The sequence below is a fragment of the Microcaecilia unicolor genome, chromosome 5, assembly GCF_901765095.1.
Source record: "Microcaecilia unicolor chromosome 5, aMicUni1.1, whole genome shotgun sequence".
Classification (NCBI taxonomy): Eukaryota; Metazoa; Chordata; class Amphibia; order Gymnophiona; family Siphonopidae; genus Microcaecilia; species Microcaecilia unicolor.
In genome coordinates, this window is record NC_044035.1 from 309,993,981 (window position 1) to 310,124,185 (window position 130,205).

Below are 130,205 nucleotides of genomic sequence, written 5' to 3' on the forward strand. Positions count from 1 at the left end.
ATCCTAGAATGTATCATGGGGTCAGTCTGCCAAAAATCTACCTTAGGAAGATACCAATCTTGAAACTTTTATAGACGATCTAGATAAACCCCCAGAGGAATCACCATCGGACAAGTCATGGACATCTTTTGCCGAGCTCCCCAAAGAGATAGCAGATCAAGGGATATGGAAGTTCTCATCCGCCCACTGCAAACTAGACACATGCCCAACTACATCATGAAAGCAGCACCTAACCAGTTCATTGAACAACTCACATCCTACCTAAACTTTATTTTCCAGGAAGGCCAATTCCCAATGGATAAAGGAAACATTCTGCTCACACTAATCTCAAATGACACACGCACAAAAAAAACACCAGTGACATCACAAACTACAGACCAGCGGCATCCAAGATGATGAAAGGTATAGTAGCCAAACAACTCACAGAATACATCAACAAATTCTCTATATTACACAAATCCCAATCAGGCTTCAGACCCCACCACAGCACAGAAACAGTACAAATCACACTCTTGGCCAAATTCAAACATGAAATCTCAACATCCTCCTACTCCAATTTGACGTGACAAGTGCATTCGACATGGCGGACCACCAATTTCCACAAAGAATACTCGATAAATTAGGAATTGGAGAGAAGGTATTTACATGGCTGATGGGTTTCTTAACCACCAGATCATACCAAGTAAAGTCAAACTCTGTAATCTCCCCACCATGGAAAGTGCAACGCAGAATCCCAGAGGGCTCACCACTATCACCTATATTATTCAACCTAATGATGGTCCCACTAGCCAGGTCCCTATCCAAACAGGGCCTTAACCTATTCATTTATGCAGGCAACATTACAATCTTTATCCCTTTCAAAAACGACCCATTAGAAATTACATCCAAAATCAAGAGCAGCATAAGCACCATTGAAGCCTGGGCAACAGCCTTCAAACTGAAATTGACTAGGTAAAAAACTCACTGCCTGATACTTTCATCTCCACACAACTCTGAACGCTTCACAACCATCAATGCCTTGGGATCATCTCTCTCGAACTCAGACAATCTGAAAATCCTAGGAATTACCATAGACCATAAATTATCCCTTGAAAACCAGGCTGCAAACACCACAAAGAAAATGTTTCACGCAATTTTCTAAGACAGTGGCACCTGAAGCAAGGAATGAGTGGGCATCATTCCTGCCTTTTTGAGATATACCCTAACAGGGGGGGGGGGGGCTCAGAGTGACCTGGGGGAGGTGGTGGGGGTGCACTAAATACCAGGGAAATATTCTTGTAAGTAAATTGGGAAAAGGGGTGTGGGAGCTGTTAGTTTTCATTAAGGGGAGGGGTCACTGCAGAAAGTATGCCATAGCTTGATTGTTTGTTTTTTTTAAATGTCACCCTATTGGTCAGTGCATGAGCCAAATCACTGCTCACACACTGACAGGAAGGGTGACATTTTGCAATGAACAGTGTATTAATGCCACGTGATTATTGATTATTGCATAGCTGTGATATATTTTCACATTAATTTTGAAGTAGAAGCCGCGCACTGAGCTGGCTCTAATGCATGGCCTTCTGCATCTGCCCCAAAGTACCTACCCCCTTACACATCTACAACTGTGTTTGATGCAGGTATCTGCACTCACTCACAGCCCATTGCTGGTACCATATCAAAAACGAGCCCCTGCAGTTTCTCCCAGGTCAGTGGTTCTCAAGCATGGTCCTGGAAGCACCCCAGCCAGTCAGGTTTTCAGGATATCCACAATGAATATTCATGAGAGAGAATCTCTCTCATAAATATTCATTCTGGATAGCCTAAAAACCTGACTGGCTGGGGTGCCACCAAGACCAGATTTGGAAACCACTGGCCCAGATACATCAGAAGAAGTTAGAGAAATGGCAATTTGGAAAGGCAGAGGGGAAAGACCACGAAAGAAAGTCCCTAGGGGGAAGTAAAGCATGAACATAGCTCTTGTGATCAGCAAGCTGGGTCAAAACCCCTGGGAACAAAGGGAATAGGATTTAAACCTTGTTATCACCTGGGAGATCCTCTATTCCCAGGAAAGTCAAAAGGAAAAGTTTCAGTAATATATTCTCAGAGCTGCCAAGGGGTCCCAATTTTTTAGAGGGAGATTTTAGTATATGGCCCCAGCCCTGTCCCACTCTGCCTTGGCTCCGCCCACTCGACCTCATGGCTCCACCCCTTCACACACCTCAATTCCTCGGTCATTCTAGAAAATATTTTATTTACACCAGTGCAGCAGGGATGGTAGAGGGAGTGTTTCAGTTCACTCTATTACACCCCCTATCCAGCATCTATTCCCCCCAGGGACATAATTGATAGAGGGCTTTGGCCCCACCCCCACACTTTGAGTGACAACTCACCCCAAAATTGTGGCACGGGTTGAATCGCTGGAGGAGCTGTCCAACTAGCTGAAGAGGTCCACTGCATGAGCCCCATACTCTGCTTATTTAAGCAGTGCAGCAGTTGGCAGCATGGTTCAGCAGCCGATGCCAGCCCGCCCGCACATGCTCAGTTCAGGCATTTGAAAATGGAAAATAAGATGATACCTTTTTATTGGACAAGCCTAATCAGGGCCGGTCTTAGGCAGAGGCGACCAAGGCGACCGCATAGGGCCCCGCTCCTAAGGGGGCCCCGCAAGGCGCGCCTAAGGGGGCCCCGCGCAGCGCCTCAAATCTGCCTCGCTCGTGCCTCCGCTCCGACCTCAGTCGCCTGAGATGATCCCCATTCCTGTGGCTCGACCACTCCGCTCCCGCCGCCACCACCGGCGCGGCATCCACCCCCGGCTTGGGCCCGCTACTAATTGTAGTGGACTTGAACTGAATAATTTCTGGGGAGGGGAGGTTTCATGATAGCATTGTGCTCATTATTTCAATCAGGTTTTTTTGTACAAGTTTAGCTTCATTTGTCTTTATTTGAAATTTCGTAAATAAAAAAATGTTCTAAAAATGGAATAATCTTATCGGTGGGGGCGGAGCTAGGGTGGGGCAGGGCTAAGGAAGGCGGGGCTAGGATGGGGCCCCACCAAATTGGTCTGCATAGGGCCCCGCACTTGCTAAGACCGGCCCTGAGCCTAATACCTTTTTCAATTAGCTTTCAGAGGGCAAAACCTCCTGCTTCGGGTCAGGTCAGGACAGTATACTTCTGTTATGGTACCCTCTTCTGACATGATGAAGGATGTGTTGGTCTCTGAAGTGTTTGCACCAGCGCCAGCTAATTCAGAATGCTGCAGCATGACTGAGAGAAGGCTGCATGTGGTGTGAGCACATCACATCCTTCCTGCAAAAGCTGCACTGGCTACCAGTATCTTACAGGGCTAAATTTAAAACTCTATGTTTGATTTTCAAAGTCCTCAGACAAAATGGGCAGAGTACTTAAAGAATAAGCTAGCCCTTTACAACCTTTGAGACCTCTAAGGTCCTCTCAAGGATCATCACTATCTGTACCCTCGTCAAAAGAAAATGTACGATGTGATACATACCAGCGAGTTGTTAATATGTGGCCTAGCTTCAGACCTACCACTGGAATAGTGGTAGGCTAAGCTACACAGCCTGAAGCAACTGAAAGAGTATTGACTAGGCCAAGTAACAAGCTAATAATGTCATATTTGAGGATCTGCAATAAGCAGTTCTGAACAATGAGTCTTAACACAACCAGGTACAACTTTTTAATTGAATATAGCACCTATAATGAAAAAATAATGAGTAAAAGGAATAAAATGAGGTTCATAAAATGGGACATATTTTCCATAAGATGGCACACAGATCATGAGATGTTATGAAATTTATTACAAAAGAGAGATATGAAACTGATAAAGATATTTTGGTAAACGAACAAAACAGAATGTTCCAAAAACATGTTGACTTTAACGGATATGGGGTAATCTCTTGAAATAGCTAGAACGGAAAGACAGATGGTACAGATGCGCATGTGGCCGGATACGAAAGTATGATCTCAGAAATTGAGAAATATTAGAAAAAAAAAGGTACCTCACAATAGACTTCTATTGGGATTTGTGGCTATAAAAGAGATAAGATTTTGAGAGAAAGTTGGAGTTCTCCCCAACGCTTGCTCAGACGGCAGGGCCCTGTGCGACTGAAACCAGAGTCTGTCTGATGTCTGTACTTAATTGAACAACTTGGTAAGATTAAAGTCTTCTTTCTGAAATTTATCTCTGTCTTTATTTCCAATAATTCTTTACCTGTCATTCTAACTTAAAACTAAGCCACATACAACTCACACACACTCTTTACACTAAGTTTCATAGATTTCTAATACTATATATATATGGGAACTTAAATGGACAAAGATCTACTTAGATCCTGATAGATAGAAGACTATGGTCATGGACAGTATCCTAGAATTATGCCTTCTGGTATCTATACAACAGAGATATCAGTGGGATGGAATATCAAAAGGAATTAGACAGGCGGTTCAAGAAATAATGGACGCGCAGACCCTTTGTCCCTGGATGAGGGTATTCCTGGGGCGCAAGGAGGACCTTCCAGTTTACAAGGTCCATGGCAGAGGCCCACAAATGTATATTTGCCTAGTGTTAATGGAGCCCTGTTATAATTCATAATAATTAAACACAAAATAGGGAAGGACCAAGGCTGTCCAATGCACAAAAGGAAACCAGAGGTCAAATGTCAAAGTTTTATTGAATATATGAATGAAATTTGACTCAACATGGAGCCATGTTAAGGCATAACAATGCCAAGTCTGTATATCTGATAAACACATTTGTCTCAAACTAATACAGCCCAGTGGCGTAGCCATGGGTGGGCCCAGGCCCACCCACTTCGGGCTCAGGGCCACCCAGTAGCAGCACACCTATGATGTAGTTAGCAGGGATCCCCAAGCCCCACCAGCCGAAAACTCCCAACAACTGTCCCTCCTGCATACCTTGGAAATAGCAGATCTTCACCTGCAGCAAGCAGTGACTGATACATACTATTTGCACCAGCTCCACAGCCTTCCCTCTGATGTATTCTCACCTATGCGGAAACAGGAAGTTGCATCAGTAGGAAGGCTGTGGGGTCAACATGAGCAGTGTGTATTAGTTGCTGCTCGCTGCTTGTGAAAATTTGCTATTTAAAAGGTATGTGGGAGAGGGGGGGATGCAGGTGAGAGACCAAATCACCTGTGGGACAGGGCGGGGTTCCTCTGCCCACCCATCTTGGGTCCAGGCCCACCCAAAATTGGGTGTCTGCCTACACCCCTGATACAGCCACTGAAATTCTCATGAGTCTCATATGAAACTTGTACGGGGGAGGGGGATGTCTCCTTCACTGGCAGCAACGGTAATGCACGTCTACTGCCTGTGCAGGCCCTGCAGGCTTTCCTCTGCCACATCCTGCCAGACAGCAAATAGGAAGTGATGTCAATGGCAGAGGAAAGACTGCAAAGCCTGTACAGTCAGTGGATACACATGGCAGCTGCCACCAGTGAAGGTGCTGAGGTAGAGTGGGGAGGGGGATTCAGAGAGGGGGGTATTGCTGGGCTATTGGTAGGGGAAAATGCTGGCTCCAGGGGCCAGGAAGGAGAGAGGGGAGCGAGGTGCCACTAAACTGTTTAGAGGGCCTGGCAGGGTGGGCCTGAGCCAAGAATGATTGGACCTGTGCCCATCCATAGCCACACCACTGCTCGGTACTTTAGTAAATACAGTGAATGTGTGTTCCTTTCCATTAGCACTCCTCCTATTTCTGTGGCCCTGTTGGTAAGTCTTTTGTTGTATTTTCCAGGTTTCAGGAGGGAGCCCTATAATGGGTTTTGTCTCTGCAACTGACTAAGAATAAAAAAAATTAATCTTAGACATAAGAATATTTCATTTCTCTTTTGAGTTTATATATACTGTAAACAAAGATGACTAACATGACAAAGCATACTCTAAATTCTTTTAAGTTAACTAGAGTTTTAAAATTGTACTATTTAAAAATGGAAACTAGCTATAATTATTTTGTTAGCATACCTACATGTTCCATTTTTTTTCACAATTCTTAGCAGCAGTATTTAGGGTAAAATGTTTTCTATATTGAATTACCCGATTTGAGGTTTTCTGGTGTATTAAACAGTCTGTACTACTAATGGCTTGTGTCTGGATTACACACATGGCATTTCCGATTTTAGTACAGTAATATCCATGTGTAGGCAGTAAATTAGAGATTGGTGGCTCCCTGTGCTGTATTCTGAGACTGGAGTGAGAATCTCAGAAAACTGCAAGACCCATGAAAAAGCTGCTGTTGAAGCAAAGATGTGACTTACTGCATTTTCCACAGAAAGAACTAGTTCAAATCTTTCACATAGATACCTATTCCAAGCTGTTTTATAGTTCTCCAGTACAAAGGTTATTCTGCCCAAATGGATGGGTATTTGGACTGGAGGAGCTGTAAATATGTACATACTTTAGGATTTATAAATGGACTATTAAATTGCACCAAAGTCTTGAAGTGGCGCTTAATCTCAATTTGAATAAGTTATGTTTGGAATACAAATTGATTTGTTGATATTAAAAGGATTGTTTGTCTCCAGAATACATAAAGTCTGAATGAACTGTCTGTTGCAGAGTTTAAGTTCGTGTTTGATTTATAAATCCTGGACTGGAGTATTTCTTTGAGTGAGAGTAAAGTTTATTTGCTCCTGCACTAATAAAGAAAAGTGAAATATAAAAACCTGGCTTAAAAACCCTATGGCCTACTGGACTACATCCGGCCCTGGCCTGCGTCCAGCTCAGAAGTAGAACTAAAAGGTTTGCTGTGACCCTGGTTTCAGGTGCTGACCTGAAGAGCTAGCTGGTGCCTGGAACTTTGCAGTGGAACCAGAGTTACACTGGGAAATTTCCCTATCTGGTAACTCTTCTCTTGAACTTCCATGGCCAGTAAGGCAAAGTTCTTCTCCTCAAATTGGAATTAGCTGGCTCTCCTGCTCTTAGGGAGGGGGGCAGACTGATGCATTTTCTGCTCTTCTTAAAAATAAAAGTAAAAAATAAAAAATAAGAAAAACTTTAGATCGATATTTGGAAGGAGGGGGGTTTTGTCAATGATTATATGAGCCACAGGAGGGTGTCACCCATGTTTTGGGTTGATAGAGAATCTAAAGCATAAGCCCCTGTGATATTATGAGTGTTTTTCTCTTCTAATCAAATTAAGATCAAGACTTATGTTAACTGTTCATTAAATCAAGACAATGTTGGTGAACTACCTGTCTATCCCTTCTATTAAGCAGTCCACTTCTTGCTGATAGATCAGTAACATGCCATATTTGATTTAAGGTTATACATACAGTGGGGGAAATAAGTATTTGATCCCTTGCTGATTTTGTAAGTTTGCCCACTGACAAAGACATGAGCAGCCCATAATTGAAGGGTAAGTTATTGGTAACAGTGAGAGATAGCACATCACAAATTAAATCCGGAAAATCACATTGTGGAAAGTATATGAATTTATTTGCATTCTGCAGAGGGAAATAAGTATTTGATCCCCCACCAACCAGTAAGAGATCTGGCCCCTACAGACCAGGTAGATGCTCCAAATCAACTCGTTACCTGCATGACAGACAGCTGTCGGCAATGGTCACCTGTATGAAAGACACCTGTCCACAGACTCAGTGAATCAGTCAGACTCTAACCTCTACAAAATGGCCAAGAGCAAGGAGCTGTCTAAGGATGTCAGGGACAAGATCATACACCTGCACAAGGCTGGAATGGGCTACAAAACCATCAGTAAGACGCTGGGCGAGAAGGAGACAACTGTTGGTGCCATAGTAAGAAAATGGAAGAAGTACAAAATGACTGTCAATCGACAAAGATCTGGGGCTCCACGCAAAATCTCACCTCGTGGGGTATCCTTGATCATGAGGAAGGTTAGAAATCAGCCTACAACTACAAGGGGGGAACTTGTCAATGATCTCAAGGCAGCTGGGACCACTGTCACCACGAAAACCATTGGTAACACATTACGACATAACGGATTGCAATCCTGCAGTGCCCGCAAGGTCCCCCTGCTCCGGAAGGCACATGTGACGGCCCGTCTGAAGTTTGCCAGTGAACACCTGGATGATGCCGAGAGTGATTGGGAGAAGGTGCTGTGGTCAGATGAGACAAAAATTGAGCTCTTTGGCATGAACTCAACTCGCCGTGTTTGGAGGAAGAGAAATGCTGCCTATGACCCAAAGAACACCGTCCCCACTGTCAAGCATGGAGGTGGAAATGTTATGTTTTGGGGGTGTTTCTCTGCTAAGGGCACAGGACTACTTCACCGCATCAATGGGAGAATGGATGGGGCCATGTACCGTACAATTCTGAGTGACAACCTCCTTCCCTCCGCCAGGGCCTTAAAAATGGGTCGTGGCTGGGTCTTCCAGCACGACAATGACCCAAAACATACAGCCAAGGCAACAAAGGAGTGGCTCAGGAAGAAGCACATTAGGGTCATGGAGTGGCCTAGCCAGTCACCAGACCTTAATCCCATTGAAAACTTATGGAGGGAGCTGAAGCTGCGAGTTGCCAAGCGACAGCCCAGAACTCTTAATGATTTAGAGATGATCTGCAAAGAGGAGTGGACCAAAATTCCTCCTGACATGTGTGCAAACCTCATCATCAACTACAGAAGACGTCTGACCGCTGTGCTTGCCAACAAGGGTTTTGCCACCAAGTATTAGGTCTTGTTTGCCAGAGGGATCAAATACTTATTTCCCTCTGCAGAATGCAAATAAATTCATATACTTTCCACAATGTGATTTTCCGGATTTAATTTGTGATGTGCTATCTCTCACTGTTACCAATAACCTACCCTTCAATTATGGGCTGCTCATGTCTTTGTCAGTGGGCAAACTTACAAAATCAGCAAGGGATCAAATACTTATTTCCCCCACTGTATATATATATTTTTTTTTTTGTTACATTTGTACCCTGTGTTTTCCCACTCATGGCAGGCTCAATGCGGCTTACATGGGGCAATGGAGGGTTAAGTGACTTGCCCAGAGTTACAAGGAGCTGCCTGTGCCTGAAGTGGGAATCGAACTCAGTTCCCCAGGACCAGAGTCCACCACCCTAACCACTAGGCCACTCCTCCACAATATTAAGTTGAAGGCAGTATAAGACAAAGACTCTGAGTACCGCTGCAACTCTGGGACACTTCGCGATTTGCTTGTTAATAACCGAGATGACTGTTTTGTTGTCTGACCAAAATATGATTCTTGTATCACACAGTTAGAAGCCCCAGATATACAGAAACACAACCACAAGGAAAAGTTCTTGGAAGGTGAGGTTCCTTTGGAGAGGTCATTCTTTCCAGTCTGCGCACCATACACTGACAATATGCTCCGAAACCAGCTGAGCTTGCAGTGTCAGTAAACAGGTGGAGCTCACAACTGGAAATGTACTCTGATTGCAGGAGTGTGTTGCCATTGAAATCCTTGAGGAATTGGTGCCAGATGCTGAGGTCTTGTCTGTGGGGGGGGGGGGGGGGGGGGGGGGGGGGGGGGGGGGAAGAGGAGCGGTTATGTGGATATGATGGGTTCTTTGAGTGATTCCCGTTGTAGATGCAGTCAACCTCCTGGCGAAAATCCTCCCAATAGGGATAACCCTGCATGCAAACTTCAGTGAGCCTAGAAGGGATTACGTTTGTTGCAATGTTAATTTCTTGACCCACATGGCAGCAGTAATTTTTTCCTTTAGTGCCGAGAGCTTGTCTAGAGGTAACCTGGTCACCATAGAAGAGGAATCAATTACAATGCTGAGGAAGAAAAGGCAGCTGGTGGGTTCCACAACTTTCTCCTCTGCGAGGGGAACTCCAAACTCCTTGGATGTGGACCAGAAGACTTTCAAAAGGTTAAGACAAGTGTCAGAATGTTTAGGTCACATGGAGAATAATGTCATCAAGTAAGTGAATGAGATTGCTTGAAGGAGCTCCTTGCTTGACCACCCAGTATAGAAATATGCTGAAAGTCTCAAACAGGTTGCATGATAAAAGCAGCCCATAGGCATGCATTTATCCAGACTGTATCTCCCAGCAACGAGAATCCCAGCAATGGAAAGCTTGGGAAGTTTATTGGGAATAGCTGGAATGCCGACTTGTCTGCTTTGGCCATAAGGGTATTGACCCAGCGGAGCGAATAAGGTCCAGTGCTCTGTCAAAGGAGGTATACTGCACCATAGTGGCTTCAGAGGGGATAAAATCATTTACAGACATCTCAGTCAGATGAGATAAGTTATGTATAAGCCTGTATTTGCCTGGTTCCCTCTTGGGGTTCACCATCATTGGGGAGATACACATGCAGACAAAAGGAGGGTCTGGGAAAAGGTTGGCCATTCTTCCCAGCGCTAGTTTGATGTGATCTTATCCTTCAAGATGCTCATTAGATGCGAGGAGTAGAAGGAGGACTTATGCAGAATTGGTTTATGTTTTTAAACATTTGTTGTATTTATTGTTTTAGACTCCTGAGGCAGGCCTGTGGCCGAAACACAGTTTCTGTGTCGAGTCATTGAATAAAGTGGTACTCTGAAATTTTATATCCCGTTTCCCTGGAGTCATTGGTCCACTTCCCACTCTCTTTACACTCTTATATTTACGTGGGAGTTAGTGTTCATCCACTCAGGTGGATTACTCTCTCCTGGACTTAAGCAGAAGCCATGGATGGCAGAGGTCCTTCATAAGGTATGCAGAATCCAGAGGTAAAGCCTTCATAAATAACCTGCGTGTTGCATTTGCAAGGGTATTTCTTCAACCACAGCTCCATCTTTTCTACCCGCATGGGAGCTGGTGCTCACTGTAAATGGCTATCACTTTTTGGAATCTGCAAGTCTAGTTCCTGGTTTCTTGTTGCAGTGGGTAGCTGGATGTGCTGCAAAGTACTGATGAAACTTGCAGTCAGATGTGGAGCAAGATCTTTTGTTGTAGCACCAGCACATGTTCCTAGGCAAGAAGGAAGGCCTCCTTGCCTCCACATAGGGGGTAAATTTAAGAAAGGGACATATAGATCCAGCTGGAACCGCACCTGCTAACACATTCTTATGCCACAGGCCGCCATTTTCTTCAGCCCAGGTCAAGTGTGACCTTGTTGCCATCTTATCGGTAAAATGTTCATTGTATGCCAGCCAAGCCGGGCCTTCATCATGTTTGTACATGCCGAGGATATGGTCCAAATAACAAATGGGCCCTATCTGCTGTAGTTGCTTCCTGGTGATGATGCTAATCATTCTGGGGAATGAAAGCACCCAATTAAGGAGGTTACATGCTACTGGCTTGTTGTGGCCTTGAAGCATATCACCTTGCTTAGCCCTCGTTTTGCTGTTCCATCATTTCTGGCCCTCAGGAAGCTAAAAACCTAGCTTCCCTTGCTGCATTCAAAATTTGCGGACGTTCACCTCGACCCTGCCTCTCATTACACGGCCCACCAATCACCCGGCTCGGCACCCCAACATTAGTGGCAATGTGCGCCCCATGTCACCACTGATGAAAGGGGCCCAGACCAGCCATGGGAAGAGGAGGAGGGGAACCTTTTGCCACACGCAATGCTGCTTTGGCCTTTCCCTTCTTAGATATCCAGGGTATTTCCCCAGTTTTATTACCATCCCTTGCTGGATCAAGTTGGCCCTCAGCTGGAATCCATAGACCCTGTTTACCTCTGGAAACTGATTAGTTCCAGCAAGCATATGACACCATTGAGCTCAATGGCTAGGACCTTTTCCGCCCAAGGGCCTGTAAATACTGCTTCTGCGGTATCCCCAGCCCTGGCTGGTTTGGGGAGCAAAAACTATGCCTGGGCATCAAACTGGGGTCTTCCTACTGGACTAACCTTTAATATTTCTTTGCTATTGGTTGCTTCCTATGGCCTCTAGCTGACCTCATATTTTGCCGTCATATAGGGAAAAACATCTTTTATGCTTCATGATGAACATATGCAGAAATTCTGAACATCCTGGTAACTGCAAATTTCTATACAAAGAATCAGAAAGGGATAAGTGGCTTACCACAGTAAATGACAGCAGAGGCTAATGCAATCTTCTGCCTTAGGCAAGGGATGAAAAGGCACCCAAAAGGGACACGTTCACCAAAGAGTGAGCAATGGCAAATCCTTATCATTTCAATTATACCTTTTATTGGGTTAACTTAGTATATTTCTTGACTAGCTGTCAGGGTCTAACACCTCCTTCCATGAATCACATTTATATTTTCTAGTACTTCCATCTTTTGCTCATTTTCTTCTAACCTGTTGAAGAGAGTGTTAGCTTCCAAATACTAGCCATGAAATGTATTGTTAGCCCATTTGTTTTTTTTTTTTAATCTGACCTGACCAGCAACAAAGGCCAAGCGGAAGCATGCAACTAAAGGAGGAAGAGGAAGCTAAATTAGCCCATTTGTCCATTTTTTTAAAAATCAGACCTGACCAATAACAAAGGCCAAGAGATAATTCAGCACATGCACAATGTTACTCATCCCCACTGCCAGGTTGTGGGAATTAGTAACATCGAGCATGTGCTGAATTATCTCTTGGCCTTTGTTATTGGTCAGGTCTGATTTCAAAAAAAATGGACAAATGGGCTAATTTAGCTTCCTCTTCCTCCTTTAGTTGCATGCTTCCGCTTTGAGACAGGAAGCGTGTCACTAGGAGGAGGGGGGGACTGTGGGAAAGAATAGTTACTTACCTGTAACAGTGGTTCTCCGTGAACAGTAGATCATCTAGCCACACAGTGTTTCAAATCTCTTTTCTACCATTATGTTATCCAAGTCTGTCAATGAGACTGTCTCTTCCTATAATACTATTCTCTCCTCTGCTCTGGATACTCTCGCTCCTCCCATTCCCCGTTCTATAAAACGTACCAAACCCCAGCCTTGGCTGACCTCTAGAATCTGCTACCTACGTTCCTGTGCCTGCTCTGCCGAACGCCTTTGGCTGAAATCCCATGACCATGCTGACTTCATACATTTCAAATTCTTGCTGACCTCCTTCCAGTCTGCTCTTTTACTTGCCAAACAGGACTATTGCATCCGGTTGACAAATTCTCTTGGTTCAAACCCTCAACGTCTTTTTGCCACACTGAACTCTCTCCTCAAAGTGCCTTCACCTCCAACTCCCCCTTCACTTTCCCCCCAGATTCTGGCTGTGTACTTTCTTGATAAGGTTCACAAGATTAAACTTGAATTCTCAACTAGGTCACCTCCACCTCTCCTTCCCTTAGTCCATTCTCTCAACCCTCCAACCCCTGCCTCCTTTTCTTCCTTTTCTGAAATCACTGAAGAGGAAACTACACATCTTTCCTTCATGAAACTAACTGCCTGTTCCTCTGATCCTATTCCCACCCATCTACTTAATACTATCTCTCCTACTGCCATCCCTTTTATCTGTCATATCCTCAATCTTTCACTTTCCACTGCGACTGTTCCTGATGCCTTCAAACATGCCGTAGTCACACCACTCCTTAAAAAAACCTTCATTGGACCCTACCTGTCCTTCCAACTATCGCCCCCATCTCCCTCCTCCCTTTCCTATCCAAGATACTTGAACATGCTGTTCACCGCCGTTGCCTTGACTTTCTTTCATCTCAAGCTATTCTTGATCCACTTCAATCTGGCTTTCGCCCCCGTCATTCAACTGAAACAGCGCTTGCTAAAGTCTCCAATGATCTGTTCCTGGCCAGATCCAAAAGTCTCTATTCTTTCCTCATCCTTCTCGATCTATGTGCTGCTTTTGACACTGTTGATCACAGCCTACTCCTTGATATGCTGTCCTCACTTGGATTTCAGGGCTCTGTTCTTTCCTGGTTTTCTTCTTATCTCTCCCAGCGTACCTTTAGTGTATACTCTGGTGGATCCTCCTCTACTTCTATCCCACTGTCAGTTGGTGTACCTCAGGGATCTGTCCTGGGTCCTCTTCTTTTCTCCATCTATACTTCTTCCCTTGGTACTCTGATCTCATCCCATGGTCTTCAGTATCATCTTTACACTGATGACTCCCAGATCTACCTCTCCACATCAGAAATCTCAGCCGAAATCTAGGCCAAAGTATCAGCCTGCCTGTCTGACATTGCTGCCTGGATGTCTCAGCGCCATCTGAAACTAAACATGACCAAGACTGAGCTTCTTATCTTTCCCCTTAAACCAACCTCTCCTCCTCCCCCATTCTCTATTTCTGTGGATAACACTCTCATCCTTTCTGTCTCATCAGCTCGTAACCTAGGATTCATCTTCGACTCCTCCCTCTCCTTCTCTGCACATATTCAGCAGACTGCTAAAACCTGCCGTTTCTTTCTCTATAATATCACCAAAATTCGCCCTTTCCTTTCTGAGCACACTACCAGAACCCTCATCCACACTCTTATCACCTCTCGCTTAGACTATTGCAACTTGCTTCTCACAGGTCTCCCACTTAGCCATCTCTCTCCTCTTCAATCTGTTCAAAATTCTGCTGCACGACTAATATTCCGCCAGTGTCATTATGCTCATATTAGCCCTCTCCTCAAGTCACTTCACTGGCTTCCTATCCATTTCCGCATACAGTTCAAACTCCTCTTATTGACCTATAAGTGCATTCACTCTGCAGCTCCTCAGTACCTCTCCACTCTCATCTCTCCCTACATTCCTCTCCGGGAACTCCGTTCACTGGGTAAATCTCTCTTATCTGCACCCTTCTCCTCCACTGCTAACTCCAGACTCCGTTCCTTTTATCTTGCTGCACCATATGCCTGGAATAGACTTCCTGAGCCGGTACGTCAAGCTCCATCTCTGGCCGTCATCAAATCTAAGCTAAAAGCCCACCTTTTTGATGCTGCTTTTAACTCCTAACCCTTATTAACCCTTATTCACGTATTCAGAACCCTTACTTTATCATCCTCACTTTAATATTCCCTTATCTCTTGTTTGTCCTGTTTGTCTGTCCTAATTAGATTGTAAGCTCTGTCGAGCAGGGACTGTCTCTTCATGTTCAAGTGTACAGCGCTGCGTATGTCTAGTAGCACTATAGAAATGATAAGTAGTAGTAGTAGTGATCAGAAATGCAACAGGGGTGTTTTTTTTTAAAATTGAGGCTCTTTGAAATAAATCTGTGATATTTCATGTTAAGGAAAAAAAACGGATCTATGGAGGTTAATTGTACTTTCTGAAAATGGATAGAAGAATTAAATCTGAATGATTATTCATAAGACCTTGAGTTTCTGTCCAAAGAATCTCGCAGAATGTTAAGTGTTGGGAAGTTGAATAGCTTGTTTTCAGATTAAACAAGAGTGTGTGCCATCCTCCGCTGATTGACATAATACTTGGCAAACAAGTTGTATAATGTAGTGAAAATCACATAGAGCTAAAGAAAAAGCCATCCGTTTCAAGAGACAGATGCTTTGCACTTACTTCATTTCGTGCAATTAGTCTGGGTACATGTAATGTACAAAGTGGTCTCCAATCTTGTTTAGAGGTATCTGCCATTAGTAAGATGTAGAGACACAAAAGGTGAAAAATAAATAATTCTATCAAGAGATGCTGAAATGTGTCAACGATACATGAGGTGCTATTGTAACTGATCTGAAGCTATGCTAAGGGAGAATAAGAAGCAATGCACCAAGTGGGCGAACCATGGGAGAAGGGCTGTGGTCTTCAGAACAGAAAAGATTTGAACATATATGTTAATAGGACAATGCTAGATTGTAACATTAAAAATAGTAATTGTACTTGAAGTAACATAGTGATGATATGATCTCTTGTATACTGGCCAGAAGTGGGATCTGTCTATGTTTACAAGAAAATGTAGGGTGCAAGATAGTCACAATCACGTGGAAGGCATGTAAAGGCTGTTGGATTATTTGTAGTAAATAATTAGCAGATTTTAGTACACACAGCTTCAGCTTTAGAAATGTTAATTTCTTTCCTTCATCTCTCTCTCATTCACCCCTGAATAATTCACTGCTGAGTCACTTTAAAGTTGAAGTAACAAAACATCTGTTTACTCACAGTTTGTAGTTAGATTATAATCAGACAGGCTTATATATACATATTACTATACATTTGTATTATCAGCTCCTTCCATGTGCTTAGATGGTAATGGATGCTCACACCACCATAGATCCTCTCAGGTTAGGAGAGATCATGAGCTCCATGTGCTCCATGTGCTGCATGTGCTGCATCTAACCCCCACAGGAAGTTGCATAGCTGTGTGACCTCTCTAAGTAATTTACATCAGAGGTCACAGAGTAATCACAGAGAAATAATAGGTGACAGGCAATGCATGTAAAATACAATTACATTCCAACAAACCCCTTCTCATGCATAACTGTCATGCAATTATTTATTCATACAAAGTCCAAGCTTTATACGCAGATTCACAAAATGTTCTCTGGGTAACGGTTTGGTCATGATGTCAGCTGTCATCTCACTGGTGTGACAATAGTGTAGACTGATGACCCCTTCTTTTGCCAACTCTCGCACGTTGTGGTATTTCGTTGCGATGTGCTTGGTGCGTGACTGAACCTTGTCATTCTGTGACAGTCGGATGCAGCTCTGATTATCTTCCATTATCTGGATTGGTCTCTTTTCAGCTATTCCAAAATCCAGCATAAGTTTTTCAATCCACATCAGTTCTCTGCACGCTTCCGATACGGCCACGTATTCAGCTTCTGTAGAAGACAAACTCACAATACTTTGTTTATGACTGGCCCATGAAATTTGTACATTTCCATACATAAACACATATCCACTTGTGGATTTATAATCAGAATGATCCCCTGCCCAATCTGAATCACAGTAACATATTAGTTTTGGATTACTATTGGCTGAAATCTTTAATTTACAATCAATGGTACCCTTTAAATACCTTACCATCCTTTTAACTGCAGTCCAATCTGATTTGGTAGGTGAGCTGACCCTTCTGCTCAAAATTCCTACTGCATTTGCTATATCAGCCCTGTAGGTGGTAGCTAGATATAAAAGCTTACCTATGGCTGATCTATATTGGATGTTATCTGGTAAAGGTTCTCTTACTGTTTCATCCTTCAGAAAATCAGTGATCATGGGAGTGCTTACAACTTGGGCATCTTGCATACCTAAACTTTCAATAAGCTCATTTATTTTCTGCTTCTGGCTTAGAAGATAAGAACCATCATTTTGTTTCTCAATTTCTATACCAAGATAGTATGACACATTACCCAGTTCTTTTATCTCAACATTGTGGTTTAAACACTTTACAATGTCCTTGTACTCTTGCTCACTTTTGCTTGCAATGAGCAGATCATCAACAAAAGCTAAAATGTATGCATATTGTCCATTTGTGCACCTAGTGTACAAGCATTTATCTGCTTCACCTTGCTTAAATTCTAAATTTGTCAATATTTCATGCAATTTATCATTCCAACATTCTGCACTTTGCTTTAATCCATAAAGACCTTTGTTTAATTTACACACTAGCTGTCTTTGTTTTGTATTTATGAAACCTGTTGGTTGTTCCATGTACAAGTCTTCAGTTATGTCTCCATGAAGAAACGCTGTTTTCACATCAACGTGTTTGACTTGCATGCCTTTTGAGACTGCAATGCTCAGAAGTGTTCTGATTGTCGTGTGTTTCACTACAGGTGCAAACACTTCATCAAAATCTTCTCCATATTTTTGAAGATATCCCTTTGCCACTAATCTGGCTTTATACCTTTCCACTTTTCCTTGTGCATTCCTTTTTAACTTGAATACCCATTTGCATCCTATAGCTTTCTTGCCAGGAGGTAATTTTGTAAGAATCCAAGTATTATTTTTATCCAATGCATCAATTTCTTCTTGTGCAGCTTTATGCCATTCAGCAGCTTCTTCTGCTGGCATTTTCTCAATCTCATCCCATGTTAAGGGCTCTTGAGCTTCTGCTGACTTTGTTAGGTAAGACAGTCTTGGGGGTGGAACACCTTTGTTTTCCCTGGATGAGCGTCTGACAACAGGTTGGTCTGACCTTTCCGCATCCTCAAAATCTGAGAGTCCTTCTCCAATTGATTCCCCTTCTCCAACTGTACTGTCTTCTTCAATGATCCTTTCTGTGTCTGCTTCCTCTGCCTGTTCCTCGTTAGATACAGGTGAGTTGCTTTCAGACATCTGCCTTGGTATGGCATTTATATACACTGGCATGTCTATTATGGTTCTAGTTTCATATTCTGGATGATAAGGCTCATCTGGGATAATCCAGCCTTTATCAACCCTTTTGTTTTCATCAAAATATGTAACATGTCTTATGCCAACAATGCCAGTTTTCAGATTCAAAATTCTATATCCTTTGTGTCCTGGAGTATAGCCAACTAAAATGCCCCTTTCTGTTGTGGAATCCAGCTTATGCCTTCTTTGCTTTGGTACATGAGCATATGCTGTACTTCCAAATGTTCTTATGTGTGACAGGTTTGGCTTCCTACCATGCCATGTCTCATGTGGTGTGCGCTGAGCGCCTTTAGTTGGCATTCTGTTTTGTAGGTACACTGCTGTGAGAATGGCTTCCCCCCATAGTCTTTTAGGGAGATTGCTATCTGACAGCATACATCTGGTCATTTCCACAAGTGACCTAAATTTTCTCTCTGCAACAGAATTTTGCTCTGGTGTATAAGCTACTGTTGTGATATGTTGAATGCCTTCTTGTTCTAGAAATGTGCGCATGCTTTGTGAAGTGAACTCACCACCATTGTCGGTCTGAAGAACCTTTGGTTTTCTTTCAAATTTGTTGCTCACCATGGCTACGTATTTCTTCAGCATGTCTGTGACTTGACTTTTTTCTTTCAGCAAATAGGCCACACAATATCTAGAGAAATCATCCAAGAATATTAGCACAAATCTGTTATTTCCCAATGATGGGATATTAAACGGTCCACATAAGTCACTGTGTATTAAGTCCAGCACTTTATTACTCCTATTTCCTGTGTATGCAGGAAATGAGGGTCTCACACCTTTTTGAGTAACACAGTCTATGCATTTCTCCATTTTACCAGCATTTGCACTTATCTGAATGCCGGTGGCCAGTTGCTTACTGTAAAGATCCTGGATCACCTTAAAATCACGATGTCCCAGGCGGCGGTGCCAGATTTCCAGACTACATTTACCATCATTCTTCCTTACTTGCGCCATATGTGAGGCTTCACCTGAAATGCTCAGCTTATAAACATCATTATGCATAAAAGCTTCAGCATACACTTCATCATTTTTAGAGATTGTGCACTTACTGTTTTCAAAATGAATCACAAATCCCTTCTTATCTAATGTAGATACACTAAGCATATTGCAAACTGCTTGGGGAATATACAAGACATCACTTACAGGAATTTCTTTAACTTCATTAGACACTTTGCATTTTAAGAATCCAATACCTTTTGCTTGGATCTTAGCAGTCCCTGCGTTTGCAGTTTTAAGGATACCTTCCTCTGGACACATTTCCTGAAAGAAATCTTTACAATTGGTTAAATGGCATGTGCTCCCCGAATCCAAAATCCAAGTACTTTCATTTGAATTATTATTTACCATAGTCAAAGATTTTTCTGCCATTAGAAAGCCCTTGTGTTTATCTTTGTCCTTCATACATTTCCTGGTTTGAAAATTCTTTAGTTCCATTGGCTTAGGTGAGCTAGAGGGAGTGTTTTGTGTTTCCTTACACCATTTAGATACATGTCCCTCCTTTCCACATGAGTAGCAAATCAGCTTGCCCTTGGGTGGAGTTTTCCCATAGCTCCGCCTTCCTCTGTTCTTTGCCAAGAAATTTGTTTCATTTCTCTCTGACTTGCTTTGAGAACACATCTCCTCAGAATCATTTATTATGCATTCCTGCCTTAGTTTTGATGTTGTCTGTTCAAAAGATTGCCCTTCAATGGCCTCATTTACAGACCTAAAAACATCAAACTTCTTTGATAGTGAGGTAAAAAGAAATGCTCTTTTCAATGCATCACACATGGGAATTCCAGAAAGTTCTAGCTTTTGAAATGAAGACATAAGATGCATAATGTGATCATTACATTTACTTTTATCCCTTAATTTGGTTTCATTCAACTCTGCCAGCCAAATTGGTTGCTGCTTTGCATATGTAGTTGCATACATAGTTCTCAGTTTATATAAAATGTCCTTTGGTGTATCTTTTCCCTCCACTAATATGGCTTGTTTCTCTGAGAGAGCTTCCAAAAGCATGCACTTCACATAATAGTTTGCATTGTCCCATTCAGCCATATTTTCAGCTGTTCTGTCTTGGTCTAAGCATATATTTAATCTTTTTGCTCGAAGGAGACATATGAATCTTAATTCCCACTGCTGATAATTAAACTCAGTTAATCTAGGCACCTTGAGAGAATAGAAAAATGGTGAATTTCTTCCCTCAGCCATTTTCTTAGCCTTCTGTCTGCTGTGTGGGGGGGAGAGAGAGACAGACTGAATCTTTCCTTTAAAACTTAAGAGAAAAATGTGGCCTTTTTTTCTGCCTGGTAATATTTCTCTTCTTTTTCAATTCCTGAGCCCTGGGCCCATAACCCTTTTGTTGGATTATTTGTAGTAAATAATTAGCAGATTTTAGTACACACAGCTTCAGCTTTAGAAATGTTAATTTCTTTCCTTCATCTCTCTCTCATTCACCCCTGAATAATTCACTGCTGAGTCACTTTAAAGTTGAAGTAACAAAACATCTGTTTACTCACAGTTTGTAGTTAGATTATAATCAGACAGGCTTATATATACATATTACTATACATTTGTATTATCAGCTCCTTCCATGTGCTTAGATGGTAATGGATGCTCACACCACCATAGATCCTCTCAGGTTAGGAGAGATCATGAGCTCCATGTGCTCCATGTGCTGCATGTGCTGCATCTAACCCCCACAGGAAGTTGCATAGCTGTGTGACCTCTCTAAGTAATTTACATCAGAGGTCACAGAGTAATCACAGAGAAATAATAGGTGACAGGCAATGCATGTAAAATACAATTACATTCCAACAAAGGCATCCATCAAGGCTTGGCCTAAAATTGAGCCAGAGTTCAAATCTGGATATACTTGTAGTCCACTCTGAAGAAGATGGTTCTCTGATGTGACTTCAGCCAGTGTGCACACTAGTGGTTGTGCAATGTAAATAGACTGAAGTACTCTATCACAATATTTGCGTGAAACTAAAAAAAAGTGATATTGTGTTCTACTGTTTGATGTTCAAAAGCTACACTGGAGTGCTGTAAATATATAGAATTTATGTTAGTATCCAGATGGAAGTATTCATTGTCTTAAAATTAAAGAGATATTGAAGACATGCTCCCAGTGGAAGATGTCCAAAGGACCAGCTCTCTAGTATGGCAAGAGATGGGCGCCAGATTAGACTTTTGGTTAATGCCACCATAGGTCCTCGAATCATAGTGTAATGCTATCAGTAGCTGACCGAATTAGATGGTTAAGCAATCATGAAAGCTGTCTAGAACCAACTCAAAGAAAGTGGGAACAGCAGTGGTATTTTTTTCTTTTACTTGATACAAGTTATCAATGATGATAGACGAATGATACTGAATTGCAACTGTGAAAACTTAATAGGAGCAGTAAAATATGAAAAAGTTATGATACATGCACTGTTTTAGCCCTGTATTCTTCCTTAGTGCTGAATTCAAAACAGAGGGATATGGGAAGATTGTTGGTTAACATGGGGAAGATAGCTAGAACACAGCATAAAGTAGTGATTTGTAGTATGCCATCAGCAGGCAGTAACATCGAAGACTTGTAGAAGTTGAGTATACTCTGTGATCGATCAAGAGGTTGTAGTAAGAAAAAACAGAGCCATAGCCAGTTGTTGCCAGAAATCATAAGAGGAGAAACCTGTTGATGTGCTGGATGCTTCGGTTAGCATGGAAAAACTACTAGAAAAATTTTGATTTTTAATTGTAGCTAGAGAGAGCCTCAGACTGTGTAAAGAAAAGGATGCTGTGGTTGAAGGAGTGTTTTGAAACAGAAAACACGCCTGTTTATAAGACTAGGAAGTTGGGAAATGATAGTAGGAACAACTAATCTGCCAACTTTCAGAGTGCTGTGGCTTTCATCAGGTATTGAAATACCAGCTCATACAACCAGATTGCCGTTGCGGTTGAATGAATCGACAAAGCAGCATTAAGTACAAATTCTTGACGGATGTCCTTCTAAAAATTTGATACAGGACAGCAAAAAGGATGAAAGCTGCGATATGAGCTTCTGGAACAGTATTAAAATGAAAAACTGCTTTTAGCAACTGGGCTCAAAAAATGGAGAAAAACACACAATGCATTAGGATTGTCTCTTTAGTTACTGCAGACAGCGTTCTACCCTTAAGCCTGGTTTGCGGCGAGACTCCCCAATCTCAGCCTGCAAGTCAGCTTCTCTGTTGGCTAAGGAGATTGACAGCAATGGCCCTGATCCCACTCCAATATCAGTGTTGACTCAGCAGGTACCTCCTCTCTCTTTTCCACCAGGTCACTTGGGGGTAAAGTTCTCAAAAAGAGGCTATCAAGGACAAACTCTACAATATTGTCCTCCCTTATATAATAATTATCAGCTCCACCCCAAACTGAGATTCCACAAATCAGGGCACTCTCAAGTGTTAGATGGACTCATGACTTTCCTCCATGCTGGGCTTTTCCTACCCAGGGGCTCCAGTATAGCAAAGGGTTACAGTAACAGGCAGAAAATGGAAATGAAGCAGTAGCTAGGCATTAAACATTTAGGTAAAGTAGGTAGGTTGCCTCAGCTGGCAAATTTTAGGGGACAGCAAAAGCAAGTACCTCCCCTGCCCTGCAAATGCCCCTGCAGTGACCATGACACATTGATCCTGGCCAGATGACATACAGGCAGCACTACCAAGGAGCACCAACCCACCTCCCAGCAGCAGCAAGTGGAGAAGGGCAGTCCTCTGCCAGAGAGAGCCACAGCTCATAGGCAGATTTTTGTTGGGAACAGGGTGGGCCAGTGCCCCAAAATGAGTAGCAATTGGGCAACAAACAAGCAGGGGTTAACTGTGCTCCATGTTGGGCTGCGGGAACCTGAAATATGCACAGTACTACCAACTCTCCATGGACAGTGATCATCTAGCCACACAGTTGAAGTGACGCCCCGGTGATGTCACCGGCCCGGCCTTTCTAAAGCACAGAAAACTCAAACAGAGCTCTGTGCACATGTCCCTGCCTTCCTTCCGCTGATAAACACTATATATATATACCTTAAGCTTAGCTGTCCTGCCTCAGTTTCTTTTTGTCCATGGTACAGAACAACCTGAGTCACTTTTTATCTATCCCGTCAGTTATTTTCTATTTTTCAGTCATCATTAGAAAATTATTTTATTGGCCTTTGTTTACTGTGTTGACAAAATAATAATAATATGAAAATAATAATTCTATACAAAACGCTCCACTTCAGCATCGGTTTTATATCCTTCAGTGGCCCAAACAATACCTTTCTCCTCCTTGTCTCAGTGCAAGGGGATTAGGTCTCTCCAGTGCCTGCTCTCCCCCTTGCCTCAGTGCCCAGGGATCAGGTTTCTCCAGGGCCTGCTCTCCCCCTTGTCTTAGTTCTCTGGGGATCAGGCATCTGCTTTTCAAGCAGCACAGGGTTTGCTGGAGACAGAACCATTCTAGCCTAATGGTTACAGCACCTGCCTATGAACCTCACTTTGTGGGTTTAAGTCCTGCTGTCGGCTCCTCTAAGATTCTTCCTCAACGCTGAGAGCAAATGATGGCAGGTAATGCTAGATTCCTTCTCGATGCCAAACACCTCTTAAATCGTGTCAGCACCAAAGTATTCGATGTCAAATTGCACGACTGCATTCAGGACATGCAGTGACATCCACGTGCTATTGTAAAGGTTTCCAGATTACGCCTCCTATGAGAATTTCCCTTTCGATGCCGATCTCTGAGCGCCATCTGACACCAGCATTAATATGTGTCAGACTCTTGAGTCCTTGTGCCGAGTAGAACACTGATGCTACCTGGAGAAGAGGAGGACCCAGGTCCTGACTCGGCGGTTGGACAAGCCTGAGATTTAACCTGCGATGACCGCTGTTCCCCGGATGTTGAGCTCCCAGGTGCAGGCGACCGACAGGATTTAGAGAACAGGCACTGAGAATAATCAGAGTACACGCTGGGTTGATAGGCAGGCACAGAGAGTGGTCAGGGAACACGCCAGGTCAATAGGCAGGCAGCAAGCACAGAGAGTAGTCAGGGAACATGCTGGGTCAATAGGCAGGCAGCAAACACGAAGAGTAGTCAGGGTACAAGCAGAGATCAGCAACGAGGAATCAAGCAGACAGAAGGCAAAAACAGCACAAAACAAACACCAGAGTAGAAGCCAAAGCATGCAGCCCAAGGGGAGATCAGCAGATAAAGTGCTGGTGTCTGACATCAGCAGAAGCCTAGCAGGGTGAGAGAGAGCAGCCATAGGGAGAGAGCAGGAGGAGGGCACAAGCAGTAGCCAATAGGAAAGGAGCAAGGAAAAGGTAGCACTCTGAAAGGCCACACGGGATGATAGGGGGCGGAGCTAAGCAGACACGCGGTGCATTGTGATGCGGAGACGGCAAGCAGGCAAAGGGCGGCGCTGCCCGAGGAGACTCGAGGACGTCGTTGAGTTAGGGGACATGACAATATGCACGACACAGTTCAGAATGTGTAATGTTACTCATGTGCTTCCGTGTCATCCAGAGAATATCTCATTTTACATTTCCCCATTTGCAGAAATGTATCTTACAAAACAATCCACAATGCTATCTTTTCTTATCAATGTACCAAAATCTAGAATTCTCTTCCTAAACAAATTAGATATACTAGAGATTACGGGTTATTTCGTAATTTATTGAAAACTTACTTTTTTAGCTCAATCTTCAACAATGTTAGAACTCAGTGCTGAATATTATTTAGTTCCTTATATTTCACTTCTTCCTGATGCCCCACTTGAATTTGCCTTATTACTTCCTATATAATATTTTTATGATGCATTCTTTAAATGTAACTCTAATTTATTTCTTTTCTTTTATGTTTATATTGTAAGTCACATTGAACCTGAGTTCCACTTGTGCCAATGTGGGATAGAAATGCTATATGCCATGAATAAATAAATATGCTGGTCTCTCATACAGAATATGAGGCATGCTTTGCAGAATGCTGCTGCACTACTTACTACAAGTTCAGCTGATATCAACTCAGCATACCAAACAATCTTCGGCACTTAACGTGAGCTGAGTGAGAACTTCCTGTATCTCTCCTGTGATGCCTCCCAGAGGTCAGAGTATGGTCTCTCATGCAGCACACTGTAGGTCTAGCGCCATGCAAGCAGTCAATGTCAAAACTGTCAGAGCCATGCAGAAGATGCAGCAGCCTTGAGAGAATGCCACTACCCTGCTTTATCTTCACAATGTAATGCTGGTATCAAATTTGCATGTCACACATCCTTTGTATCCACCATGAGCAGAGAGTGACTTTTTATATTTAGGCACATAGCTCACCCATCACATCTAGGAGCCGAACAATTCACAAAATCTCCATCTCAATGTAGATAATCTCTAAGACACTTACATTTTCAACTTCAACATAGTCAGACAGACATATTGGATATTGAGAGAATCCTCAATGTCGTACACATGGCTCGTTGGTACTAGATTCTACTTTCTATCCCCTGAGGAATAACTGGGAGATCAAAATACCATTAGAGTGTCATTCACAGTTTTTCGATACACAACTATTGCTGTCAATATGCATGACTTTGAGATGAACGTGCAGGAATGTAAGCAGAAATTTATAAAATTGGGACTAATATCTTAAACTCAAAAACCCTGAATGGCTGGGGTGGTAATGCTGGATCCAAAACTCCAATGGTAGTGATGTACATTAGAGAAAACTGACTGAGGGGTGTTATCTGGCTACAGGCCAGGCTTAAGGGATTTTGTGCATATGCACAACCCAAGAAGGAAAGGTTATCTGCTCTTGTGACTTTGTAAGATCAAGCCTGTGATACCATCATAACTGTATGCTGAGGACTTTCATGACAACCGCTACTGAGTTCTAATTTGTTAAATAAAATTCAGTTAATTTTCTTGACTCTCCTGTGTTCTTCCTCTCACCCACCGCGTCTGGAAATTCACGTTGCTTCTTGCTGTATATCTGATCACATGTTGGCTTCGCCCCCCCCCCCCAACGGTTTCATCAACATTTTATTACTTTGTGATATACTACTATAGTTTCTATTATTTCTGTGCAATGGCTGTCTAATAACCCCCCCCCCCCACACACACACACAACCTCTTTGAAAAAAACCCCACAAGAACACACAGAATTGTATTAACAATGAAAAAACTTTATAAAAATATATTGGCAATATATAGAAAAATAAAAATACATAATATATTTGGGGGGGGGGGAACTAAATACAAAACATAGACAAGGGGGGGAGGATATATATCATGGGGTTGGATAGGGGGGAGAGGGGGAGGAGATGGCCTCTAGGACGCTGTACTTGGGAGGACAGATACTGGAGAAACTGGGAAAGGTCCTCCAGTGTCTGCCCTCTCATGTGCAGTACCTCGCCATCTCCTGGAGGTCATCAGGTGAAAGGTTGGTACGGGCGAGAGGGATGGGGGATGAAGCGCGGTCCACAAGGGTGGGAGGGATAGGTGGCGTGGCTCTGGTGTGGGTAGGAGCAGGAGGAATGGGAGAGGTACATCGGTCAAGGGTAGAAGTGGGAGGGATAGGGGAGGTGGATCTGGCGAGGGTGGGAGCATGGGGTATAGGGGAGAAACCGCGGTCAACAGTAGTGGGGGGATAAGGGGGGATGTCCTCGGCCTCCCCTGAAGAAGCCACAGCCATTAGATCGCCAGGGCCCTTCAAGGTGGGGGGGGGGGGGGGGGGGGAACAGTGGCAACATGGTGGGAGGGAGGCAGTATTGCAGGGGTGGCAGCAGCATGGCTGGGGGAGGGGGCCCAGAGTACTCTCATTCCATCCCTGCCTGGCAGTAATCATGCAGTGCCGCATGCTACCCGGTTACCACAGGGTTAGCATAGGAAACCACAGGGTTACCACAGGTTTAGCATAGGAAACCACTAAAGAATTCTGCTGCACGACTAATATTCCGCCAGTGTCGTTATGCTCATATTAGCCCTCTCCTCAAGTCACTTCACTGGCTTCCTATCCGTTTCTGCATACAGTTCAAACTCCTCTTATTGACCTATAAGTGCATTCACTCTGCAGCTCCTCAGTACCTCTCCACTCTCATCTCTCCCTACATTCCTCCCCGGGAACTCCGTTCACTGGGTAAATCTCTCTTATCTGCACCCTTCTCCTCCACTGCTAACTCCAGACTCCGTTCCTATTATCTTGCTGCACCATAGCTTGGAATAGACTTCCTGAGCCGGTACGTCAAGCTCCATCTCTGGCCGTCTTCAAATCTAAGCTAAAAGCCCACTCTTTTTGATGCTGCTTTTAACTCCTAACCCTTAGTCACTTGTTCAGAACCCTTATTTTATCATCCTCACTTTAATATTCCCTTATCTCTTGTTTGTCCTGTTTGTCTGTCCTAATTAAATTGGAAGCTTTGTCGAGCAGGGACTGTCTCTTCATGTTCAAGTGTACAGCGCTGCATACATCTAGTAGCGCTATAGAAATGATAAGTAGTAGTAGTAGTCTTGGGATTCCGGAATCTTGCTACTCTTTGGGATTCTGCACAGAATCTTGCTACTATGGGATTCCGGAATCTTGCTACTCTTTAGGATTCTGCATGGAATCTTGCTACTCTTTGTCCTTATCTCTTGTTTGTCTGTCCTAATTAGATTGTAAGCTCTGTCGAGCAGGGACTGTCTCTTCATGTTCAAGTGTACAGTGCTGCGTACGTCTAGTAGCGCTTTAGAAATGATAAGTAGTAGTAGTAGGTCCACCACGCCACCTGCCAGTAAAGACAACAGAGGGACTGTTAACTTCCTCGCAGACAGCTTTAACATGCACACACCTGTGTAGGCAATAATCCTTGTGAAACTCACCATGTACAACCTCGATCTCGCCGAATCGCTCCAGGAGGGGGGTGACTTGCTCGGTGGAGACGGAGGCCCTGGCATGGCTTAGGGAAAGGGGGAGGGAAGTCCGAGGGGGAGCGTGGGAGGGGTAGCAGGGGTTGGAGGGGTGGGGGCTGGCAGGATGGGGAACAGGAGGGCTGGTGGGGGGGGGAGAGGATGGCTGGTGGGACTGTGCGGCTGGGGGGGAGGCAGGGGGGCTCAAGTCTGTTCGGGGAGGATGAGAGGCAAGGTGAAAAGGGCTGTGTTTTGGGGCGGGGAGCCGCATCAGCGGGGTTTGGCGGGATCTCTTTGGTGGGGGACCAGAAGAGGGGCCGAGACGAACAAGGGCATAAGGCAAGGGGTGGGGACCAGGGGTAGGACCGGAAGGGCGGGGAGGAGCAGCACCAGCCAGGGACCCCTCATCGCCATCATCATCTTCTTCATCCTCAGAAGATGAAATTTCTGCAGAGACAAAGAAATATCAGTACCCCAGGGCATTATCAAATCCCATGTTGTAGTTATACACTCATGTCAAACCAACAAATACCTGGGCTGTTGTCAAGGTTAGCCTTGACCTCCTGGAGCCATTCCCTATGGTCCTTTTGCAATGACCTTGCCTGTTTTTTCAGCTCTTCAACCTGTAAAACAAGAAGAAGAGCTATGTCATATCAGGTGAAAAGAAATATATATAAAAAAAGCAACGATGCACTGTCATGCTCAGTAGCTCCACCCCACCTTCTAGAAAACACCTTTTTTGTACACGCACATAACGAACGCTCATAGTTGCCGAGGGCGAGCATGCACCCCCAATTTCAATGGTCTTTAGCTCCACCTGACCTTCTAGAAAACTTTTTTTTACACACACATAACGAATGTTCATATTGGCTGGCACTATAAGGGAAAATGAGCACGAACACGCACCCCCCATTCCACTAATAGTCATTAGTCAAATACCTGTTTTTACACACACATACAAACGTCCATATATGCTACCAATACTTACGGATCTAGGGTATGATGAACACCTATTGAATAGGCGTTGCAACACCTCCCACCCTTGGCCCATTCGCAATATATTGCGCCTTTTCCCCGGACGGGGGAATAGGCGCTTCTCATTGATGATGAACAGCTGCACCAACCACAGCACGTCCATGTCGGAGCTGGGCTTTCTCCCTCGTGCAGCCATGACTTCTCCGACAAATGTGCACACACGCGTACCCATGCATATATAGCACATCAAAGGTTATGCACGCACTACATGGCCGTGTTATGTCGTGCTTATTGACAGCTCTGGACTTTACCGGCAGCCTCTGAGCACACGTTCAATATATCACAGTAAAGGGTTCGGATTGCTTTTGTGCATTCGTCGGTATCGGTAGTGCATCGCGACTCGTGCACGTTACTATAGTAGTTAGTTCATTTGCTTTCCATTTTCGTTAGTTGCTACTGTGATCGGAAAATGGCTCGGAGAAGGCTTTTGTGCATGGCACGGTTTACTACTTGCTCGTTGATCCGGCTTGAACCAGTTTAAAACCCACGTTATGGGCTCGGTTTTTTTTTAGTGCATCTACCCCTATGTGTGGCTCCTGGATTGGAATCGAAGGGACCTGGAGTAGTGCACACCCGTCTCCCAAACCCCAAGGTCAGCTTCTGCAAAGACCAGTGCTTAACCCCGCTAAGTGAGAGGAGCGGGTTACACTACCACGTGCTCAGTCTCTGAGCGAGTACTTCTCTCTCTACGAAGGAGGGAAAGTATCACATTATGAAACATTCAGCTTTAGTGAAAAGCAAAAGGAGAAAAAGAGCTGTAAGCCGCTTCCTGTTGTTGCATTGAACGACAGTAGCTTGCTTCCGACGTATCCTAAGCGACCGAAACAGAAGTGGCGCGATGCCCCTATAACACAAGCCTTCTTCTTACCCAGCCCCAGAGCCAGCGCGAGAGCGTAGGTAGACTGATCAGACAGGAAGGGATGGCCCCTGTACAACAGCGCGGGCTAAAGATAGGCTGCGCAAGCGCGCCCCCGCCGCAGTGTCGCACTTAGCCGGTGGCGCGAGCTTGACAGCGGCTTCTTCAAGTCCAATATACAGCGTCGTCGTCGCAACAGTCGCTGCTCGAGCTTGTATGCTTCCAGCGGCGTGTTCGTGGGAGCTTGTGGATGACCAGAGGGGAGGGGGGGAGGGTAGTGGCACAAAAGGAAGAAGGGCGAGGGAGCGAAGGTTACTGGAATATAAACCACACTACAATAATAAAAATAACAATATTCGCCGTCGCACTGACTTCGCATCCTGTCGGAGACAGGTGAGTCCGTTTTATTTATTTATTTTTGGGGAGAGGGGGGGGGAGTAGGGTTTTTCGTGTGTGTGCGGTGATGGAGATTGTACTTTTACCAGCCCCTTTTGTTATCACGTTCTCGTGAGCCGGCTGAGCTCTTGTCTGTGGAGGAGCCGGCGGCCTAATCAGAGGGGGCCGGGCCTGCGAACTGGGGAAGAGAAACTGAAAACAAACAATGGACCTCGGGGTTTCAGGGGAAAAGGGGAACGGACATCTCCCCGGAGCCTTTCCAGTGGCGGGATCTCGGGCTGGTGTCCCCCGCGTGCCGGTGGCCGGTTAGGCCGTTATTCCTCTACAGAGTTTTACTGGGCAAAAAAAAGTTGGGGAAGATAAGGCATGGATCCTCGGGATTTGGGGATAGGTAAGGATTCGTGTGTATTGGGTGAGGGGGGGGGGAGGCTAGCATAAGGGGTTCTCTGTGGTGTATAATAGCGATTGAATGCATGCCTGGTTGTGGTCATTGTCTAGGAGCGTTTTGTAGAGGTGAAGAACAGAGGTCTGCGGCCTAAGCGCTTCCTTTCTTGGGATCCATTTCCTTATCCGTGCACGTTAAGAAGATGGATTTAAAAAAAGAAATTACGGCGGGGATGAAGGAAGACGCCGGAATAGCTATTAAAGCCGACCTTACGCATATTTATACAGTACGGATATATAGTCAAAAAATTGAATGAGTCTATCAGGATTAGATAAACAGTTCAGAAAAAAATAGCCAAGGCTTCCGTCTCTCCTAATATTGTGTGTGTTTTGGTCTTAATTGGTTTTTAACTGCCATTTATTCAGGGTTTTGCTTTGATGATGCAATTACCCATTTATTATCGCTAACATGGCGAAGTAGGGCTGCATTCTTGTTTACGTATTGCATATAGGGGTTTTCCTAACACTTCCATTGTTCCTGCAAATGTGGATTGTTCAAATGAGGCGTGAGACAAAGATGTGGATGGTCCTGACAGGAGCACAGAGTAATCTAACACTTTAAATTCCTCTAGGCGAGGAGGAAAGGGATTAGTGGTGATTTACATTTTATAGTTCACAGAATCACTGTATACTGACATTTGGATCTCAAAGATGGGTAGGGGATCCTATGAATTGCTCATATGTGATTATCCTGACTAAAAATCATATGAATCTCTAAAGCTATGGGAACTATATGAAAGCTAGAATATTTAGTTGTTGCTTATAATGCTATAAACTCGGAGCCATTGGGGGCCTAAGCCACCCTTCGGCCCTACTCCCTTCCCCAATCTCCCAAAGATATTGTACTTATATATATGACATGCACGTCAATAAAGAGGGCACTAATAATTTTCCAAGTGTCATTTACCCAGGTAAAAAGGGTATTTGAAAATTGTGGATCCTTTCTGCAGGCAAAAGTATTACTTGATGGTTCTTTGTATGGCAGGCTATCAGGATTTTTTTGTTTTACTTTGACTGCAGCAGCTGTTTGCTGACCTCCCCCCCCCCCCAAAAAAAAAAAAACCCCACACCGCAAACTGCTGCCCTAGGCGATTGCCTAGACTTTAGGTCCACTATAAACTACCAGTGACTTTATCTCTGTATAGATTTGCCTGATAATTCTGTTTTACTTAATTACTGCATCTACAATCTGTACGTGGAGGAGTGGCCTAGTGGTTAGGGTGGTGGACTTTGGTCCTGGGGAACTGAGGAAGTGAGTTCGATTCCTGGCACAGGCAGCTCCTTGTGACTCCGGGCAAGTCACTTAACCCTCCATTGCCTACCGCATTGAGCCTGCCATGAGTGGGAAAGCGCGGGGTACAAATGTAACAAAAAAAAAAAAATGACTATCATAGTTTTATGAAACCTTTTTATTATATTCATATGATTCTGCCCAGTGTGTGGCAGCAGCCAAAAAAGCAAACAGGATGCTAGGAATTATGAAGAAGAGGATGCAAAATTAGAACAAACATATTATAATGCCTCTATATTGCTCCATGGTGTGACCTCACCTTGAGTAGTATGTTCAATTCTGGTTGCTTTATCTCAGAAGATACAGCAGAATTAGAAAAGGTTCAAAGAAGAGCAACCAGAATGATAGAGGGGATTGGATGGAACTGCTCCCATATGAGGAAAGGCTAAAGAGGTTAGAGCTCTTTAGCTTGGAAAAGAGATGGCTGAAAGGGGATATGCTTGAGATCTACAAAATCCTGAGTGGTGCGGAGCGGGTGAAGGTAAATCGATTTTACCTCCACCCAAAGACCAGGGGACACCCAATGAAATTGCATGGAAATACTTTGTATACGTAAACCTTTTAATAAAAAGTTATTGTGCAAACAAAATAAATACAAACAAATATTTTCTTCATTCAAATATAGTTAAACTCTGGAACTCTTTGCCAGAGGATGTGGTAATGGCGGTTAGCATATCTGGGTTTAAAAAATGATTGGACAATTTCCTGGAGGAAAAATCCATAGTCTATTATTGAGATGAACTTGGAGGAAGCCACTGCTTGCCCTGGGATTGGTAGCATGGAATGGTGCTATCAATTGGGTTTCTGCCAGGTACGTGTGACCTGGATTGGTCACTGCTGGAAGCAGGATACTAGGCTAGATGGACCATTGGTCTGACCCAGTATGGCAATTCTTATGGTTACCTGGCAAACTAGTGCACTGAGAAAAGGGAAGAATCACTTTTGTAAATCTTATGTTTTCTTTTAGTGAAATAATGGAATACTGTATTCACTGAGTGTAACGTATAATGATCATTGTGTCTATGAAAACTAGTTAGTTGATATAGTTGCAGGTGTTGCTAACTCTTTGTTGATTCTAGGGCCCGGCTCAAAAAATTGAGCCAGTGAATGAGAGCTCTGTCTAGCTTCTCATATATTTTTTTTAAATTCTCCCCTTTTCAATTTTGGTGGTGAAGGTGTAGCATAGCTCTTTAAGGGCCTAATTTACAAAAGTAGTGGTTTCATTTCATGTCTGGGGGGGGGGGGGAAGGAAGCTTAGTTTAGTTAACAGTTTAATGTGATTGAGTGCACTTGTGTATCCCTATTCATCGGGTCCCAACCTGGACATGGGGAGGCAAAAATGCCCCCCTCCTGGATTTTTTTAGCCACTGCTGCCTGCTTGTTGTGCTATTCTGGCAACCGGGCAGTATCCAAGGACCTAAAGTAGAGGGCACAGTGCCTCCCCCCCCCCCCCCCCAGCATGATGATGCAGCGTGAACTCCCTATCTCCTCTCAGCATCTCTCTGTTTTCTGCTATCCTCCTTCGCCTCCAGTGTAATAGTATATGCCAAGTTTGTTGTCTTCTGGTTCCCAATTCAGTTTTTGTCTTCGTATTTTTAATTTGTCCTTAATTTAGCCTTAAAATCGAGCATTGTACCGGAAGATTGGAGGGTGGCCAATGTAACGCCGATTTTTAAAAAAGGTTCCAGGTGAGATCCGGGAAATTATAGAGCGGTGAGTCTGACGTTGGTGCTGGGGAAAATGGTACAGGCTATTATCAAAAACAAAATTACAGAGCACATCCACGGACGTGGATTACTGAGACCAAGTCAGCACGGCTTTTGTATGGGGAAATCTTGCCTGACCAATTTGCTTCAATTCTTTGAAAGAGTAAACAAACGTGTGGACAAAGGGAAGCCGGTTGATATTGTGTATCTGGATTTTCAAAAGGCGTTTGACAAGGTACCTCATGAAAGGCTACAGAGGAAATTGGAGGGTCATGGGATAGGAGGAAATGTCCTATTGTGGATTAAAAACTGGTTGAAGGATAGGAAACAGAGAGTGGGGTTAAATGGGCAGTATTCACAATGGAGAAGGGTAGTTAGTGGGATTCCTCGGGTCTGTGCTAGGACCGCTGCTTTTTAATATATTTATAAATGATTTAGAGATGGGAGTAACTAGCGAGGTAATTAAATTTACTGATGACACAAAGTTATTCAGTCGTTAACTCGCAACAGGATTGTGAAAAATTACAGAAGGACCTTATGAGACTGGGAGACTGGGCGGCTAAATGGCAGATGACGTTTAATGTGAGCAAGTGCAAGGTGATGCATGTGGGGAAAAAAGAACCCAAATTATAGCTACATCATGCAAGGTTCCACTTTAGGAGTTATGGACCAATAAAGAGATCTGGGTGTCGTCGTCGATATTACACTGAAACCTTCTGCTCAGTGTGCTGCTGCGGCGGCTAGGAAAGCGAATAGAATGTTGGGTATTATTAGGAAAGGTATGGAAAACAAGTGTGAGGATGTTATAATGCTGTTGTATCGCTCCATGGTGCGACCGCACGTTGAGTATTGTGTTCAGTTCTGGTCGCCGCATCTCAAGAAAGATATAGTAGAATTGGAAAACGTGCAGCGAAGGGCGACTAAAATGATAGCGGGGATGGGACGACTTCCCTATGAAGAAAGACTAAGGAGGCTAGGGCTTTTCAGCTTGGAGAAGAGACGGCTGAGGGGAGACGTTAAAGGTATATAAAATGAGTGTAGTGGAACAGATGGATGTGAAGCGTCTGTTCACGCTTTCCAAAAATACTATGACTAGGGGGCATGCGATGAAACTACAGTGTAGTAAATTTAAAACAAATCGGAGAACATTTTTCTTCACTCAACGTATAATTATACTCTGGAATTCGTTCCGGAGAACATGGTGAAGGCGGTTAGCTTGGCAGAGTTTAAAAAGGGGTTAGACGGTTTCCTAAAGGACAAGTCCATAAACCACTATTAAATGGACTTGGGAAAAATGCACAATTCCAGGAATAACATGTATAGAATGTTTGTACGTTTGGGAAGCTTGCCAGGTGCCCTTGGCCTGGATTGGCCCTTGTCGTGGACAGGATGCTGGGCTTGATGGACCCTTGGTCTTTTCCCAGTGTGGCATTACTTATGTACTTTTTATGTATTTGCTTAGTGTCTGTCTGCATTTGTTATGCGACTAAGGAGTGGTGTTCTGTTTGCATATAGTTGATGTATAGAAATGTATAGCGATCCCTGTAGTAGGTGGGGGAGGGGAGTGGAGGGAAAGATAGTGGATCATGCCGCAGATGGGAGGGGGTTAAGAGAAAGGGATAGATGCTGAACTCTGGGGAGTGAAGGGAGAGATGCTGGAACCCCCAGAGGGAGGGAGGAGTATGCTGGACAATGGTATGGAGGGGGAGCGATGTTGGACCCAGAGGTGGAGGGGGGGGAGAGAGAGAGGTGCTGGACAATGGGAGGTAATGAAGAGAGAGGTAATCGATCTGGGGGTACAGGAGAGAGAGGGATATGCTGGACAATGGGATGGAGGGTGAAGAGGAAAGATGTTGAACCACAGGGAGCGGGAAGGGTGATCCTGGTGTGGGAGAGGCCATGGGGAGGAGATGAGAAGTACAGGAGGTAGAAATGTGGTAATGGGAAGTAGAAGAAAGATAAAAGGAAATAGGAGGCTGTGGAAGGAGTGAGACAGGAAGTGGGAGAGCTAGGAGGTGAGAGAAGGCGATGGAGAGTTGGATGACTGGAGACTGAAAAGTGGATGAAAATTGAGTGGACAGAGGCAGACAAGAAGGGGAGGAAAGAGCAGTATGTCTGAGATGGATGTAGTGAGGGAACAGGACATGAGGAGAAAGGGAAATGTCAAATTATTATTATAAAAACATATTCCTCATCCATCATTCTAAGCGGGTTACAGTAGGAACATTCATAGTAAAACAGAAGACATTGTAGGAGAGTCACAGGGATGTGTTAGAACAAGATGCAGTTCCATGTATCTTATATTGAACATCTGATAATAAATATTCAGGTTCTGGCCAGTTGTAGGCATGTAAAAACAGTAAAGTTTTCTTTTGAATTCTTTGAAGTTGGTGATGTTTGTGATTTTCATGGGTAGCTTGTTCCATAATGTAGGTCCAGCAATGTAAAAGATCCTGCATCTAAATTCCTCTAAACGGAAAAGATAAGACAAAATAGCTAGGAGACTATTGGATTCAGATCTTGGTGGTCTTTTTGGTTGATAGACTTGTTTGGTTGTAAGGATCTCCGAAGTTGTTTTTTGTAAAGTTTTGAACATCAGGCTGAGGATTTTGATGTTTATCCTTTGTTCTGTGGGCAGCCAGTGTAGTTTATTCAGTACTGGGGTGATATGTTTTGAATGGGTGTGCTATCTGCAGAATTCAGTAGGTCCTGGAAAAAGAGTTAGTTGAAGACAGGAAAATAGAAAAGAAAAACTGGGACCATCTTGATGGAAAAATAAAATGTTGGGACAACAAAGTTAATAAATTTTAAACTACAACTTTTTTCTAACTGGAATATGTTTGTGAAATTTATATTGCAGGTGTCTTTGTTTTATGTTCAGTACAAGAGGAAATGCATTTCTCCAGTGTTGCAGTACATGCAGAGTTTGACTTTTTGGAGTTTGCAGTTCAGTTTTTGTCTTCATATTTCAAATTTGTGATCCCTTGTCATGTGTGCAGTGTCTATGCTTTGCATGTGACTGAGGTGTGGTATTCTGTTTGACTGTAGTTTCTGTGTAGAGAGATGTAGCAACCCCACTTGTTCTGTTTTGCCTGTAGTAGGTATGTTGGTGTTATAGGGTCCAGTGTAAAATCTGTAGTGGTGCCTATTCATAGGTAAGGTTCTTGCTGTTGAACAATAGAATTAGTGCTGCTGTTGTATGTTTGTTACATGTATGTTGAGCTACGATTGTTTTCAGGTTTTGTATTATTTCATCATGTGCTTGGTAGGGGAGCGATTTAGGGCTTTTTTCACAAAGCCGCACAGCAAATGAGGGGAATCCCATAGGAACTGAATGGGCTTCCTCTCATTTGCCATGCAGGAATTGCTAGTTCGGCATTGTAAAAGAAGTCCTTATTTTGCTATTGCTCAGATAACATGAGAATCAAGAATAATATATTTTTATGGTGACTTCCATGGACAAATATGTCTGTCTTCTGTATCTGGGTTTTTTTTTTTTTTGGGGGGGGGGGGGGGTGATGGCAGAGGCTGAATTTATTTGTGTGGCTGCAAAGGATGTTTACATTTAACACACAAGAACCAGTTTAGGTATTCATGAATTGCTCCCATGTAAGATTTTGAATTCAATGGCTTCCATACCTCAATTTGTAAAGGAGATGTGTTTGATTTCTTGTTAGCTATTGCTGTTAAACTTAAGTTAAATTAGAACACTGGCTTTTTAAAAATATATACATATGAAGGAGTTGTGGTTGAGAGGATACAAAGAAGTGACTGCATCAATTACCGGTCTGAATTGGATATATTGTGGAACAAATGTAGAAGCGTGTATTTTGGACTTTGCGCCTCTGCCAGTGTTTGTGGTGGTGTTTTGTAAAGTGTTGACAGGGCTGGCCTGTCCACTAGGTAACTGTGTAGGGCAGCACAATTAAGCAAGTAGCACCAGCACTTGGTCTCCAGCATCCCTCCCCTTCCTTCTTTCCTTCCGTCCCTCCCTCCACTTGAGGGAACCTACAGTAGTCAACTTTTATAGCAGATGCATCACGGCCAGCACAGGACTGAGCATCTGTGTGTGCTCAAGGCTTGCCAGATCCCATCACCCTCACCAGACATCTTCTATAGATGTTAACTGTCATGCTCCCAGAGGAAGGGAGGTAGGCCGCTGAACACTCAGGGCAGGGGAGAAGTGGAGGGAAGGAAGGAGGAGATGGTGGATACTACACCTGAAGGGGAAGAGAGATGTGGGGAGCTGTGAGCTGCCCCCTGGTGTTGTTAGGAAGGGGGCTCACAACTGAAGGTTTGCCTAGGATGTCAGATACCCTTGGGCTAGCCCTGATTTTTGAAAGATATTAATAAAAAGATTGAAATTAAAAAAAAAAATCATGACTTTTGTCCAAAAAGCTCTGTTGGGTAGTGCAAAAATTACTTCGTCAACCCCTCTTCCTCCCCCATTTGGAGAAATTACTCCATGACCTAATGGGTCCCAATAAGTTTTCCTGTCCCTAGCAGTCTCCGTGCTCTCTCAGTCCTGTGTAGTAAACTGTGCCATCCTTTTCCTTGGTGGCTTACTGCAGGTTATTCTCAGGCTAAACGTACTCCTGATACAGTAAGAAGTTTTTAGCATCAGTACTATGGGCATGCAACAAGCCAAATTATATTGCTTAAAAAATGTTAAATTTTGGCATGTTCTTTTACTTTTCGCGTAGTACTTTATTCCAGCGCAGGGACAAATGGATTATCTGAAGCGAAGGGCAGCATTTCCCCTCAGATGACCTTTTCTAGCAAGCTTTTTGGTTGCCCAGTGGGTCTGAAGGTTCCTCACCCCCCCCTCCCCAATCTACCAAGATGTCCTTGGTATTCAAAACCCCTCTCCCTCCAAAGATCTCTCACTTACCTTTGGGGTTGGGAAGCAGGAGTGGTCCCTACTTGGTCCTGTCTTTAGCACCACCATCTTGTAAAATGTCGATGCTTAACACTTAGCACCTTACTATTTCATCCTAAATAAGTCTTCCAAATCAAATGCTGCTGTTTTATTTGATGGTGGTGAGAGGAGCTGGATGCCTTCCTGGTCCAGGTAAATAATAGTATTGATCCATGGGAAGCAGAGTGCAGCAGCACCTGAGCCTCTCGTTGAGGGCTTGTGCTTAGTGCCTGGGCTAGGGTTACCCTAGACCAGGTAGCCCTGGGTGTGGGAAGTTTAGGAGCCCACTTGTCCACAAGGGAATATTTGTGGGGTGGGGGAGTATGGGGGCCCATAGCCCACCATGGATTTTTTTTTTGGTCATTTTGACAATGTGTGAGCCAGTACGCGCTTATACCCTCTCAGGAGTGTAGACAATTTTATGCTTAATGCAGCATAATGCTTAATGTGGCATGTCACCCTGGTTTTATGTGTTTTTTTTTTCTGTTGGCTCACGTTTTTTAATGCTGCAATAATTTGGATGCAGTTAAGTTTTACTACATCAGGAGTATAAAATTATTTTTTTTTCTGTGCATATGTGCTGTTCTAATGCACAGCTTATTACATTGTCCCCTCTGTCCTGAACCCTCATCACCATCAGTCCCAGTCTCCCCCCCCCCCCCCCCCCACAACTATCCAGCCAACCATCCTCTTCATTCTCCACCCTGCTAAACAACCCTGCTCCAAAAAGTCAGATTATTTCAGCATATTTCCAGACAGATTCCATCTGGTTATTCATTCTTCCTTCACCTTGTTGGCTGTTGCTGCAGCTGTTGTAAGACTAGCTGTTTCAGGTCTGCTTACACAGCCTGGTTTTCACCCACAGATTCTGTATAGGTTCTCCAAATTTGGATATGGATCCCAGATCTATGGATAAACTAATTAGTCAATTAGGCAATAATAATTAGAGTTTAGCACTTGGCAATAATTAGGAATTATTTGCGGCTCTGCGCAACATCCTATATTAAAACATGCATGCCTAAATTGCATAATGCACAACTGTAAAGGGGCGTGGCCATGGGAGGAGCATGGATAGGCACCAGAAATTAGGTGTGATACATTTATACCAGCCTTTCACAGGCATGAAGGCTAATGTCCAAAGTTAAGTACGAAATGAGCTCTAAGCTAGTATTATATAAAGGATGCACCACACAGAGCACCCTTTAGAGAATAGTAGCGGTGGGAAATAATCACACTTGGTCAAGATGGCGACAGAAGCGGAAGTGAGGCAACCCAGCTCCTGAGACTCGAAAATGCTTTGGCGCGAGGAAAGCTCTTCCCGATTTCGATATGGGGAAGAGAAAGGGAAAAACAACAATACCTTCCTCCATGGCTCCGCCGTCCATTCCCACCACCCGCCAGATGACCTTGGAGAGCTTTCGAGGGTGCTCCTGGAGAACGAATGCCCACTTCAATAGCCTCGACCTCTCAGGGGGCCGAGTGCAGCATAGAAGGAGTGACGTTGAGTCCTCCTTCCCTAACTGCTCCTCCGTGACCTGGAGGCGATTCTCCGCCCGTGGGGGTCACGTTCGCTGGAGATTTTGGACTTACCCAGACCTGCGACGTTCGTTGAGGGAGGACCTATGGGCACTTTTACCCCGGGAAAAGAATTACCGCAGGAAGCAGCGCAGGTCGCTGCTTCCATTTCTCAGGAGATCGCAACCGTGACTGTCGGAGGTTTAACGAGACCAGCAGTGGTAACTATGAATACGCTTTGGGATGCCATTCAGGCTGTGAATAGTACTTTAATTTTGATGAACAACACAGTAACAAGTGAAATATCAGACCTGAAACGGTCTAATCAAACTTTGCGCGAACAGACTCAAGAGCAGCAAACTAAAATAATGAAAATAGGAGAGGTTGAAATACTACAGAATGTTACCTCAGTTTTAATTAAAGAAAGAAATTCAAGAGAGAAAATTGGAATTCCTTGATAATAATGGGCGTAGAAACAATTTGAGATTTTTGAATTTTCCGAAGTCGCCTATGATAAATGCAAGAGATATGCTCAAGAAATATTTTACTGAGGTATTGGAGATTCCAGTGGAAGGGTTTCCCCCTATCACGAGATCCCAATATATAACTGGTATATCCACTCAATCAAAAGAACAACCTCAAACTGTTTCACCCCCTGAACTGAACTTGACTGAATTCTTGGAGAACTCTCTCGAATTGATTTCTGAAAGAACCACACTATTGGTAACTTTTGCCCTTGAGTTTGATCAAAATAATATTCTTCGGTCATATTTCCGACATATTAATGACTCCTTCTTGGGACAAAAGATTCAAGTGTTTCCAGATCTAGCTTGGATCACACAAAAAAAGAGAAAAGAACTCCTTTTGTACAAACCTAGGGTTTTGAAACTAGGCGGTACATTCATATTGAAATTTCCTTGTAAATGTTTTATTTCTCTTGATTTGGTGAATTATATTTTCTTCACTCCCAAGAAGTTGCTAGTTTTTATCGAATCAAATGAAAAGGCTATTCCTACCATGGGGGTACTCCCTTAGAAAATTATGCTGAGTATTGGCTGTGCACATTCGTTATTCCCTTCCGCTATGTAATTGATCTTTTTTTTTTTCCTTCTGTATAAATTCTTAGTATCTTGACCAATAATTGTGGACAAAAGAAAAAAAAATTTCCTTTTATACTAGTTAGTATAATGTTTAATATTGTATAAGTGACATGTTTCTGATATTTCATTACATTTATGTTAGTTGATGTAAATGTTAAATCTATAAAAAAAAAAAAAAGAGAATAGTAGCTTGGTGCTCGATTTTTGGGCGCTATTTATTAGGATTTACTTACCGCCTTTTTGAAGGAATTCATTCAAGGCGGTGTACAACAAGAATAAGTCAAACATAAGCAATAGACAATTACAGCAGTAAAAATATTCACGTAACAATATAAAGTATAGCATAGTAGACTACTTACAATAGAAACACAATACTGAACACAACACAATATTGAATCTAGCCCTCTGACTCTGAGCTGTGTCCTGTCCAAACTCTGGTACTGGCCAACTAGCACAACAGATCCCAAATGAAGGTGGTATAACAAAACTTTATTGAACAAAATTCCTGGCGCCCACCTGTCACCGAATCAATGGCTTGTTCACAGGTGTAATAGCTATAAATCATAAACGATAAATAATAAACATATATAGCTTTACCCTCATATAAATACTTAAAAATATAACTGATAAAATTAACAATAATTGAAGGGGGGGAGTGACCAAGATGGCGACTGCTAGCTGAGCCTGGTGGTCAGGTACAAGACTGGAGCTGTTTGTTTTGCAGCAGTACCACTATGCCTCATACCAAAAGGAAGGCGATTGTCAGAGCCCTACCTCCGCTGACTCTGGCGTCTTCCCCAACGCAGTACTTGACTGTTTCGCTGCTCGGTGCCCACAGGAGAAGTCTGTGTTAAGCTCTGCTTTGGGAGCGGCAGGATGAGTCGCTGACCCATTAGAGCATGACACTATGTTGTCTCCAGATTTCGTCATCCCTCCATATCCTGCCATGAAGCGGGGTGAGATGGCCGGCCCTGACCCAGTGGAAGTCGCTTGTGCTGGGCCAAGCTGGAGGTATCTTTCCCGCGAGAATCATGAAGGAGAGTTTGAGCAAAAGGGAAGAAGTGAAGTTAATTCTCCCCACAGAGGTAATATTGGATACTTTTTTGAAAGCAATAGAAAATTTGAATATACTGCTGTTATGAAATCAACACAAGAGACCACAAACTAGGTTGCTACAGTGGGAGTACTGTCGCAATTGGTGGATAAGTTGAAGCAGGATTTTGCAGACCAGGTACAAAAATCCCAAGTGGATATTTGTACTTTAAAGGAAAATGTATCAATGTTCATGAAAGATAATATATACATTCCATATCATCATGCTGATCAATCCATAGACTAGTGGGTTGTGTCCATCTACCAGCAGGTGGAGATAGAGAGCAATCCTTTTGCCTCCCTATATGTGGTCATGTGCTGCCGGAAACTCCTCAGTATGTTCTCTATCTCAGCAGGTGGTGGTCACACACAGCAGCAGCTCTGGCTAGGCCTCCAAGCCTAATTTTTAGGTTTTGTTGAGTGCCTGGGGTTGAGGGCTCTTCTTGAGCAAGTGCAAACCTGGTGGCGCCAGGTCCCTCCTTTTCTCCCCCCTCCCGCTGGCTCCGTTAAAAAAAAAAAAAAAAAAAAAAAAAATTTTGGACGTCCTTAAAGGCGTTTTATTTCGACGTTTATTTAAACGTTTATTGCAGCTACTCACTGGGACACCAGGTCGTTACAGCTCGGAGCGAGAAGCAGGTAATTTTTACCTTTTTTATAGCGGGCAGGGGGTTCCCCGATTGATCTCCACGTGGCCTATGGCGTCGGAGGGCGAGGGCGCGAAGAATCGCTCCCCGGACCGCGTGTGCGCTACTAGCGGGGATGCGGGGGTATTAAAGTCTGATTCGCCCTTGTTGGGTGTCAGTTTGGAGGCCGGTCAGTGTCCCGGGTGTTCCTCCGGTGCGGCGGTTTTTCCCGCCATAAACGCCCATCCCCCGCTGCTCGCCTCCGCCATCTTGGCCGGCCACTCTGCTCGGACGGCTTCTTCTTGGACCGCCCTTGAGCTGGGAGACGTTCATGCCATGGCCGCCCTTGATTTGGGCGGCTAAAGTTAAGCGCCGTTCTTCCCGCGCGGCTCCTTCGCGGAGTGTCGCGCCGGACGCCATCTTGGATGCGCAGCATGTTTCTCCCCCGCTCTTGCGAGCGCCGGTTGAGGGTGCGTCTAGGGCTGTGGCCCAGGCTGCTGAAGTGCACAGTCTGGGGGGTTTCTCCCCCGAGTTTATTTTGCTGCTGCATCAGGCCTTCATTATGCAAAACGCTGCCCCTTCTCCCTTGTCCGATAAAGGGGTTGAGGCCCCCGGAAGTAAACGCCCTCGGGTGGATTCCCAGGCCTTAGAGGACTCTGTTTCCTCTGATGTAGATGAGGGCAGCGTATCTGAGTTCTCCCAATGGTCCTTTGGGGATTCCTTGGAGGAGACGGATTCCCGCTCGGATGGAGCGGATGACCCCTCTGCAGCGCGGATCTTTCGCTCAGAGGATTTGCCCAACCTGTTAGTGCAGGCCATGAGCATTTTAAAGATTTCCTCTCCGGAGGACGTCTCTCCCTCAGCCCCTGTTGGCTCCGCCATTATGCTGGGGACGAAGCGCCCGCCTAGAACCTTCCACGTGCATAATGCCATGCACACCTTAATTTCGGCTCAATGGGATGTCCCGGAAGCGAGCCTCAAAGTGGCTAGGGCTATGTCCCGCCTCTATCCTTTGCTTGAAAGTGAACGGGAGGCCTTTCTTTGGCCTACCGTGGATTCTTTAATCACTGCGGTGACTAAGAAAACGGCGTTGCCGGTGGAAGGTGGCACGGCCCTAAAGGACGCCCAAGACAGAAGATTGGAAGCGGCCTTAAGGTCGTCCTTCGAGGCGGCTGCCTTAAGTTTGCAGGCCTCAGTTTGTGGCTCCTACGTGGCCAGGGCGTGCCTGACGATTGTGCAGCGGGCTTCCCCCTCGGATCCTTCCTTGAGGGCTGATTGGCCGGCCCTGGAATCGGGCTTGGCTTATTTGGCAGACTTGCTGTATGATGTCTTGAGAGCCTCGGCTAAAGGTATGGCTCAGACAGTCTCTGCGCGGCGGTGGCTTTGGCTGAAACATTGGTCTGCGGACCACGCCTCTAAGTCCCGCCTGGCTAAGTTGCCTTTTAAAGGCAAGCTGCTCTTTGGGGTCGAGCTGGACAAAATTGTGACCGATCTCGGCACGTCTAAGGGCAAGAGGTTACCAGAGGTCAGGGCTCGGGCTAGTGCTCGCCCCGGTATCTCCAGAGGACGGTTTCAGGAAGCCCGTCGGTACCGCCCGGGCAAGTCGGGCTCCTCTGCCCCCTCTTTCTTCAAGAGGAACTTCTCCCCCAAGCAGCATTCCTTTCGCAGAGACCGCCGTCCCGGAGGTGCGCCCTCCGGTCCTCCCCCAGGGTCTCGTACCCAATGACGGGGTCCTGGTCCATGGCCCAGTGCAAATTGGAGGACGCCTGTCCTCGTTTCTGGGCGAGTGGACCAGGGTAACTTCAGACGCTTGGGTGCTGGAAGTCATCAGAGACGGCTACAAGCTAGAGTTCTGCCGACCCTTAAGAGACGGGTTTGTACTCTCTCCCTGCAGGTCTCCGGTCAAAGCTGTGGCAGTGCAGCAGACTTTGGACAATCTGATCCGCCTGGGTGCGGTCGTTCCGGTGCCACAAAATCAGCTTGGCAAGGGACGTTACTCCATTTACTTTGTGGTACCAAAGAAAGGAGATTCTGTACGGCCTATCCTCGACCTCAAAGGGGTCAATCGGGCCTTGAAAGTTCGGCACTTTCGCATGGAGACTCTCCGCTCTGTTATAGCGGCAGTGAAGGCAGGGGAGTTCCTGGCATCCTTGGACATCAAGGAAGCATACTTGCATATTCCCATCTGGCCTCCTCATCAACGCTTTCTGCGTTTTGCAGTCCTGGGCCGACACTTCCAGTTCAGAGCCCTCCCGTTCGGGTTGGCTACTGCTCCGCGGACCTTCTCCAAAGTAATGGTGGTCATCGCGGCCTTCCTGAGAAAGGAAGGAGTACAAGTCCATCCTTATCTGGACGACTGGTTGATCCGAGCCCCCTCTTATGCAGAGTGCGGCAAAGCTGTGGACCGGGTGATTGCTCTTTTGAGCTCCCTGGGGTGGATCATCAACTGGGAGAAAAGCCAGCTGCGCCCGACTCAGTCCCTGGAGTATCTGGGAGTTCGATTCGACACCCAATTAGGCAGAGTGTTCCTGCCGGACAATCGGATTGTCAAACTTCAGGCTCAGGTGGACCAGTTCCTAGTAGCCTCTCCGCTCCGGGCTTGGGACTATGTGCAGCTGTTGGGCTCTATGACGGCCACGATGGAAGTAGTGCCCTGGGCCAGGGCTCATATGAGACCACTACAACACTCTCTGCTGCAGCGCTGGACTCCGGTGTCGGAGGATTGTGCTGTGCGCCTTCCCTTGGACCCAGCAGTGCGCAAGGTGCTGAGCTGGTGGCTGCAGACAGACAAGTTGTCTGCAGGGATGCCTCTTGTGACCCCGGAGTGGATTGTCGTCACGACGGACGCCTCTTTGACGGGCTGGGGAGCCCACTGCTTGGGAAGGACAGCGCAGGGGCTCTGGTTTCCTGCAGAGGCAAAGTGGTCTATCAACCTCCTGGAACTCAGAGCCATTCGGTTGGCGCTTTTGGAGTTCCTCCCGGTACTGGCGTTGAAGCCAGTACGGGTCCTGTCGGAAAATGCCACGGCTGTGGCCTATGTCAACCGCCAGGGAGGTACCGCCCCTCTAGCCAAGGAGGCCATGAATCTATGCCAGTGGGCGGAAGCGAACCTGGAACAGCTGTCAGCGGCCCACATTGCCGGAGTCATGAATGTCAAGGCGGATTTTCTCAGTCGCCATACCTTGGATCCCGGAGAGTGGCAGCTATCTGCTCAGGCGTTCTTGGACATCACAAAGCGCTGGGGCCAGCCGAGCCTAGATCTGATGGCGTCATCGGCCAATTGCCAAGTGCCGCGCTTTTTCAGCAGAGGACGGGACCCTCGATCCCTGGGAGTAGATGCTCTTCTCCAACAGTGGCCGACACAGGAGCTTCTCTATGTGTTCCCGCCCTGGCCCATGTTGGGCAGGGTGCTAGACCGGGTGGCAAAGCATCCGGGCCGGATAATCCTGGTGGGTCCGGACTGGCCCAGACGTCCCTGGTATGCGGACTTGATCAGGCTCTCAGTGGACGATCCTCTGCGGCTGCCAGTGGAGCAGGGCCTGTTGCATCAGGGTCCCGTGGTGATGGAGGATCCCTCCCCCTTTGGTCTTACGGCCTGGCTATTGAGCGGCAGCGTCTGAGAAAGAAGGGCTTCTCAGACAAGGTCATCGCCACTATGCTAAGAGCGAGGAAGCGCTCTACTTCTACTGCTTACGCCAGGGTTTGGCGTACCTTTGCAGCATGGTGTGAAGCAGGCTCACTTTCTCCCTTTACTGCTCCAATTTCTTCACTGTTGGCGTTCCTGCAAGAAGGTCTGGAGAAAGGCCTGTCGCTCAGTTCCCTTAAAGTCCAGGTAGCGGCTCTGGCTTGCTTCAGGGGCCGCCTGAAGGGTGCTTCCCTGGCTTCGCAGCCAGATGTGGTGCGCTTTCTCAAGGGAGTTAATCACCTGCGCCCTCCTCTGCACTCAGTGGTGCCTGCGTGGAATCTCAACCTGGTGCTAAGAGCCTTGCAGAAGCCGCCTTTTGAACCCTTGTCAAGGGCATCTCTGAAAGACCTGACGTTGAAAGCAGTCTTTTTGGTGGCTATCACTTCAGCCAGAAGAGTTTCCGAGCTCCAGGCACTCTCATGTCGAGAGCCCTTTCTGCAGTTCACTGAGGCAGGAGTGTCTATTCGCACAGTGCCTTCCTTCCTGCCCAAGGTTGTTTCTCGCTTCCATGTGAATCAGCAGCTCTGTCTCCCTTCCTTTCGTAGGGAGGACTACCCAGAGGAATACTCTGCTCTCAAATATCTGGATGTGAGACGAGTCATCATCAGATACTTGGAAGTGACCAATGATTTCCAGAAGTCGGATCATCTGTTTGTCCTGTTTGCAGGTCCTCGTAAGGGTCTGCAGGCTGCTAAGCCTACAGTGGCAAGATGGGTCAAAGAAGCCATTGCAGCGGCTTATGTGGCCGCGGGGAAGGTGCCGCCTATCCAGCTGAAGGCTCACTCCACTAGAGCTCAGGCAGCCTCGATGGCAGAGGCCGGGTCCGTCTCCTTGGAAGAGATTTGCAAGGCGGCAACTTGGGCATCGGCCCATACCTTCTCCAGGCATTACCGCTTGACTGTGGCTGCTCGGGCGGAGGCCCGGTTTGGAGCTTCAGTGTTGCGGTCAGGGATTTCTATGTCCCGCCCTGGGTGAGTACTGCTTCGGTACATCCCACCAGTCTATGGATTGATCAGCATGATGATATGGAAGGTAAAATTATGTATCATACCTGATAATTTTCTTTCCATTAATCATAGCTGATCAATCCATAGCCCCTCCCAGATATCTGTATTGTTTATATTCTGGTTGCATTTCAGGTTCAAGTTTAGTCTTCAGTTCCTGTTCAGGAGGACTTCGTGTTCAAGTTTTTCAATGGATTCTTCAAGAGTTGAGACGAATTTGTGTTACAGTGAGCTGCTGCATTCCTCTCCCCTCCGTTTTACGGGGCTGGATTGAGACTTAAATTCTGCCGGCGCTCCCTCCCGCTTCGTGTGGCAGTAGGGCAGCTTTGTACTCCTCCCGCTTCGGCGGTGTTAGGGTCAGTCAGCTCCTCCCGCGGTTGCGGTTGCAGGATAAGCCAGATCACCCCGCATCGGCGGGTGTGGTGTCCCTCCCCCGCTCCGCGGGGATGAGCTGCACGGATTCCCCTCCCCCACTTGTGTGGGGATGAGCTGGGTTAATTCCCCTCCCCCGTTTCGGTGGTGGTGAGCTGGGCAGAGTGTCCCTTTGTGGGTGTAATTCTCTAAGTGCTGAGTCCTGCGGATGGAGCTTGGATATCGACATACTGAGGAGTTTCCGGCAGCACATGACCACATATAGGGAGGCAAAAGGATTGCTCTCTATCTCCACCTGCTGGTAGGTGGACACAACCCACCAGTCTATGGATTGATCAGCTATGATTAATGGAAAGAAAATTATCAGGTATGATACATAATTTTACCTTGAAAAATCAAGCAGATTGAAAATTTCAACAGACGTTTGAACCTGAGGTTTTTGAATTTCCCAAGGCCTGTCGGTGTCCACCCATTGGATTTATTCAAGAAATATCTTATTGAAAATGTAAAATATTCATCTGAACTTAATCCTCTGATTAATAAGATATATTCTCAGAGAACAAGCAGGCTGCTTGATCTCATGTGGGTCGAAGTCCACGGCGGCCCAGGAATCGGTATTTTGCCAGCAAAATAAAACAGTTTCGCTAGAGTCATCTAGTGCGCGAATCACACGCACTGCACATGCATGCAACTTCCTCAGTTCTTTTTTGTCCGCGAGGAGGTGACAGGATTTTTTCTGCTCTCTTCGTTCTTGGCCCAGGAACAGAGCCTGACGACTATTCTTTTGTTTCTTTTAGTCATTTTCTTAAAAAAAAAAAAAAAAATTGATGATAATATTCTGTAGTTACTTTTAGTATTTTTTTTCTTATTTTAAGTTTACTTTCTTTTGAACGCGGCCGGGTTTTCTCCCTTTTTGTGCCCTTCCCTTTTTTGTCACAGTTACGTCGTGTAATCCGTTGGGTTGGTCGTGAGCCCTTGGGCCCTGGCCGAGGCCAGCAGGGCGCCGACCCAGGCCAAGGGGAGACCGACCCACCACCGCACACCCCAGCTACACAATACCCCCTAAGCTACCCCTCCCCACAGTCCCTCAGGAAGAAGGGAAATAGACATACAGGCGGGCCTCGCGGCCGAACCGGAACCCACGCAGACAGAGCCACTCGTGCGAGCCTCACGGCTGAACTGGAACCCAATCACACACAGGGAGGGGTGAAAGAACCCAGAGGGCCCCAAGAGGCCAGACACGCGCTGAACACCAGCAATAGGGCAGAGGGGGAAACAAAGGACCAGAGCGGGCCACGCCCACGCAGGGGACTAGCGCAGGACAGGGAAACTAACACAGCAACCCCCCCCCCCACCAGGGTAGGAGCCCCAGGCAGAAGCCAGAGGAACCAAACACAAAAGGAAGGCAGAAAGCCTTTGCCTCACCCCACTGTAGACAGAGGCACCCAGAACACACAGGGTTAAGCTTGTAGAGCCAGCAGAGAGAGAGTGCCATCAATCAACAAACAACCAGAGAGAACGCTTCCCCTCCCGAGAGGGAGTGGGGCCCATCCAAACAAACACACTGGCAGAGGCAGGAATACAATACACACAGTACACAAAGGGTTAAACTTACTGAGCCAGCAGGCCGGGACACTGGGAAGAGAAATCCTTAAAACAAACAAACAAAGGAGAACGCTCTCACTCAGCCCAGAGCCGGAGACTGAGCAATGCCCAGCCCCCACTAAACAAACGAGCAGCTGACCCTGATTACAGAGCTACTACACACACACACACAGCAGCAGCTAACCCAGAGGGAAGGAAAAGAATACTCTAAATCAACACAGATCCCTGTCAGAACCTAGAGCACGTTCTGAGAGAAACCTGTCAGGCTTTCCTGTTACCACCAAATAAGTAACGCAAAAGCAGAGAAACTCTTCAGCTGCAGGCTAAAGTACTATCCCCTGACGTCAGCACAACCCCTGGCAGCCAATCAGAACAGACGTCCCCCCCTCCCCCGCAGCCAAACCGGCAGAATCATAACATCACCCCCCCTTCAAGGGCCCCCCCTACCCCGTCCACGAGGTTTAGGTTTGTGAGGGAAAAGGCGATGGAACCGTCTGACTAGGACTGGCGCGTGGACATGAGTAGCGTCCTCCCAGGAGTTGTCTGCCGGTCCATATCCCTTCCACGCAATGAGATACTGGAGATGTCCCCGGAAGCGCCTTGCATCCAAGACATCCCGGACTTCGTATTCCCCCTGGGAGGCTGAGATGGCTGGACTAGCAGGCAACGCGGGCAAAGCCCCTTTTCTCAGAACCACAGGCTTCAGCAAGGACACATGAAAGGTGTTATGTACCCGTAATGTAGGTGGTAACTTTAGCTGATAACAGATCCGATTCACTTGCCTCACAATGGGATACGGGCCCACAAATCGAGGTGCAAAGCGGGAGGAGGGAATCTTCAGACGAAGATTACGCGTGGACAACCACACCAAGTCGCCAGGCTGGAAGTGCGGTTCCACTCTGCGAGACCGATCCGCTTGGCGTTTCATACGAGCGGAGGTCACTCGCAGCGCTTTCTGAACTGATGACCAAATTGCTTGGAGCGAGGTCACCGCATCGGCCGCTGCCGGGACATCCAAGTTAGTTTTCAAGGGGGCTGGTATCCGCGGGTGTCGTCCATATACGATGTAAAAGGGCGAAGCGCCCGTGGCCGAGCTCACTCGGTTGTTATGAGCGAATTCTGCCCAAGGCAGCAGCTGACTCCAGTTGTTGTGGTGCTCATTGACATACATCCGTAGGAACTGCTTCAAGCATTGGTTCACTCGTTCTGTTTGGCCATTGGATTGTGGGTGATATCCCGACGAAAAGTTCAGCTTTACTTCAAGGGCCTGATTCAGGGCTCTCCAGAACTTTGAGACAAACTGTACTCCTCGATCAGAGGTAATAGATTCTGGCAGACCATGGAGACGAAAAATAGAGCTGATGAAATACTGTGCCAGCTTCACTGCCGAAGGAAGGGTAGGCATCGGTATGAAGTGGGCCATTTTAGAAAACCGGTCCACCACTACCAAGACAACTGTGTGCCCTTCAGAGTTAGGCAGATCCGTAACAAAGTCCATGGCAATGTGGGTCCACAGTCTCTCCGGTACCGGTAAAGGCATCAGCAACCCCTGGGGTCTCCGACGGTCAGCCTTATGCTGGGCGCACTCAGGACACGCAGCCACAAACTCCTGCACATCCTGATCAAGTGAAGGCCACCAATACTGCTGGGAGATGAACCGCTTGGTTCCCAGGATCCCGGGATGTCCTGCCATTCGAGAGGCATGCCCCCATTGGAGTGTCTTTTCTCTCAGCCGGGGTGGCACAAAGGTCATACCTGCAGGTACTGCTAGCGTCATCGCGGGCACAATGACATCAGGTTTAATTACATACTGCAGGGGTTCATCCTCCAGGTCAGCCTCCATGGACCTGGAGAGGGCATCATCCTTGATGTTCTTCTCCGCTGGACGATAGGTCAGAATGAAATCAAAGCGGGAGAAGAATAGTGCCCACCGGGCCTGGCGAGGATTCAGCCTTCTCGCTTCTCGTAAATAAGTCAGGTTTTTATGGTCCGTGAACACCGTGAAGGGCTCCTGCGCCCCTTCCAGCAGATGACGCCATTCTTCCAGGGCCAATTTAATGGCTAATAGTTCCTGATCCCCGATGGCATAATTCTTCTCGGCAGGGGTATACTTTTTAGAGAAGAATGCACATGGGAGAAGTTTCCCACTGGGGTGGGCCTGGGACAGCACTGCTCCTACGCCAACCGATGATGCATCCACTTCCACGAAAAATTTATTTGTCGGGTTGGGATGGCGCAACACTGGAGCTCCAACAAATGCCTGTTTCAAATTCTCAAAGGCTTGACACGCCTCAGGCGACCAGTTGCGAGCGTCAGCGTTCTTCTTAGTCAAGGCAGTAAGAGGGGCAGTGAGGGACGAGTAATTCCAAATAAACTGCCTATAGTAGTTTGCAAAACCTAAGAAGCGCTGTAGAGCCTTACGCCCCGTAGGTTGCTGCCAGTGCAGGATGGCTGTCAGCTTACTGGGGTCCATACGCAGCCCGTGGTTAGAAATGATGTACCCCAGGAAGAGCAGTTCGGAGCGATGGAATTCACATTTTTCCAATTTCACATAGAGGTGGTTCTCCCTCAACCGCTGCAATACGGTCTTCAGGTGCTCCTGGTGCTCTTCCTCAGCCCTTGAAAAAATCAAAATATCGTCCAAGTAGACCATCACAAACTTATACAGGAGATCCCTGAAGATGTCATTCATGAAGGCTTGGAAGACGGCTGGAGCATTAGCAAGTCCAAAGGGCATTACCAGATATTCGTAATGCCCGTCGCGGGTGTTAAACGCCGTCTTCCACTCATCCCCCTCCTTGATCCGCACAAGGTTGTAGGCCCCCCTGAGATCGAGCTTGGAGAAGATCTGGGCCCCCTGGAGGCGGTCAAACATCTCAGAAATCAAGGGAAGGGGGTATTTGTCCTTCCGCATGATGGCATTGAGTCCCCTGTAGTCAATACAGGGGCGCAACCCCCCATCCTTCTTCTCCACGAAGAAGAATCCAGCCCCCGCGGGTGATTTAGAGGGCCGGATGAAGCCTCGAGCTAGGTTCTCTCGAATATACTGGGACATGGCTTCCGTCTCTGGCCGGGATAGGGGGTATACGCGGCCACGGGGAGGTTCAGTGCCAGGTAGTAGCTCTATGGCACAGTCATAGGAGCGATGAGGAGGCAGAATCTCTGCTTGCTGTTTGGAAAAAACATTTCCAAAGGATCTGTAGGGCCCCGGTAACATAACATTGGCTCGATCCAAAGGAAGCGTCACTGGGGCTGGCGAGACCTTATCCAAACAGACCTTCTGGCAGCCCGGGCCCCACGCCGTCAATTCACCCCGGGCCCAATCAATGCACGGGTTATGCAGGCGAAGCCAGGGTAATCCCAGGATTATGGCCTCAGTGGCCGACGGAAGGACGTAGAAGGAGATAATTTCTTTGTGTAAGACTCCTACCCGTATGGTCATAGGCACGGTTCTGGAGCGGAGAACTCCCCGAACCCGTCCCCAAGCCGCTGAGACAGTGATGGACTGAGGTAACTCCATCGTAGGAATTTGATGAACCCGCACCAGGTCCGCGCTGATAAAGTTGCCTCCCGCCCCCGAGTCAACTAGCGCCTCAAAACAAAGGGGTATCCTTAATCGCCAGTAGAACTGGCACCAAAACCTGCATCCAAGGGGAGAAGGACTTTGGCCCTGACCCGGTCTCCCTAGCCGGTATCAGGGCTGCTGGTTTCCCGACTTCTTTCTCTTCGGCCACTCACGGATAAAGTGCCCCTTCACTCCACAATGCAGGCACAGCCCCTTAGAGCGTCTCCGCTGTCTCTCCTGGGCCGCCCGGTCAACCTGCATAGGTTCAGACCCATCGGGCACACCCAGCGACGGGGAAGCAGGGCTCTTGTGCGAGCTCCTCGAGTTAGCCCCTGCCACCTGCTGACCAGCGCGACGTTCACAGGCCCGCTCCCTGAACCGGATGTCCACCTGGATGCAGAGACGGATGAGGTCATTCAGATCTGAGGGCAGCTCCCGGCCTGTGAGTTCGTCCTTAATGTTGGCCGAGACCCCATGCCAAAATACCGCAGTCAGGCTTGGGTTATCCCAACCTAGCTCCGCGGCCAAGGTCCGAAACTGGATGGCGTACTACCCAGAGAGAGTCGCCCCTGATGTAAATTCAACAGCTGAGTCGCCGCCGAGGAGGGCTTCCCGGGTTCCTCAAAGATGAGCCGAAATTGTTTCAAGAACTCTGCCAAATTATCCAGGAGGGGATCCTTCTTCTCCCATAAGGGCGAGGCCCAGGCCAGAGCGGGGCCTGCCAGTAGAGAGATAATATAAGCCACCTTCGCCCGATCCGAAGGAAAATCCCGGGCCTGCAACTCGAAGACAATTTGGCATTGATTGAGGAACCCCCGGCAGGTCTTACTGTCGCCCTCGTACCTCGGGGGCGTAGCCACCCGAATCCCTCGGCCGCATGCGTGGGAACTTGGCGGAGTAGCTGCTGGCGGGACCTCCACAGCCCCCGTGACAGTCAGTGTGTCTACCCGTTGAGACAGTGCGTTCACGACTCCCGATACCTGTTGTAGCTGAGCATGCAATTGCTGGAGCAGTTGCATGGGGGATGGATCGGTCGAGCTCATGGCTTTTGCGTTCTGTAATCCGTTGGGTTGGTCGTGAGCCCTTGGGCCCTGGCTGAGGCCAGCAGGGCGCCGACCCAGGCCAAGGGGAGACCGACCCACCACCGCACACCCCAGCTACACAATACCCCCTAAGCTACCCCTCCCCACAGTCCCTCAGGAAGAAGGGAAATAGGCATACAGGCGGGCCTCGCGGCCGAACCGGAACCCACGCAGACAGAGCCACTCGTGCGAGCCTCACGGCTGAACTGGAACCCAATCACACACAGGGAGGGGTGAAAGAACCCAGAGGGCCCCGAGGCCAGACACGCGCTGAACACCAGCAATAGGGCAGAGGGGGAAACAAAGGACCAGAGCGGGCCACGCCCACGCAGGGGACTAGCGCAGGACAGGGAAACTAACACAGCAACCCCCCCCCCCCCCCCCCACCAGGGTAGGAGCCCCAGGCAGAAGCCAGAGGAACCAAACACAAAAGGAAGGCAGAAAGCCTTTGCCTCACCCCACTGTAGACAGAGGCACCCAGAACACAAAGGGTTAAGCTTGTAGAGCCAGCAGAGAGAGAGTGCCATCAATCAACAAACAACCAGAGAGAACGCTTCCCCTCCCGAGAGGGAGTGGGGCCCATCCAAACAAACACACTGGCAGAGGCAGGAATACAATACACACAGTACACAAAGGGTTAAACTTACTGAGCCAGCAGGCCCAAAGGGTTAAACTTACTGAGCCAGCAGGCCGGGACACTGGGAAGAGAAATCCTTAAAACAAACAAACAAAGGAGAACGCTCTCACTCAGCCCAGAGCCCGGAGGCTGAGCAATGCCCAGCCCCCACTAAACAAACGAGCAGCTGACCCTGATTACAGAGCTACGTACACACACACACACACAGCAGCAGCTAACCCAGAGGGAAGGAAAAGAATACTCTAAATCAACACAGATCCCTGTCAGAACCTAGAGCACGTTCTGAGAGAAACCTGTCAGGCTTTCCTGTTACCACCAAATAAGTAACGCAAAAGCAGAGAAACTCTTCAGCTGCAGGCTAAAGTACTATCCCCTGACGTCAGCACAACCCCTGGCAGCCAATCAGAAGAGACGTCCCCCCCCTCCCCCGCAGCCAAACCGGCAGAATCATAACACGTCGTTTGATTTCGCCGAAGTTGTTTTTCCTTCCATGTCATCGAAGACACCCAGCGGCTTCAAGCATTGTACGTGATGCATCCGGACTATCTCAGGTACCGATACCCACACCTGGTGTATCCAGTGCCTTGGGCCCGACCATAGCCCAGCTGCTTTGTAGTCTGTGTCTTCGTATGAAGAAACGGACCCAAGCGTCTTGAGAAGCCCAACGAGAAAAACGTTTTGGGACTCAGTCAGGTCCTTCGACAATCAGTACCGAGGTTGGCGATGTCGACATCGACAGGAGCATTGACGTCGGGAAGGAAGGTATTGGCTGCTGAGAGACCAACTCGCACTGGGAGCAGTGAGGCGTCGAGTGGGTCTCCACCTGTCTCGAGGCCTCCTGTTATGCAGGCCCCCCGGGACTGACCTTCGTCGGACCTGGCCCTGAGGAGAAGTGAGGATTCCACGTCCTCAGTACCGAGGAGTCTTGATGATGGGCGTCGAGCGAAGGCGAAGACGCACAGTCATCGTTCTCCTTTGACACACGGTACCAGGAGCTACGGGGCGTCGAGAGAGTCGGCATCCGAGAAGCGTCGGCGCCGAGAGGATCGCTCCCCCTCGATACAGGAGGTGCCGATGTGTCGGTCTCCTAGCAGCCCGGTACCTGCTCCTGACCCTTCACTGATTCTGACACCGCCTGTTCCACCGACCCCGCAGCTTTCTCCGTTGGCGGCTCTCAAAGAGTGCATCCGGGCCTTGTTTCCAGAACTTCTGGAGGGATTGCTATGACAGCTTTTGTGTCGGGGGTGCTTGTGCCTTCTGTACCTGCTGCTGCAGCGGTGTCTGGCCCTTCACCTGCGGTGAGGTCCCCAACCACGATGCTGCTTGCGGCATCCACGTCGGCTGCCACCCAGGTCGACTCCCCTTCGATGTCGGTGAAGGGAGCTTCGCTGCAGTCGGACCGGGCATCGGCCTCTCGACATCGCCATAGAGGACATCGTTCCTCAGCGTCGAGGCAGGTTCAGTGTCGAAGCACCTTAACTCAGGTTCTATCCGATACTGAGCAGGAGTGTTCATGGGAGTCAGAAGAGGATCCCAGGTATTTCTCTTCTGATGAGTCCTTTGGGATTCCCTCAGTCTCCTTTCTGGCGGAGGGGAAGGATCAATCTCCACCACAGAGTCTGTCCTTTTCCTCTTTTGTCCGGGAAATGGCTGAGATGCTCGAAGTCCTGGATTATTCTTCTCCTCCTAAAGAGGCTGTGACAGTTCCTATACTTCAGCGCCCCCAGGCAGAGAGGCTAGAACTCTTGACTCCTTTGGGAGGAAGACGTACCAGGCCGCTATGCTCGCTGCCAAGATTCAGTCTTACCAGCTCTTCACGAGTGTGCACGGGACTCGATACGGCAACTGTTGGGCTTGGTTGATACACTCCCTACGGAGCTGGCCGAGCCTTTTCGCCAGGTGGTCAGGCAGCAGAAGGCGTGTCAAAAGTTCCTGGCCAGGTGTACATTTGACACTTTTGACGTGGCATCCAGAGTTGCTGCTCAAGATATAGTGATGCGCAGACTCTCATGGCTGCGTGTCTGACCTGGATCATTCTGTCTAGCAGCGGATGGCGGATGTTCCTTGCTGGTGGGATAATCTTTTTGGTGAAAAAGTAGAAGATCTAGTTGATCAGATCAAGAAGCATAATGATGCTGTGGATTCTCTCTCCCACCGGACATCTTCTGCTACTGCCTCCTCATCTAGGAGGGTTTTTGACGGGAAGAGGAGTGCTCCCTATTTCTATTCTAGGCGTAGGTACACGCCTGCTTCTCGGCAGTTTGCCCAGGCTCAACCTCAGCGCGCTTGTTCTCGTCAACAGCGTGCGACTAAGGCCCATACTGCAGCTAAGCATAGTCTCAATAAAAGTGTCCGTACCGGACGACTTACCGGTTGGAGGGAGGTTGATATTTTTTCACCAGCGGTGGCCTCTTATAACCTCCGACTGGTGGGTTCTTCAAATAGTCCGGTTAGGATACACCCTCAATCTGGAATCCAAACCTCCAAATTGTCCACTGGGAGCTCAATCTTACAGTTCCCAGCACAAGCAGGTACTTGCAGAGGAACTCTCCGCCCTTCTAAAGGCTGGTGCGGTCGAACCCGTTCCACCAGGGGAAGAAGGGCTAGGATTTTATTCCAGGTACTTCCTTGTGCAGAAGAAAACGGGGGATGCGTCCCATCCTAGACCTAAGGGGCCTGAACAAATTTCTAGTTTGAGAAAAGTTCAGGATGGTTTCCCTGGGCACCCTTCTTCCCATGATTCAAGAGAACGATTGGCTATGCTTTCTGGACTTAAAGGAGGCTTACACACATATCTTGATCCTGCCAGCTCACAGGAAGTATCTTCGATTTCGGCTGGGAACTCATCACTTTCAGTACTGTGTGCTGCCCATTGGTCTGGCGTCTGCTCCCAGAGTATTCACAAAGTGCCTGGTGGTAGTCGCAGCGTCGCTACGCAGACTGGGAGTGCATGTGTTCCCTTATCTCGATGATTGGCTGGTGAAGAACACCTCGAAGACAGGCGCTCAGCAGTCCATGCGAATTACTATTCAGGTGCTAGAACTACTAGGGCTCATAATCAATTACCCCAAGTCCCATCTCACTCTAGTGCAAAAGTTGGAATTCATTGGAGCCCTGTTGAACACGAAGACAGTTCAAGCTTATGTTCCCGAGCCAAGGGCAGACAACCTCCTGTCCCTGGTGTCCACAGTTCGAGCGTCTCAACAGATCACGGTTCGGTAGATGTTGACTTCTGGGGCACATGGCACGTCTACACATGAGATTGGCTCAGTGGACCCTAGCTTCCCAGTTGTATCAAGCTGCGGGGAGTCTAGAGGATGTAATCCAACTGTCCACCGACTTCTGGAATTCTCTGCAATGGTGGGCGATTTGATCCAATCTGACCTTGGGGCGTCCATTCCAAATTCCTCAGCCTCAAAAAGTGCTAACGACGGATGCATCCCTCCTGGGGTGGGGAGCTCATATAGATGGGCTTCACACTCAAAGAGCCTGGTCCTTTCAGGAAACAGGTCTTCAGATCAATCTCCTGGAATTGCGAGTGATCCGGAATGCTCTAAAGGCTTTCAGAGACCGGCTGTCCAACCAAATCATATTGATTCAGACAATCAGGTTGCCATGTATTACACCAGCAAACAATGGGGCACCGGATCTTGCCCTCTGTGTCAGGAGGCCGTCCAGATGTGGCTTTGGGCACGCCATCACGGCATGTTTCTGCAAGCCACTTACCTGGCAGGTGTAAACAGTCTGGCCGACAGGCTGAGCAGGATAATGCAGCTTCACGAATGGTCATTGAACATGGGAGTAATCCGCAAGATCTTCGGAGGGTGGGGCACCCCCTCGGTGGCTCTTTTTGCCACTCAGATCAATCACAAGGTCCCTCAGTTCTGTTCCAAGCTTCAGGCCTATGACAGACTAGCGTCCGATGCCTTTCTCCTACATTGGGGAACAGGCCTTCTGTATGCATATCCTCCCATACCTCTAGTAGGGAAGACTTTGCTGAAACTCAAGTAAGACTGCAGAACCATGATTCTGATTGCACCCTTCTGGCCTCGTCAGATTTGGTTCCCTCTTCTTCTGGAGTTGTCCTCCGATAAACTGTGGAGATTGGAGTGTCTTCCAACCCTCATCACCCAGAATGAGGGGTCGCTTCTGCATCCCAACCTCCAGTCTCTGGCTCTCACGGCCTGGATGTTGAGAGCTTAGAATTCGCCTCCTTGGGTCTTTCAGAGGGTGCTTTTCCCTGTCCTTTCCCACTCAGTGGATGCAGGCACATTGGTTCGCCTTTCCCTGCCTTTCCCACTTATCTGAGCCTCCAGAGTGTTATTATTTACCTCTTTTGCCTCTGCTTTCCTCACAGCGTTAAAAGAAAAAATAATTAAAGTCGCGTCGCGCTTTAGCGCAGCGATCTTGGAAAAGAGGTTTTTTTCTTGAGATTCTTCTGCAGGACCGGAGCTGTGATACTCGGTCCAGTGAGGTAAGAGTGTTTTCTGACTCCTCCGGGGTGGGCCCACGATTGGGACGTTTTTGGCGCGAACCGCCATTTTTGAATTTTACTGCCGTTTTCGGCGATGGCTGCGGAGACTGTAAAGCGCTGTTCTAAATGTAGCAAGCGCAAATCAGCAGCGGGGCTCTGTAATTCGTGCTGTACAGACAGTAGAGCCAGCCCGAGCATGGCGAGCGGTGATCTTTCGCGCTCTGAGCTGGCAGCGGACGCCATTTTGGATTTTCCACATGGTGTGGCCTCCGTTGCGACGGAGAGCCCTGAATCCGGGGGGGGGGGGGGGTCCTCTGAGTGAGGCTAATAATAGAGCTGATAGCCCTGGGCAGGATCCGGGCGGTCAGGGAGCGGTTTTCTCCCCTGATTTTGTTTTAATACTGCATAGGGCATACATGCTTAAAAGAGCTCTTCTACAGGGTTCTTCGGACCCTCTGCCTGCTTCCCCGGTGGATCCTGGCCTTTTGGAGTTGGCTTTGCCTGTTTCTTATCCTCCTGATAAACGTAGACGGGCTAATTCCCCTTCTGAGTGTGGCGCACCCCCCTTTTCTCCCCCCCGTGGTTGGGCTATGAGGATTCTGGCAGAACTTCTTGGGCTGAGGAGCCAGAGTTGGGTGCAGAATTGCCACAGGAGCTTGATGATCCGTCTGCGGTGAGGATTTTCCACCGCGAGGAGCTGCCAGCGCTTATTTCAGATGCCTTACAAGCTCTCTCGATTGAAGATCCTGGGAGTGGCACAGCCTCCTCTGTTAATCCAAGGATGGCTAGTACCAGAAAGCCTGCTCGAGCCTTTCCTTTGCATGACTCCATCCAAGAGCTTATTTTGGCTCAATGGGCTGACCCCGAGGGACCTTTGAAGGTTGCCAGGGCTATGGGGCAATTATACCCTCTGAGTGAAGAACATTTGGCTCGCTTTGCAATGCCTAAAGTGGATGCCCTGGTCACGGCTGTGACAAAGAGAACTACCCTCCCTGTTGAAGGAGGTGTTGCCCTGAAGGATATTCAAGACCACAGGCTTGATTCAGCTCTGAAGCGGTCCTTTGATATGGCAGATCTCACTGTTTGGGCGTCTGCAAGCAGTTGTTATGCTGCTAGAGCTTGCCTGGCTTGGTTACAGCAGGCAGTGGAACAGCCCAGTGATGGAGCGGAGACCTTATCTGAAGTGGCTCCGCGGATGGAGTCGGCCTTGTCCTTTTTGGCTGACGCCCTTTATGATATGGTCAGAGCTTCGGCTAAGCAAATGGCTGTAGCAGTGGTGGCTCGCCGCACTCTTTGGCTATGACATTGGGCGGTGGACATGGCCTCTAAGCAAAGGTTGGTGAAGTTGCCTTTTCAAGGCCTTCTCCTGTTTGGTGAGGAGCTGGAAAACATTGTTAAAGGCCTGGGGGATTCCAAACCTCAGCGCTTGCCTGAAGATAGGCCGAAGCCTTCCTCTATGGGTCAGGCGGTCCGCTCCTCTTACAGACCTCGCTTCCGTGAAGCTAGAAAGTACCGCTCAGGGCATGCTGCTGGGTTCACTTCTCGTGCCCGCTTTCAGCAGAGAAACTCCTTTCGCTCGGACAAACGTTCCGCAGCTGCCGGTTCAAGGCCTGGAGTTCAGGGGCGACCCTCTCAATGATGGTGCGCTGGCTCTCTCCTCGTTTCCTGTCATAGGAGGAAGACTTTCCCTCTTTTTCGAGGAGTGGGCCAAAATCTCCGCAGATCAGTGGGTCTTGGACCTGATCAGAGACGGATACTGAATAGAATTCGATGCCCCGGTGAGAGACATGTTTGTGGAGTCCCGATGTGGTTCTGCCGCCAAACGGGCGGCGGTAGAGGAGACTCTGCACAGTCTGTGCTAGATAGGGGCTGTGACCCCGGTGCCTCCCGCCGAACAAGGTCTAGGCCGCTACTCCATTTACTTTGTGGTGCCACGAAAAGGCGGGTCTTTTCGCCCGATCCTGGACTTAAAAGAGTTAAACAAGTCCTTAAGAGTGCGGCATTTTCACATGGAAACCCTGCGCTCCGTCATTGCGGTGGTACAGCCAGGAGAGTTTCTCACGTCTGTGGACCTGAAAGAAGCTTACTTGCACATACCAATTGGGCCCCCGCACCAGAAGTTTCTGCGGTTTGCGGTGTTGGGAAAACATTTCCAGTTTCGGGCCTTGCCTTTTGGCCTCGCCACAGCTCCCCGAACCTTCTCCAAGGTAATGGTGGTAGTAGCTGCCTTTCTCAGGCGAGAGGGTATCCGGGTTCACCCGTACCTAGACGACTGGCTCATCAGAGCAGACTCAGAAAAAGAGTCATCTAGCTACAGCCAGAGTGGTTTCAGTCCTTCAATCTCTGGGCTTGGTCGTCAATATGGCCAAAAGTTACCTGACCCCCTCGCAATCTCTAGAATATTTGGGGGCCAGGTTCGACACAGCCTCGAGCTATGTGTTTCTTCCCAAACAAAGGCGGTGCAAGCTTCAGAATCATGTCCGTCTGCTCCTGAGGATGCCCCGCCCGCGAGCTTGGGACATTGTCCAGCGGTTGGGATCGATGACGGCCACCTTGGAAGTGGTGCCATGGGCGAGAGTACACCCGAGACCTCTACAGTATTCTCTACTTCAACGATGGTCTCCAGTATCTCAGGATTATCAGTGCAGACTTTCTTGGCTCCCTGCGGCCTGCCTCAGTATGGAGTGGTGGCTCTCGGACAGCATGTTGCGGCGGGGAATGCTGCTGGTGCTCCCCGTTTGCTGTCTAGTGGTGACAGATGCCAGCCTGAAGGGCTGGGGTGCACATTGCCAGGGGAAGCATGCCCAGGGTCTGTGGACGCCCGATGAGTCAGAGTGGTCTATCATCCGCCTGGAGTTGAAAATGGTGTTTCTGGCTCTTCTGGCCTTTCAAGTGACCCTGGAAGGATTGGCTGTCCGAGTGATGTCTGACAACACGACAGCAGTGGCCTACATAAATCGACAAGGCGGCACTCAGTGCAGAGCTCTAGCCGCGCAGGCCGAACAAATTTGCCACTGGGCCGAGCTGCATCTACAGTCCCTGTCAGCAGCTCACATTGCAGGTCAGAGAAACGTGCAAGCCGACTATCTAAGCAGGCATCAGATCGATCCAGCGGAGTGGGAACTAGCAGATGATGTATTCCTGCAGATATGTGCCAAATGGGACAAGCCAGTGATGGATCTTATGGCAACCAGTTCCAATGCCAAAGTCCCGTGCTTCTTCAGCAGACGGAGGGATCCTCGCGCTGCCGGGTTGGATGCCTTGGCTCAACCCTGGCCCCTGGGCTTGCTGTATGTCTTCCCTCCGTGGCCCTTGGTCCTGCGGATTCGGCTGCATCCAGGAGAAGTGGTACTCATCGCCCCGGATTGGCACAGGAGGCCTTGGTATGCGGACCTCCGACAGATGCTGTTGGAGGCTCCCTTTCCGTTACCTCTGGTTCCGCACCTGTTGTCACAGGGTCCGGTGGCCATGGAGGACGCCTGCCGCTTTGGTCTTATGGCATGGCGATTGAGAGGGCGCAATTGAGAGATAAAGGCTACTCAAGGTAATTTCCACTCTCCTGCAGGCCCGTAAGCGCTCCACTTCCGTGGCTTATGCCAGGATTTGGCGCCAGTTTGAAGTCTGGTGTGTTTCAAGAGCGCTTTCTCCGTTGCGGGCTTCTGTCTCGCCGATTCTGGATTTTTTGCAGGATGGTGTACACAAAGGCTTGGCCTATAATTCCCTGCGGGTGCAAGTGGCAGCATTGGCCTCCCTGCGTGGCAAGGTTGAAGGCGTGTCCTTAGCTGCTCATCCAGATGTGGCACAATTTCTTAGAGGGGTGCTTCGGCTCCGTCCTCCCGTGTGGGCACCTTGTCCAGGTTGGAACCTGAGGTTAGTATTGAAGGTCCGTCAGGGGGCTCCCTTTGAACCGCTTTGGCGTGCATCAGAGAGAGATTTGACACTGAAGGCCGTCTTTTTAGTGGCCATTACCTCGGCGAGACAGGTGTCAGAGCTCCAGGCACTGTCCTGTAGAGACCTTTTTCTACAATTCTCAGTCAGGGGTCACGGTTCGGATCGTGCCTTCCTTCATGCCTAAGGTGGTTTCAGCGTTTCACCTAAACCAGCCTGTTTTTCTTCCCTCCTTTGTTGCGGAGGAGTTTCCAGGTTCATTTGGGCAGTTGCACCTTTTGGATGTGCGCAGGACTCTGTTGCAGTATCTGCGAATTACAAATTCTTTCAGGACCTCTGATCATCTTTTTATGCTGTTTGCAGGTCCTCGCAGAGGGTCTTCAGCGTCTAAAGCCACTATTGCCCGTTGGCTCAAAGAAGCTATCTTTTCAGCATATCTGCTGTCTGGCCGGGCTCCGCCTGAAGCCTTTAAGGCACATTCCACAAGAGCGATTTCCTCTTCCTGGGCGGAAACTGGAGCACTATCTCTTCATGAGATTTGCAGTGCTGCAACATGGGCTTCTAAGCTCTCTTTAGCCCAACATTACAGGCTGGATGTGGCTGCCAGGAGGGATGCACGTTTTGGAGCACAGGTGCTAGCACATGGTGTGGCTTGTTCCCACCCTATTAGGGATTGCTTTGTTACATCCCATATGTAATGATCTGCTTGATGACAAGGAAGGGAAAATTAGGTTCTTACCATGATAATTTTCTTTCCTTTAGTCATAGCAGATGAAGCCATGAGCCCTCCCTGTATGATTGTCTGTATTGCAGTGATTCTGATTTTAGGTGCTGTTCTTGTTTCCTGAAGTTATATTCCATCCTTGGGGAGTCGGAAATCAGTCTTCAGGATTCTTGTTACAGTTATAGGAGGATGAGTTCATTCCCTCCAGTTCATGTTTTGGGAGGATGAGTTCATTCCCTCCAGTTCATGTTTTGGGAGGATGAGATTATTCCCTCCAGGAGGATGCAAGTATTCCCTCTGTTTATACAAAGTGGAGGATGAGTTTATTCCCTCCTTTTTTTGAGTTCATGCCCTTGTTAAGGGGCCATCGTTCGCTGTGAGGAAAGTTCATGTTATTCCCATTGCGGTTTGCCATACTGCTTTGGAAGCTTCAAATACTGAAGAGGCAGTGGAGCTAGCTGGTCATGAGGCACTGAGAAAAGTTGAGTGCTCTCTATCTCCCCCTGCTGGTTGATGGACACAACCCATACGTAATGGCTTCATCTGCTATGACTAAAGGAAAGAAAATTATCATGGTAAGAACCTAATTTTCCCTTCTTTGATTGGGAGCCAGTGCAGTTTTTCTCTGGGGGGTTTGGCGCTTTTGAATCACGTTTTTCCAAATATAAGCCTGGCTGCTGTGTTTTGAGCAGTCTGAAGTTTCTTTATAATTTGTTCTTTGCATCTCGCATAAATTCCATTGCAGTAGTCTACATGGCTTAGTACCATTGATTGTATCAAGTTGCAAAATATTTCCTTGGGAAGAATGGTTTCACGCTTTTGAGTTTCCACATTGAGTGGAACATTTTCTTTGTTGTAGATTTCACTTGGTTCTCTAGTGTGAGGTTACGGTCGATTGTGACACCGAGAATTTTCAGGCTGTCTGAGATAGGGATGGTATAATCTGGGGTGTTTGTTTGTGGGTTTGTTCGTAATGTATTGGGATGAGAGGATGAGACAGTGTGTTTTTTCTGTGTTGAGTTTTAGTTGAAATGCGTTTGCCCATGAGTCCATGATATTCAAGCTGAGCTTGATTTCGTTGGTGATTTCTGTCAGATCACGTTTGTAAGGAATGTATATTGTGACATTGTCTGCATAGATGAAAGGGTTAAGGCCTTGGTTGGATAAGGATTTGGTTAATGGGGTCATCATTAGGTTGAAAAGGATTGGTGATAGTGATGATCCTTGAGGTACTCCGCATTCTGTTTTCCACGGTGGTGATATGTTTGAGCTTGATTTCACTTGATATGTTCTAGTGGGTGTATACTAAAATATATATACTGTACCCATTTTTTTCGCTTTTACAGTGTTTTCTTTTTTTCTGTATTTAATGAATAAATCTACAATATTTGCCTTTTGATCTCTATTCCTTAAATTTGAATTTTAAAAGTAATGCATGAGAATCCAGAAAATCCAAAAATCCGAACTGAACCAATCTCCGAGCGGTCCAGATTTTTGGATTTGTACTGTAAATCCTATTTTTTCTCAAAGTGGGATCTTGAAAATGGGCATGGGATTTTGATATGTCCTACACATCAATGCCTCTGACAAATAGGGCTGGCCCGCTCCCAGAGATTATCTCAATCTCTTGGAGAACCGGGCAGTCTTGCTTGGTTGGGTATAAGGGGAGCTGGTGGCACAATCACCATTTTTGCCTTTGTCTACCCTCAAGGTCCTTGTCCTGTCCCTCAGTTTCTGCTGTCTCATTGAAAAAGTAGCTGGAGTTTGTTTCTTTGCTCCTTCAGCTGTTGAAGGTGTGGCTTGCAAACGCTCTGAACATTTCATCTGGTGGGCCAGACTTCTGATGTGTGTGTGTGTGTGTGTGTGTAGGGTGGGGAGTGAGGGAGTAGAGAGGTCTTGAACTACTGGGGAGGGGTAGGCAAGCACAGCTGAAGTTTTGCCTGAGGCCTTGGACACCAGGAACCTCCTGCTGATTCATCCCTTCACCAGCTCAAAACAGACTGACTATTGGAGAATACCTTCCTATTGCTGATGTTAAGCAACTTTTTGTCCCGATTCTGACGGCTTATCATCGAGGAAAATCTGGGTAACGTTGATCTCCTGTCACAATGCTAGGTCACAGAAGACTAGAGACCTTAATTATAAAAATTTCACAGACGTTGATGAGGATGTAATAAAACTTGATGTTCTCTATTTTTGGTAGCTTGTAGATCAGGAGTGGTCAACCATGGTCCTTGAGGGCCACATCCCAGTCAGGTTTTAGGCAATATAGGAAAAAAGGAAATGAACCAATAAGTACGTAAGTACATAAGTAATGCCACACTGGGAAAGACCAAGGGTCCATCGAGCCCAGCATCCTGTCCCCGACAGCGGCCAATCCAGGCCAAGGGCACGTGGCAAGCTTCCATAAGTACATAAGCACTGCCACGCTGGGAAAAGACCAAAGGTCCATCAAGCCCAGCACTCTGTCTCCGACAGCGGCCAATCCAGGCCCCAAGAACCTGGCAAAAACCCAGAATTTAATAACGATCAATGGACTTTTCCTTCAGGAATCTGTCCAGACCCCCTTTAAACTCAGCAAGGCCAGCTGCCGTCACTACCTTCTCCGGCAATGAGTTCCAGAGTCTAACCATACGCTGAGTAAAGAAAAACTTTCTCCAATTTGTTTTAAACCTACCACATTCTAATTTCATCTTGTGTCCCCTACTTCTATTATTGTTAGAAAGCGTAAACAAACGGTTCACATCTGTCCGCTCTACCCACTCATTATTTTGTAGACCTCTATCATATCACCCCTCAGCCGCCTTTTCTCCAGGCTAAAGAGTCCTAGCCGTCTTAACCTCTCTTCATAAGGTTGTCGTCCCATCCCTTTTATCATTTTCATCGCCCTTCTCTGCACCTTCTCCAATTCCTTTATATCTTTTTTGAGATTAGGCGACCAGAACTGAACACAATACTCCAGGTGCGGTCACACCATGGAGAGATATAACGGCATTATAACATCCTCATACTTGTTTTCCATCCCTTTTCTAATAATACTGTTCTAATAATTCTGTTTGCCTTCTTAGCCACCGCAGCACATTGAGCGGAAGATTTCAACGTTCTATCCACGATGACTCCCAGATCCCTTTCTCGGTCCGTAACACCTAAAGCGGAACCTTGCATGACATAGCCGTAATTTGGGTTCCTCCTTCCCACGTGCATCACTTTGCACTTGTCAACGTTGAACTTCATCTGCCATTTGGATGCCCAATCCCCCAGTCTCACGAGGTCCTCTTGTAATCTTTCACACTCCTCCCGCAACGAGACGACCCTGGATAACTTTGTGTCATCTGTGAATTTAATTACCTCACTAGTTACTCCCATCTCAAGGTCATTTATAAATATGTTAAAAAGCAGTGGTCCCAGCACAGACCCCTGAGGGACCCCACTAACTTCTCCATCGAGAATACTTACCATTCAACCCTACTCTCTGCTTCCTGTCTTTTAACCAGCTCTTAATCCATAATAATACACTGCCTCCGATCCCATGACTCTCCAGTTTCCTTTGGAGTCTTTCATGAGGCACTTTGTCAAACGCCTTCTGAAAATCTAGATATACAATATCCACCGGCTCTCCTTTGTCCACATGCTTGTTCACCCCCTCGAAAAAATGCAGTGGATTTGTGAGGCAAGACTTCCCTTCACTAAATGCGTGCTGACTTTGTCTCAGCAGCCCATGCTTTTGTACGTGCTCCGTAATTTTATTCTTAATAATAGCCTCCACCATTTTTCCCAGCACCGACGTCAGACTCACCGGTCTATAATTTCCTGGATCTCCTCTGGAACCCCTTTTAAAAATCGGCGTTACATTGGCCACCCTCCAATCTTCCGGTACCACACCTGATTTTAGGGATAAATTGCATATTACTAACAGCAGCTCCAGAAGTTCATTTTTCAGCTCTATTAATACTGTGGGATGAATACCATCCGGACCCGGCGATTTACTACTCTAGTTTGCAGAACTGCCCCATTACATCCTCCAAGTTTACAGAGAAATCATTTAGTCTTTCTGACTCATCCGCTTCAAATACCTTTTCCGGCACCAGTATCCCTCCCAAATCCTCCTCGGTGAAGACCGAAGCAAAGAATTCATTTAATTTCTCCTCTACAGCTTTGTCTTCCCTGATCGCCCCTTTAACACCACCGTCGTCCAGCGACCCTACTGATTCTTTAGCCGGCTTTCTGCTTTTAATATAGCTAAAAAAAATTTGATATGTGTTTTCGCTTCTATCGCTAACTTTTTTTCAAAGTCCTCCTCAGCCCTCTTTATCTCCTTTTTGCATTTGGCTTGACATTCCTTATGCTTTATCTTATTGTCTTCCGTCGGTTCCCTTCTCCATTTTCTGAAGGATTGTTTTTTGGCTCTAATAGCTTCCTTTACTTTACCGTTTAGCCACGCCGGCTGACGTTTGGTCTTTTTTCCTCTTTTTCTAATAAGCGGAATACATTCCCAAACATACAAACATTCTATACATGCTATTCCTGGAATTGTGGATTTTTCCCAAGTCCATGTAGTAGAGGTTTATTGACTTGTCCTTTAGGAAACTGTGTAACCCCTTTTTAAACTCTGCCAAGCTAACCGCCTTCACCACGTTCTCCGGCAATGAATTCCAGAGTTTAATTATGCGTTGGGTGAAGAAAGATTTTCTCCGATTTGTTTTAATTTGCTACACTGTAGTTTCATCGCATGCCCCCTAGTCATAGTATTTTTGGAAAGTGTGAACAGATGCTTCACATCCACCTGTTCCACTCCACTCATTATTTTATATACCTCTATCATATCTCCCCTCAGCCGTCTCTTTTCCAAGCTGAAAGCCCTAGCCTCCTTAGTCTTTCTTCATAGGGAAGTCGTCCCATCCCCGCTATCATTTTAGTCGCCCTTCGCTGCACCTTTTCCAATTTTACTATATCTTTCTTGAGATGCAGCAACCAGAATTGAACACAATACTCAAGGTGCGGTCGCACCATGGAGCAATACAACGGCATTATAACATCCTCACACCTGCTTTCCATACCTTTCCTAATAATACCCAACGTTCTATTCGCTCTCCTAGCCGCAGCAGCACACTGAGCAGAAGTACATAAGTATGTCAGTAATGCCACAATGGGAAAAGACCAAGGGTCCATCGAGCCCAGCATCCTGTCCACGACAGGGGCCAATCCAGGCCAAGGGCACCTGGCAAGCTTTCCAAATGTACAAACATTCTATACGTGTTATTCCTGGAATTGTGGATTTTTCCCAAGTCCATTTAGTAGCGGTTTATGGACTTGTCCTTCAGGAAACCGTCTAACCCCTTTTTAAACTCTGCCAAGCTAACCGCCTTCACCACGTTCTCAGGCAACAAATTCCAGAGTTTAATTACGCGTTGGGTGAAGAAAAATTTTCTCCGATTTGTTTTAAATTTACTACACTGTAGTTTCATCGCATGCCCCCTAGTCCTAGTATTTTTGGAAAGCGTGAACAGACGCTTCACATCCACTTGTTCCACTCCATTCATTATTTTATATACCTCTATCATGTCTCCCCTCAGCCGTCTCTTCGTCAAGCTGAAAAGCCCTAGCCTCCTTAGTCTTTCTTCATAGGGAAGTCGTCCCATCCCCGCTATCATTTTAGTCGCCCTTCACTGCACCTTTTCCAATTCCACTATATCTTTCTTGAGATGCGGCGACCAGAATTGAACACAATACTCATCTCTACCAAATCTGCTACTCTAGCCTCGAGAGAACGAACGCTCTCTGAGGTCTAGGAGCTCTTTGCATCGGGCACTCACATTTGACATCTCACCAACTTGGAGATAATCATAGATATGGCAGTCAACGCAAAATAGATCCTACACTGCCTGTCAGACTCTATCTGTTACTGCAAGTTAATGGGATTACTTCACTCGGTAGAAAACACAGCACCTTCCTGAAGGGAAAAATTATTTTACCCCGCAAGAGAAGGAACCCGCGCATGCAAGGTGGGAATGCTGCCTCGAGCTTTTAAAGAAACAGTACGCTGGGCAGCATTTCTACCCTGGGCTCTGGATGACATCACCCACATGTGAGAATTAGCTGATCTGCTTGTCCTCTGAGAACTAACCTAACTCTATCCAAAACAGTTAGATGCTGGATTAACGGCCACCTTCCTCCAGTATTTTCACCTTTCTTGCTTTGCACCCCATTCAGACTGGTATTAAAATTAAATACGTAGGGATTATTTTTGACAGTAGAGTAACTCTTGAATCACTGGAATTTTGTGTGGGTACACTGTTTTTCTGTATGACTTTTCTCAGATCACACTGTTCCTCATACTAGTAGGTAGGAATCTTTCAACTAGACTACTGTAATGTGGTCAATGCCAAGATTCCTGAGGTTCTCCTTCATTGTTTGCCCAGAACATGGTTGTCAGGATCCTCTGTTTTGGTAGATGGTTTGAGCAAGTGACCTTGCTTCTTAAACATCACTATTTGGCTCCTGATTAAGTTTAGAATTCAGTGCAAGATTATCACCTTAATTCAAGGTTCTGAATACCAATGTCTCTCTTAATATCCCCTACACTCCATCCCGTGCTTTCTGTTCGCTTGAAGATTTGTTTCCATTTTCCTGGCCTCCCCTCCTTTTATTTCAGGTTTTTTCTACTCATGCTTTCCTTTCTGTATTTGTTGTTCTTTTCATTTCTTTTTGTTGATCATTGTAAACTGTGCTTTGCCAATTCCTAATGTAAGGTAGTCCAATAAACTCTCTCTCTCTATCTATATATATATCTATCTATATATATCTATATATATCTATATATCTATATATATTTTAAGGCCCTGTTTACTAAGCCGTGCTGTAGGAGCAAACATTTTTAGTGCACTCTAGTGCAAGTCACCCATAGGAATATATGGGTGTGTCAAGCATTAGCACATGCTAAAAACACTAGCACGCCTTAGTAAACAGGGCCCTTAATCTCTTTATATTTCTATATATAAATTGTATTTAGCGTTAATATGAGTGCCTTAAGGAGACCCATGTGCTGGAATTGTATAGGGTTTAATTTTTTCAATATACTGCTATCCTACTTCTAAATAGAGGGAAATTGTGCAGACTGGCTACAAGTAGTGGACCTCAAGGAGTTTCTTTTTGTTGGCCCAGAGTATATGGGAAAATAGAAGTTGTGTTACACTACCCAATGGCTTTTGAAATAATATATTTCGCATAATGGAGTTTCATTTTAAATGACTATAGCATCAGTATGCCAAGTTTCACTGTCAAATGTAGGCTAAAACCATAGCTGTTAGAGCACTTCGCTATATTGTACTTTTACGTAGTAAGCTTTACTGTGGAGTTAGCAGGCCAGTACACCTTTGGTTAGCAATATAACTTGTGGCTTGGGTTTTCTGGTTTGGACTTTTTTTTTTAAACGTACGTAGTATAGGATCTTGTCGATTTCTCTGGGCGTGTCTGTTCATTTGGCCGTGCCTTCTAAGAAATGCAGAGAGATGTGCGCTTGCGTGCTCGTGTAGTTCGTCGTCACTGCGTGCGTGTGCCTAGCTGGGATAACTAACCTCGCCCCTGGTGTTCTTCGGAGTAGCGTGTTAGTGAAGGAGTAGGCAAGGGGGCCTCTATTAATAAAGGAATTTTAAAAGCGACAAGGCACCGACGTTTGGCGATCAAGGAGAGATTTTGTGTTGACGTTGTCTTTTCAACCTTTAGTGCCGTAACTGTTGGGGGATTTCACAGTTTGGAGTCCAGAGAACTTCTGAGAAGCCGTTTGTGTTTGGCTCGCAAATGAAAACAGTGCGCATAACCAGCGCCGGGGAGCGGAATTTGGATAATGAAGTTTACATTGTACAATCCTGGTTTGACCAACATCCGATTGGATTACTTCTCAAAGTTTTAAATATTGTTGTAGGAATCGATTTGTAAAGATTATTAGTTTGTAGACTATAACGTACTAATTATGGCTTCGCGCTCTTCAGGGTTTTCCCTAGGATTTTAAGTTTTCTTGATTCCTCAAGAACTCGTCCACTGTGGAGTTCATGCTTTGCATAGTTTTAAAGTTTGAGGTATCCAGGAGGTGCCTCGTACCTATTTTTGTTTCTATGGGGAAGCGAAATGAACTGCTGCTTAACTACTCATGACGGGAAAAGCTTCGTACAGCGTTTTGTATTCGTGGAAGGGAGTGCTGTTTACATGTTTATCAGGAAGTAAGAACAGGAAAAATAAAGGTAAATCTCTAATTTGTTTTACATGTAAACGTTTTAGACAGTGGAGAGAGAAAATGTGTCTTTATTCACCAGCCCAGATCGGCAAGCTGTTGTAGTTCTGATTTTGTAATTAATGATTTTGATCATGTAATCAGATCGATGGGTTTGTTTTGTGATTTTTTTTTCATTTATGCAGTGTAAAACGAACCTTTTTTTTTCTTTTTTTACAGCTCTATTTTATTTTGTATTTGGCTGCAGAAGAGCGAGTGGAAAAAACTGTTAAAAACTAACTTGCATTGCAGAATAGGGTATGCCGCGGTAACCTGACACTTCCAGGCTTGTTCTCAGTCACTCTGTACAGAATGACTAGGACGCTGGCTATTGGATCCATTTTTGAGCAGCAAAACGACGGATCCACCATGAAACAAAGCGTAACCGAAATATACATAAAAAAAACTTAGAAAATTTAGTTCTGGTCGCCCATTAGTAGCTGCGCATTGGTAAGACCTGGGTTTGATGCCCTGCGGTCGGGTGTATTACAGAAGGCTATGTTGAGAGTCTCCATAGGAGGGAGTTCCTCATTGTATTAACAGCTACGCCTAGGGGGTAATTCTATAACAGTATTATAGACGCTGGTTACGGTGCCTGTGTTAAGCCCAGCGCTTTATCAATTGTAGTGGGCTGAGAATCTGGAGAATGGGGCTCGATTCCCACAACCGCCTTGTCTTTCAACCTTCCATTAAGGGCAAAAGTACCTGCAGATAATAAATGTGCTTTGGTTATTCCACAGAAAGTTGGTATACCAAAATCCATTTTAACCCCTCATCCCCAAGGCTGTAGGAGAGTGGTGCAGTCGCACGGAGGGCAAAAGTGGTGAGGGGCAGCCCAGCAGTCTCCTCGTATTACCAGGGGGGTGGGGGGGGGGGGGCTCACAGAGTGCAACTATAGTTTGGTGTAGTCCTGTGTAAGATTAATCTGTAACTAAAGGGCTTATTTTTCTTCACAAAATACTAATACAGGTGGCAGTGAATGCACACCAAGGCATGATCTCTTCAGGCAGCCCTATAGCTAGTCTAAATGCTCATGCATGAATGGATATAAACGATAGTATTAGATAATTTACACAGGTACATATGCACTTCGCCCATTCCCATTGGCAAAGTACATACCATCAAAGCAAGATGCATACTTTTCTGCTAGTCAGTGTTCCACAAGAGATCATTTGGCATGTGTACATGACTAGAATACTGTCATTTACACACCCTGCCACCTAAAACTAGGTGACTATAGAATTACCCCCCCCCCCCTACTGCCCGGATTTAGTGCCTACAAGTATATAGTTGGTAAAAATTTTGTATGTGGTGGCCTCAGTTGAGAAGGATCTGTTTTGGTATGCTAAAATGTCTTTGTAGAAGATGTAGAAGAGCTGCCAAATTCTCTGATAGGTGGGAATGAAGACTCATGGAGAAAGAGATGTAGATGGAAGTTCAGAAGAGTAAAAAGCCACCCCTCCCCAAGTTATTGATCTGCTGTGTAACACTTGTAGTATTGATACGTGTATCCTACATTATCTGGAAATACATAGACCAGTTCAACGTGGCTAACAGATTAACCTGAGAACATTACAATGATAGTAATTTAAACAGGAAAGGTAGTTAATAAAATTGGGAAGATGAACGCTGAAATTTCAGATTTAGAAACAAATACAGGATACAGTTTGATTATGACCAACTAACTCTTTATTGTAGTTTTCCTTCATGCCTTTTAAATAGTAGCAATTGGAAAGTACAGTGAATGGGAAATTAGAGAGCTGCATGGGAATGAGGATGGACTGAGGACCGCAGGATGGACCCAGGTCCTGCAGGGTTCCTGCAGGACAGTATGGTGATCTGAGCTTTGCTTTCCCTCCCCCAAGCTGCAGGGTGCCCTCCCCGCACATACCTCAAGGCACCCCTGGTGGTCTAGTGGTTTCTTTGGGGCAGGAAAGATCCCCACTCCTGCCCCCGCTGCTGCTGATACTTCAAGCGGCGGCATCGTGAGACTTCCGCGGAAGTCTTGTGAGGCCACCACTTGAAGTCTCTGCAGCCATTTTAAAGAAGTGGCGACAGTGAGAGGATCAGCAGCAGCAGGCAGGAAAGTGGGGGGATCCTTCCTGCCCCAAAGAAGCCGCTTGACCACCAGGGTGCCTTGAGATATGTGTGGGGAGGGCACCTAGGGTTGGAGAAGAAGTGGATGCAGTCATTTGTGTACATGGGTGGGAGAGAGGGGGCTGTAAAAATGATGAGAGTCTGGGTGCAGGAAGGAGGGAAAAAAGATTGGTAAGGGGCAAGGAGGTTAGATTGAGAACAGGAGATGGTACAAGGCTGTCTAGCCCATTATATGGCTTGAAGCCTATAGGCGGAAATTGCTGCCACACTGGTTCATCCAAAACCATAGCAAATGCTATAGAAAACAATAGCAAATGATTATTAGAACTAAGGGACTGCCTGTGTGTGGTCCATCTGTAAAAAGTCAAAAGCTGTTCCAGTTGGATAGGCAGTAGAAACAACACAGACTCTATTTTGTGCTCATTTTTCTACATTATTCTGTACAATACAGTAATACATGACTACTTTTCAGTGATGATATCCTGTTTACTGATGGGTTCATCTTAACTGTTGTAATCTGCCTTGGGAAGCCTGGCGTTACAAAGATTGGAAGTAAAATTAAACTCTCCTTTCATTGGGGCACATGGAATCACATGTTCACCTGATCTCTTTTTGAGATTATTCTGTTTTGAGCGTGTTTCATGGACAAGTGGCTTTCATAAGTCAAAATAATAAAAATAAATATTTCATGCAGATCTCTTTCTAGGGGAAGGGGAGCAAGGTGACTGCTGTGCAGCAGGGCTGGGATGGAGAAGATTACTTGCGGCGGGGATGGGTTAGATTTTTGTCCCTGTGCAAAGCTCTATGGGAGATTATAGCTGGTGTTTAGTACTTGGAGTATAAGTGAGATTTGAACTGTGGCTTCCCTGGTTCTCATCCTATAGAGTCTAGGCTGCTACTCTGTACTTGTTCCTCCAGTTGAGATACTGGAGGGAAAGCTGTCAATATTTTGATTTATGTGATATTGAGAGACAATTATGCTAATAACCTAGAAGTTAAAAGCCCCCTGTTAAGATAATTTGGTTTATATTATTTGTGGGTTACAAAATGTTGTAATTTCTTGATTTAAATAAATTGATTGTATAAACAGAAAAATATCTAGGGAATATACTAGTAACAGAATGGATGTAACTCTAGCCCACCTCTGATTTAAAATGTGATTTAAGCCCCTCCCATCATAACATGCCTCCATAGCTCTTTCTAAAAGCATCCCCCCAGCAGGCACACAAAGAGCCACAGTTCTCTCTCAGCCTCCCTGATCCCACAGTAGTTCTGAGTCATCATAATTCCTCTCTACCCATGGCTTGCACCCCTCTTTTTCCTGCTCCTTTGAGTTCTGAAGGAGAGGAGTGACACTGTCCTCCTATGTTATTGCGCTACTGAATGCAGAATTTAAACCGTGTGGTACATCTTAGGGCTTTAGTTCATTCAGCATTGGGCGGTAGAGAATGAGACCATGGCCAGTGTGCAGCAACTCTTGCTCCTCTGTTTGTGATAATGATCACTCTACTTGTGGTAATGATCGCTAAGGATGGGGGAGGGAGAGCAAACTGCTGGTAGTGGGATGGAAGAGGAGAGCAAACTGCAGAGGGGTGCGCACACGGGGGATGCTGCAGGGCAGGGTTGGATGGGGGAAAAGCAACAGTGCCTGTCATCACTGCGTCTTGGTCCCTGTGCAGAATTCTGCACAGGGGAGAAATTGTGTGCAAATTCTGCAATGTGCAGTAAGCACAGAATTTCACCAGGAGTAGCTGTTTTGATGCCTGGGTTTGATTATTAGAACTCCTTGATTTCTGTTGCACCCAGTATTCAGAGAGAGTTTAAGTGGCCTGCTTGTCCTTGGAGAATACAGTTTTCACATGTGGGTGATGTCATTCACACTGGGCTCCACGGGTGATGTCACATGAGAATTGTATGGCCTGCTGTCCTCGGGGAATACCTGCTAAAGATAAGTAACTTAGCTATTTCTCAGGACAAGCAGACCATATAATTCACATGTGGATGACGTCCACAGAGCCTGGTGTAGATGACATCACCCACATGTGAGAATAATTGGCCTGCTGTCCTCGGAGAATACCTGCTAAGGTAAGTAACTTCGTTTATAAGGCTCAGAGATCACAGTGGATGGAGGAAGAGGAGGAACTGCCACATGCTGTAGAAAGCACGATGCGGCTATCCATGCCTTACATGCTGACCATTAATTACCACGTTTCAGGTGAAATAGCTGTAAAGGGGAGACATGACTGTGACTGTTGGGCAGACTGGATGGGACTGTTCAGGTCGTTATCTGCCATCACTTACTATGTTACTATGAGTGACAACGCATGTTCTTGGACTCCTGGAAGGTAACCACCACAGGTATCAATATTGCTATTGTGTGCTGCTGGTTTAGCCATCTGTATCTGAAATCCTAATCTGTCTAATGGCACATGGGAATCGCTGTTGCAGATGGTGCTTTAATAGGCTAATATGTTTCCAGAGGAAGTGACTTCAGAATTGCTGAAATCTTGCACAAAAAACCCCAAAACGTTCTAATAAAGGTGTCCTAATAAAAGTATCTTTAGTCTACCCAACAGCATTATTGATTAGATCATATTTAGGGTTTATGCTTACTATGGATTATGCTTACTATGTACACCATTACAATAGCCCTTATGGCTGCAGGTGTCACCTATATGTGGGTGCAGTAGGTTTTTGGTGAGTGTAGAAGGGCTCATGCTTTCCACCATAAGTGTAACAGGTAGAGTAGGATTTGGGCCTGAGTTGTCTTCTATACAGTGCACTGCACTGACTCCTACATTATTTTAGGGGCCTGCATGCTGCTCTAATAGGACTGGCCATGACATCTGAAGCTGTCATAGAGACTGGTATTTACTTTTTTTTAATCACATCTTTGGGAGGGGGTCAGTGACCACTGGGGGAGTAAGGGGGTCATGCCTTAATCCCTCCAGTGGTCATTTTATCATTTAGCCTACGCCTGGAATAGACTTCCTGAGCCCCTACGTCTTGCCCCATCCTTGACCATGTTTAAATCTAGATTGAAAGCCCACCTCTTTAACATTGCTTTTGACTTGTAACCATTCGTCCCCACCTACCCTCCTCTCCTCTTTCCTCTACACATTAATTCATTTGCTTGCTTTATTTTTTGTCTATTAGATTGTAAGCTCTTTGAGCAGGGACTGTCTTTCTTCTGTGTTTGTGCAGCGCTGCGTACGCTTTGTAGCGCTATAGAAATGCTAAATAGTAGTAGTAGGGTTTATGCTTACTATGGATTAAAATTCAAAGGGAGCCTTACTGGAATGGATATTTTTTCCAGTAAAATTAAAGTATCACTAATGTGGCTTACATTTCTTTTTAGTTTGCAGGTGTGGGGGCTGCTTAACAGTGTTTTTCAGTTTACCTATTTGACAGCTCAAAGTGAAGATAAATGGAGATGGGTTTGTCGTGCATGTACCATCATTCTCTTCAGTCGCTACCTCACAAGGACCCTCAGTTTTTGGATTACACATGAACTGATTTATTTTTCCTTCGTGCAAGTTTCTGTGGCTATCTTTAGAGAGACAGATACTTTTTTTACCCACTTCTTTTTCCTGCTCAAGTCCCTTCACCCTTCCAAGAAAAAACTGTGCTCTGATGGTGTGAGCGAGTGTTGGCAGGGTCTATGGAGAGGCTGCACACCCAACAGCAGTATAAAAATAAAACAAACACTTCCAAAAAGTAAAAAAAACACTGTGTAGGCAAAAATACCTGGAAAAGCTGTCAGGAAAGTGAAGAGGCAAATGGAAGAAAAGATAGCCAACACTGTAAAATTGGGGGTCAAGACATTCTTTAGATATATAAGTGACAGAAGGAAGTTCCATAATAGCATTGTGAGGCTCAAAGCTGAGGGAGAGCAATATGTGGAAGCCAATAAGGATAAAGCTGAACTGCTTAACAATTACCTCTGTGTTTATGGATGAAAGGCCCGGGGGTAGGACCACAGAAAACAAATGCTAATGGGGTTGGATGTATGGTAGACCTGGACCAATTGTCAGAAGACTGTGTTCATAAGGAGCTAGCTAAACTAAAAGTTGATATAGCGATGGGTCCTGATGAGATACATCCGAGGCTACTTAAGGAACTCGGAGATGTTCTTGCAGTTTAGCTGTTAGACCTCTTCAACGCTTCCTTAGAGTCTGGAGTGGTCCTGGAGGACTGGAGAAGGGTGGATGTGGTCCCTTTGCAAAAGAGCGGAAGTAAGGAGGAAGTTGGGAATTACAGACCTGTCAATCTGACCTGGGTGGTGAATAAACTAATAGCAACGCTTCTAAAGCAGAGGATTGTGAGGTTTCTCGAATCGAATGGCCTGCAGGACTCAAGGCTGCATGGCTTCACTAGAAGCAGGTCGTGTCCCAAATCTGATTGATTTCTTTGACTGGGTGACCAAACAATTGGAAGTGGGAGGGATGCTAGATGTGGTGTACTTGGATTTTCTCCGAGGACAAGCAGGCTGCTTGTTCTCACTGATGGGGTGACGTCCACGGCAGCCCCTCCAATCGGAAACTTCACTAGCAAAGGCCTTTGCTAGTCCTCGCGCGCTCATGCGCACCGTGCATGCGCGGCCGTCTTCCCGCCCGAACCGGCTCGTGTTCGTCAGTCTTCTTTTGTCCGCGCTCGGTACGGTCGTGTTTTCACCGTGTCGCGCCCCGGAAAGTCGACCTCGCGCGTCGTTCTTACTTCGTGTTAAAAAAAAAAAAAAAACTCTGTGTGGAAGGAGACTCTTCGGTCCTTTTTCCTTCCGATATTTCCAGTTTTTCGCCCCGGTAAGTTTTCTTTCGTCGTCGGGGTAGGCCGCTTTTAGGCCTCGGGTCGAAGTTTGCTTCCCCTTGTTTTTGTGGTGCCTTTTCCGCCATTTCGACTTTTGATCTCGCCGGCGTGATTTTTCCGCCCATGACATCGAAGTCTCCCAGCGGCTTCAAGAAGTGCACCCAGTGCGCCCGGGTCATCTCGCTCACTGATAGGCACGCGTCATGTCTTCAGTGCTTGGGGGCTGGGCACCACCCGCAGGCCTGTAGTCTGTGTTCCCTTTTTCAAAAGCGGACTCAGGTAGCGAGATTGGCCCAGTGGAACGTTTTGTTCTCGGGCTCTTCGTCGGCATCGGCACCGGGAGGATCCAGTGCATCGACGTCGTCAGCGCCCGGACCTTCATCTTCGCCCCTGACTGCATCGAGTGTATCGAGGCATCGACCCTCTGCATCGGGGCGACATCGGAGGGCTGCGTTGGCGTCGGTGACATCGAGACCTCCTCTTTTGCTGATGTCGTCGGACGGTGGTGCTTCGTCTGGAGCGCAGGTGAGGGCTGTCCATTCCCCTGCTGGTGGCGGTGAGCCTTCGGGTGGGTCTCCTCCTGCCCTGAGGGCTCCCGCGGTACAGCCCCCCCGAGACCGACCTCCTTCGGCCTCGGCCCCGAGGAAGCGACGGCTGGATTCGACGTCCTCCTCGTCGGTGCCGGGAAGCTCCGGTGACATGCTTCGCTCCAAGAAATCGAAGAAGCATCGTCACCGGTCTCCTTCCCGTGTCGGCACCGAGAGCTCTGGGTCGCCGAGGGAGTCGGCACCCAGTAGGCATCGGCACTGAGAGGACCGCTCACCCTCTGTTCAGGAGGTGTCGATGCGCTCCACTCTGGACAGCCCGGAACAGCCTCCATGCCCGGAACAGGTTTTGACATCGATTCCTGCATCGACATCGATGTCTTTCTCCACAGCCGCTCTGCACGAGAGCCTCTGGGCCGTTCTCCCAGAGATCCTGGGGGAGCTGTTGCGCCCTACCCCTCCGGTACCGGGGGTGCTTGCGCCTCCGGTACCGTCGAGCGAGGTGCCGGCTGGCCCCATGCCCGAGGTGAGGCCTTCCGCATCGGTACCGACTGCAGTCGCCTCCCAGGAAGGCTCCCCGACTACGTCGGCGGAGGGAGCTTCGCCGATGCGGGCGAGAGAGTCTACCTCTCGACGCTCCCATCGTGGACGTGGCTCCACGGAGTCGAGTCGGGCACGGTTGCAGTCACAGGTCCGTGAACTTATGTCTGACACCGAGGGTGAGGCCTCGTGGGAAGAGGAAGAAGACATCAGATATTTCTCTGACGAGGAGTCTGAGGGTCTTCCTTCCGATCCCACTCCCTCTCCTGAAAGACAGCTTTCTCCTCCCGAGAGTCTGTCTTTTGCTTCCTTTGTCCGGGAGATGTCTACGGCCATCCCCTTCCCGGTGGTTGTGAAGGACGAGCCCAGGGCTGAAATGTTTGAGCTCCTGGGCTATCCTTCTCCACCTAAGGAAGCGTCCACAGTACCCATGCATCATGTCCTAAAAAAGACATTGCTGGCGAACTGGACCAAGCCTCTAACTAACCCCCACATTCCCAAGAAGATCGAGTCCCAGTACCGGATCCATGGGGACCCAGAGCTGATGCGCACTCAGTTGCCTCACGACTCTGGAGTTGTGGATTTGGCCCTAAAGAAGGCTAAGAGTTCTAGGGAGCATGCTTCGGCGCCCCCGGGCAAAGACTCTAGAACCTTAGACTTCTTTGGGAGGAAGGCCTACCATTCTTCAATGCTCGTGGCCAAAATATTTCAAAAATTGTAGACATCTCTTCGGAGAGGAGTATTACAAGTTCGTTTTGTCTTTTAATATATATTTCTTATATATATTTTTTTTTGAAGAGAGGAGACCTAAGACGATTGTGTTTTGACATTCTCCTTGGAGTATACATCCCGAGTCACATCTTCTGAGGTTATAAAGACCCCTGAGGCAGGCCATTGGGCCGAAACACGGCCGTGTCGGGTCATTTTTATGCACATTGTCATTTTTTAATTTTTTAAGTCAATAAATATATCATTTTGGTATCTTTATCAACTCTCCTCACTTTTTGTTTTATATCCCACGATTTCGTGAGGGTTTTCACCTCCTTTTTGTTTTTGCAAAATTCAGTCGTACCAGCTCTACACGAGCATCCACATGCGGAACAATGTGCGGCATTTGGCGGGCTTGGTGGACAAGCTCCCCCCCTGAGCAAGCCAAGCCTTTTCAGGAGGTGGTCAGGCAGCTGAAGGCGTGCAGAAAATTCCTGGCCAGAGGGGTGTATGACACCTTTGATGTTGCGTCCAGGGCCGCTGCCCAAGGTGTGATGATGCGCAGACTCTCATGGCTGCGTGCCTCCGACCTGGAGAATAGAATCCAGCAGCGGATTGCGGACTCGCCTTGCCGTGCGGATAATATTTTTGGAGAGAAGGTCGAGCAGGTGGTAGAGCAGCTCCACCAGCGGGACACCGTATTCGACAAGTTCTCCCGCCGGCAGCCTTCAGCATCTACCTCTACAGGTAGAAGATTTTTCGGGGGAGGGAAGACTGTTCCCTACTCTTCTGGCAAGCGTAGGTACAATCCTCCTTCTCGACAGCCTGTGGCCCAGGCTAAGCCCCAGCGCGCTCGCTCTCGTCAGCAGCGTGCGCCTCAGCAAGGCCCATCGGCTCCCCAGCAAAAGCAAGGGACGAGCTTTTGACTGGCTCCAGCAGAGCATAGCCGACATCCAAGTATCAGTGCCGGGCGACCTACCAGTTGGGGGGAGGTTGAAAGCTTTTCACCAAAGGTGGCCTCTCATAACCTCTGATCAGTGGGTTCTCCAAATAGTCCGGCAAGGATACACCCTCAATTTGGCCTCAAAACCTCCAAATTGTCCACCGGGAGCTCAATCCTACAGCTTCCAGCACAAGCAGGTACTTGCAGAGGAACTCTCCGCCCTTCTCAGCGCCAATGCGGTCGAGCCCGTGCCATCCGGGCAAGAAGGGCTGGGATTCTATTCCAGGTACTTCCTTGTGGAAAAGAAAACAGGGGGGATGCGTCCCATCCTAGATCTAAGGGCCCTGAACAAATATCTGGTCAAAGAAAAGTTCAGGATGCTTTCCCTGGGCACCCTTCTACCCATGATTCAGCAAAACGATTGGCTATGCTCTCTGGACTTGAAGGACGCCTACACGCACATCCCGATACTGCCAGCTCACAGACAGTATCTGCGATTTCAGCTGGGCACACGTCACTTCCAGTACTGTGTGCTACCCTTTGGGCTCGCCTCTGCGCCCAGAGTGTTCACGAAGTGCTTGGCTGTAGTAGCAGCGGCACTTCGCAGACTGGGGGTACACGTGTTCCCATATCTCGACGATTGGCTGGCGAAGAACACATCCGAGGCAGGAGCCCTGCAGTCCATGCAGATGACTATTCGCCTCCTGGAGCTACTGGGGTTTGTGATAAATTATCCAAAGTCCCATCTTCTCCCAGTGCAGAAACTCGAATTCATAGGAGCTCTGCTGGATTCTCGGACGGCCGGCGCCTATCTTCCAGAGACGAGGGCCAACAAGTTGTTGTCCCTCGTCTCGCGGGTGCGAGCATCCCAGCAGATCACAGCTCGGCAGATGTTGAGATTGCTGGGCCACATGGCCTCCATAGTTCATGTGACTCCCATGGCCCGCCTTCACATGAGATCTGCTCAATGGACCCTAGCTTCCCAGTGGTTTCAGGCTGCTGGGGATCTAGAAGACGTGATCCACCTGTCCACTAGTTTTCTCGAATCCCTGTATTGGTGGACGATTTGGTCCAATTTGACTCTGGGACGTCCTTTCCAAATTCCTCAGCCACAAAAAGTGCTGACCACGGATGCGTCTCTCCTGGGGTGGGGAGCTCATGTCGATGGGCTTCACACCCAGGGAAGCTGGTCCCTCCAGGAACGCGATCTGCAGATCAATCTTCTGGAGTTACGAGCGATCTGGAACGCTCTGAAGGCTTTCAGAGATCGGCTGTCCCACCAAATTATTCAAATTCAGACAGACAACCAGGTTGCCATGTACTACGTCAACAAGCAGGGGGGCACCGGATCTCGCCCCCTGTGTCAGGAAGCCGTCAGCATGTGGCTCTGGGCTCGCCATCACGGCATGGTGCTCCAAGCCACATATCTGGCAGGCGTAAACAACAGTCTGGCCGACAGGTTGAGCAGGATTATGCAACCTCACAAGTGGTCGCTCAATTCCCATGTAGTGCGACAGATCTTCCAGGTGTGGGGCACCCCCTTGGTAGACCTCTTCGCATCTCGAGCCAACCACAAAGTCCCTCAGTTCTGTTCCAGGCTTCAGGCCCACGGCAGACTGGCATCGGATGCCTTCCTCCTGGACTGGGGGGGAGGGTCTGCTGTATGCTTATCCTCCCATACCTCTGGTGGGGAAGACTTTGTTGAAACTCAAGCAAGACCGAGGCACCATGATCCTGATTGCTCCTTTTTGGCCACGTCAGATCTGGTTCCCTCTTCTTCTGGAGTTGTCCTCCGAAGAACCATGGAGATTGTTTTCTGACCCTCATCACACAGGACGAAGGGGCGTTTCTGCATCCCAACCTCCAGTCCCTGGCTCTCACGGCCTTGATGTTGAGAGCGTAGACTTTGCCTCTTTGGGTCTGTCAGAGGGTGTCTCCCGCATCTTGCTTGCTTCCAGGAAAGATTCCACTAAAAGGAGTTACTTCTTTCTGTGGAGGAGGTTTGCCGTCTGGTGTGACAGCAAGGCCCTAGATCCTCGCTCTTGTCCTACACAGACCCTGCTTGAATACCTTCTGCACTTGTCTGAGTCTGGTCTCAAGACCAACTCTGTAAGGGTTCACCTTAGTGCAATCAGTGCATACCATTACCGTGTGGAAGGTAAGCTGATCTCAGGACAGCCTTTAGTTGTTCGCTTCATGAGAGGCTTGCTTTTGTCAAAGCCCCCTGTCAAGCCTCCTACAGTGTCATGGGATCTCAATGTCGTTCTCACCCAGCTGATGAAACCTCCTTTTGAGCCACTGAATTCCTGCCATCTGAAGTACTTGACCTGGAAGGTCATTTTCTTGGTGGCAGTTACTTCAGCTCGTAGAGTCAGTGAGCTTCAGGCCCTGGTAGCCCAGGCCCCTTACACCAAATTTCATCCTAACAGAGTAGTCCTCCGCACTCACCCTAAGTTCTTGCCAAAGGTTGTGTCGGAGTTCCATTTGAACCAGTCAATTGTCTTGCCAACATTCTTTCCCCGTCCTCATTCCTGCCCTGCTGAACGTCAGCTGCACACATTGGACTGCAAGAGAGCATTGGCCTTCTATCTGGAGCGGACACAGCCCAACAGACAGTCCGCCCAATTGTTTGTTTCTTTTGATCCCAACAGAAGGGGAGTGGCTGTGGGGAAACGCACCATATCCAATTGGCTAGCAGATTGCATTTCCTTCACTTACGCCCAGGCTGGGCTGGCTCTTGAGGGTCATGTCACGGCTCATAATGTTAGAGCCATGGCTGCGTCGGTAGCCCACTTGAAGTCAGCCACTATTGAAGAGATTTGCAAAGCTGCGACGTGGTCATCTGTCCACACATTCACATCTCATTACTGCCTGCAGCAGGATACCCGACGCGACAGTCGGTTCGGGCAGTCAGTGCTTCACAACCTGTTCGGGCTTTAGGATCCAACTCCACCCCCCGAGGGCCCTGTTTGTTCTGTTCCAGGCTGCACTCTCAGTTAGTTGGTAAATTTTTTAGGTCAATCTCAGTAATGTCCTCGCTGTTGCGAGGCCCAATTGACCATGGTTGTTGTTTTGAGTGAGCCTGGGGGCTAGGATTACCCCATCAGTGAGAACAAGCAGCCTGCTTGTCCTCGGAGAAAGCGAATGCTACATACCTGTAGAAGGTATTCTCCGAGGACAGCAGGCTGATTGTTCTCACAAACCCGCCCGCCTCCCCTTTGGAGTTGTTTCTTCCCTTGCTTTGTCTTGCTACATATGGGACTGATGAACACGAGCCGGTTCGGGCGGGAAGACGGCCGCGCATGCGCGGTGCGCATGAGCGCGCGAGGACTAGCAAAGGCCTTTGCTAGTGAAGTTTCCGATTGGAGGGGCTGCCGTGGACGTCACCCCATCAGTGAGAACAATCAGCCTGCTGTCCTCGGAGAATACCTTCTACAGGTATGTAGCATTCGCTTTAGCAAAGCTTTTGACACTTCCGCACTGGTGACTGATTAATAAACTGAGTACCCTTGGTATGGCATCTAAAGTGACTTGACTGGGTTAAAAACTGGTTAAATGGGGGAAGACAGAGGGTAGTGGTAAATGGAGCTTGCTCTGAGGAAAGGGATGTTATCAGTGGTGTGTATCGCAGGGTTCAGTCCTCGGGCAGGCTCTTTTTAACATCTTTGTGAGTGATATTGCGGAAGGGCTGTCTGGTAAGGTTTGTCTCTTCACGGATGATAACCGAACTCTGTAATAGGTTGGACACCCCAGAGGGTGTGGCTGGTATGAAGGAGGATCTAGAATGTGACTGATGGGTTGTGCACGCCTTCCAGCAGGTGGAGACTGAGAAAAAAACTGTGACTCTAGAGAGAGCAAATAAGAGCCCTTGCCAGCCAGAGAAAGATCCAGTAATCTCAGTCTCCAGCAGGTGGAAGGTGGTGAGCCCTTAAGTCTCATTCTTGTATTTCTCTATTTTTTTCTGTAGCTTTTCTATATTTTCTCTTATTGGGTTTATTCTCTTTGCACCCTTTTATTTCTGACAAGCAGAAAGCCTGTTATGTGGAGGCAGAGGTCCGCGGGGGCCTTTTTAGTGCCTCGGGGGTACTAAACTCAGCTCAGGTGGCTGGGTCTGTCCCCCCTTTTCCTCCCTGATATTGTTTCTGAGCTTTGTTTTAAAAAGTCCCCATATGTTTGAGGGACTGAAGTTTAATTGGCAGTGCTTCAGCCCCGTCTCAGAAGGGTGTCCTGAAAGCCAGGAGAGACAGCCACACTGCATTGAAAGTAATACAAAAAATTAATAATTATAGCTCAGTTAATATTTCTGTACAATCATCTGGAGCAGATGAATCCATTACGAGTGGGGTGTGTCCATCAACCAGCAGGGGGAGATAGCACTGAAAAACCATAGTGCCTCATGGCCAGCTAGCTCCATCTGCCTCTTCAGTATTCTCTATTTCCCCAGCAGGGTGGTTGCAGCTTGTTCAAGCTCCTTCAGAAAATCTGCCTGGGGTGGCTCCTGTGCTTTTGCCAGTTGTAGCAGGGTTGTTGTGGCTGATGGTGCCCACTTTAAAGGCAAACAGGTTAGCCCTTTCCCTGCCTTACCCGGCCCCCGATGTGGAAGTAGACAAATAGGCAAGCCCTGTCCCTGTCTTTGCCCACGCTGTGGATGCAGGCACATAGGTTCGCCCTTTCCCTGCCTTTCCCATGCTACTGATTCTCCAGAGTTGGAAATTTGCCTCTTTTGCTGTTACCTCAAACTTTCCTCACAGCGTTAAAAAAAAAAAAAAAGTTGCGTCGCGTTTTGGTGCTGCGATCCCAGAAAAGAGGTTTTCTTCTGATTGTGCAGCGTGACCGGAGCTCGGAGACTCGATCTGGTGAGGTAAGAGCATTTTGTAGCTCTTCTGGGGAGGGCCCGCGTTCGGGACGATTTTGGCACGAATCCGCCATTTTGAATTTCCGTTGCTTTCGGCGATGGCTGCTGAGAAAGTAAAGCGCTGTTCCGTTTGTGGCAAGCGCAAATCTGCATTGGGGCTCTGTAAGGCGTGCTTTTCAGACGGTAGAGCTGGCCCGAGCATGGCGAGCAATGTTCCTTCCTGCTCACTGGAGCTTGCAGCGGGCGCCATTTTGGAACAGCAGGCGTGACCCCTGCTGAGGCGGAGGGGTTTGAGCCTGGAGGGGCGCCTCGTGTAGAGGCTAATAAAAGAGCTGTTTCCCCCGGACTGGAACCGGGAGGCCAGGGTGAGCCATTTTCCCCTGAATTTGTTTTATTGCTGCATAATGCATACATGTTAAAAAGAGCTCTTCCGCAGGGGTCCTCTGTGGCCCTGTTTTCTGTATCCCCTCCAGTGGAGTCTGGCCTTATATTTCCATCAGGCGCGTTTTCCCCTGACAGATGGCCGCAAGACAAGCGTAGAAGGGTGGATTCCCCTTCAGAGAGTGGCGCACCCCCTTTTTCCCCTTCGTGGTCGGGATGTGAGGACTCTGAGGGGTCTGGCAGGCCTTCGTGGTCTGGAGAGCAAGAAGAAGATGCAGGATTGCCACCGGATCCAGATGATCCTTCCGCTGTGAGGATTTTGCACTGCAATGAGCTGCCAGCGCTTATTACTGATGCCTTGCAGGTCCTCTCTATAGAAGACCCTGGGAGTACTGAGACCTCCTCCGGTAATCCGAGGATGGCAAGTACTAAGAAGCCTGCTCGAGCCTTTCCTTTGCATGACTCCATCCAAGAGCTTATCACGGCTCAATGGACTGACCCCGAGGGGTTTTGAAAGTTGCCAGGGCTGTGGGGCAATTATACCCTCTGAGTGAGGAGCATTTGGCGCGCCTAGCAGTGCCTAAAGTGGATGCCTTAGTCACTGCCACTGTTTAGTCTGTTTAGTCAGTGGCGGTGTGTTGTAAATTCTGCATCGCTGTGGAAGCTTCTTTGGGGGAAGGGGTAGGACGTCGTCCTCGTCCTCAGGGGGGGGTCCCTTTCGGCTGATTCTGTAGCAGCAGGCTCAGCTCCGTCGGCGGCTCCGATTTCGGCGGGAACTGCCGCCATCTTGTCTCCCTCGTTGGCTGCATCCCCGCCTGCGGTGCTGGTTGCGGTCCCTCCCCCCAGTTCTCCCTGCTCTTGGCTGGCTCACTATGTGGGTCCTGCAGCGGCTCAGACTCTTCGGGGGAAGAGACTCTGAATTTGGGAGAGGCAGCCACATTTCTTTCTAGTTTTGGAAGATTTCTCACTCTGCCGATTTGGCGGTTCTTTTAGAAATACTGTGCGTTTATCCTCTTGCCGCTGGGAAAGCTCTGTCAGCTGCGGTTTCAGTGTCGGCTGGAACACCGCCATTTTTACAGAAGGTCCTGCCGAGGCAGAGAGTCTGGTTTCTTTCACGGTTGCATTGTTGGGGTTTTTTTCTTCTCAGCCCTTATTTTCTCCACTAGCACCATCTGGAGGGATGAATTCCATTTTACTAATTATTTCTTTAGCGTTACGGGATGTGGGCAGCGCTCTACATGTTATAGGCAGGTATTTTTGTCCTGGGGTATTTTTTGGCTGCGGTACTAGCCATATTATCCCTTCTCCCTCTACTTTTATTGTCTTCTACTGCTGAAGGTTTTTTTATTCTGATCTCTGGTCGTTCCATGGTTCTCTCGAATCTGGTGGGTGACCCTGTGTCTGATTCACACCCTGTTCTCTTGCTAAAGGCCCTGTTATGATAATTGTTCGCAGATCAAAGAATTTTCTGGGAATGCGAGTCTATGGTTTTGATTCAGAATGGTGTGCAGCGCTGCGTATGCCTTGTAGCGCTATAGAAATGATAAGTAGTAGTAGTAGAAGAATGGTTGGCTACCTGGAGAAGTTCCTTCCGTAGGTAGATTCCATATCTTCTAGCTGTTTATGCATGGCTGTTCTGGAAATTCAGTCTCTCGGACTCAAAACATAGAATGCCACAAAAAGGGGCAATTCTGTGCCTTGATGCTTCAGTTTAGGATGAGTTTGGTGCTCAGCATGGCAGGTAGGCACATTTACGATACTAGTGCAAAACCGCTCTCGTACCAGTTCTTAGGTTGAAAAAAAATTCTCCTTTTCTCTGGGTGCAGGGGTTTACAGTGGGGGTCTACCCCAGTTCCCCAGGTTCTCAGCTAGCTGCACTGCCCATTGGGGTTTTTATTTTTCCTCTCCACTTTTTATATCATGTACTCCATAGAGTGGAGAAGTAGCCTAGTGGTTAGTGCGGCGGGTTTTGATCCTGGAGAGCTGAGTTCGATTCCTACTGCAGCTCCTTGTGACTCTGGGCAAGTCACTTAACCCTCCATTGCCCCAGGTACAAACAAGTACCTGTATATAAATAAACTGCTTTGAATGTAGTTGCAAAAAACCCACAGGCAGTATATTAAGTTCCATTTCCCTTTCTCTTTCCCCTATATAACTTTATATGGATACCCGAGTTTGGTTTGTGTTTGCCATTCTCAGGCCATGTCCATGATTTCCCCGTGCTCCTCCCATATATTTGGCATATTTTCTTTTTTTCTTTTGGAAAGTGTCAATTGAAGCACCCTTCACATGCTTGCATGTGGCACGCTCTAGGCATAAGTCTAAAGCGCTGGGCAAGGCTATAGCTAGCACTATTTCCATAGCTGATTTCACAGTAGTTCCCCTTTTCTTATGATTTGCAATTCTTCCTTCCTGCATGTCACTGACTTTCAAAGCCCTTTGGATTCTCCATAGTCTTCATATAAACCAGTCAAGGTCTCTCTCCTGTAATGCTTAATCCTGTTGACACTCCATTCTTACTAGTCTTTGCTTTCATTAGTGTTTCCAGCTTTGTTTTATCAGCTCTGCTGGTTTGGAGAAGACAGAAGCAAAGTGCATTTGAGTTTGTGAGGAAGTTGCCAGTTACTCTCCTGGAGTCTCCCTTTCATCCGTGTCTCAAAGCGGAAGCTGTCAGGGCTGTTTTCCACAGGCTTCTCATTGTTCAACGGTTGACACAGTACCTCTGGTAGCTGTACCTGGATTACTCTGGTGTCTGCTGTCTACCTCTTGACTCTGCCTGTACCTGCATTACTCTCGTGTCTGCTGCCTGCCTACTGACTCTGCCTGTACCTGGATTCACTCTCTTGCCTGCTGCCTGTCTGCCTGTCACGTTCACCCCGCTTCCTGCTCCTTCTCGTAAGCCCTGCAGGCCGCCCGCACGTAGGCGCTCAACCTGTGGGAACGGCGGTCAGCGCAGGTGACACCCGGGGTTGTCTGGCCGCTAAGCAGAGTCTGGTCCGAGTTCCATGCTCGGCAGCGCTCTAAGAACTCGTAGGTCTGACATAGACCTTTCTCCAACTTCATGGTAGTAGTGGAGGTTGGAGGGTATTCACTTTACCGAGATGATTGGTTGGTCGTCACTAAGTCACTCCTAAAGAGGTTACAAGGTACTTCGCCAGTTACCCAGTTTTTTCTTCTGGCCTCGGTTACGTAGTAAACCCTGTTGAAAGGCGTTTTGGAGCTCTCTCAGTTCCTCCTTTTCTTCGATTTGGAGCCCTCTCAGTACCTCCTTATCTTCATCTTGCCAGGGGAAGGCCGCTGGATGCTCCACAGTGGACAGTGGTTACAACGGATGTCAGTCTGAAGGACTGGGAAGCACGTTGTCTGGGACAATTTGCTCAGAGTCTCTGTGTTCCGGAGGAGGCAAATAGCTCCATCAAGCTCTTAGAGTCGAGAACAATACGCTTGGCGTTTTGAGCCTTTTGTCCATTCCTAGAAGGCAGGTCAGTCTGCGTCATGTCTGAGAATGCCACGGCGGTGGCCTATCTCAATCACCAAGAAGGAACAAAAGTCTTCAGTTGGAGCTAGAGGCCGCTTCTTCTAAGCTGGACGGAGAGTCATCTGCTACATCTGTTGGCGGTCCTTATGGTAGGGGTGGAACACGTGCAGACGGACTTTCTCAGTCGCACCTCTCTGAATACCAGGGAGTGGACTTTTAGCGACGACTTGTTCTGGAGTCTCGTGCTTCGCTGGGGACTCCCGTCAGTACATCTGTTTGTCTCAGCGGCCAACGCGAAATTGCCGGCATACTTCAGTCGCCGAGGAGACCCCCTGGGTCCAGGGATTCGAGGCGCTGCTTCAACCGTGGCCAGAGGGTCTCCTCTATGCGTTCTCGCCATGGTTTCTTTTAGGTTATCTGATCTAGAATATAATAGCTCAGGGGTACAATGATTTTGTTAGCCCCGGATTGGCCTCTCAGTCCCTGGAACGCCGATGTTCGGAATTTGTTGGCCGGTTCCCCTCTCAGGTTCGCAGTCCTTCCAGGTTTATTAGTGCAGGAACTGGTTCTTCATCCAGATCCCGGTCGATTTTGTCTTACAGCTTGGCTCTTGAGCGGGCAAGGTTAGTTAAGAGATGTTTCTCGGTGGGAGTCATTTCTGCTATGCTGAGGTGTAGGCGTTATTCCACTTTTCTTTCTTGTAGATCATCGTTCTTAGAGTTCAGCTCAGATCGGGTGTTCCTGCATCCGGTCCCCTCTTTTCTGCCTAAGGTGTTGTCTTGTTTTCATGTTTCTCAGCCGGTGGTACTGCCTGTGCTAAGTTCTTCTTCTGGAACGAAGGAGCAGCATCGCCTGAAATGTTTGGATGTCAAGAGGGTTCTGAAGCATTACGTCAAGTCTACCGATGGTTTGTTTCGTTCCGATTGGTTGTTTATTTTGCTGGCCGGTTCGCGCTAGGTCCTTATAGCTTCTAAGTCCACTATTTCCCGCTAGCTTAAGGAAATGTTTGCTTCAGCTTACCTCCTTTCTGGAAAATCTGTTCCGGAGGGCGTTGAGGCGCATTCTACTAGAGGACAATTCCAGGAATAACATGTATAGAATGTTTGTACGTTTGGGAAGCTCGCCAGGTGCCCTTGGCCTGGATTGGCCGCTGTCGTGGACAGGATGCTGGGCTCGGTGGACCCTTGGTCTTTTCCCAGTGTGGCATTACTTATGTACTTATGACAAGTGACTTCGTGGGCGGAGCGGTGTCTCGTGCCTCCTGAGGACATTTGTAGGGTGGCAACTTGGTCGTCTTTGCATTCCTTTTCAAAGCATTATCGTTTGGATGTATTCAGATGTCAGCAAGCTGATTTGGGGGCCCAGGTTTTGACGGCGGGGCTGCTAGGGTCCCTCCCATGATCGTACTGCTTTGTTACTTCCCATCAGTCACGTTCTGGGCTGGTCCGGAGGGACGCTAAGGAAGGAGAAATTAGGCCTTACCTGCTAATTTGCTTTCCTTTAGTCCCTCCGGACCAGCCCAGATCCCTCCCCTCGGATATTCGAATTTATTTGGTGATAGTTTGTGGTTATTTCTTGGGAGCTGTGTTGCTTGTTTACGATTTCTTACAAAAAAAAAAAAAAAAAAAATATATATATATATATAACAGAATTGGAAGACATTTGTAGTCTCTTAGTTCAAGCCATATTTCTGTGGTTATGGGGACATTATTTTCTTCTGCGGCACTTACCCTGTGTTGGCAAGGTGCCGGTGGCTGCTCAGGCTTTCGGGTGCACAGACGGTTCTTTGGCTTCTTTCTGCTTTGGTACTTAGTTACTGGATCTTTCTTTGGCTGGCAAGGGCTCTTATTTGCTCTCTCTAGAGTCACAGTTTTTTTCTCGGTCTCCACCTGCTAGAAGGCGTGCACAACCCATCAGTCACATTCTGGGCCGGTTCGGAGGGACTAAAGGAAAGCAAATTAGAAGGTAAGGTCTAATTTCTCCGTAACTGACAACTAAGATTTAATGCTAAGAAATGCTGGGTCATGCACTTAGGTTACAAGAATCCAAGGGCACAGTACAATATAGGGGGTGATATGCTTCTGGCCACTGTTGGAAACAGGATAGTGGGCTAGATGGACCACTGGTCTTACCCAGTATGGCTACTGTTTTTATGTGTAGAAAAGAAGAACGGGACTTGGGGGTGATTGTGTCTGATGACCTTAAGGTAGCCAAACAGGTAGAAAAGGCGACTGTGAAAGCCAGAAGGATGCTTGGGGTGCATAAGGAGAAGGGTGACCAGCAGGAAAAAAGAAGTGATAATGCCCTTGTATAAGTTTCTGGTTAGGCCCCATTTGGAGTACTGCGTGCAATTCTGGAGACCGCACCTACAGAAAGATATAAACAGGATGGAGTCAATCTGGAAGTTGGCTACTAAATTGGTAAGTGGTCTCTGTCATAAAACATATAGGGACAGGCTCACGAACCTCAATGTGTATACACTGGAAGCATAGGCGCCCGGTATAAGAGGCTTGGGGAGGCTAAGCCTCCCCAGCCGCAGCAGGAAAGGGTTAGGCGTCTGGAGGGGTGGTTTTGGGCGGGTGAGTGGCGCCGTGGGTCTCCCCTTTCCCTCCCCTTGCTTACTATCTGCCCCGCACCATCTTTAATTTACCTCCGTCCCCAGCGTCAGTCGCATCATTTCAAAGCCCGCCCTGCTGCCCGTCTCTATTCTTCCCTCGCTCCCTTCGCAACGTGATTCGTTCCGGCGCAGAGTCCCGCCTTCTGACATTTCCTCGAGGGCGGGACTCTGCGGAACGAATCACGTCGCGAAGGGAGCGAGGGAAGACTAGAGACTGGCAGCAGGGTGGGCTTTGAAATGATGCGGCCGACGCTGGGGAAGGAGGTAAATTAAAGATGGCGCGGGGCAGATAGTAAGCAAGGGGAGGGAAAGGGGAGACCCATGGCTCCATTCGCCCAGATGGATGGAGGCAGGGGAGAGGAGAATCGCGCTGGGTATGGATGGAGGGGGGGGCAGGGGACAGAAGGGAATTGCTGGATGTGCATGGAGGGCAGGGGAGAGGAGGGTTGCTGGAATGGGTGGATAGAGGGGATGACTGGAGAGAGGAGGGTTGCTGGAATGGGTGGATAGAGGGGATGGCAGGGGAGAGAGGAGGGTTGCTGGAATGGGTGGTTAGAGGGGATGGCAGGGGAGAGAGGAGGGTTGCTGGACATGGGTGGATGGAGGGGAGAGAGAGGAGGGTTGTTAGACATGGGTGGGTGGCTAGCGGGGAAAAGAGGGTTGGTGGACATGGATGGAGGGACAGGGGAGAGAGGAGGGTTGCTGGACATGGATGGAGGGAAGAGAAGACAGGAGGGAGATGCACATGAATGAAGGGGAGAAATTCTGGGCATGCATGGAGAAGGAGGGAAGACAGAGGAAGGAGATGCACATGGATGGAGGGGAAGGGAGAGAGAAGAAATGCTGGACATGGATGGCGGGGAGGGAAGAGAGAGGAAGGAGATGAGATGAGGGAAAAGGGAGAAAACCTGCACATTGATGGAGAAAATAGGCAGAAGCTGGATCCACTGGACAGTCAAGTCTGCAGAGGACCCAGCTTTTACTTACGGATGTAAGGCAAGAAATGAAGAAGAAAGGCAGAAAGTAAAGAAATAAATGGAAAGGAAGCCTTTGAAACGGAGTTAAGAGGACAAATAGCAGCAGAATCGGATACTGGGCCAGCATGATCAGAAAAACAGTCACCAGACAACAAAGGTAGAAAAGATCATTTTATTTTCATTATAGTGTTTGGAATATGTCCACGTTGAGAATCAGGTGCTCAACATTAAAAGTTTATATTTATTTACTTATTTATGGCATTTTATCCCACATTAAACATGAATTAGGGTGTTTTGTGCCTCTACATGAGAATTGTGATATTATGATCCCTTGTTTCATATTGTTGACGGTCTGCATTTTCCGTATGGGTGGTATATTTGTGTATTAGCTTCTGCCCAGTGTAATATTTATGGTACAGTAAGGTTCTGAGTGTGTTTTTGCACAAAGTTGTGCATAGTGTTTTGCAGTTGAGCGATTGTGGTTAGTATATGCTTTGAGCAACCACTTTATTCTTTGACATATGATACATATCTATTCTCCGAGGACAAGCAGGCTGCTTGTTCTCACGACTGGGTGACGTCCGCGGCAGCCCCCACCAACCGGAAAAAGCTTCGCGGGACGGTCGGCACGCAGGGCACGCCCACCGCGCATGCGCGGCCGTCTTCCCGCCCGTGCGCGACCGCTCCCGCCAGTTCCTTTTTTTCCGCGTCTGGAGAGAGTTGTGTCTTCGCCGCTCTCTCTGTTTTCAGCCGCCGGAAAGCCGTTCGCGTTTACGCGACTCGTCTATTTTCTATTTAGTTATTAGTATTTAGTCACCGCGTGCTCCGGTTTCCCTTTTTCAAAAAAAAAAAAAAAAAAAAGTAAGGAGCACGCGCTCCTTTTTCCCTCGTTTCTAGCGGGGGCGTCGCGTTGCGGCCTAGTGGCCGCACGGTCGATTTTCTTTTTCGAGGTGTGATTTCCGCCACCATCGACGACTTTAACTTCGCCGACGCGATTTTTACGTCGATGTCCTCGAAGGTCCCGAGTGGATTTAAAAAGTGTGGTCGGTGCGGCCGGCCAATCTCGCAGACCGACACCCACGCTTGGTGCCTCCAGTGCCTCGGGCCGGAGCACAATATCAAGTCGTGTTCTCTGTGTCTCGGTCTCCGGAAACGGACTCAGGTTGCGAGGCAAGTTCTACGGGACCGTCTTTTTGGAACTTGGGCCGGCCCCTCGACGTCGACCTCGACGGCATCGGTATCGACGCCCGGCCCTTCGGTACCGGTATCGATGCCCGAGACATCGGCACCGATGGCATCGACCCCAGGAGAACAGGTCCCGTCGGCACGCCGGTCCTCCGGTGAGGGTAGAGGTGAGAGGCCGCGTGGGCAGTCGGCCCTGGTCACTCCCTCAGCCCGTGGCCCACAGGACCGAACCCTGTCTGACCCGGTTCCTCGAGACCGAGAGGGATCGTCCTCCTCCTCCTCCATACCACCCGGCACCGGTGACGGGCATCGCAAGAAGACTAAGAAGCACCGTTACCGGTCGCCCTCGATGCATCCGGACATCGGAGAGGAGCCGACGCCGAAGCGTCCGCGTCGGGAGGAGAGGTCCCCGTTGGTTGTGGAGGTACCGACGCGACAGGGTCCCGGCACTTCGGTGCCGTCTCCTGGCCCCCACCAGATTCTGGCACCGACACCTCTACCGGCCCCACCGCCTTTCCCGGCAGCGGGCCTGGACGAGTGCCTCAGAGCCATCCTTCCGGGGATCCTGGAAGGGCTGATGCGCCAGGCTGTGCCGGCGCCGGGGGTGCTTGCGCCCTTGGCGCCGATGACTGTGGCGCCGGCGAGCTCTAGCCCGGTGCCGAGGCCGTCGACACCGCCGCTGCTTGCGGCGCCGGTCTCGACTGCCACGCAGGTGGAGTCCCCGTCGACGTCGATGGAGGGAGCTTCGTCCCCGCCGGCGCGGGAGTCCACCGCTCGACGACACCGAGGCCTCGGTGCCTCGACGTCGAGCCGGGCCCGGTTCAGGACACAGCTACGTGAGCTTATGTCCGATACCGAGGATGAGGCCTCGTGGGGGGAAGAGGAGGACCCTAGATATTTCTCCTCAGAGGAGTCTACGGGCCTTCCCTCGGACCCCACGCCTTCACCGGAGAGGAAGCTCTCGCCTCCTGAGAGTCTCTCCTTTGCCTCCTTTGTGCGGGATATGTCTATTTGCATTCCCTTCCCCGTGGTCTCTGTGGATGAGCCGAGGGCTGAGATGCTCGAGGTCCTCGACTATCCATCACTACCTAGAGAGTCCTCCACGGTACCGCTGCACAATGTCCTCAAGGAGACACTGCTTCGGAACTGGATGCGACCATTAACTAATCTCACCATTCCCAAGAAAGCAGTGTCCCAGTACAGGATCCACTCTGACCCAGAGTTAATGCGGCCACAATTGCCCCATGACTCGGCGGTCGTGGATTCTGCTCTCAAGAGGGCACGGAGTTCGAGGGATACCGCCTCGGCGCCCCCGGGGCGGGAGTCTCGCACTCTGGACTCGTTTGGGAGGAAGGCCTACCAATCCTCCATGCTCGTGACCCGCATCCAGTCATACCAGCTCTATACGAGCATTCACATGCGGAACAATGTGAAGCAACTGGCGGACCTGGTCGATAAGCTCCCGCCGGAGCAGTCCAGGCCTTATCAGGAGGTGGTCAGGCAGCTGAAGGCGTGCAGAAAGTTCCTGTCCAGGGGTATCTATGACACCTGTGACGTGGCATCTCGTGCTGCGGCCCAAGGTATAGTGATGCGCAGGCTCTCATGGCTGCGTGCCTCTGACCTGGACAACCGCACCCAGCAGAGACTGGCCGACGTCCCTTGCCGGGGGGATAACATTTTTGGTGAGAAGGTCGAGCAGCTGGTGGACCAACTGCATCAGCGGGAAACCGCCCTCGACAAGCTCTCCCACCGGGCGCCTTCAGCATACACCTCAGCAGGTGGACGTTTTTCCCGGGCCCGTCAGGCTGCACCCTATTCTTTTGCAAAGCGTAGGTTCAACCAGCCGGCCCGAAGGCCTCGTCAGGCACAGGGACAGCCCCAGCACGCTCGTTCTCGTCAACAGCGTGCGCCTAAGCAGCCCCCTGCGCCTCCACAGCAAAAGCCAGGGACGGGCTTTTGACTGGATCCACGGGAACATAGCCGCCCTCAAAGTGTCCGTACCGGACGATCTGCCGGTCGGGGGGAGGTTAAAATTTTTTCACCAAAGGTGGCCTCTCGTAACCTCCGACCAGTGGGTTCTCCAAATAGTGCGGTGCGGATACGCCCTGAATTTGGCCTCCCTGCCACCAAATTGTCCTCCGGGAGCTCAATCCTTCAGCTCCCATCACAAGCAGGTACTTGCAGAGGAACTCTCCGCCCTTCTCAGCGCCAATGCGGTCGAGCCCGTACCACCCGGGCAAGAAGGGCAGGGATTCTATTCCAGGTACTTCCTTGTGGAAAAGAAAACAGGGGGGATGCGTCCCATCCTAGACCTGAGAGGCCTGAACAAATTCCTGGTCAAAGAAAAGTTCAGGATGCTTTCCTTGGGCACCCTTCTGCCAATGATTCAGAAAAACGATTGGCTATGTTCCCTGGATTTAAAGGATGCATATACTCACATCCCGATACTGCCAGCTCACAGACAGTATCTCAGATTCCGCCTGGGCGCACGGCACTTTCAGTATTGTGTGCTGCCCTTTGGGCTCGCCTCTGCCCCACGAGTGTTTACAAAGTGCCTCGTGGTGGTGGCGGCGTATGTACGCAAGCTGGGAGTGCACGTGTTCCCATATCTCGACGATTGGCTGGTCAAGAACACCTCGGAGGCAGGAGCCCTCCGGTCCATGCAGTGCACTATCCAACTCCTGGAGCTGCTGGGGTTTGTGATAAATTACCCAAAGTCCCATCTCCAGCCAACCCAGTCTCTGGAATTCATAGGAGCTCTGCTGAATACCCAGACGGCTCAGGCCTTCCTTCCAGAAGCGAGGGCCAACAACCTCCTGTCCCTGGCTTCACAGACCAGAGCGTCTCAGCAGATCACAGCTCGGCAGATGTTGAGACTTCTGGGTCATATGGCCTCCACAGTGCATGTGACTCCCATGGCTCGTCTTCACATGAGATCTGCTCAATGGACTCTAGCTTCCCAGTGGTTCCAAGCCACCGGGAATCTAGAAGATGTCATCCGCCTCTCCACCAGCTGCCGCACTTCACTGCTCTGGTGGACCATCCGGACCAATTTGACCCTGGGACATCCATTCCAAATTCCGCAGCCCACGAAAGTGCTGACGACAGATGCATCTCGCCTGGGGTGGGGAGCTCATGTCGATGGGCTTCACACCCAGGGTCTGTGGTCCCTCCAGGAAAAGGATCTGCAGATCAACCTCCTGGAGCTCTGAGCAATCTGGAACGCACTGAAGGCTTTCAGAGACCGGCTGTCCTACCAAATTGTTCAAATTCGGACAGACAATCAGGTTGCAATGTATTACACCAACAAGCAGGGGGGCACCGGATCTCGCCCCTTGTGTCAGGAAGCCGTCGGCATGTGGCGGTGGGCTTGCCAGTCCGGCATGCTCCTCCAAGCCACATACCTGGCAGGTGTAAACAACAGTCTGGCCGACAGACTGAGCAGAGTCATGCAACCGCACGAGTGGTCGCTTCATTCCAGAGTGGTACGCAAGATCTTCCGAGAGTGGGGCACCCCCTCGGTGGACCTTTTCGCCTCTCAGACGAACCACAAGCTGCCTCTGTTCTGTTCCAGACTACAGGCCCACGGCAGACTGGCGTCGGATGCCTTTCTCCTCCATTGGGGGACCGGCCTCCTGTATGCTTATCCTCCCATACCTTTGGTGGGGAAGACCTTACTGAAGCTCAAGCAAGACCACGGCACCATGATTCTGATAGCGCCCTTTTGGCCCCGTCAGATCTGGTTCCCTCTTCTTCTGGAGTTGTCCTCAGAAGAACCGTGGAGATTGGAGTGTTTTCCGACTCTCATTTCGCAGAACGACGGAGCGTTGCTGCACCCCAACCTTCAGTCTCTGGCTCTCACGGCCTGGATTTTGAGGGCGTAGACTTTGCTGCGTTGGGTCTGTCTGAGGGTGTCTCCCGTGTCTTGCTTGCCTCTAGGAAGGATTCCACTAAAAAGAGTTACTTTTTCAAGTGGAGGAGGTTTGTCGTTTGGTGTGAGAGCAAGGCCCTAGAACCTCGTTCTTGCCCTGCACAGAACCTGCTTGAATACCTTCTGCACTTATCGGAGTCTGGCCTCAAGACCAACTCAGTAAGGAATCACCTTAGTGCGATTAGTGCTTACCATTATCGTGTGGAAGGTAAAGCCATCTCTGGAGAGCCTTTAGTCATTCGATTCATGAGAGGCTTGCTTTTGTCAAAGCCCCCTATCAAGCCTCCTACAGTGTCATGGGATCTCAACGTCGTCCTCACCCAGCTGATGAAACCTCCTTTTGAGCCACTGAATACCTGCTATCTGAAGTACTTGACCTGGAAGGTCATTTTCTTGGTGGCAGTTACTTCAGCTCGTAGGGTCAGTGAGCTTTAGGCCCTAGTAGCTCATGCTCCATATACCAAATTTCATCACAACAGGGTAGTGCTCCGCACCCACCCAAAGTTCCTGCCGAAGGTGGTGTCGGAGTTCCATCTTAACCAGTCAATTGTCTTGCCAACATTCTTCCCCAGGCCGCATACCCGCCCTGCTGAACGTCAGTTGCACACATTGGACTGCAAGAGAGCATTGGCCTTCTACTTGGAGCGGACACAGCCCCACAGACAGTCCGCCCAATTGTTTGTTTCTTTCGACCCTAACAGGCTAGGGGTCGCTGTCGGGAAACGCACCATCTCCAATTGGCTAGCAGATTGCATTTCCTTCACTTACGCCCAGGCTGGGCTGGCTCTTGAGGGTCATGTCACGGCTCATAGTGTTAGAGCCATGGCAGCGTCAGTGGCCCACTTGAAATCAGCCACTATTGAAGAAATTTGCAAAGCTGCGACGTGGTCATCTGTCCACACATTCACATCACATTACTGCCTCCAGCAGGATACCCGACGCGACAGTCGGTTCGGGCAGTCGGTGCTGCAGAATCTGTTTGGGGTGTAAATCCAACTCCACCCTCCAGGACCCGAATTTATTCTGGTCAGGCTGCACTCTCAGTTAGTTGTTCTTCGTAGGTCAATTTCTGTTATACCCTCGCCGTTGCGAGGCTCAATTGACCTGGGTTCTTGTTTTGAGTGAGCCTGAGAGCTAGGGATACCCCAGTCGTGAGAACAAGCAGCCTGCTTGTCCTCGGAGAAAGTGAATGATACATACCTGTAGCAGGTGTTCTCCGAGGACAGCAGGCTGATTGTTCTCACCTACCCTCCCTCCTCCCCTTTGGAGTTGCGTTTTCATCTTTTGCTAGTCATTCAACTGGCGGGAGCGGTCGCGCACGGGCGGGAAGACGGCCGCGCATGCGCGGTGGGCGTGCCCTGCGTGCCGACCGTCCCGCGAAGCTTTTTCCGGTTGGTGGGGGCTGCCGCGGACGTCACCCAGTCGTGAGAACAATCAGCCTGCTGTCCTCGGAGAACACCTGCTACAGGTATGTATCATTCACTATATCTAAATTTAATAAAAGGTATTGTGACTTTATTTTTATTTATTTTTTCTGTGTTATCAGACAATTATGGATTTAAGCCCCACCCCTAACCCCACCCCCTTTAGCCTCCCCAAATAGTTGGGCCACTGACCGCCTATGACTGGAAGAGAACGGGATACTGTAGAGACGTTTAAATACCTCGCTGGCTTTTAATGTACAGGAGGTGAACCTTTTTCAAATGAAGGAAAACTGTGGAATGAGAGGGCATAGGATGAAGTTAAGAGAAAATAGGCTTAGGAGGAATCTAAGTAAATACTCTTTTACGGAAAGAGTGGTGGAGGTTGTAGAGACGAAGACCGTGTCAGAATTAAGAAAGCTTGGGACAGGCACGTGGGATTCCTTAGGAAAAGGAGTTAATGTTACTGAGGAAGGGCAGACTGGATGGGCCATTTGGCCCTTATCTGCCGTCATGTTTCTGTGCTCCTGAAATCTGTTGTCTTCACAGATGTGGAGTCATAATAGTGAAAATAAGCCTCTTAAAAATAAGTTTGTTTCCATAAGAGTACCGCTTCTGCTGGGCCCCACAGTCGTGTATCAGTTTACATTCAGTATTAACTCCAGGTGTGGCTTTGTGCTGGCCAGAAAGAATCAAGACTCTCCTAGTGTTCCAAGTGAACTCTCTTCCTCCCTTAGCCAGTCTTCTGATACTTTACACAACAATCATTTGCTTGAAGGCTGCTCTTGCCTTCCTGGGCCATGTTAGCTGGTCTCTGCTCTAGGGTTTTATCTGTCCTGCATGGCTAGTTTCTGCTCTATGGTTTTATCTGTACTGACTGAGCCATGACTCGTCTGCAGAATACTCTAGAGCTAGAACTTTTAATGTGACTGTGAAGGTGTGTGCTTAGGGGGAACCAGCAGATTCCTATACACCATCACATGCCCTCTCCCTCAGCTCAACCATAACCTGTGTATGAAGTGCCTGCTTGTCTGTTCCCTATGGAATACCCAAGTACTGGACTTGTCGTCCCAGGAAGCACTTCTTCGTATCTGCCATCAACCCAGCTTCCCGCAGACTTGACATGATTGCTGTAGTTAGATTAAATGGGTCTTCAGTCCTCTGTGGAGCTGCAAGCTGGGACTGCTTTGATGCGCTGGCAGTTGGCCCTGGTGGTGGGTGCATCACTGCTGCTCGGTGTCTGGGTCGTGTACCTGTGGAGCCGTAGGAGAGCCAGCAAGGAGGGCAAGAGGATGAATGCGGAGGGGCGGACCAACTCCGTGCCGCTCGTGGGGCAGCACCCGGGTCCCGGGGGGGGGGGGGGGGGGGCAAGGCGTCCCACGGCCAGGAAGAGATAAGACCCAGGTTGCAAAGAACAGAGGCAATAAGTATTTTAAAGTTGGGAAATACGAACAAGCCATCCAGTGTTATACAGAGGCCATTAGTCTCTGCCCTTCAGAGAAGCATGTTGACCTGTCTACGTTCTATCAGAACCGAGCTGCTGCCTATGAACAGTTGGTATGTGCCATTCATCATTCATCCTGCTCTGTATTTCCTTCTTTCACTGCTCAAAAGTAAAAAAAACAACAAGGCAGGCAGTCCGCCACATCCTATATGGAGGGTGGGGCAACAAGGCAGACCTTGTGAAGGAAGCAGTCTTTGTTCATGGGTTAAAAGCTCCCAAAAATTCAACAGGGGATCTAAACCCAGAGGTTTTCTCGTAGCTAGAAATTCCATCAGGTGCATGGGGTCCCTGGATACATACTTAACTGAATGATATTGTATAATACATTTACAGGGATACTTCAAAAAAGATGGACTTGCAGAAAATCCACTGCTTATTTCTAGAATATATAATCTACTTGTAGTAATGGCACTGTTCCACTGTATTTCGGTAACAATACCTTACACACTTGTCAGTTGAACATAGAGAGTCATGCAGTTAGTGAAAATATCTGTTTTTTTTTAAAGTAGGGAAGTCTCATAGGTCGCTAGGGTTGCCATTGTTGTAATACCCTAGTTTTGCGACAGTTGTAATCATCGATGTGCCCTACCAACCTCCTTTATTCTTTTTTTTATTAATGTTTTTACTTTTTACTTTTTATTTTCTTTTTAACTTTTTAAAAAAGGATTACCCTTAATATACTTTCACTAATACTGCATACTCTAAGGAGCTTAGTTTATAAACGGTTTATCATTTTGACAAATAACGTTGTACTAAAAAGCTCAACTTAGCTTTAGATGTGCTGTGCGGGACTTTCCTGACAAGTGCCTGTTTCACACAAATTGGCTTTCTCAAGGGGTTGTTGCCACACAAATCCTGCAATAAAATAGCAAACAGAATGTTAATCATATCACCGTTCTTAATCATTTCCAAATCGGTCGGAGGCTTCAGTACTTCAGACTTGCAGCAGAGATCACTTGTCAACTTTCTAGCTCGACGCTATCAAAGGGCCACTGATCTATATGGGGCTAGTGACTTCCTTTTTCTGGTCTCCCATCTAGTGTTTCACATAAAGCAACCCCACTGGATCTATGTGTTGAGACCATGAGGTTCCAGAGTATTTAAATGATGAATCCAGAACGTCTCACGTTGTAAAAGTGTTCTGTCAATATTACCCCCACGATTACTGGGGGCTGTATGATCAATAGCCATACATCTCAATTCATCAATAGAATGGTTATATTTCATGCAATGTTTGGTTAAGGGTGCTCCCATGTGTTGCGCTCCTATTCTGGATCTGTGTTCTATCATTCTCTCGTGCAAAGTCCTACTAGTCTTACCTATATATTTCTTATTGCATGGACATGATATGAAGTATATCACGTGAGTCGTACGACATGTAGTATTATGTCTTAACACATACTTCTTTCCTTCATGTTGAAAATTATCACCCTGTATTGTAACTGGGCATGTTTTACAATTCGATTTGCCGCATCTACTATGCCCGTTCGCACTACTAAACATTATTTGATCTAGTTCCGGTAGATCAGCTGGACTCAAATTTTCTTTAAGATTCTTAGCTCGTGAAAAGGCTGTTCTGAGACTATGCTGGGCAAATAATGGGTGAGCTCTCATGACATCCCAATGTTGACTTGTTGGGCAGACTGGATGGACCGTGAAGGTCTTTTTCTGCCGTCATCTACTATGTTACTATGTTGACCTATTATCTGTGCAGCTTGTTCTCCGGGAATAAATCTCATTACAAATGTCATTACTGGATCAGAGACTGAATTTGATCTTGTGTTTTGCAATAACAGTTCCCTGTTGTTGAACTTAGCACGAGTATAGGCTTTCTTCAAGATGTTTCTAGGATATCGTCGTTGCACAAGTCCATTGGCAAATTCTGTTGCTTGTTCTTTAAAGTCTGTATCTATGGAGCAGATCATTCTGTACCTCAGGAACTGTGAGAAAGGTAAACTATCTCTAAGTTTTTTAGGGTGACAGCTCTTATAGTCAAACATAGTATTTCTATCTGTGGGTTTCTTGTAGACTTTGGTGTGGAACCCCGAATCAGATAATTGTATTTCGACATCTAACAAATGTAAATTAGATCATGAACTGGTTGCTGTTCAGGGAACTGTTATTGCAAAACACAAGATCAAATTCAGTCTTTGATCCAGTAATGACATTTGTAATGAGATTTATTCCCGGAGAAGAACAAGCTGCACAGATAATACGTCAACATTGGGATGTCATGAGAGCACACCCATTATTTGCCCAGCATAGTCTCAGAACAGCCTTTTCACGAGCTAAGAATCTTAAAGAAATTTTGAGTCCAGCTGATCTACCGGAACTAGATCAAATAATGTTTAGTAGTGCGAACGGGCATAGTAGATGCGGCAAATCGAATTGTAAAACATGCCCAGTTACAATACAGGGTGATAATTTTCAACATGAAGGAAAGAAGTATGTGTTAAGACATAATACTACATGTCGTACGACTCGCGTGATATACTTCATATCATGTCCGTGCAATAAGAAATAGGTAAGACTAGTAGGACTTTGCACGAGAGAATAAGTACATAAGTAATGCCATACTGGGAAAAGACCAAGGGTCCATCGAGCCCAGCATCCTGTCCACGACAGCGGCCAATCCAGGCCAATGATAGCAATAAATGATAGAACACAGATCCAGAATAGGAGCGCAACACATGGGAGCACCCTTAACCAAACATTGCATGAAATATAACCATTCTATTGATGAATTGAGATGTATGGCTATTGATCATACAGCCCCCAGTAATCGTGGGGGTAATATTGACAGAACACTTTTACAACGTGAGACGTTCTGGATTCATCATTTAAATACTCTAGAACCACATGGTCTCAACACACAGATCCAGTGGGGTTGCTTTATGTGAAACACTAGATAGGAGACCAGAAAAAGGAAGTCGCTAGCCCCATATAGATCAGTGGCCCTCTGATAGCGTCGAGCTAGAAAGTTGACAAGTGATCTCTGCTATAAGTCTGAAGTACTGAAGCCTCCGACCGATTTGGAAATGATTAAGAACGGTGATATGATTAACATGGTTTGCTATTTTATTGCAGGATTTGTGCGGCAACAACCCCTTGAGAAAAACAGGCACCTGTCGGGGAAAGTCCCGCACAGCACATCTAAAGCTAAGTTGAGCTTTTTAGTACAACGTTATTTGTCAAAATGATAAACCATTTATAAACTAAGCTCCTTAGAGTATGCAGTATTAGTGAAAGTATATTAAGGTTAATCCTTTTTAAAAAAGTTAAAAAGAAGATAAAAAGTAAAAACATTAATAAAAAAGAATAAAGGAGGTTGGTGGGGCACGTCGATGATTACAACTGTCTCAAAATTAGGGTATTACAACAATGGCAACCCTAGCGACCTATGAGACTTCCCTACTTTAAAAAAACAGATATTTTCACTAACTGCTTGACTCTGTATTTCTAGGATAAGCAGCATAAAGTCTACTGTTCTAGGATCTTGCCAGGTACTTGTGACCTGGATTGGCCACTGTTGGAAACAGGATACTGGGCTTGATGGACCTTCGGTCTGTCCCAGTATGGCAACACTTATGTCTTATGTTATGTTAACATGTCATCCAGGTGTGCTGCGGCATAATTACCAAGGGACCTCAATAGGCAGTTGACCAGGTGCTGTAATGTAATGGGAGCCCCATGAAGTCTGAAGGGGCAGCACTGTAAACTGGAATAAACCCCTAAGGCATAGAGAGCAGTTTTCTCCTTGGTAGATGGCGTAAGTTGTACCTGCCAATATCCCTTAAGCGGATCCAATGTATAAATGAACTGGGCTCCTCCCAGTCTTTTGATCAATTCATCAACTCGATATTGGATATGCTTTGAGTTAGGAGACAATTTAACCTTAGAGAAGTCAGTGCAGTGATGATGGACAGTGACCACCAGTTGCTGGTAGATCTTCTATGACGCCAAGTTTAAGCATCTCTTCTACTTGTTTAGCCATTGCCTTCCTTCAGAATCCAGTGAGTATGTTGTCGGACTACCTCCTCCAGGGTCTATGATGTTGTGACATACAAGATGTATTCAACTTAGGATGTTGGCGAACACATTTGTATTCTGCTACTAGACATACGCAGCACTGTACACTGAACATGTAAGGAACAGTCCCTGTTTGACAGAGCTTACAATCAAACTTGCCAGTTAAGTAGTCCTGCGAGGGTCCAACCTGCCCCTCTAGGTGCTGGCCATGCCTGTCAAGAGACCTTTCAAAAAAAAAAGTGGCCTTGGACTTAATAGGGCCACTGGAGGGAACTATATGAGAAATAAGTACATTCTAGTAATACTGGATTACGCTACTTGCTCCCAAAGTCATAGTATCATAGTAACATACAAAAACTGCCACAGCAACGAATACCCTGTGAAGCCTTTTCAAGAATAGGGATTCCTAAGGAAATACAGATTAACAAATGCCCTTTATAAGGTCCCAACCATTTTGTACAGTGAAGGTTGGAGTACCAGAACCCTTTCTTCTGGTTGGGAGATCCACTGGACTGCAGAGCAGTTAAACTCTCAAGTTTGCCCCACTCAGGCCTTCTGTACGCAGAGTTTTGCAGCCTCCCTTGCTTTCTTCAGCCGTTCTGCATCTTCAGACAGTTACCAGGTTTTGTCCTGTACTGGGTTCTTCCTCCCAAGTTTCCTTGAGAACATTCAAGATTCTCAGTGCATAGTGAAGTAGAATATCCCAATTTTTCCCATCCACAGCAACAAACTTCTTTCAACATCTGCTTATGGATTTTATTGGAAGCGCTCAACCAAGCCAGTCTGGGGATGGGATACAGTGTTTCAAAGCATCTTCACTTTCAACAGGGTGCAAACTTGTTTCGTAACATGTGACACACAGGACATTTGTTAGTCTGTATTTCCTTAGGAATCCCTATTCTTGAAAAGACTTCATAGGGCATTCGTTGCTGTGGCCCTACTAAGTCCATGGCCACTCTTTTTGAAAGGGCTTTTGATAGGCATGGGCTCCTAGAGGGACGGGTCAGACTTTCACAGGACTAAACTGGCCATTCCTTGTCATCAAGCAGATAAAGCCATTACGTATGGGTTGTGTCCATCAACCAGCAGGGGGAGATAGAGAGCACTCAACTTTTCTCAGTGCCTCATGGCCAGCTAGCTCCACTGCCTCTTCAGTATGCTGTATCTCCCCAAGCAGGGTGGCTGCAGCTTCTTCGAGAACCATCAAAATCTGCCTGGGGGTGGCTCCTGGCTTGCCAGTTGTTAGCCGGGGTGTTAGAGGCTATAGCAGCTTCACTTTAAAGGCACATAGGTTAGCCCTTTCCCTGCCTTACCCATCCCCCCAGTGGATGTGAGCACATTAGTTTCACTTTTCCCTGCTCTTTCCCACTCTATACTTGGTGGATGCAGGCACATTGGTTCGCCTTTCCCTGCCTTTCCCACTGTTCTGTACCTCCAGAGTTGATTTGATTGCCTCTTTTGCTGTTTTCTCTACTTTCCTCACAGCGTTAAAAAAAACAAAACAAAAAAAACAAAACAAGAAGTTTTCTTCAGTTCCTACAGCGTGAGGGGTGCTTTGGCTCCGTCCTCCCGTTCGGGCACCTTGTCCAGCTTGGAACCTGGGGCTAGTTTTGAAGGCTCTGCAGGGTTCTCCTTTTGAGCCGCTACGACAAGTTTCAGAGAAAGATTTGACACTAAAGGCCGTTTTTCTGGTGGCCATTACTCCGGCGAGACGGGTGTCAGAACTCCAGGCGCTGTCCTGTCGAGACCCATTTCTGCGATTTTCAGAGTCCAGTGTCACGGTTCATACCGTGCCTTCCTTCATGCCTAAGGTGGTTTCAGTGTTTCACCTAAACCAGCCTATTTTTCTACCCTCTTTTGTTAAGGAGGAGTTTCCAGAATCCTTTGGGCAGTTGCACCTGTTGGATGTGCGCAGGACTCTATTGCAGTATCTGCGTGTTACTAATTCTTTCAGGACCTCTGATCATTTGTTTGTTTTACTGTCAGGTTCTCGCAGAGGGTCTCCAGCGTCTAAAGCCACTATTGCCCGCTGGCTCAAAGAAGCTATCTTTTCAGCTTACCTGCTTGCCGGCCGGCCTCCGCCTGTAGCCTTTAAGGCACATTCTACAAGAGCGATTTCTTCCTCTTGGGCTGAAACTGGAGCACTCTCTCTTCATGAGATTTGCAGTGCAGCAACATGGGCTTCGAAGCTCTCATTTGCCCGACATTACAGGCTGAATGTGGCTGCTAGGAGGGATGCGCGTTTTGGAGCACAAGTGCTAGCGCGTGGTGTGACTTGTTCCCACCCTATATAGGGATTGCTTTGATACATCCCATACGTAATGGCTTCATCTGCTTGATGACAAGGAAGGGAAAATTAGGTTCTTACCTTGGTAATTTTCTTTCCTTTAGTCATAGCAGATGAAGCCATGAGCCCTCCCTGTATGATTGTCTGTATGATGTGAATCTGTTTCAGGTTCTGTTCTTGTTTCCTGAAGTTCTAATCCTTCCTTGGGAGAAAGTTGGAAAACAGTCTTCAGGATTCTTGTTCACTTATAGGAGGATGAGTTCATTCCCTCCAGTTCATGTGTAGGAGGTTGAGTTCATTCCCTCCAGGAGGATGTGTGTATTCCCTCCATAAATACAAAGAGGAGGACGAGTTTATTCCCTCCAGGAGGATGTGTTCATTCCCTCCTTTTGAGTTCATGCCCTTGTTATGGGGCCATCGTTCGCTGTGAGGAAAGTTCATGTTATTCCCATTGCGGTTTGTTATACTGCTTTGGAAGCTTCAAATACAGAAAAGGCAGTGGAGCTAGCTGACCATGTGGCACTGTGAAATTTGAGTGCTCTTTATCTCCCCCTGCTGGTTGATCGACACAACCCATACGTAATGGCTTCATCTGCTATGACTAAAGGAAAGAAAATTACCAAAGTAAGAACCTAATTTTCCCTTCTGCTTAAGTACTGTTCTGTAAATATGCACATTTACATAGTGTGTATTTTTACAGTTAGGCATACACATAAGCAGAGTCTGGATGGACTGTGGGCAGGACTTACTCTTACACAACTTATTGTGTTCTCTAAGTCGTGCATGGATCTCCAGCATTTAGGCACAAACGCACTAGCCACATTGAGCCTGCCATGAGTGGGAAAGCGCGGGGTACAAATGTAACAACAACAACAAAAAAAAAGCTCTGTGCCGGGTATAAGTGCTCAGATCTAAAGTATAGGTGTGTTCACCTATTACTTTCATAGAATAATAGTGTAAGTGTCTGTATTCCTATATAGAACAGGAGTCACAGAATTAACCCGTTTGAGTAGCATACCTTAGGACTTGCGTATAGTTATTCTGTCCCTTGTGTAGTGCAAGGTGTGTATAACCACAAAATGCTTATATTCTTTATTTATACCAGAAGTGACTTGAGAAAAATACAGAAATCTCTTAATACACAGAAGAGATGCTCTATAAATTTGAAACCTATTTTTCCATTGACTTCCATTAAAAACAGATGTATTTCTCCAAGGAGAAGCAGAATTGCAAGCCCTCACAAATAGTTGATCATCATCTGAAAGTGTGTCATGGGAGAAGAGCTTTTTAGCTTAGAACTACTTTCTAAAGCCCCCCCCCCCCCCCCCCCCCCAGGGAAAAGGAGCATCACTGGTATTACTGGCATTTCTTTTCCAACTATTTAGTAAGTGTCCCCAAGTCCTGATGAAGTGCAAGAGCCTATTCTCTTTTCAACAGTGAGCTTTGACATCAGATATCTATGGTTAACCTTCACAAGGATTTGTGGGCAACCCGGGAGCTCTGCTCCTTTTATTATTATTACTTTTTTTAACCTGAAAGGAAAAGAAAGAAAAGAAGAATTATTTTAAAATTTAAACCCTGCCTAAAAACTGAGCAACTTACAAAGTAAAAACTTACATAAAAGAAGTTAACCAAAATATAACAGTGCAAGAATATCACTAATATCACTAAAAACATTTTCTTCTAAAATAGTATAGTAAATCTGCTGTATAACCATTATGTCATAACAATACTCTGTAAGCCACATTGAGCCTGCAAATAGGTGGGATAATGTGGGATACAAATGCAATAAAAAAATAAGTACCAAAGAATCTTGAATCAACAAATAAGGGCCCTGTTTACTAAGCCATGCGTTTTTAGCACACACTAAATGCTAGAGTCACCCATATGTTCCTATGTGGAGCAAAAGTACAGATGACCCCAGAAGCTTGTTCCATAGCAATGGACCTACGATTGAAAAAGCGCATTCTTTAGTTTCCACATAATTTAGGGTACTTGGCCCAGTTACTGATAGTTGCATAACATTCACAGATATCAATGTGCCATAAATGATGGTATACCACTTGTGTTGGGTACCATGGCACCATCTGATTTAAAACTTGGTAAATAAAGGTTAACACTTTATATTGTATTCGATATGCCACTGGCAACCAGTGAAGTTGCTTAAGCAGCGGGGTCACATGTTCATACCTGTTCCGGCTTATGATCATTCTTGCTGCTGACTTTTGAATTACAGTGCACTCCATTTAAGTGCACGTCGGATAAGCGCATGCTCTGTTTCATTGCATGCCGTACTTCGGTCCCTTTTTTGGCGCCATTAATTTCTATGGGGACAAACTTCGGTGTAGCGCACCACTGATAAGTGCAAGATTTGCTTATATGCATGGCTTAAGACTGCTCCTCTGCAGGAAAGACTTCGCATAAGCGCATGCGCGGAATATGGAAGTCGATTGGCGCGTGACAAAGGGGCGGTAAATTTGAAATCTAGTTGGTTAACTGCCACAGGCAGAAGAAGCGAAAGAATGTTAGTGTTCACCGGAGTCGTCGTCGTCGTCATGCAACTGTAAGACTTTAACACTGGCTGAACGAATAGAAATTCATAAAAAATTAGAAAGTCAAGCATCTATTGCTAAAGAATATGGTGTCAATCCCAGTCAAATTTCACGTATCTTGAAGCAGAAAGACCAGCTTCTGGAAGACTTGGCAAAACAATACAAATCCACGCCGGAAACGAAAACGGGCGGGAAAAGCTGAGGAGGTAGAAGATGCTCTTTGGTGGTTTTCTCAAGTCAGGAGCAGACAGTTTCCTGTCAGTAGTCCACTGCTTATGGAGAAAGCTAGTCAGCTAGCTGAAAGTCTTGGATTAATTGAATTCAAAGCCTCTGTTGGATGGTTGGAAAGATGGAAGGAGAGGAACAACATAAAATTCAAGAAACAGCATGGTGAAAAACAAGACGCTGATTACTTTGGTGCTGAAAATTGGGTTGTTTCAGTTCTTCCTACCATCTTGAACGAGTTTGCACCTCGTGACATTTTCAATGCTGACGAAAACGGTCTCTACTGGCGAGCGATTCCTGATGGAACATTTGCATTCAAACAAGCCAAAACTACAGGAAGTAAAACGTCGAAGGATCGACTGACAATCCTCCTTTGCTGCAATATGGATGGGAGTGAGAAGTTGGAACCACTCATCATTGGAAAGAGCAGACAGCCCCGTTGCTTCAAGAATGTTAAGCGACTTCCCTTGTCATACGAGGCTAACGCAAATTCATGGATAACTGGGGAAATTTGGAAGCAGTGGCTAAAGAAGTTAGTCACTAGAATACGGGCACAAAAGTATCAGATTTTGTTGCTTTGTGATAATTGTGCTGCACACAGTGATGTCAGGCTGTCTAACGTCAAGGTGGTCTTCCTGCCACCAAACACTACCTCTCTGATCCAACCTATGGATCAGGGCATAATAGCCAATTTCAAACAACATTATCGGGCTCTTGTGCTACGTCGTCTGATGAGCGTTATGGATGACCAGACTGGCAAGGATAAACGTGGTGTTGAACTGGCTCGTAATCTATCACTGTTGGATTCCCTACATATGCAGAAAGAAGCCTGGAATCATGTTACACAGGCAACCATTGTGAACTGCTACAAGCGGGCAAGCTTTGTTAAGGATGTGGAGAGGGACGAAACAGATGCAGCTGTTGCAAACGCGTCAGATGAACAGGCTATTGACATCCCAGCCTGTATTACTGAAGAGTTTCATCACTATGTAGTTGTTGATTACGATCTACAAATAGCTGACAGCACTGATGTCGAGATATGCGCCTACACGCAGGCAGCGGCTGATGATGAAACAGATGATGAAATGAGCAACAAGGCACATGCTGATGAAATTCAACAACCTCCTATCACTTTTGCAAGAGCGCTGGAGAGTCTCAACACCATGCAGGCCTATCTGGAGGCCACTGGATGTCAGTACTATGACAGTTTTTACCGTCTGGCAGACGTAGTCTATGGAACTCACAGACTCAAGACTGTACAGAGGACTATGATTGATTACTTCAAGTAAGCCTAACGTCAGTTAACGGAGACTGTATACTGTATGTATAATAAACAGTACTGTATGTATGTTTATCAGATGTCAAGCTTCTTTGAGTCACAACGGTTAAGTGCATGCTCCGGTTAACTGCATGTATTTCTTTGGTCCCAGACCCTTGCACTCAAGCGGATTGCACTGTACTTGTAAGACCTGACAATGTTATTTAGCCACCCTTAAATATAAAACATTACAGTAATCCAACTTGTCAATATACTTTTAAAGGATACAGAAGGGTAGAAAGGGGGTGGGGTTGAGGATCCCCCACCCCGGGGCAAGGGCCCCATAAGCTATATTCTCAACTGAGAACCTGGGAGCAAGACTGTCAGACTCGACTAAGCATGGCTGGGAGCTAGGTCAGGAACCAGAAGCACCAGCCTGAACAACTTGGACATGTTCTGCAGGTTCCTGCAGAAGTGCAGGCAAGCTTCCACTCTCCCCTCCCTGAACATGCCTCGGGGCACCCTGGAGGTCTAGTGGTCTCTGCAGGGTAGGAAAGATCCCCACTCTTTCCTGCCCGCTGCTGCTGTTTCAACAAAATGGCTGCTGAGACTTCAAGTGGCGGCCTCGCGAGACATCCGTGGAAGTCTTGCGAGGCCACCACTTGGAAGTTTTGGCAGCTACTTTAAAGAAGCAGTGGCAGTGAGTGGATCAGCGGCAGCAAACAGGAAAGAGTAGCGATCTTTCGTGCCCCAAAGAGGCCACTAGATCACCAGGGTGCATTGAGGTACGTTCAGGGAGAGGGCACCCTGACTCAGTGCGGAAGGGGAGGAGGATGGATGGAGTTGTGGATTGGTGGGAGGGGACTATAAAAAGGATTTATGGAGTGCGGGATGCAGGAAAGGATGGGGGCTGGAAAAAAGATTGGTAAGGGAGACATACATGGAGTGGGGGGAAGGGATAAGGGGGAAATAGAGCATATGAGATAGAAGGGGACATGCTCATAGACTGGAAGGGGAGGAAAGTGGAACATACTTCTCGTGGATGTTTGCTTTTATTGAAAATGTACATATTTTTAAAATTTTGTATTTAGAAGAGTATGGAAGAAAATGCATTTACTTTTACCAGTATTTTCAGTGCTTATAGAGTCTGGCTTTCTTTGGGGGGGGGGGGGGCTATGCAGCAGGGTGTGATGTGTTGCAGAGGGTGTGGGACTGGGTGGGACCAGGGTGGGACCAGGGGTAGGGATGGAGAGATTACTTGATTACTTGCAGTGGGGGGGGGGGGGGGGGGGGGGGGTTAGATTTCGGTCCCTGTGCAACTCTCTATTTTAGAGGCCTATCCATATTCCAATAAGGGTTGATGATAAACTCTACCTGTGTTTCTCCTGGGCTAACATTTTAAGTTTTATGCTTTTCCATTTGGACTGACGACTGCCCCTTGCATCTTCTCTAAGGTGTTGATAGTTGTGGCTCCCTTGTGCTGCCAGAGTGAGTCCATCCCTACCTGCATGATTAGCTTGTCCGGGCCAACATGGCAATGGACTCTATAGTGATCACTTCTCAGATCCTCTTGGAGCGCTTTGGCTGGGTAGTGAATCGGGCGAAGCCTCGCCTGTCCCCTGCTCATACGTGTGGAGTATCTGGGTGTCTGCTTTATTTATTTCAGCCATTTGATATACTTCAAATTAATCCTTTGATTCATCGCTGGCTATGTGGACTGCTGTAAGTTGATTGTGAAAAATAAAATACAGTCTGCAAGTGGTCAGTGAAGCTGGTCTCTTTAAAGTTTCTTAAGGTGGAGGACTAGCAGAGACATCGCTGTGCTTAAAATTCTCTCTAAATCTGGCAGTCCGGATGCAGCGTCAAAGTGATATCTTGTTAAACTGCCCTTTCAGGGCAAGTGGCTATATGGGGAATATACCAGTAACTGGGTGAAACTGGGGGGAAGCTAAGCAGCAATGGCTGCTGGAGGATATGCAGTAAGGCCCTGATGTCTGTCTTCAGGGGGCTCTCAATTTCAAGACAGCAGACAGTATCACCTTTCAGGCATGCCAATCTTTTGTGCGAACAGGAAGTCATCCTTAGAGCATCTAATCCCTCCAGAGCTTTGCAATGATGCGAGGCTAGTCCATTCTTCCTCCGGTGGGAGGATGTCTTCAGGAGGAGTGGGTCAAAATCATATCAGATCAGTGGGTTCTGGTTATTACAGAAGGTTATAAGTTGGTATTCTCCTGCCCAGTTGCTTCTCTCTTCTTGCAATTTCCTTGTCAAAAGGGAACCAAGGCATTCGAGGTTCAGGCAACGTAGATTCCTTGTTGGCGCTCCGGGCCATTGTTCCAGTTCTCCAGGTCAAACAGGGACAAAGCAGATACTCCGTCTACTTCATTGTCCCAAAGAAGGAAGGCACCTTTCGTCTGGTCTTAGAGCTCAAAGATCTAATCCACCTCCTCCAAGTGTCCTGCTTTCACATGGAAACACTAAGAGCAGTCATAGCCTCGGTTCAAGAGGGAGAATTTCTTACTGCCCTTGATCTCAAGGATGCTTATTGGCATATACTTAAATGGCTGCCACATTAAAGCATTTACATTTTGTAGTACGACTGGGCCATCGCTTCCACTTCAGGGCTTTGTCTCATGGTCTCTCCATGGCTTCAAGAACATTTACCAAGGTTATGGTGATGGTGGTGGTGGTGGCGGCAACCTTCCTTAGGCACCATCATCCTATTCTGACAGTGTGGTGACCACAAAGTTGTCTGTCTTTTGTAGTTGGGTTGAATGATCAGTTTCGAGAAGAGCAGACTAACTGCATTGTAGACGCTGGAGTATCTGGGCGTTCTATTCGACACAGCATAGAGAGAGGATCTTCCTCATGGAGCACAGGAGGTCAAAGCTGGTTCAACAGATTCATCTCCTCAGTCAAGGCAGGCCCAGGGTCTGGGACTACGTCCAGGTTCGGGGGTCAGGGAGGCAATGGAAGTTGTGACAAGGGCTCATATGCGGCCATTACAGGAATCTCTTCTTGGCTGCTGGTCTCCGGTGTCACAGAAGTATGACCTTCGTCTTCCTTGGATGCTGGTTGCCAGATGGAGTTTGCAGTGGTGGTTGTCACCCAGGAATTTGCTGTTGGAGCTCCCTTTCCAATAACACAATGGTAGGTTGTGACAAAGGACACCAGCAAGTCAGGTTGGGGAGCACATTACAAGTTCTATCTGGCACAGGGCACCTGGATGGAACAGGAGTCTTCAATGGTCAGTAAATTGCTTGGAGCTCCAGGCAGTGCGAAATGCCTTATGCAACTTCTCTCCCTTTCTGGCTGAGGCTCCAATCCGAGTCATCTCTGACAGTGCAATGACAGTGGCTTATATCAACAAGCAAGGCGGTACCCACAGTCATCCGATAGCAGTGGAGGTGGTTTCCCTCATGAGTTAAGCAGAGAAAATCTCTGCTTGTTGGCAGCTCACATCGCTGGGTCCTTGAATGCAGAGGTGAACTTTCTCAGCAGACACTCCTTGGACCCGGGAGAATGGGAACCATCCAGCCAGGGTTTTCAGCTGATAGTGGACCATTGGGGATCTTCACTTCTGGACTTGATGACGATGAAAATTAATGCCAAAGTGCTCAAGTTCTTCAGCCACTGGGGAAAAAAGCTTGCTGGAGATCCGGTGCCCTACTGCAGCCCTGGCTGGAGATGCATCTACTGTATGTATGCCCTCCTTGGCCCATGGTAGGCTGTGTGTTGAAAATGATCGCATTGCACCAGGGTCGAATAATTCTCTTAGCCTCATATTGGCTGCGGAGGCTGTGGTATTCAGACCTGATTTGACTGCTGGATGGGGGTCCTAGTCTTCCGCATGTACATGGCTACTAAAGTAAGTTCTGGTGCTCATGGAGGGTCTGTGCCCCTTTGATATTACGGCTTGGCCATTGAAAGGGCTCGGCAGAGATGAAAAGGTTATTCTGATTCTGTCATTGCTACCTGGTTTCAGGCTTGGAAACACTCAACATCATTGGTGTATGCAAGGGTGTGGAGGACGTTTTGAGGGCTGGTGTTCTAAGTGCAAACTTTCTCCCTTCTCTGCTCAGATTGCTCACATCCTAGCATTTCTCCAGATAGATCTTCAGGAAAGATTGATGTTGAGTTCTCTAATTGTTCAGGTTGCAGCTCTGGCTTTTTTCAGGGGCCAACTATAGAAGATGTGTCTTGCAGGTCACCAAGATATTGTTGGATTTTTGTGGTGAGCAGCCTCCCTTTTGTACACCATTTCCAGAGTGGAGCTTTAATTTAGTCTTTTGGGCTTTTCAGAAGCCTTCCTTTGAGCCACTTCGGAAGGCCTCCTTGATGCTACACTAGACAGCATTCTTGGTGGCTGTTGCATCAGCACTTCAGGGTTTCAGAGCTTCAGGTTCTCTCTTCTCAGGATCCCTTTATTCATTTTTTTGGAGGTGAGGGTCTCCTTGCACATGGATCCTTCCTTCCTAAAGTGGTATCATCATTTCATCTCAACCAGTCTGTGGTGCTTCTGTCCTTTCGCTGAGAGGGCGAAGAGGCTCAGTATTCTTCCTTGAAGATTCTCAATGTACATAGAGCCCTCCATTAGATATATGGTGGAAGTCACGAATGAGTTTCGGAAATTGGACATACTGTGGTAAACAGAGGCTTGGCCTCATGGCCTCCAAGCCCACAATTGTTACATGGCTGAAGGAGACTATCATGTCATATTATTTACTTGTGGGGAAGCGGGCTCATTCTGTGAGGTGTACAGTAACATCCTATACGGAGACTACGTTACTGTCTTGATGGTGACGTGGTTGATGCTGCATACCTTTGCCAAGTTCTAGAGAGTAGGTGTTGCAGCATGCTTGGAAGCCAGTCTTGGGGCTTCGATCCTCAGGGTGGTGGTACCAGTATCCCACCCACTCTAGGGATTGCTTTTGAACATCCCATAGGATTTGGATTAGTGGGAAGCTATGTAATTGAAAGAGAAACTAGGTCTTTCCTGATAATTTTCTTTCCATTAGCCCTTCCCAGTATTCCAGAGGCTTGCCCAAGGTTTCTGAGTTGTTTAGTCAGTGGGAATTAATGGGTCAGATAATGATTATCACCTTGTATGGTGCTTCCTACATATCTCTTGTTCTCTACAGGTTATCCAGAGATGAGAGTCCACACATTTGTTTACCTGGTTAGTGTTAGGTTAGCGAGTTGTTTAAGGGTGTTGTGTTTATTCTGAGTTTCTTTTTACTGCTTGTCTAAATACTGAGGAGCTGGATTGAATACCAAGAGAGAGAAATCTCAGCTCAGTTTTCAGTTCTCAGTCTCCATCAGCTGATTGATGGACACAATTATCCCACAGGCTCTGGGAAGGACTAACTAATCTCCTAACTTGTGATTTTCCTGCATGCTTCTTGCAAATTTAGTGCATTTGTATTTTAGGGTATCTTTCTTTTTTTTTTTGTATGCTAATATTGCCATTAGTGCATGAGAACTGCAAAAAAATGAACATAGGACGTTTCAGCTGCATTACCTAGTTAGCGTGTGCTAATTATAATGCACTAACTGTCTAGCGCAAACATGTCCATACAGATCCCCTTCCCCCAATTTTTTTTGAACATTCTTAGCACATGATTTAGCAGGGAATTTACTGCACAACATTGTAATGTGTTTGTATGGTAGCCTGTTCTTGCATGAGTATGTTAAGGGTTTAGTGCCTTTTAGTAAAAGAGCTCCTTAGTTTTCTTCTCATCCCAGAGAGGTATTTCCTCTAATCTTCCTGTATAATAAAGCTTTTCTCAGAAGTTATAAGTTGAATTAGAACCTTTGTTTTCAGTCATTAATTTTGACTCTGCTTCTTTTCATTCACTTTGGCTTTTGAAAACATTTTTCTTGCTTCCTCTTACTGGAGCAGCAAACTCTGCTTTGTCCTTTATTTTTAAAATATCTTCTATTTCCGCGATTTTTTTTTATTTATAGTACTTGCTTAAATTGTGATATTTTAAGAAAATAATTCTTATACTTAAATAGAAAATATTAAACTTTACTATGACAGATTTCCACAATGGCAAGTCTCAGCAGTCTATATATACAATTCAGATCCCAAATATAAATTTAATATAATGAATGCAGATGTACTGAAACCAGGATTTATTTTATTTATTGCATTTGTATCCCACATTTTCCCACCTCTTTGCAGGCTCAATGTGGCTTTCAGTTTTCAGCTGGAATTCGGCACTCAGTTTCAACTGAAACTGTCCTTGCCCCATAAACAGGAAGAGCCCCCACTCCCCTCCCGGAACATAAGAATCTTTCTTCCTCCTCTACTGAAGAAGAAGAGGAGCCCCCCTCCTGCCCCGACATACCATATTATTGGTGATGGTGTGGCTAGCTGGGGCAGAAGCAATCTCCAGTCACTCCTGCCCATGCTGGCTCCTCGATCATAATGGCTGCTACGATCTGTAGCTGCAATCTCACAAGGTTGTAGCAGCCATTTTGAGATTGGAACTGGCATGGGGAGGAGTGACTGGAGATAGCTACTGCCCCTGCTAGCCACTACACCAATGAAATGATAGACCCTGGGGTGGAGGAGAAGGGAGGGAGTGGGGGCTGCACAGCAGTTTTGATTTCAGCAGAAAATTCGCTGGCATTTTTGGCTGAAACCAAAACAAGGCCAAATACCAGTAAATTTGGTCAGCCTCTGATAGTGAAATTCCATTATGATTTGCTATATTGAAGCTAACTTGTTTAAGTATTAGCATAGTAAACTTTTCTTTTTCTTCTTAACAGATATGAGCCGTCAGACTGCTACAGCACTTCCAACAGGCACATCGAAGTGTACACCATCCCAGAGGGTACCTGCTCTTACTGGCACTACAGCTTCCAATAATGATTTGGCTAGTCTCTTCGAGTGTCCAGTGTGCTTTGACTATGTGCTACCACCTATTCTTCAGTGTCAGAGTGGTCATCTTGTTTGTAGCAACTGTCGTCCTAAACTCACATGTTGTCCAACGTGCCGAGGCCCACTTGGGTCAATTCGTAACTTGGCTATGGAAAAAGTTGCTAATTCAGTATTGTTTCCATGTAAATATGCCTCCTCTGGATGTGAGATAACTTTACCACATACAGAAAAAGCAGACCATGAAGAGCTCTGTGAGTTTAGACCTTATTCGTGTCCTTGCCCTGGGGCATCTTGTAAATGGCAAGGTTCTTTGGATGCCGTAATGCCACACCTAATGCATCAACATAAATCTATAACAACATTACAAGGAGAAGATATTGTTTTTCTTGCTACAGACATTAACCTTCCAGGTGCTGTTGATTGGGTTATGATGCAGTCATGTTTTGGTTTTCATTTCATGCTGGTTTTGGAAAAACAGGAAAAGTATGATGGTCACCAGCAGTTCTTTGCAATTGTACAACTGATAGGAACACGCAAGCAAGCTGAAAACTTTGCTTATCGACTGGAGTTGAATGGTCATAGGCGGCGATTGACTTGGGAAGCAACACCTCGCTCTATTCATGAGGGAATTGCAACAGCTATTATGAATAGTGACTGCCTTGTCTTTGACACTAGTATTGCACAGCTCTTTGCAGAAAATGGTAATTTAGGCATAAATGTTACAATTTCAATGTGTTGAAATGGCAGTTGGACATTTTCAGGCCAGTGGTGGAAAACCTTTATATTTAATTTTACATAAACGAGGTTAACAATATTTACTGCCAAATTAATTTTGGTAGATGGTGGTTTGGCATATGAAAGTTAATACAAGGAAAAGTTTTTGAAGGACACAATATAGGTGCATGTTATAACTAATATATTTTAAGAGAAAATCAACTGTAAACCACTGAAATATATATATATATATAGAAACAGAGGTCCAGATGAACATCTTTTGTATTAAAAAAAAAAAAAAGTCCATGATTATAAGAGATGTAAATTCTAAACAAATTTGTTGTAGATTGACTGTACAGTGAAAGATACTGTTTTGTGTTTTTTTTTACCCCCTGCTGACAGATAAGCCATGAAGAGTGGTTTCAGACCACTGACCATCCTTAGTTGTAAGTCACTACATAGTACTGCTGCTGTTTGTGTATATTTTCAGTGTATTGCTAACTTTATTAACTTCTAGTTTTTCATTAAATAAATTTGAAGTTTTTTTTCTGTAACTAGGCTTTTTTGTTCTCTTAAATAGTCCCTTCCCACTTTCTTTTGGTTCGTTGATTGGTGCCTATCGATAATTGCCTATGGTTGAAAGTTCATAATTTTCATTTGGTAAACATTTTTCCAGTTAGAGGTTTGCTAACGTTCTCAATTTAGCTATGTTTTGAATGTATGGATTTTATAGGTGCAATTATGAGTAAAGGGTAAACACCCCTCCTCCCCGCCAGACCCCCAAAAAACTCTGTTTCAAAAGAAGAGCCAAGAGTAAAAATTCCAGGAAATAATTGGAAATGAAAGGCATACTTACATTGTGGTCATCAATATTTGACTAATTATCCTCATAAAGGAGATGTTCATATTGAAAAAGGTTAAATTGACCTTTTCAATATGTATTTTTTGTTCTCTCTGTGGGAGATATGTACCAGCCGGTGAGATTTGAATCTGATCCTCATAAGTGTAGTAAAATGTTTTCCTTCAAATTCTAAACTATACCTTTGTGATTGTATTGCGTTATAAGACAACATTGACAGAGAATTAAAAACCAACATCATTTGTTAAGGTTTACTCAAACTGAGATGTTCTTGATGTTCTGTTATTAAAATACCTGAAAAATTATCAATGCTTACCTTTTTAATATTTGTTTGCCCTGGGATTTGTAGTATGGAGTGTTGCCACGATTTAGGTTTCTGCAAGGTACTTGTGACCTGGCTTGGCCACTGTTTGGAAAACAGAATACTGGGCTAGATGGGACCATTGGTCTGACCTTGGCTACCCTTTTGTTCTTATGTTTTAATTCACCGCTGGATACTGTTCATCACTTCTAATTTTATTTTTCAATTGGCTTAGTAATTTGATTTTTCAATCTTCCACCAACAAAGACAATTAACTTCATGTTTTTAATACCATAAAAGCCAAGTCAAGCTAGTAGTAATTTTTTAAATGGAATAAATGTATATGAAGGCAAAGAATTAATATTAAAGGGAAATCTATTTTCAGAAAGAAGCAAGTTGTTATGGCTAGCTTGGTATAATATGTTTGCATCAGAAAATGAAGTTTAAGTACATTCATAAGAATCAGGTTTTTTTTTTTTAAATAACTATATTGATCAAATGTATGGAAGCGTTTTACATCTAGTTTTGGAAATTTGAGGGTTATGTAGCAGTGTAGCAGCCTGAATGTGGTCTATAGTTAATAAAAGGCTCAGATCAGCTATGGCATTTGAAGTCCTTTCATTTTATATATCAACACTTAAACTATATTGACATAACATTACTAGCTCTGAGAAATAATCATGCTTTGTCAATATGGTTTACAAAACAATTTGGCATGAATATACATAGAAAAACATTTTTCATGGATTATCTCTTGAATAGCTGCTAATATTTAATGAAATCCAATTTCCTTTACATCCTACTAGACCAGTTCAGCCTGATGGGTTATGTCACTTTCCAGCAGATGGAGGCAGAGAAGCTAAATTTTACAGTGACATCACTAGTATACATGGTGCAGACTGTAGTTAGTCAGTCAGTATTTGTCTGCCTCTAGCAGGTGGTACAGGATGAATTGGTATAGCAGGATTCTTCAAGACATGTATGACACCCCAGAATGCAGTTTTATGGCCTGTGGCCCAGTGATGGTGTTCCTTTTGCCTGTGATGGCTCCCAGGGATCAGTCTCCAGACCTTTGCCTTGGTGGAGTCCAGAGGGGCCTTTGCCTCTCTGTAGCCCCAGGCCTTGACCTACTAGTTCTTGTTGAGTGTTACATGGCGGGTAAGGGTCCTACAGAGCCTCTGCCAGTGGGGGTTTCACTTTTTCTCCTTTTTCCTTCACCTAGGTATCCTTTCATCAGGATTGCTTCTGCAAGGAGCAGTTAATAAACGGCAAAAAGACAATTTGTCTGGAAAGGGCCTACTGATATAGCTTGAAACATGCCAAAGGTGTAAGTATCAGTAGGAAAAAGCATGTAGGCAGGGGGTTCTTTGACAAGGATAAGTATGTCAGGAATCTTGGGGGAAGATGGAGCTGGCAGGCAGAGGATGCCAGATGGGAAGTGCTATGAGGCACATGGGACTTGGTGTGTCATTAGCCCCAATAGCTCTTTTTGTCCTGATTGTGATTGCAGTAATGATTTGCAACTCCATGGAGCCTCTGAAGCCTCTATCAAATCTTGGTGCAGCAGCAGAAACCTCAGTAATTTAGGTGAGGGAGGCTGTGTCAGAACTAGTTTTAGTGAAAACAGTAGTCATTTTGGTGCCACATTGTCAGGCTGCCCATGGGGAGGGAGTGGTGGCTTCTGTATTCTTAGTGTTGGGTAGGCCTCTCTGCCCCTGCTTGAATATTGGTGGCTTAATGGGGTCCACAGTGCCTCTGAAGCCCCAATTGTTCTGTGCTCTTACAGTACCTTTTGAGGATGATGCTACAGAACCTGGGCCGAAGGATCTAGCTGGTGAGAACAGCCCTGTTGTCAAGGGTTTGAGCCCATTGAACAAGTGTCTCCAGTAGGGGATAGACGGAAAAGTGGGCTCCAATTCCAGCTGCCACCTCCTTGGAGTATGACTGGGTGTTGCAGAGGTAAAAGGTAGGGAGTCACCCTTTTGGAGGTCTCTACTTGGAGGAAGAAAATGAATCCCTAGTAGTGAGGCTCTTCCAGCAGGAGGCGTTGCCTTTCCTCATTGATGAGGTGGACTCAACCAGGACAGAATCCTTTGGTGGGCCCTAGGCAAATAAGTATACTGCCCTCCTGGGTCCAGAATTTCCCTTTTTCTCTCTTCTTCCTCCCCCCACCCTTACACAGTCTCTCTCTGGGTGCCAATTCTCAAAACCTAATGCCAGCGCAAGAGACAGCACCAGAATAGCGTTGGTGTTGATGTATGCAGAATGCTCAAAGACATTAGCATAGGAAATGTGCATGCCAATGATAGTGCAAATTGTATTGAAATGTAGTTAAATGGATGATGAGGTATTTTGCTATTGTTTCCCAATGCACAGAGGGATTTGATGGCTTCTGATGCTGAAAATTAAAGCCAGTCTGGGCCAACGTTGGGGTCAGGAGGATGCTGTTGCCAGAAAAATCAGCTGTGTTTTTCAATGCAAAAGTAAAAGTGTGTTGATTGTCATGTACGAGTCTTGTTACAATTTCAGCATACAATTCAAAAGCAGTGCTGCTTGTATTGCTTTAAATAATAGTACAAAAAAAAGGCAGGATAAAGCGTTTTCTCAGAGGACAAGCAGGCCTGGGTAACGCAATCCCTGTTACCTGGTCCGACTCTTATAAGCTAGTAAGATGTTCTTATTATGCAAGTGCTTTTGATTTGGTGACTCTCAGGATTCTATTGGAAATTCTTGATAAGTATGGTGAATCTGGAAATGTCTTATCCTGGTTTAAGGGATTTCTAACTCATTGGTCTTATTGTATAAAGTTTCAGGGAGAAATAGCAGAGAGTTGGTCCTTGCCATTAGGGGTACCCCAGGGCTCACCCATTGGAGGAGTAGCCTAGTGGTTAGTGCAGTGGACCTTGATCCTGGGGAACTGAGTTTGATTCCCACTGCAGCTCCTTGTGACTTTGGGCAAGTCACTTAACCCTCCATTGCCCCTGGTACAAAATAAGTACCTGATTATATGTAAACTGATTTGAATGTAGTTGCAAAAACCTCAGAAAGGTGGTATATCAATTCCCATTTCCCTTTTTGTTACCAAGGCCTCCATTATCTTAACAAAGTAGGGAATAGACACCACAGGCCTGTAGTTAGCTGTATCTCCCCTTGAGCTATCGTCTGAAGAACTGTGTTTTCCAACCCTCATCACTCAGAATGAGGGATCTGTTCTGCATCACAAACTTCAGTCTCTGGCCCTCACAGCTGGATGTTGAGAGCCTAGAATTTTCTTCCTTGTGACTTCCAGAGGCTGTCTCCCAGGTCTTTCTGGCTTCCAGGAAAGATTCTACTAAGAGATGTTACTCTTTTCAGTGGAGGAAGTTTGCTGTCTGGTGTGAGGGCAAGGCCCTGGATCCTGTTTCTTGTCCCACACACCCAGCTTGAATACCTTCTACACCTTTTCAAGTCTGATCTTAAGACCAATTCCATAAGGGTTCACCTCAGTGCGATTAGTGCTTATCAATGTGTAGAGGGTAGGCCCGTGGACAGCCTCTAGATGTTTGTTTCATGAGAGGTTTACTGTTGACAAAGCCCCCTATCATACCTGCACCTGTGTCATGGGATCGCAATGTTGTTCTCGCCCAGCTGATGAAAGCTTCTTTTGGGCCACTAGCTCTCCACCTGTGTGTGTGTCATGGGATTGCAATGTTCTCACCCAGCTGATGAAAGCTTTTGGGCCACTAGATTCCTGCCATCTGCAGTACTTAAACTAGAAGTCCAGTTTCTTGGCTGATACTTCAGCTCGTGGAGTCACTAAGCTTTTGGCCTTAGTAGTGGAAAATTTCATCACAACAGCGTAGTCTTCCGCATGCACACCCAAGTTCCTGCCTAAGGTTGCATCTTGCGTTCCATCTGAACCAGTCGATTGTCTTGCCAACATTCTTTTCCTGACCTTATGCCCATCCTGGCAAGAGCACCTTGCACAGCTTGGACTGCAAGTGAGCATTGGCCTATTACATGGAATGGACTAAGCCCCACAGACAGTCCGCCTAACTTTTTGTTTCTTTTAATCCCAACAGGATGGGGGTCACTATCGGGAAACACACATTTATAATTGGCAGATTGCATTTCTTTCACTTATGCACAGGCTGGGCTGACCCTGGAGGGTCATGTCAAGGCTCACTATGTCAGAGCCCCATGGCTGCATTGGTAGCCCACTTTTGGTCAGCCTCCATTGAAGTAAATTGCAAGGCATGACAGGTGGTTTGGACAGACAGTACTGCAAAATCTGTTTGGGATCTAGAATCCAACTCAACCCCCTGCCCCCCAGCGCCTATTTTCTTCTTTTCCAGGTTGCACTCGTTTGTATATAGTTTCAGGTTAATCTCTGTAATGTCCTCACCGTTGTGAGGCCCAGTTGACCAATGGTGATTGTTTTCAGTGAGCCTGGATGCTAGGGCATTCCCCACATATGAGAATACATAGGCCTGCTTGTCCTCGGAGAAAGTGAAGATACCTGTAGCAGGTATTCGCTGAGGAAAGCAGGCTTATATTTTCACAACCCTCCTACCTCCCCCTGGAGTTGTCTCCTTTTTGTCTTTCTTTTTTCATGCTGTAGTATTCAACTGCTGTAACTGTGTTCTCATGGCAAGCAGGAAGGCACTCATGCATGCGCAGTGGGAATATAAGGCCTGTTCTCAACAGACGAGTCATGTCCCCCCCCCCCCTCTTTAGAGTTTATAATCTGAAAGGTGGTCAGTCCCAAGATAAGTGATCTGTCACGCAAGTGTGAGGAGTCTAAAATGAGGCTGATGTTACATTCTCTGTGAAAATATACTGTTACCTGTGTATGAGCTGTTGAGACATCTTGATGGATGTGTGGAATTAAATTGGCAAGAGATTTAGGGGCACTGTGAACAAAAAGTATGTGGATTGTGGTTTATTCTCCTAGGTCATAAATAAATAAGAGTTCCACCACCCTGGGAGGAGGCTTTCAGCAGGAACTCTTTATGCCAAAATTTTTGGAGAATAACAATAGCTACATATTTTGCCACTGGTAAATATTTTCTCACTCTGTGATAGGTTACCAATTTTACCACTAGTAAATTTAGCGATGGCTGGCTGTTGGATAACATCTATAACGTAGAAATGGTAAAGGAAACACCAATTGTTTTGTGTTAATATGCCAAAGTAACACAAACCAACATTTGCATATTAACATATAAATAATTTTCTCTTTGCAGCTGTGTTCCTTCGTCTGGTCTTATAGGGACTGCTTGCCTGCATTACTGACACTGTTTTTGTCTCCATGCAGAATACATCATGGACTACTGGCTGTGGTTCTGTCACGTGCTGGCCTTTGCCATCATATATATGATTTATAGTATATTGTGTTATGTTCAGTTGCAAGGTTGACTCTTTGCTTTGTCCCTGTTTTTCAGTAACATTTGGAATAAAATATTTTTCTCTGTTTGAAGAAACCTCTTCTATGAATTGGAGCCTGGGTGGTCAAGACAGTTGTTTCATAACTATACTTTTTATTTTTGTAATGCTATAGCAACCATGTAAAAATAAAACCCCACCAAGTGCCCTACCACTCCCCTCCTCTCTACCCCAGTGCTGATAGCTACAATGAATATGAATTAACTTTCATACACTGCCTTCATTATATGCAAATTTCTTTCATGTGTGTTCATTGTGGATATCCTGAAACTGTGACTGGCAAGTTCTCCAGGACCGGACTTGGGGAAGTATTGCTCTAGAAGCATCCCAGCATGTCCAAAGAAATGTACATGAAGCAAAAATTATGGAGATTGGTGTGGAGGTTTGGGTTGGGAGGAGAGGGGAAGAAAGATGTTTGTTAGTCCCAAACAATAGAGAGCTGTCATGGCTGAAGCACTGTACTGGGCAATATGCTCTACTGCCCCTGTGTGGTGCTCCAGTGTGGCAGATGCAGGTGTGCATTACCCACAACCCCCAAATCTCTAATCTAATCTTCCTCAGGGTGTCAACTAAAATGCTGTTCTCCCCCAGAGGTGTAGCTGTGGGTGGAACTGCAGCAACAGGGTGCTGTAGGTAGTATAAATAAGTCTTAGGAAAACAACTCCAACAGAATTATTTATGCCAAGGTCCTAGATTACAGAACTCTGCCTAAGCAAATATTCTGGACTTGTGCTAGGGGGAAAACAGGACCTTACTTTGGCACCTAACCAATTAGCTGAGCTAGAGAGAATGCAAAGCCACAGATAGTATATATTATTTATAGCTAAAGAATTATACAAATATAGAATAGCTCTGCAGCAAGGCTTAGCAAAGTACAAATATATAACTTGGTGAAGATGATGATAATAATACAATAGATTGTCACTAAATAAAGACTATGCAAAATTATTCTTACTGCAACACTGATTTTGTAATCGTGAAAACTTATACTACACCTCTTATGCAAAATACCAGGGTAGCAGCGTATTCTCTCACCACGACCTATGACCTAACCAGTCTTTATCTCAGATAAACACCAATCACTAATTCCCGACAGCTGTAGAAGTAAATCCTGTTATCTCACCATGCTGTCTTGTTAGGCAGTCTCTCGATGAGGTAGGTGCTGATTTCTTCTTAGACTCTAGCTATATCCACAGCGAGTCTGTCTCGGATTTAGTGCAAGGTCTCCCTCTTCAGAAAGCAGGTGTCTGTCACTCAGTGCCGTATTCCAGAGCTGATGTAGCTGAACCCGAATGTATTTCCACCAGATATGTAGTTCATAAGGTTAGAACAACACAGTCTTGCTCGCTCCAAGCCTTCTAACCTTGCTTGTCTTCTTAGGTCCTTCTTGTCAGACCCAACCGTCTGATGGTCTCCGAACTACTCACTTTTCTTTAGTTCTCGCTTTCATAGTACCTCTCTGTCAGATGATCCTCTGGGACCAATCATAATCCTGTCCAGCTAACTCATGAGCATGAAGAATCCTTTGTTCGTGACCTTGAAGTGGATATTTTCGGGTCTGCATATCTGTCTCCAACCAGGCTTACTCGAGCCATGGGCCTCGCTCCCCTTTCAGCTTCTCAGGGTGATAACAGGGTCGTTGTAACACAATGTCCTTGGCTATGGCATGCCTGCCAGTGATTGTCCAGAAGCTGAAAAGCTGGATCTTGCTGACACAGATGTGTTCAGGTCAGAGGTTGTAGAATCCATCTTGTAACAGGATGTCAGGCTTGTATGAACCAAGACCAGCTCAGGTGAGATCTCAGGTAAATACCCCTACAGTGTGCCTCGGAGGTACATGTTCTGGCTTCTTGAGGAAGAGTTTTGGAGATGAAAAGTACCTCTACCTCCTTTTCTGCAATAACCGCCTTGCCATCTGCCTGTCCCTCGTGCAGGTGGAGGAGGTGTGGGGGAAGGGAAAGCTGAGGTGCTGAAAACTCCTAGACTTATAAAAAAAAAAAAAAGGAGAGTGGAACAGTTGTGGGGGTGGGGAGGGGGCTTGCATTGGATGACTTCAGTGGTTTAGCAGGTCCCTCTTCTTGGGCTGGAGGCATGAAGGCTCCCTGAAGCTGTTTGGGGGCCTGCATTGAATGACTGTTCAGTGGTGTAGCATGTTCCTCTTCATGGTCCAGGGCTATAGAGGCTGGGTGTAGGGTGTGTTACCAGTCCTAGAGGTGGTTCAGGAGTGTGCAGTGGGTTCTTCACCTGCTGGAAGGGCTCTGAGAAAAAGGGAATTTTTACTGTCACAAGCGTACAGCATGTGTGATGTAAATGTTGCCTGTCAACGAAAGAGCTCTTGTATTCTTTTTAAAATCTGTTTGTTAAGCAGCCTTGGAAATAAAACTAATAAACAGGAACATCAAATAGCATGATAAGATACAACAGATATAAATCCAGAGGGGGGAATAGTAGTAGTAGTACTACTACTACTACCAAGGCTGTGCATTTCTCAAAATCCAGACCCTAGAGAAAACACCATACCCCCATTTGCACCAACATTCATCCAACCCCCCCTCCCACCCTTGTAAGTCAACACAAGTCTATTGTGTACGCTAGTTTTCCTGAGTACTTGGCTAAATTGACCATTCCTTATGCTCCCTCTTGTTATTTACATTCCATAACCAATCATAGGCTTGTATTGCCTAGCCTACTGGGAAGCAATTTGAAAAAGCACCTATTTTTTTAAGCCTTTTATTTGTGGAATAATCTTCCTGTTGCTCTTAAGGCCAATCTGAAAACATACTTGTTTACTAGGGCATTCTCTCAGTGCATTGACAGGCACCCAGGATCCCCGTGCAGAAAAGAAAATATGTTTTGTGTTATTTGATTGATCTTCTTGTGCTTGTCATATAGTCCTATAATTTATGGTGTTCTTTTTATTTTATTTTTTTTAATTTTTTAATATAAATTGCTTTGACTCATGTAAAAAAAAAGTGATTCATCAAATTTAAATAAATCTACTATATACAAAGGTGTACAGGGACACATGTAAAACATACATTGAACTCTTTTTAAGGTGATACATCACAGCCATAATGTTGGAAAAAGTCCTTCCAATACTTACTATTGCAGAGCATTTATGTCTCCTGATAAAGCCAGAGTTGTCATGTTGGTCAACCACATTGCATGCTTTTCCCTTTTCCAAAAATGCAAAATCACTTTATGTACTCCCAATAAGGCATGCAAAACAATTCTTTTTTTTATTGCAATGGACAACCACAGTACTGGTGGAGCCTCCAGTTCTCCTTCCCACTCTCCCAACAAAACAAGCTGTAAGTTTCTTGATAGTCTGCATGAGTGAGAAGCCTATAGCTGTCCTTCCAAAGCTTAGTTAGAATTTCAGTAGCATGAGCCCCAGTTCAGAAATCCAGACCTGTGCTAAATTGTGT

The 130,205-nt window shown here is 46.8% G+C and overlaps 1 protein-coding gene across 6 annotated transcripts; it reads left to right on the forward strand.

The window, feature by feature from the left end:
• The first annotated feature begins 29,971 nt into the window (after positions 1–29,971).
• Positions 29,972–121,357, forward strand: SIAH1 (siah E3 ubiquitin protein ligase 1). 6 transcript variants are annotated; one of them, XM_030204366.1, is made up of 3 exons: positions 29,972–30,257; positions 76,564–76,706; positions 119,368–121,357. In XM_030204366.1, the coding sequence occupies exons 2-3, from the start codon at positions 76,673–76,675 to the stop codon at positions 120,216–120,218; spliced, it is 885 nt and encodes a 294-aa protein (XP_030060226.1). In that variant the 5' UTR covers positions 29,972–30,257; positions 76,564–76,672; the 3' UTR covers positions 120,219–121,357. The 6 variants fall into 6 exon arrangements, with proteins under 6 accessions (XP_030060226.1, XP_030060227.1, XP_030060224.1 ...); XM_030204365.1 differs by lacking the exon at positions 29,972–30,257 and adding an exon at positions 72,139–72,222; XM_030204368.1 differs by lacking the exon at positions 29,972–30,257 and adding an exon at positions 72,139–72,222 and having other exon boundaries at positions 76,564–76,693.
• Positions 121,358–130,205: the final 8,848 nt, after the last annotated feature.

Bases quoted from the DNA above. Each gene is read 5' to 3' on its own strand.
- SIAH1 (XM_030204364.1), top strand. From the start codon at position 72,132: ATGACGGGAAAAGCTTCGTACAGCGTTTTGTATTCGTGGAAGGGAGTG. The intron at 72,223-119,367 runs GTAAATCTCTAA...TCTTCTTAACAG, and splicing joins TAAGAACAGGAAAAATAAAG to ATATGAGCCGTCAGACTGCT.